The sequence below is a fragment of the Triturus cristatus genome, chromosome 7 (genome assembly GCF_964204655.1).
Source record: "Triturus cristatus chromosome 7, aTriCri1.1, whole genome shotgun sequence".
Classification (NCBI taxonomy): Eukaryota; Metazoa; Chordata; class Amphibia; order Caudata; family Salamandridae; genus Triturus; species Triturus cristatus.
In genome coordinates, this window is record NC_140590.1 from 809,399,777 (window position 1) to 809,527,639 (window position 127,863).

A 127,863-nucleotide genomic window follows, 5' to 3' on the forward strand; every position below is an offset into this window, starting at 1 on the left:
CCGAATGCAGCACTTTTCTCTGAATGAAAAAAGAACGTCAATTGCAATGAAAACCACTTTCCAGACATTCTACTATTTTTTTGTACAGCTTCTAAATGATCCTCACAGTAGTAGGCCCATGAATGACAATGTATACCAAATAATAGTGCAGGACTATTCTAAATTTCTCTAAACTTCAGGTTTGTAGGCATGGCTTGACAGAGCCGCTTTCTGGATAACATGTTATTACTGATTCTCAAAAATATGCATAGAGTGGGCTTTGGTTTTTGGACCACCCAGAGAAGTTCTGCTCTCCACCTCAGGGTATCAGCTGGTGCTCTATCATTCTGTCTTCTAGGACTTGCTCCTATTAGAATTCATGAGGAACTATTATAAATCTGAAAAATAAACCCAACTATGCTGTTTGCCACCTCAGTGTTTTCTCCTATATGCATTCTACTCAGAAAGCAATATCTTAGCTGCTTTCTTCCCAGCATAGGTAAAGCATGTAGGACAGGCTTTGATGTGACAACCAACATTTGTGCATACAATGCATGCAAAAAGCATTTGTTTATGCCTGTGTTTAAATTTGGCGGTACAAAAGGGGGTGGTGATGGACGGAGCATCAGAATCAATCAAACACTCACACCCAGTCAACAGATCTGGGTTTGATCCATCACCGTTCTTTAGCCCATTAAAGACAGACCAATTGGCTTTGCCAATGCTTGTTTTCAGTAGAGGGAGGACAGCATCTGTCTTACAAGAAACAGGAACGAGCCCAGAAACAAGGAAGCATTCACAACATCAAGTAAGGGATACATAAAGAAATTTGTGAGCACAGGGAGAAATCACACAGGGATATAAAGCTCAGTAGGAAGATGTGGTAGCTACAACTTAGCCAGAGGATCAGGTAATTGCTATTTGGAGAGGATGGCACCATCCAGTGAGGAAATTCCTTGGTGGTAATAAGGTAGTGCCCATTGGGTTAGTCAGTGTATGGGCCAAATGTATTTTGGCTGTTTGTGGTTTGATGGTCTGCTCAGCTAAATTTTTACTGTTGATTTCCCTGACGCTAAAACAAACATTGCCTTCTACAAGCTCAGATCCATGCAGTTTTCTATACCTTGCACCACACTGATACTGCTTGTCTTTTCAAGTTCAAAACTGCCCCAATTTTCAAACATGGGCCACTTTTCTAGATATCTCATTGACTAATGGTGGCCACTTTTATTTTGGTGCCGGAGCCGATTTACTGTCCCAGTCAGACCCCCGTGATATGATCTCTGACCCTAGTTATTTTGGTAATAAGGAAGTCCGCTAGTACTTCAACATAGGGTTGAGAGAAAACGTTGGGATGGGAGAGAAGAGCATTAACCAACAACTCTACAACTTTTAAGAGCTCCTTCTGCTTGTTGTTGGCTGACAGAATTCTAGTAGAATATTGACTGCGGCAGGCCTCTACGATATGTGATTTTTATTTGGGTACGTTGATTTTAAACTTTAGTTTTTTGCTCAGATCATAGTTGCAACTACAAGAATATTCCACCCATTTGATTGTACATTTAGCACGTGTAGCGATTCATTAAACCAAGGTGAAGATTTTTTCTTTCCTTTAACCAGGCTGTCTCTGTTTCCCTTTGCCTGATGCCCTCCACCCAATCTTTTATTCTCTATATGCCCCTGTCCCTCCATCTCTGTCCCACTGTCTGCCCTGTCCCCTTCACCTCTACTTCTGTCCCTCACCCCATGTTCCTATCCTATGGTCTTTTCCCTGTCCTTCTACCCCTGTCTGACTCTCTCTGTCCGTGTAACCATGCTCCTCAGTCCTGGACCTAGACAGTGTAGTCATCCTGGATCTTGAATCTCATTCTTTGGGCAGTGCACACCTTGTTCTCTGCACTTTTGCTTGAGTAGTAGGATTGATCTAGGCCCGACCAGGAGGCTCTTCCTTAGTGAGTCTGACTTTCATCATTACAATTAAGGTTCAGTGATCTGTGAAGTATGCATGTTCTTGGCCCTTTGGGCATGCACATCCTTACTTGGTGTGCATCCTAACTGTTGCAGGCAGTCCTGCTACAGCATCATGATTGGTGCTCCAATGCGAGCACCTCAAACAAGTATGTAAATTAGTTCTTTATTTTTGTTTTTTTCAAGAGAACCTCGTATTCCTTGCAGTCACTTCAGAGCATCAGCCTGCCAGGTGGGAAACTGGTTTGACCAGCAGTATGTTCTCCAGTTTATGGGACCCGGCGATGTTGTTCCTAGTCGAGCCGTCCTGGGGTGGAAGGATAGGTCTCAGTTCTCCAATTTACAAAAGCTGGGACCCTTTAGGGGCATGCCAGACATACAGCTCAAGCACTAGAAATAAAAACAGTGGATTTCCTACTTTCATAACAATCTCAAGCAACAACCGACCTTACTTCCCAAGACCTGCATAATACTTGCTCTGATGGTTGGAAAGGGAGCTAAGCAAGCTGAGGGGCTACATGATGTGCATGGTTCGCTCCCCAAACTGATGCTCTTTATTACACTGCGCTGAGCTACTAAGGAATAAGCACTGCTGAGCTTAGGTTAAGCAAGATTATTAAATTATCACATAACAAGAACAGACACAGCAATGTACCCTACAAAATATTATTCGAAGCTGATTTTCCGACCTACATTGGCACAATAATGTGATGCGGGGTTTATGAAATTCCTTCTTTCAGGCAAACAAGGCTATTGTTTGACTCTTTCGCTCTGTAGGACCAGAGGGATTTTTGTTGGAAAATTTCCTTTCTGAAGAAAAATTTGTTTGTTAAATATGATGCAAAAAGCTACACTTATTTTATAACTGTAGAAAGACTGCTTCTTCGCCGTGGCCTCCATAGTAACCACTTCCGGTCACCTTACAGCCCTCCTGGCCCTTTGATCTACCCTGGCCTGACAGAAGTCTGAGGCATTTGTGTCTCGAATTTTAATCAGGGGATTGGGGTCTATAAAAGTTTTTTAAATTTAAAAAATGTAAGGGACTTATAGACATCCCACAGCCTGGGATTTTCTGTCTGACAGTTAAACAGGCTATCACACAACCGCCGCTGCACCGACGCCGCTCCGATGCGACCTGTGTCCACCAGATCTAACACACTAAACACGTTTCTGCAATTCAACTGCTGCTTAGCACCCTACGGTAAACCATTACTTTGCGTGGTATTGCACAACCATCTCTATTATATTGGCAACATAGCAACTTTTACTCTCTAAAAGTGCACAGCCAAGTTGCCAAGTCTTCCATCACTCTCTTTCTCAATACTCAGACGCAAGCTACCTATTAAATGTAATGCATCAAAGTGATTTATTAGCACAAACAAACAAGCAAGCCTCTTCCCGGCAAACACTGCACTTTTTTGGGCTACAGTACTCAAAAAGCGAACAGACTACCATCTGCTCACACCACACAAGACACAACAAAGTAGCACGATCCACACAACAGTCTGTGTGAAATGTAAAGTCTTGTGGAAAAAACTAATTCTGGACAGCCTTTAGGAGTGGGAGGCAACAAATGTGTACTGCACAAACACCAGGATGGCCGCCTAGCCCCAGAGCTCTGCATTGCAGCCGGAATGCCGTGGTGATTTTTACGGCTTAATTAGCATCTTTCCTAACGAAACGGAGTGTTTCCTACGTCGGAGGTACCCCTGAGCAGTATTCTTCAAGAATTATGGCTTTTCTTCATCTTTAAAGGTGAAAACAGCCCAAAACTGCTGCAGCTTTTCTACGGCCACCATGTTGATTTTATCCGAGGGATTTTCTCTTTACGTCTCCTCAGGTACAATGCTTTCTCCTGACTTTTACCATTATATTCCACATTGCCCGTTACTATATGCCTGACCAGACTTTTTCTGGCTTAAATGAGAACTAATTATTTTTGCATAAACAGATTGCGCAGTTAACTTCTGATATTTTTCTCTTCATACGTTGAGGGGTATTTGCTGGCGTTTGCTGGTTCTTTTCTCTTACTCCAATGCAATTTCTCCTCCCTGTGCTTTATGGGTAGGAGTAAGAAGCTATTACTTACAAATAAGAGATCCACTGTTCATACTCCTGTGTTGGAACCTGTGCTTCAAGGAAATAGCATTATGGCGCATTCCGGATCTTCAAGGTTGACAGTCTCGCCACCATCCTCAACCAAAACACAAGCTCCAGCTTCTGCTAACAAACGACTCAAACAGGACCCTCCCTCTCTACCAAAGCCTGTTTCTCCGGTATCTTTAGACATTGTCTTAGAGGAAATACGTGCTATGCGCCCATTTATTGAAGAAACAAACTCCTGTTTGTAAATCTATGGATACCAAATGGTCTTCTATGGAGTCTCGTATTACCATGGTGAAGCAGCAAGTTGATGACCTACAACATGTATCTACTAAATTGGTTGCCTTAGAGAGGGAGGTCCTTTCATTAAGGAAATCAGCGGAGGACCTTGAAAATCGTAACAGGTGCAATAATCTTCGCTTGTATGGCCTTCCTGAGGGTTTGGAGGGTGATGATCCTGTTCACTTTTTCAACAACTTTCTTACAAAGCTTCTTGACCTCCCTGCATGTACAAATCTTAACATACAGCAAGCTCAGAGGCTGTGTCTCCGCTTGTCTTCGTCATCTGCTCCTTCCAAAGCATGGGGTGTGATTTTTTTATTTTTTAAATTTACAGATTTGGTACTAGTTTAAACACAGCTAAACATAAAAAACAACTTGTCTGGTCAGGCTCTAAACTGTTTATCTCTCAAGATGTTTCTTCATTAACGGCTAAACGATGGAAAGAATTTCTTGATCTCCGACCAGCTCTGCGAACACTTGGAGCGCAATATGGATTATTTCACCCCTGTTTATTCAAGGTTACTTTCCAGATAACACCCTTACCTTTGATGATCCGGCAGAACTGAGGAAATTCATCCATTCACACTCTGCGACATCGATGGAAATCTCTGTTCTTCTTTCTTCTACGTCCTCCATACCTTGACTTTCTTCTTATTTACTACAGGGTTTAGTTTGCTGTTCATTATCTAACACTTTCTTTCTGTACAGGTTATTGTTAACAAGTGATATGTAAAATGTCATTCTTATTTCTCATTTTTATCTTCTCTCCCTCTATATCTCTGCATGTACTTATCTTCTTTGATTTGTCTCTTTATCCATTTCCTATTTGTTTCATATGATCCACGCTGCGATGCTTCCTCCACGGTTGGTTGTACCGTCTTCTCCCTAGTGTTGCTACTTTTTATCTTGTCTTCCCTTACAAGGTACGTATTACAGTCATCAATCCTTTCATTTCCGTAATCGCATTCCTATTTGTTAATATTGGATGTCATGTACTGTCTTCTCTTACTCTTTTTCCTATTGCTCTCCTCCTTTCCCCTTCTTTTTTCTCTCTCCTCTCCTTCTCTATAACTTTCTCCTTTTTTCTACTGTTTCATCTACCTGTGGTTTTTATGGTTGATTTTGTTATCCATTATTATTATCAATGTAACGTTGTTGTTGGTTCTCCTGTTCTATATATATTACTTATTATCTCGCATTTAGAGTTGTTACTTGGAATGTAAAAGGTTTTATTCACCCTATAAAAGGCAGAGAATTATTACTCATTTAGCTTCCTGATTTAGCTTTACTACAAGAAACTCATTTGACAGAGGCTGAGGCACTTAAACTCAAACACAATTGGGTTGGTTCAGTTCTTGTTTCTCCTACCACTACAAAGAAAAATGGTGTTATTATTTTATGCCATAAAAAATTGAAATGTTCTGTTATATCACAAGAAATTGATGCTGATGGCAGATGGATTTTAGTTAAATTACTTATTAATGATAACATTTCTTTAACTGTTTTCAATGTTAATGGTCCAACTTAACCAGATTATTCCTTCTGGCCTATCACAAACAAGTGTTTGTAGCACAAAGATGAATTTTTTATCCTAGGGGGCGATCGCAATCAGATCATGGCCCCCCCTATTGACCGTAAATCTCAGGTACGTTTTGTCCCTCACAAAGCCCACAAACAATTTCATAGTACCATTACACAGACACATCTCGTAGATGCTTGGAGATTATGTAACCCTGACCAAACAGAATTTTCTTTTTTCTCTCATCCACATGGTTCCTTCACCCAATTAGACTACCTTTTTCTGTCTAAACTTTTAGCTCAAAATCTCATTTCATCTTCAATTGAACCTATTTTGATTTCTGATCATGCCCCGGTGATTGTTGATTTTGATTTGCTCTCTCCGCAATCCAGGTCACCCAGGTGGAGATTTAATAACTTCCTTCTACAAGACCCAGTTTTTTCTTCTTCCTTCACCTCTTTAACTGAGGAATTATTTTCTTTCAATGAAGGTCCATCCATCTCTTCTGCCTTGGTGTCGGACGCCTTTAAAGCGGCTGCTCGTGGTTTCATTATTGACTTTGTTTCTAAGAAAAAGAAACATACCCTCTCTCAACATAAAGTCCTACTTGATAACATTAAACGTTTGGAACATCAATTCTACACTTTCTCGTCAGATTCCACTTTACAGAAGCTTGTTCGCGCAAAGCTGGATTTTAATAAGATCTCTACTGACAATGCTTCCTCTATTCTCCTTCGTAGTAGCATCCGATACTATGGAGGCCGTAACATGGTGGGTTCTTTTCTAGTTAATTACCTCAAATCTAGAAAAGAAAGAACTCTGATAGATTCTATTCAGTCAGAAGATGGGAAGACTCTTTTTAAAGACCACGCCATTTTGGATGAATTTGCCTCCTTTTACGAAAGCTTAAACACCCCGGAATTTCCAGCATCGTCCGCTCTGATTGACTTGTATCTTGGCAATGTTTCTCCCTCTTCATCTTCAGATCTTGACTTTGACTCACTGGATTCGGATATATTGATCCAGGAGATTTCTAATTCCTTAGGCTCATTAAAGAAAAGCAAATCCCCTGGCCCAGATATTTTTTCTGTCGAATTTTATCTCCATTTTTCTAATATCTTACTTCCAAAACTCTTTAATCTTTTTCAGTTCTTTTGCACTACTGGTGCAGCAAGCGGTACTTTCTTGGAGGCTTCTATCTGTCTTATCCATAAAGAGGGTAAAGATCCGAAATTTTGAAAGAATTACCGTCCTATTTCTTTGATAAATGTAGATTATAACATTTTCACTAAGATATTAGCTTTACGCCTTGAATCACTCTTACCTCATTTAATTGGCCCAGAACAGATTTGTGGTTTTGTCAAAGGCAGACTAACATCTGATAATTCCCGGTTATTCTTTAATGTTTTAAACAAAGCTTCTACTCTACCTTATTCCTTAGCTGCAATATCTATTGACGCGGAGAAGGCTTTTGAGAGAGTTGATTGGTCTTTTTTATTTAAATCACTCCGTTGGCATGGGTTTGGGATTAAATTCATTTCCTTGGTTTCACTACTTTATACTACACCTACTGCTTCTACTGTGGTCAATGGCCTTATCTCAAAACGTTTTTCCCTATATTGTGGCGTTCGACAAGGCTGCCCCTTATCTCCTCTTCTTTTTATCTTATCTCTGGAACCCTTTTTGTCGCATATTCGTCACAATACTTCAATTTCTGGGTTTCTATATGACTACCGTCATTTAAAGCTTTCTGCATATGCAGACGATATTTTACTTTTTATATCCTATCAGGAATCTTCTCTCCCCCTCTATCACAAGAAATTTCAGACTTCTCAGCGGTATCAGGTTACAAAATTTATTCCGACAAAACAGAAATTCTTTCCATAACAAAACATTGTTCTAAACATCATTTTGACCTAACGGGATTTCACTGGAACACTTCAAAAATTAAATACCTCGTGTATGGTTTACTAATTCCATCCCGGATTTGGTCACAATAAATTTGAAAGAAATCCTGGATCGGGTTTCCAAATTACTTCCCTCCTGGAATACTCTTTTTCTTTCTTGGTGGGAACATCTTGATTCTATTAAGATGATGGTCACCCCTATAGTGTTATATGTTCTCTCAATGTTCCCAGTTCACATCCCTTCTCTTTATTTCAAAAAGCTGGAGTCTCTTCTTTCTAAATTCCTATGGAATAGTAAAAAAATCTAGAATCTTTATATCTTATTTTAGGAAGGTGAAATCTACTGGAGGTGTAAATTTCTCAAATGTTAAGATTATACCATAAGGCTTTTTGTCTTAAACAGGCTTCTTATTGGCTACATGCTGAGGTCTCCTCTCTTACTCCTTTATGGGTCAATATTGAACATTGCCTTCTTTCCCCTTTCTCTTTTTCAGAGTTCCTCGCTTTTACCACCAAAACTAGTCTCACATCTCTTCCGCTCTTTAAACATACAAACTCATTTACAACCAAAGTTAATCTCCAGGAATACATTTTTACGTTCTCCTCTTTGGCATAATCGCCTTCTTACCATCAATAACAGACCATTATTTTGGAGTACTTGGAGATCTAGGGGTGTCATTTGGATTCAGGATGTCTTTAATGGTATTTCTCCTTGTTCCTTTCCCCCAGTTTCAAACTACTTTTCAATGCCCTTGTTCGTTTCAGCACAAATTTCTATTACTAATGGAAACCATCTTAGACATTTTTTATTCTCTCCCCTTTGAAGACTCCTTATCTACGCAGGATCCACTTATAACATTTTTATTGTTACTTCCCAAGGCCTCTCTTGTCTATAAATTCTTCAACTCTGCTGATCCAGACCGAGCCAAAGCTAAGATAGAACTTTTATCGAAGACGGATCTGAGTTGTGAATGGAGCACTGATTTTTGGAATTAGATCTGGATCAGATCTTTAAAAATTTCCAGATCTGCCTCCACCACTCAATCTGTTTTTTATGTATCATAGATTGTTTTTTCACTCCTGTCTCCATTGCTACCTTCACACACTCTGATAACAAGACTTGTTGGTCCTGCGATCATCCGTTAGCTGATTTATATCATCTTCTCTTTTCTTGTCCTCATGTAGCCTCCTTTTGGTCTCAAATTTGGTCAAAGATCTCTACTATTTTTAATCTCCATACCCCCATATCTAACGCCATTCTCTTCACAGGTAGCCTATCAGAATCAATTGAGTTACTGTCTCATGAGCATGGACTTTTCGACCTCATGATAGCTTTAGCCTTTCAACAGATTACGCATAATTGGAAATGCTCAAACAAACTCTCAGTCAAATCCTGGTGGAATAATTGTTGCCACTATCACAGGTAGGATACTGCTTTTGCATCCCGTCATAATCCACACAGAAATAGAGACATATTTTGGTTACCACTAACTGTTTATTTAAATAAAATCTCCTCTGTTCAGATTTCCTGAAATTGTTCTGAAAATTTCCAGCCCCCACGATTCTCCTGTTTATTTCTTTGCCTTTTTTCTCTTTTCTTTTTTCTTTTTCTAAATTATTTATTATTGTAATTCTACTTGTACATTTCAACCTTCATCTCATTTGTTATAATATGTATCTTTAGTTATTTGACCCACAGATGTAGAGCATATCTTATTTGTCCCCTCTTTTTCCCTCCCTTACTCTCTTTTTGTTTACCGTTTAATTCCTAAAATTTGTAAACAGCTTTCTACTATATTTCATTCTGTATAATTTAATTGTTCTTATTTTTTGCACAATGGTATCTGATGTATTTTATCTTAATAAAGCTTATTAAACTTAAATAAAAATAACCCTCACCCCTATACCAAAATGTGATAAATAGGGCAAATGACAGAAGGCAGTATATAGTCCAATTGTCCCAACTCCTCCTAGCCGGAAAGGGGCAGAAAATCAAACCGTTTTTAGGCTAGTGTCAACATTGTGTACTACTCTGTGTAAGTTAGTCAGTGGGCCTCGCTTTTGAGACTTTATAAGTGTTTAGCCAGAGCTATTTCGCAAGGAATCGTGTGCTTCAGAGAGAGACAGAGGAAGTGAGGGAGAGAATGAGTGAAACTGAGAGAGGGGGGACAGATAGTGCGTGTTACAATGAGAATGACCACAAGAAAGATTAAAAGAAATAGAGGATGAGTGACTGGGTGAAAGTTAGACAGAGAGAGAAGGCAGAAGACTAGATATGGAGAGAAAAAAGAGCAGCAAAGAGGAAAAGAAAAAGAGGAGGGGAAATAGTTGAAGGAAGAGTGAAAAGAGATAAATTGAGGGTCGAAAAAGAGGAAGAGAATGGGCGACAGAGGAATGGAGAGAAATTAATATACAGGAAAGGGGAAATGAGTGGAAAATACATGTAAACCAGTGCCCACAATTATGTTGGAAGCCTTGTGGCCCACAGAGACAGCACAGCCTTTCCATGGGCATGCTACAAACCCACTGTGCTCTGCAAGTAAATAGATATAGCTTGAGGGGAGAACAGAAATGAAGTACCACCCCCTGGTCCTACGGGGCCTTCCAGCTGGAGGGCCAATTGTGGTGCGTTCCCATCAGTAATGAGACAGCACATATACTTTAGCACGGGAGCAGCACCTGGGATGCAAGCACAGGTCCATCTTTCCTACAGACACGCATTTATTCACTGCATGATGAAGAGAAAATTTGATAAGATACTGGCCCATGCTCATAACTCAATAGTTAATGGTTGGGTTCCGTTTCACACATGCCGCTGGATCTGCGTGCTGCACATTTTCACTCGAAGGTCATTGTCAAGAAACACGTAGACCAGGTGAATGACCCGGGGGTTTGAGTGGTGCTGGAGAGACGCTTTGATATGTGAGACGTTTGCTCTGAATATTTAATTAAATTACGCTCAAGGATCAAGAGGGCAAATTCCGTCTGCGGGAGCGCTGGTGCCGTGCTGATCAAACAGAAGCTACACATGCTACTCAAACAAAAGCCTTGTGGGCTACAAAAGCATTTCATTTAAAAAAGTTTATTTACACACACACACACGTAAGGATGAGACATGGAGTCATTTGAAGTTGATTCCAATATTTATTGTAACCCCAACTGGAGTCAGGAGAAGGACAAACCTCCACAAGTTCCACTCCTTCCAACCTTCATCCCGCTCACCTATGTTCCACATTAATGACATAGAGAACAAGACCTTATTGTAAAATGCTAATGCTGCCAGCTGAGTGCATTTCGCTCACAAAGCACAGAAACACCACATCCCTAAAACATGAGTCGAGAAGAAAAACAAAAATAGTGTGTCAAAACTAGCATAAATACACAGGAGGGAATGAGTACAAGTAATAGAGATAGTCACGATGGGAGGGAACCAATCACCCAAAGGAGGGACAAATACAGCCATTACACCACTGAAAGGCCAGCATTTCAGAACGCACACAAAAGAGCGAATGGAAATCGATGGGCATGCATGAAGCTCACAGAGTAGATACAGCATGTCTTAGAGAGACAGCACATGTGCTGCCTAGGCAAGACCTAAAAACAGTTGAAAGGAGAAGATCCACATTAAAACAGGACAGAAATAATCCTTTTTAAAGTCTTGTAATGGTCCAATCCCAGATCAGGCAATGATTGCCGGAAGATGAGAGTCGTTGGGTGGAAGCCTGAACCCCAAGTGACAGTTCTAAGTGTTAGAGTCATAATGGGGGAGATTGTTTAATGTGCTCCAATTGTTTCCTTTGGGTAGTGATGGAAAGCAGACCTTATCTTCAGCTATATGCACCCATAAGACCTGTCATGACCACTACCAAGGCATGGATAATCTCAATACCAACTGGGCAGCATACAGCACATCTGCTCACATTCCTTGCAGACATGCAAAACGATGAATGACTACAGTAGCCCAACTCTCTCAAAAGTCCTTGATTTTTACAACATGAGCAGCGAGAGAATCGTGGAAAAACACGGCGCTTTTGTAAATTTAGAACTTTCTATTTCAAACGCTCACTACAATTCCAAAATGTTGCTGTGCACTTAACCGCTTGCTAAATTAAGCTACACAACAGGTCTATCAAACCAAGCATAAAATATCACCATCAGCCCCCCTGAAACAACTCTCTTAGCGCCTCAGGCAAGTCCACTTCACTGGAGTTTATTAGAATCTTACAGACAGTATCCAATATGGGAGTGCCCAGGCCACAGGCCAGTGCTGTTCAGGGCATATGTCACTGCGGGGCACATAGAGAAGACATGCATGAGCAATCTTCCCACCTTCCAATTGAAGTTACTCCTATATTAACGACCGCCTCAGTATCCCCCCACATACATTTTTCCCAGAGCAGAGCTCCATTGTTTCACAGTAGTTCAGGTTGGGCTGGTTTTAATTCAGGTGGGGAGACATAGAGCTGTGCCAGCTGTCAATGACAACGAACCAACATAGATTGGGCATTCTTTGTTCAAAATGATGGTCGGGAGAAAGAACAAAGGACATGTTGAAGTCAAGAGGACGAGCAGACCTTCCATGGATGACAAGTAGCCGGCTGTACTGGCAGCTCATGATGCGCCTGTTATACACAGAAGTGAGCGTGAATGGAAATTCACAGTGACTTTTATCAAATGACTTTTGTATGACTAGTTTGACGGAAGTGAGCTTGCAGCTTCTGGGTGACTGATGGAAATGTAACTCAGCACACAGCCCTAATATAAAAACTGCTGTCTAGTGCCACTCCGATAGAGTCTGCTTCATTACTAAGAAGTTTAGCATATTGCAGGATGCCTACTGCCAAGAGAAATTAATTCCACTTGTGCCCAGATCGTGCAACTATGCATGCGACCCCCTCTCTCTTGTACTTGGCCTTTATGTGGCCACCAAGCCCTGACAGTCCAGCCTTTTCCTCCTACCCACACCAGAAATTCTTTAGTGTTTCATGCACCTCAATGTGTGCAGTGTATGGAAGGGAAAATATCACAGTGTGATGAAAGAACCACACAGATGTCCCATGAGGCATGTCTGCAACAACTATGTATGTTTCAGCTTGGCAGCGTGCATTGGATAAACCCTTTTTTGTCCTGTTTAATCAGTGGTGGCGACTGGGTGCTGAGACATAGTGCTTACAATTCGGGATTCATCGGAAACTCCATCCTTCCCAGGGTTTTACCATGGGCTCTGACAAGTCTCTTATCGGCTTGTATAACCTCCACGAAATCAATTTCAGCAGCCAAAGTGGACTCTTCTAATTGCCTGACTCCATGAGTCATTACATCCCAGACGAATCAGCATCTCTCATCTCAAGTGGGGGAATATCTCTGACCAGTACCAGCTATTCTACAGCTGAAGGCGACTAAAGCCACTGGAATCGAATCGGAGTACATTTCAGTGGCCACCATTAGGTGCTTTACATAGATAACAGGGCCTCAAGGAGGACATTAGAGGGTTACAGATATTCAATATTTAAACTTAAATACAATGAGGCAAGTGCGAAATTGCATTTACTCGAAACCGTGTGTACCTGGAACAAAAACCTCAAGAAGGCCTCCCTTTTAGGGATAATATTTTCTCTGCCAAAAGCAGGGAATGTTCTCTCCCATGGAAGAAGGGAAATAATCTGGCACCTGGGCGATGGTGGTTAGTGGTGCTGTATACAAGGGCAAGGCTGTGGGAGATATAAGTGGGTTACCCCATAAATAAACACAGATTCACACAAGTGAAAATGAAATTCATGTCTAAACGCAATCAATAATGAAAATTATTAAAAAATAAAATCGTCAAAATAGTAAGCCTTATATAATGTTCTGGAACTCAATATAACAATCCAATGTATATGACATTAAGGCAAGCAAAACAATCATAGGGAGCTTGGATTGTATATTTCTGTTCAAGTCACTCCTGGACTCACAGAATGGGGCAAAGCTGGCCTATGTTGTTTTGCTGGAACACGCCTGCGCCACTGTGAACCATGACTGGAGTGAGGCATGGAGATCCGGGGCCAGAGGTAATGGTTTTAATTGGGGGCAACGTGGGAAGAAGTACTACATTTCTACAGGAGTTCTCCGAGGCTAGTAGATGGTGCGGCAAGGTATAGATTTGGATGCCTACAGGATTGCTGGATGACTTAATTCCCTACGGCCTAGGAGAGACAAATTCTTGCAAGGCATCACGTGTGGTCAGTGTCATAAGAGTCTGCAGACCTTAAGATTATCTCATCTCAAATTTTGTTACTCTTCTGGGCTTACTGAAGATGCATCGAGAACCCTCCTGAGGATCCATACCAATGTGTATGAGGGCAGGAAAATTATCTGCCTCGTACCTAAAAGTATAAAAGCCCCCAAAAAAGTTGCACTATCCCTGACCTAGAAGTTACTAATAGTAAATAGTAAGTAAACAATGCAGAAATTGATTTGAACCCTCCTTGACAGACCATCCACTTTGTTAAGTGGAGATACCAACGTACAAAATGAGTGTTACAGGTGAGTAGATTTTTTTTTACAATAAGCCTGTACCAAAATGGCTGCATTTTGGGTACAGCCCTATTCCTATGGCTTCCTTGCGATGTGCGTTACTGTTCTGCAGTAGTTCTGTCCGTGACTGGGATTGGAAGAGGTCTCAAAATCCCATGGCCTCTTTGACTAGCTTGGGTGAGATTTGGGAAGGTTCTGTGGGGATCGATGGTGCTCTCAGACTACCTGAGTGGATTCGGATGTGGGCGCAGTGGGGACAGGCAGCTCTTTTGAGGTTAGAGGAGTGGTGGGTACGATGCTGGGTTTCTGCTTTTGTAGGCCGAGGAAGAGGGTGACAGTGAAGCCGAAAGCCAGGCTGCAACAACAGGTGTAGAAGGTCCAGCCCAAGTGTTTCAACAGCATTCTTGCTTCCAGAGTGATGGTAGTGAGGAAAGCCGCCATCGCTCCAGCGCAGAACAGCACTGAAAAGAAAAAATGAAGTGTGAAACCAACAGAATTTCTCAGAGAAGGGAATATAGGTGTTGGACCAACTAAACAGCCTTTGGCAGAAGGATGGGGGATACCTGGGATCAACTGCTCATCAAGGAGAGGGTAGGAGTCATGCAATACTAAGAGGACAAAAATAGAACAGCACAAAGGAAAAGGAAGACTAAGTGTAAAGCCAATTGCACAGCATTGAGTGGGAAGGATATGTGTGAGACTAACTAATGAGACTGTCATTCGCAGAGCACACATTCTGCTATTGGCATGCCATTGTACTGAAGAGCAGAGAGCAGGAAAGAGTTGCAAGGCCATCTGAACAGCACTAAGGGAGACAGAAAATATGAGAGCAACTGCAAAGAAAAGCACTAGGTGGAAGGAAGATGGGTGACTCCAAGCCCTCAGACCACACCTGTATTGTCGTGTAGTTCCTAGGAGTCCCCCAGGACCTGCGTGTTTTGGATGACCTAAACTGAGGGCTTGGTGTCCCAATCACTTCTGGATACCCCCACAGGACATGTGACCCGTTAGACTAACTAGCTTTACAGTGCTACTACCACCCCCATGTATTCTAAAGTGGTGTAGGTAGTCTCTGGCAACCACTGAACATGACAACCCTGATTGCTCAGGGATTGTGGAAAACAGTACAGTAGTTTTTGCTCAGACACTCATGCTTGCTTTCTCTCAGAAAATACACAGGATGGCGATTAGGGCGTTTAAATAAGTATTCATTGGTCGAGCGTCAACCTCATGTAGAACATATGTGCTGTGACAATCAGGAGACAAAAGCATGCAATAGAGATTGCTAGTACCAATATCGTAAATAGTAGATACATTTCTACCATAGTGCTAATAAGATAAACAGAAGCAGTTCAGATAAAACCAGTAGCACTTGCAGATTCCTAAAATGCGTGCCCTAAGTAAGTTGCCTAAATGTACCTAGCCTAACCTGGATGTGTAGATGTATATGTGTATAGCTATGTGTATCTGTAGCCAAGAAACCCCTAGGGATAAACCAACTCCCTCACCTGATGGTTTAGAATGAAGGACCCCGTCTTTGTGTCGAGGATGACAACCCACAAAGGATGTCAGACCGCTGCATGGTGAAGATTCAGCATGCAGGACCCCGTCACAGCTTGGATGGAACTCTCCTCTAATTTGCTAGGGAAGCGAGGGTCTTTTATACTAAAGTGGTCACTCCAGGGTTTTTTCTAGAATCGATATGTTTTTAAAACAATCACAGATGTTTTGAAACCAATCATAAATGTTTTGAAAACAATCACCGATGCTTTTCTAAACCAGTGTGATCATGCACAGCTGGCTGCTGGCCAAAGATGAAAAAAAAAGTGGTGACCCTTATACAGAATAATTCTGCCTTGCCTGGGGAGATGTTTATGTACTTCAGGTACAGGTATTATGATAGAAGACTAAGAGCCTGGTGTCGAAGAGACAGGATCAAGCTACTCGGTGCAAGGTAGCCTGTTTAGAATCGTTATTGTCATGTGGATGGGAAAATGTATGTAAAAATGGGGTATACATGACGGGACTATCCTAAAAGACATGTCACTATGCCACAAAAATCCCACTCTTCCAGTGCTTACCAGTCTTTTTAGAATCATGACCCACTTTTTAGAACAACAAACTTTCACGACCCAACTAGCTTTAATAGCCACAAGGCAGTCGATTTTTGATGTAACTAAAGTATGGTGTTACAGCACACTGTTGTTGACAGAGAGCACATTTTCCATTGAAATGGCCACTACATTTGCAGGCATTCAGTTTTATTGATTTGCACACAAAGGATAATGTGTGGAAATCAGTTTCGGTGATTATGTATCATTTGAGCATCACAAGCAATTGACTTGATTAGCTTTGATCCTATTAAAATCTTTGCTTCCCTCACACATCAGATTTACAGAAGTGTGCTTCATTTTCGCTTTCCTAACAGCTGAATGTGTGCAGTTCATTTACAGGTATTTACATTTTATTGTGTTACAGAAAATTACATCCTACAGCCTTTCCGTTCTCATTCTCTGTACCCCAGCAAGACTGTTGCATTATTCGCTTTACTTTCTTTGACTGCAGAGTGAGAGGATTGTAGTAAACACCAATCCTCATGTTAAGAAAAGCAGCAATTCGTCAGAAGACATAGTCTGACATTTGATCATTTGTCTTCGAAGCGCAACAAATCTGACATGTTAAATACTGGGGGGCAGATTTACAAGAAAGTGACACATCTGTAGAGATGCAAAACCAAAGGGGATGATGGACGGAGTGTTGAATATTGCTAACACTCACCCCCAGTCAACTGATCTGGGTTTAATCCATCATTCTTTATCTCACTCCGCCACCCCATTCAGACATGGCCATATGCAAATCAGTCTGACCCTGTGCCTCATAGGAACAGTCCAGCCCGAACTGCCAAGCCATGTCTTCCCTGGACCGGAAACAAGCATCCGTAGAGATGCGTCACTTTCCCTGCGCCACCCTGAGACACCCTTGTACCCCCATGGTTGCGCCGTATTTACAATATGTCGCACCATGGCGCAAGGATTGACAGATGCATCAGTAATGCTGACGCATCTTTTGGGGCAAAAGTCACACATTGCTGGAGTCGTGTCGCAAGCACAACGCAACTCCAGCACTGCATTTTGAGGCCTATTCCCACTACACTGCATTACTCCTTACGCCTGCTCAAACCAGGCGTAAGGTTTTGACGCAGTGGCATCCTAAAAGTGACACAGTGAAATCTTGTAAATTCCACTGCGTCACTTTCATGTGGTTTTCTTGCATGGGAACGCCCACCCTACATATAATGGAACGCAGGGCTTTACAGCGTGACGCATCTCCCTAGATGCGCCACGTTGTAAATTGTCCGCATTTTTTTTACACCTCCGCTGCATCACAAAAGTGATGAAAAAGTGGTGCAAAAGTGTTGCAAGGGGCTTGTAAATCTGCCCCTGAGTTTAAATGTATCTTTATTTATTGCTTATATTTTCACAAGCCACCAAAAATCGTCTTGTGATCCACTGTCGTGACCCACAGTTTGGAAATCAGTGCACTATTCCTTACATGATTCCAGTCAACCCAGGAATTAATTAGAACACGACACCCAAACATATCATCACAGGTTGCTGGAAATGCAATCCTGTAATTCGACGTTTTGCATACTGCACACAGACTCCTGACTGGATGCATCGCACATTCGCAGGTGTATTTATGTGGAGCGTCCGTGAGGCTTACCTGCCAAGGTGCTGAGGACCACTGCGGCCACGGGTCTCTTTCCCTCCACAAGGGTCGGCTTTATGGTAAACAAGCTGAGAAAAGTCATCGATGCTGAGGCTGTGAGGCAGATCCAGGAGAGGCTCCCCGGCCCTGCAACGAGAGAGGAGAGAATCATGGGATCTGAAAAGTGCATATGGAGCCAGGAGAAACTTCCTAAAACGAGAGTATGGAGAGGCCTTTGGGAGAGGCGGCCATCACCGAAGGGGGGCTGGGAGCACAGACTGCCTGATGAGGCCCTGTTGACAGGATGGGTAGGGAGGCTGAGGAGTAACTATAGGAGGGTCTCATTTAATGAGATAATGGAGGTCCAGTTCAAAGAGAGGATAACAGCGCTGTGATGAGAGAGGAGAGAGGCTGGCAGGGCACCCAGCAGAGGCTGCTCTCTGCAGAAGCACGACAGGCTGAGAGCACATGGAGGCGAGGGTCACAGGCCTCTAATGATAGAGGCGATGAGAGAGGCATTCAGGAGAGGGCCCTTCACCGTGCACAGAGGGAAAGAGAAGCGGAAGGGGGTCGTTGCTAAATGAAACGACCAGTGTGGGCATTCTCACAGGAGCTCTTACTGTTCGACCCGTCCCAGAAAAGAACGCATGCCCTGTACACCTCCCACCTCATGCCAGCAAGTACATGGCAACTGGCCAGAATGGCTTGTTTCAAACTGGGTAAAAAGCTGCACGGGCACTTAGCATCACAACCAGTTTTCGGGGACATTAAAATATTTCTTTGATAAATGCTGTGCATCATTCAACAGAAAACACCCCGTTATTATTAATCAATCAATCAATCAATCAATCGCATTTATAAAGCGCGCTACTCACCCATCAAGGGTCTCAAGGCGCTGGGAGGGGGGGGGGGTCAGTGCTCGAAGAGCCAGGTCTTGAGCTGCCTTCTGAAGGAGTGGTGGTCAGGTATGGCGCGAAGGTGGCTGGGCAGAGAGTTCCAGGTCTTTGCTGCTAGAAAAGAGAAGGATCTTCCTCCGGCGGTGGCTTTGCGGATGTGGGGTATGGCTGCCAGGGCCTGTCCGGTGGAGCGCAGAGTGCGCGGGGGAGTGTAGAAGGAGACGCGGTTGTTGATGAGTTTGGGTCCGAGGTTGTGAAGGGCTTTGTGTGCGTGGGTGAGTAGTCGGAAGGTGATCCGCTTGTTGACGGGTAGCCAATGGAGTTTTTTCAGGTGTCCGGAGATGTGGTGGTGGCGAGGGATGTCCAGGATGAGTCTTGTGGCAGCGTTCTGGATCCGTTGGAGTTTCCTCTGCAGCTTGGTGGTGATGCCAGCGTACAGGGTGTTCCCGTAGTCCAAGCGGCTGGTGACGAGGGCGTGGGTGACGGTCTTCCTGGTGTCGGTGGGGATCCAGCGGAAGATCTTGCGGAGCATGCGGAGGGTGTTAAAACATGCCGAGGTCACCGAGTTCACCTGTCTGGTCATGGTGAGGGAAGAGTCCAGGATGAAGCCGAGGTTGCGCGTGTGGTCGGTGGGTTGGGGAGTGCTGCCTAGGGCGGGGGGCCACCAGGAGTCATCCCATGCGGTGGGAGTGGGGCCGAGGATGAGGACCTCCGTTTTCTCTGTGTTCAGTTTTCAGACGGCTGTCTGTCATCCAGTTCGCCACTTCCTTCATTCCTTCATGTAGTCTGGTCCTGGCTGATGTGGGGTTGTTAGTGAGGGATAAGATGAGCTGGGTGTCGTCGGCGTATGATATAATGTCGAGTCCGTGTTTGCGTGCGATGTTCGCCAGGGGGGTCATGTAGACGTTGAAGAGAGTGGGGCTGAGGGAGGATCCTTGAGGTACGCCGCAGATGATCTCCGTGGCTGTGGATCTGAAGGGGGGAAGGCGGACTCTCTGAGTCCTCCCGGAGAGGAAGGAGACGATCCATTCCAGGGCCTTGCTTCTGATGCCGGCGTTGCTGAGGCGGCGTATCAGGGTGCGGTGGCAGACCGTGTCGAAGGCTGCAGAGAGGTCCAGGAGTATGAGGGCCACGGTCTCTCCCTTGTCGGTCAGGGCTCTGATGTCGTCCGTTGCTGCGATCAGGGCGGTTTCGGTGCTGTGGTTGGCCCTGAAACCGAACTGTGTGGGGTCGAGGGAGTCGTTTCCAGGGCGTTGGTGAGTTGAGCGTTGACGATTTTCTCAATCACTTTGGCGGGGAACGGCAGGAGAGAGATGGGCCGGAAGTTTTTGAGTTCGGTGGGGTCTGCTGTAGGTTTCTTTAAGAGGGCGTTGAGCTCTGCGTGTTTCCAGCTCTCCGGGAAGGTGGCGGCGGTGAGGGAGGCGTTGATGACGTCTCGGAGGTGCGGTGCGGTGCGATGATGTTGTCGGCCTTGTTGTAGATGTGGTGCGGGCAGGGGTCCGATGGGGATCCGGAGTGGATCGAGTTCATTGTGCGCGTGGTCTCCTCGGTGGTGGTAGGGTTCCAGGTGAGGATGGTGGTGGTGTCGGTGGCGGGTTCCGGAGGGGGGCTTGTGTCGGCGGTCGGGAAGCTGTTGTATATGTCGGTGATCTTGTGGTGGAAGAAGGTTGCGAGGGAGTCGCAGAGGTCCTGTGAGGGAGGGATGGAGTTGTTTTCTGCTTCCGGGTTGGAGAGCTCTTTAACGATGCCAAATAGTTCCTTGCTGTTGTGGGCGTTGTTGTCAAGTCTGTTCCGGTAGGCTGTTTTTCGTGCGGCGCGGAGGTGTTGGTGGTGTTGGCGGGTGGCGTCCTTGAGAGCTGACATGTTCTCTTCGGTCTGGTTAAGGCGCCACGTCTTCTCGCGGGCGCGGCATTCTTTCTTGGAGTTCTTGAGGTCGGGGGTGAACCAGGAGTTTTTCTTGTGGTTGTTGGTGCTGGCTTGAGTCTTCAGGGGGGCCAGGAGGTTAGCGCAGTCGGAGATCCAGTTTGTGAGGTTGTTGGCGGCTACGTTGGGGTCGGTGGTGCTGGTGGGTTGGTTCTGGGAGAGGGTTGATGCGAGCTGTTCCGTGGTGATACGATTCCAGTGTCTTCTTGGTGGTTGCTGGGTGTGGTGGGGCACGGTGGTCTTCTTGAAGATGAAGTGGACGCAGCTGTGGTCCGACCAGGTGAGTTCGGTGGTGTGGCTGAAGGTGATGTGTTTGCTGGAGGAGAAGATGGGGTCGAGCGTGTGTCCGGCGTCGTGGGTGGGGGTGTTGACTAGCTGATTCAGTCCCAGGTTGGCGAGGTTGTCCAGTAAGGCGGTGGTGTTGTTGTCGGTGAGGTTCTCCAGGTGAAAGTTGAGGTCTCCTAGGAGGATGTAGTCGGTGGATGAGAGTGCGTGAGGGTTGACGAAGTCTGCGATGTCTTCGCTGAACTTGGTGCGAGGTCCTGGTGGTCTGTACATGAGGGTGCCTCTGAGGGTGGTTTTGGGGTCGCTGTGGATCATGAAGTGGAGGTGTTCGGCATCGGGGAGTGAGTTGTCGGTGTCGGTCGAGATGCGGATGGAGTTTTTGTGTGCGATGGCGATGCCTCCTCCGATGCGGTTGGTGCGGTCTTTCCGGATGATTTTGTAGCCGTCGGGGATGGCTATGGCGATGTCGGGTGCCGAGGAGGGGTTCATCCAGGTCTCGGTGAGGAAGGCGATGTCCGGGTTCGTAGAGTTGATGAGGTTCCACAGTTCGATGGCGTGCCTGTGGATGGATCGGGTGTTGACCAGGATGCAGTGGAGGTTGTTTCCGGGGGAGTAGTTCTTGGCGGAAGCGGAGTGGGTTCGGAGGCAGGTGAAGCGGCAGTTGCTGCAGGTGAAGGGTCCGTGGGTGCGTTTCGGGGTGGCGCAGCAGCAGCCCAGCGTGCGGCCGGGGTTGAGGTTGGCGAGGAAGGCGGGGTCGTAGGTCAGGCGGGGGCGCGGGGGCCAGAGGTTCGGGTGCTGGGCGCGGTCCAGGCGCGGACGGGCGCGGACGGGCGCAGACGGGCTTGCCTTAGGCGCGCCTTCGGAGCGCCAGCGGCGTGCCCGCTGCGCGCGGCCGCCATATAAGGGGTAGCCGGGGAGGCGGGGACAGCTGGGAGGTGGGAGGAGGGCGGGTAGGGGGGAAAAAGAGCGGGAAAAGCGGCGAAGGGCCTTGGGGAGGCGAGGAGGCCCGAAAAGGCGGAAAAGTACCTAGAAGGGGTACAAAAGCCGGAAAAGCGAGAAAAAACGACAAAAAGCGGCGGTAGGACGGGAGGGGGGACGGCGGGGGCACGAGGGGCAGCAGGCACTCAGGGATACAAAAAGCAAGGGGAGCGCGATCACAACAGGGAAAGCAGGCACTCAGGGATACAGAAGGCAAGGGGAGCGCGATCACACGGGGAAAGCAGGCACTCTGGGATACAAAAAAGCAAAAGGGGACGCGATCATACACAGGGGAAAAAGGAAGACACTCTGGGGGACAGTCGGTACAACAACAGAGCAGAAGGCAGGCACAGAGGATCTGGTGGCGCCGCGAGGGCAGGGGAGCGACCTACCCTATTCTAACCCAATAGACACAAAACTGCACCCAGCAGAGTGACCACAAGGAGGTGTTCTCTGGATTTGTAGTTTTCCAAATATGCAGCCAGATAGAAACAAACCCGAAGCCTAAGTTGACATAAGACCGTCTGAAAAGGGCTTCAAACTCATTTCCCAATGATTTTATTTATCGCAGTTTTCTGGCCAGCTACAGAAGGCGGGGGCATAAACATGTTGATACCCGGCTTCCTGATAGAGCTACTTGTAAAGGTGTTCACCCCCAGATTAAAGGCAGCCATTATTGGCTTGGATGGAAAGCAGTTGATGCAAAGGAGATCTGGAACATTGTTTTTCTTGCAGGAGATTCACTGACACGTTTTTTTTATTTGGGGTTGCTCTTATTTTAGCCATAGTAATACGAGGGTAGAAAGCATGCATGTTAACAGAACATGCAGTGATAATATACCATAACTATTTTTATTTACAGAAATCTCCCAATTTTGCATAGTTCATCAAGATTCCACAGCGTCCACACTTGCCACAGTTAGTCTTCAATATGAAGTATAGTGACAGCGCAGGCAGTGTCCGATGCCAACAGAGTGGCTTTTTTTTAGCACAAGTGGCCCAGCTCCTCACATCAAGACACTGACTCCCACTGGCACCTAGGAACATCTGGTGTGCAGAGATTACTAGTACAAATGCTTCCCTATGAATCCCTTTTTAGCATGGGTGATGCTAGTGCAGTGCATAGAGCTTCCAGTGGCATGTAGGCTGTCCAGGATTCAGCACCATTTGTTTTAGTCACTGGTTGTGAGTATAACTCATTGTCTGTTTGCCTGTATAGCATGCGAAGGATGTACCAGTGCGAGCGAGAGCTGGATGCTGGTGCTTGAGATGGTGCAGAGGTGAAGATGAAGGCCAGATGGGAGTTGAAGGTCAGCCGTGCAGGAGCTGAAAGGTAGGGATCGAAGAGAATGATGGGGGCTTCCTGCATCGGAGGGATAGGAGTGGTAGTGGGTACCCAGAGAGAACCTTCCTACCATAAAAATATGGGGCTTGGACACAAGGTTCTACTCACTGCAGTTCAGAGAGAGGCCATATAAGGAGACTTAAGCATTCCTGCCAAGAACTGAAATTAAAGGAGTAACATAACTAGTCTATAGCGTTTTTACTCCGTATCGCAAAGATATAGGATTGTAGGACGGATTGTTTGTATCTAAACTATTCCAGATCGCGTTGTTCTGATGAATTGTTTTAGTTTTGGAAATTATGTATATGTTTATAAATGCTTTGGAATGAATATATACTATAAGGGTGTTAAAAATATATGGTCAAGCAGAATATTCAACCCATATATTGTAAAGTTGTGTATTTTACAATAAAATTGAATGCTCCATACCCACTTAAGGACTGTAAGGTATTTTTTATTAATTGCAATCATTACACTGTATAAATCGGTTAGCAATTGCGCCTTTACTAGGTTTGTAGTATGTAAAAACACTTTTATTTTTCGGCATAACTATATTTTGTAATGAAAAGGTAGATCCCTTGGGAAAGTAGGTTCCTTGGGTGTTTTCTTTATGGATATCTCGTGAGTTCAAAGAGTTCATCTTGACTTAGCCTCAGGGAACTAAGAGCGGGAGATCCTATCCCATGAATGCACCTTACACCACCATGAGTCGAAATGGGCATGATCTCCCGGGCACTTGTACATGTTTAACACTGGTGTATGTTGTATTTGTGTATTTTATAGTGACAAAAGAAAAGGAAGCAGAATTGTAAAGAGCCCGGGTTTGATGAATAAATGTTGAATGTAACATTGTAGAAATGTGTCACTATAATCAATTACACTTTTTATTCATTTCAAGCTACTTCTTCGGAGTGGTAAATTCAATAGGTTTTAGAAGGGGCGCTGGTAATGGGTGGGCACACACTTCGGCAGGTGTCCTCGGCACCTTGGTCGGTGTATCTTTTGGGAGATTAGGGAATCAGTAATGGGTTCAGGGAGACAGCACTGCATGTGTATTTATAAAGTGCATGTTCACCCCGAAGGGTATCTTGGCACTGAATAACACATGTTTTATTGTTACCCAACTCAATAGTACTCCTTTTATTGACCACAGAAAGATAAAAGGCTGAGTGGACCCTCCGAGATTTGAACCTGTGACCATGAGGTTGACAACACAGCCCCCCACAGTGGACACATTAGACCATTAAGCCACCAGACCCGGCCTCTGGTTAATGACTAATTCTGAGAACCGCCGAGTTTCAGGTCATTTGGCATCTACAGAATGATCCCAAACATTGCTAGCTAGTGGGTTTTACCACGGAAAATGTTAGTTCAAGAAACAATTCTGTATGTTTCAGGCAATAATAACTTTGATAGCCATACAAACGGTCCCACAAATCACATATCACATCATCGACATCCTTGATGCCCTCACATCCATGAACAATGTTTTCATGGACCCATCATGCTGTGGGTGCAGGGACTAACCTTATAAAGGCTGGGAGTTAAATGTGAAATGGTGCTAGTGGGCTCTGGGCATAAGGCCTGCCATCAGCACCCCTACCCCAAGAGTGAAATGGGCAGAGCCATCAGTCATGCCCTCAGTGTGCTCTATTTGAACTCAGCTTGCTTGCAGCAATGTTTTTTTCTGTGGACGCTTTTCTTATCAATTCACTGTGGCTACTAGCCTGTGTAAGAATTCACTGTGCACAACCTTCAACCAGCCATATGCAGAGAGATATGGGCAGAGGGTATCTCCCATCAATGTCTGTGCCCATTCGTCATCCTACCAGAACCTGCAGCTCACTGTTTTAAGCCAAGTGCAGGGGAATCAGGGCGCTGTGTCTTGCCAAATATTGCTCTGTCCCCTGAACCCACTTCTCGGGGCTGACAGAAGGGCACATGGAGATCAGATGAATTGTGTCTCGATTAATAAGGTCCCAAGGTTCATTGAAAAAGAGGAAAATGAAAGTTAAAAGGAGAGCTTTGGACATACTGGATAATGTTCAGAAAAATAAGGTCTTGGGGAATTTTACTGCACTGAGACATGCCTTAGAATCTCCCCTGGTTAAAAAAGGAAGGAAAGTCCCTTGACTCAGAATACAGTTTACAAGAGTGAAATTAAATCCATTATTCTAGATGTTTAGAATTTGCTTGTGGAGCCAAAAAAATGTGGTATATGCCCCTAAGACCTGAAGGAGTTGGTTGCCTGGTTTCTGAAAAGGTTGTATATCAGAGTTACTTTTGGCGTGGGTGCAGATGTGCACCTTTTTGCAGATTCAAAAATCCAGAGGATGTGCCCTAACGGCCAGCACCGAGCCAGAGCTGAACAAGCCTTGAAAGGCTCACTCCACACCCCTTGTGCTGGATTTACTTTTGCGGAATATTACTAAAGCATGGGATAATATTTGTGGACACTTTGTGCTTGTAAATTGAGTCATTTGCGTTTTTTAGATCTAACTTATCAGCGCAAATGGCTTTGTAGATTGGACTTGATATACATTTGATTTGCTCAGGAGAATGCTTTGAATACGGATGTTAATGAAGCAAATGATAAAATGAGGAGCAGGCAATAACATGTTTGTGGAGACAGAAGATAAATTACATTTTCGAAAAAAGAATGTCATCTAGCACTGTTAATGTGTAACGTATGAACTGTTTGTATTTTAGTTAAAATGATTTAAAGGGGAAATTAACAAAAGTATTTAACTACTTACAGTGCACGGCTGTAAAATGACTGTCAGAGTGTGATTGTCCTTGCAGAAAATATATACAGCTAATAAAGCCGAACCTTCGCACTCACAAGTGCAATGTATATTTTTACAATCATTAAAGGGACGACTCGGCCATCATCTTGCTATGACTCTGAGGCACAGCTTATTCTCCCCTTTTCTGAACTGGGTCGCCGTTTTAACCCAAATGTTTGCCATTCAGCACCTAAAAACGATTGGCAATGAGTGCATGATAAGCCACTAATATACATCCCGTAAAAAGAGTTATGAGACAAACTGCACTCTCTAAAACTGTTAAATACCAAAATAATTACATTATAGTTTCTTGCATGTCATTTTCCCTCCCTGCCTCTCCAATTTCCACTCTCCAGATCCGCCTCCCCACTTCTTTTTTCACCTCATAACTTTGAAGCAACCTAAGGTCGGCATAAGCATTCCTATAGGATTCACACTCACCAAGCCAGGCAGGCGTGGAGAAGCAGGCGGTGAAACGGTCAACCGTGGTGCAGAGCAGGAAGAGCCCCTGGGAAACCCCGTTGTCATGATTCAGCCAGGCCGGTGCCAGCAAGGACACTGTGTAGAGGACACCCTCCATGGAGACCAACACCGAGGCCAGCTGGGCACGCTGCATCACGCTGACCACTGCGGGAGGAAGGGGCTGGTGACAAGTGTCCACTCACAGTGTTGTCCTCTTGGCCACTAATAGGTCCTCTCCTTCCTCTCTTTAGGCTTGTAAAAAAGCCCAGCGTGGATGAATTGTCCTGGTGGTGGTGCAATATCCTGTTAGCATGATCCAATGAGGATCCCTCCAGTCCTTACCCTGTTTGAGTAGGAATGTTCCTTATGTTATTGTAGCTCCTGGCAGGAATGGTCCTGCTTTCTTATGCAGTGTGAATATTCATCGAGTCGTTATCCTCCATGGATAATATTATCATGTGGAAATTGAGTCAACGTCACTGTAAAACCTGGTTGGAATGATCCATGAGTTATTGTAATGTGTGATACTGGTCCTCTACTTACATTATTTAGTGAGAAGGGTCCTCGGTGTGGGATGTCTCCCAGTGCGAATGGTCATTCAGTTCTATAAACAGTGATGATGGTTCTGTGGTTTTGCTAACTGGTGAGAATTGCAATTGTGGTGCTATAAGTCCCAGTGTGGATGGAGTTTAATTTTTCATGCACCAGATCTATTCCGACGTGCTGTTTTTTGTAACGTTTTGCACAGCTCCTTCACTCTGCTGCTTTATATACTGTGCTTCCTGTCGTCATCGAGTCTGCGCCTCACCTTGTGATGCCGTCCTCCTCATCTCATCATTGTCTTGGCTTGAGAGCTTGCAGTCTTAATCCATAAACCTACCCTCTTGAAGGCTTTCTGTGCACTAAGAATCTCAATCAGCAACACCCGAATACACAGCTCTGGCTCTTCAGCAAGGATATCCGCATAAGTCCATCAGCGTCGCAATCCTGGATACGCGTTGCTGGACCTAGGCTGCTGTTGCTGTATTGAATGCCTCGTTATCACCTACATAAAGAAACGTTTCCATATAAAATCTGCTATCATCTGTCCTATTGTTCAGATACAGACTGCTCAGTACAGCTTCCAAAAACTGTCCTACTCCTGCTGAAAGTGAAACTTTCTTTCAAACCTTCGTCCTGGATGAGTTTCTTATCCGAGGAAAGCTCCACTAGTGTCCCAAAAGCTTATGTTTATATATGTATATATACATATATGTGTGGACCATTCCTATTGCGCATGTGTTGGTCCAAAAAAATGTATCATCTCCTCAGAATCCTGGCTGGGTAGCGATTTCATGGACACTACTTCGGCTTCTCATCTGAGCAGCGCAAGTAGCTGCAGGAGGTCAGGGGGTCAAGGGATGTCCAAGTTGACCAGTTGCTGTGAGTAGCCAGGCCAGCGAACAGGGACCTGCAGGTATGGTTTGTGAACGAGCTTGCTGTTCCTTTTGGGTGTTAGTTAGGAGACTCTGCTGTTATATCCTGCCCGCATATCATACGCGACATATGGTTCTGGCCTGGTATGGTCTGCCAATCAATAACTCCGGCCGGGCATTGTGCACCAGAATAAAGGAATCTTCGTGTTGTGTTTGCTCAACATTTTATGCATGAACAGAGCTATTGACTTCCTTTGCTGAATAAATGGAATGATAGTTGTGCAATTTGGTCGTTTTTATGACAAATTCGGATCCGCTTGGAAGCAAAAATACTATGGTCCACTTCAGGAACTGGAAGCAAAGCAGACAGAGTTTCCCCTAAGCATTCTAGGATTTAATCAAAACTTCTAACTCATGCTACAATCGCGAGGAAAGGGTCTGCAGGGGTCCAGGATTTACTAGGGAACCGAATGTGGCATAGCACCAGCAAGACAGAGATCCCTTCCTAGCATTAAGATCACATATTTGAATCTCAGAACTTTATTTTTTATCCTTCTGAAGTCAATAAGATTTAGACCATTAAGTTAGGGTAATTATAACCAAACTGTTATTTACAGCATTTTGAAGCTGAAGGATTGTCCTTCATTATTATAATTTTCATCATCATCATCACTTTTTTTCTGAGCCCATGAAGTACAGAGGTTATAATTTTAAACCTTTCTTTTACATTTCTTTATTGGTGTTTATTCATTGAAAGATTACACATACAGTACATTGTATTATGGCAGCGGGAAATTTGCCTAAAGTGTAAGCAAAATAAAACTATATAGCAGGACATATCCATACAACTTAAACGATCAGCAGCCCAGGTTTCAACATCACGTCAGTGGAAAGGACCTAAAACATAGTTCTTTCCTTCAAATTCCTGCAGAAGCAGTGCCCAATCTGCAAGGTCTTCCTTCACAGCCATTCCCTGCTACTGCGCCACACCTCGTTTCCTGACATCTTTTTGGCTATTAATCTAAAATTGGGCCAGAGGGAAGAACCGAGAAATATTAATACTCTATCTAGCCAGTAGCATGGACAATCTTCACATCTGATTATTTTTCTTTTTAGGTCTAGGTTGTAGTACCCGAGTCCAAAATATTTAGGTGGAGTTCCTCAACATTCATACAACCCTTTTAGTTGCCCTTATTTGTCTAAGTACCAGCCAACAGCTTATTACTGTAGCCTTTAACATTCACATCGTTGGCCTGTTTAAGTCTCTGTGTTAGAGCTGACAGCCTCAGGGTGATCTTCATCTCAATTCTTCGCCTGCCTCCTCCACTTTTCTGACCTTATTTTTCTTGGTTTTAGGACTATGTACCCTTTGCCACTGATAGCCAGTGGTAAAGTGCTTGTGCCCTTTCTGCTAAACATGACAATATTTGTTCATCCCAAATTGCCATATTTAATTTACTTATAAGTCCCTAGTAAAGTGCTCTACATGTGCCTGTAAATAAATACTACTTGTGGGTCTGCAGTACTGCTTGTGCTACTCTCTTAAGTAGCCCTCTAACCATGTCTCTGGCCTGCCATTGCTGAACCTGTGTGTACAGTTTACACCGCCATATCGACTTGACAAAATTAACCTTTTGCCAGGCCCAAACCATACCTTTTTATACATATAAGTTACCCCTAAGGTAGGCCCTGGACAACCCATAGGGCAAGGGTGCAATGTATTTAAAAGGCTGGACATGTACCTTTAAGTTTTACATGTCCTGGCAGTGAAAAACACCCAAGGTTGTTTTTCCCTACTGCAAGGTCTATCTCTCCCATAGGATAGCATTGGATTACCTTATTAAATTTTATAACTGCAATTTCCAAATAGGAAGAGATAAATCTATCAAGTCTGGTGATTCTGGAATCTCAATTTAAAATCCAAGTTTAAGGTGAAGTCGGATTTTAAATGCAATTCTGAAAATGCCACTTTTAGAAAGTTGACATTTTCTTACATTGGTCATTTAGTACCTGCGGCCTGTCTCTGATCACATGTCTGGGGTGGGTGACAGCTTGGCGTTGTGTATCCGCCCTAGACAGTCACACACAATGGGAGCTTAGGTGTGACTTGATGGGCCATCCAGGCTGGATGGGAGGGAGGAGCTGGACCCAGCCTCACTTACACCTAATAAGATGTGTCCTATCCATACACAAATGGCTGCATACCCCCCTGTAGTGAGTCTAGAGGGAGGGCAGGACATCGTTTCACTTCTAAGGCCTGTTTTTCAAGTCTCCCCACTTCCAAGGCCCAACTGGGTATAAGTACTGGACCTCTGACACCACCACTTCAGTACACTTCTGGACCTGGGGATACCCTGCCTGGAAGAAGGACTGCTGTGCTGCTGTAGGACTGCCACTCTGCTGGACTGCTGGACTGTTGCTTTGCTAGACTCCTGCTTGGCTGATCTGCTGACTGCTGCCCTCTTGCTCGGGTGAGAAAGCTTGGACATGCATCTCTCTTGAACCCAGAGTGACTCCAAGGGCTAGATGGCTGGCCTCCTGATCTGAAGCTTCAGGGACAGAACACGCCTCCAACCCCTACACCTGGACTCTGCCTCCCATCCGTGAGCCTACCCTACCAAGTGGTGCCACCCCAGTCCTGGACCCTTGGAAGTGGCCAAAGGTGCTTGCCAGTGGAATCAATGCAACTTCTCTTTTGAGGGACGCATCACTGAGCAGAACCAATTCATTTTCTCGGCTGCGTGGCACATCCCTGAGCAGAACGGTCGTATCTCTGCTGTTGCGTGGATCCTGGACGCATTGCAAAAGACAAGCATCGCCACCGCTCCTGCATCTTAGGACCGACTCATCGATTCGGAACCGCCTGCTGTGCAATGCTTTTCCTGGTGCAAGCTCCTTTTATGTCTCTTCAAATGCAGCCTCGTGAATGACAATGAAACTCTGCATTACAGCATCACCGATCATCGGAACTGGCGCATCATCTCTGCTGCGCTATGCATCTTCTACACCAGACTTTGTATTGCAAGCCCCGTTAACAGGATCTTTGACTTTGACACATCAGAATCTCGCAGCGCAGCCTCGCTACATCCTGGAACCAACGCATCACCTCAGTGCGGGACGCACCTTCGATGCATATCCACGCAACACTCCGCCACCAGCATTTAATGTATGTTTCTCAGCAGCCTAACTGGGTACCTGTAGGTAGCATGCACTCCCTTTCAGATGGACTGAAGCAGTGAGTTTGACCCAGTCCCGTGCGACCAGATATCCCCAATAGTTCTTTGGGCTTTTGGGAGCTATTTTCCACTATAAACTTTAAAATTCAAACTCTCATGTTCTACTAATTGGAGTTTTGTCATTCTGGTCTTATTTATTACATTAGGTTTAATCTTTCTAACCTGGTGTGGAATCTCTTTTGTGTGGTGTTTTAGCTGTTTTACTGTTTTAAGTGTTGCACAAATACTTTACACATTGCCTCTGAGTTAAGCTGACTTCTCTGTGCCAATCTACCAGAGGGTGAGCACAGGTTAATTTAAGGTTTGCTTGTGCCTTACCCTGACTAGAATTGTGACTAGTGCCTGACCAGGGGTCATACCTCAGTCAACTAGGAACTCAATTTCTAACACTCAGCTATTCATCTGATCGACTCTTGCATGGCCCTAAATGTCACACAACTAGTTTTTTAGCCTATGCCTGCTAAAGGGCTTGTTTTATATTCGATATTTTGTTCTTTCTCAATTGAGCCTGTATAACTTCCACTATCAAGCTGACATGGACAGACCATGTGTTTGTCTTATTTACCATACCTCTACTATTGCCTAAGGCTAGACACTTCTCACTCCTTTATTACAAAGCGAGATTGGTCCAAAGTACCATTACCTATGGTGACCAACACACGTATAGACTCCTATCCATTTGACTCTGTATCAGAATACTCACCATGGCTATCCAGTGCACTTGATGAATATAGTCCTGTGAAATCCTTTAAACTTTTCAAATGTTTCCACTCTACTCATTGGTTCTCTCCCAAACTGAACGAGGTAAAGAAGAACTGTAGACACTTCGAACGCACATATCCTCTGACATCCTGACACCCTAACTAAGCTTGCATATTGCAATCTATTACATCTCACTAGGAAGAGTGTCAGGAAAGCTTCCTCTCCAAACTATCAGAAGCAAATTAATGAATCCTCAAATGCTTCTTGTGTAGTCTCTAAAAGTTTCAACGAATTGTCATCGCCTGAACTATGTGAAACACGCCCTCGGCTTGCGTGAGAGTTATGCACCAGCCTCTCAAACTTTTCCGAGCCATAATCTGTGATATATTTTAATCTCTTTCACCTTGGAAAGGGTGATCTAGTTCTAAACCTCCTGTAGAAGCTACATTTTAAAGATCCACCTTAAAAAGTAGCTTTTCATACATCACTCATTTGAATATGATATCCAATTTTCCTTCCATTTGATGAAGCTCAACATTGGACCTCTGCTTGATTGAGCACCAAGTGATACCACATGCCCTTTGACTTTAATGACATCACAAGGAGTGTCGTCATATGACCCTTGACCCTGATTTTTTTTATACAGGAAATCGTGTCACATGCCCTTAACCTTGATGACATCATAATAAATGACATCAATAAAGTTTCATAATAATTTCATGATTAATGTAACAACACAAACAAATGTCTAATCAAGATAAAACCTATTTTAAGGCTCTGGCTTGATCTTTGAAAGTTCTAGGGCATAATACTTGTCCTAAATTGGAGTGAGTGAGCAAAGTGAGGAAGCAAGACCTTTTCTATTGGGTTTCGCTCCACTAAAAGATTAGAAAACAAAGAAATCCAATAGTGCTTTTTAAAGCCCAAGTTTTCACATAATTTTCGTAAAATGTCATAGACTTTGAAAGAACGCTCATTAAGTATTCAACACCTTCCATGGTGTACCGAGCCATTAACATCTGACGCTCCACAAGAGTTGACCGAATATGTCAGTGCCAGAATTTTGCCATATATGCTGTTCATATGCTCTAGGTGACCAATATTTCAAAAATGACCTCTGTATAACAGAGTCTCAATTTTGTCTGGTTCCACTCTCCCATATGCCAGGTAGTCCTTCAGGAATGTCAGGAATTACCTCCAGTGTGCTAGTACCAGCATTTTGCCATGGGTGCCCCCAGGCCAAGAATCTCCTCAAGTATGGCAGTTTTTATCACGAGTGCCACATAAGCAATAATTACTTCTAGTGTGGCAATACCAGTATTTTACAATGCATGCTCATTATGCCAAGAATTGCTGCTGGCACCACTATTTTGTCACAAATGTTTGTCATGTTAAGAATTGTCTCAAGTGTGCCAGTGTCTGTATTTTGCCATGAGTGTTTCTGTAAGACAAGAAGTACCTACAGTATGTTGGGGCCAACGACAGACTCACAAGCATGACACCACGTTCTCACTCAATCACATTCTCTCTCTCACACTCTGTAACACTTTCTTACACTTATTCATTCTTATTTGAGTCAATCTTAATCTCACTCACTCTGAAGCATCCATCCTTACTGACACACAATCACACACGTTCTCACTCACTACTTGCCACTGACTCTCATGCACTTTCACTTACACACACTTAATTACAGATAGACACACATGTTTACATACAGACACACATGCTCACATACACACACGCCGTGTCACTCGCATAAACACAATCTCACCTACAAGCAGGCATACAACATTAATTTAAACACAGTTAGTTTTTTACTTACCTAAACTGGCACCAAAGGTCCCCTTCCAGCTAATTGTGCTCCATTTTTTCTTATGCTAATAGTGAATAATAAATAAGGCTGCCCGTTTTCCATTTTTACAGGTAAATACAGACAGAAAAAAATGTGTTTTCTATCTGTATTCAATTTTAAAAGTGGACAAATACAGAAAATTGTGTTTCTTGTGAATGACTCTCCACGCTGTCCTTCAAGAATTGCAGGCCAACAGCTGAGCAGACAGAAAGCATGGGGAGTTAAAATACAGGATGAGATTCCTTAAATACAGGCATTAGTTAATATATATTTGAATATAATGCTACATTTCCATGTGGGGGTAGTGCTTTAATATATTTGGCTGCTTAATTTGCTGAAACGTGACTGGCATCAAAGTATGAGTGCATGTTTATCAGTTAAACAAATGCGGAAATAAACCATTTTACAACTGTCTAGTCTCAAAACACAAAATAAACATTGATAAATACCAATAAGACGGGCAAAAAATAAATATGGAGAAATACAGACGGAAATGTTAAAAAAACATAAATACCATAAAACTGTGAGCCCTAATAATGAAATATTATTCACTATTAGTATGATGAAAACTTAACAGGAACTAAAGAGTGTGCAGTATACCTATGTTTTTGGCACTGATTTTGCCACTCTGAGGCCAGGGGTCACAAAGGAAGTTCCAGGGGTCACAATGGGAAAGCTGGGGGTCGCAGCTGTGAACCTGGTGACCCCTAAATGACGTCCTTGCTGCCAAGTATTTATCATAAAGTCCTTGGCCAACTTCCTCCCTCAGCACTAATTCAGCTCTGCAATCTTTTTTTTTTCTTCCGCCCACTTCCCAGAACAATTGAAAAAAGCTTTTATCGTTCCATTACTAAAGAAACCTTATGCAGACCCAGAGTCAGAAAAGGTGTTCTCTTGGTCTGCGTCTGCAAACAGCACTGGGATGCCTTAGGGTAGCTATGCGCTCTATAAATGTTTCATTCATTTCATTTAATTTCTTCATTTCATTCTCTTCATTATATTTCATTTCATTCAGTTCTAGACAACTATAGGCCCATGCGGCAGCTCTCCCTGCAGCCAAGCTTGCTCACCAGTTGATTAACATCTACCTCTCTGCCTGTTTAGAATCCACTGCCTGTTCTCACCCCCAAGTTCTTTCTGTTTTCAGATCTGGCCATTAGCCCAAAACAGTACTGATAGCCATGCCCAATGGGCTTCACAGATGCCTTAGTAATGGGGCCTTGGCAGCCCTTATGGTTCTCTATCTTTCTGCAGGCTTAGAGATGGGTCTCTGACTCCAGACTCCTGCAGAGATGATGGGCAGCTAGGGTGCGGTAATGTGCAATTGATTTGATTGTCTCCTTTTTTGCCAATAGCTCCCAGGTGTTCACTTTATCTCCCTTTCAATCCCCTTACAGATAATTTATAGGGTTCCGCAAGGCTTTGTGCTTAGCACCACTCTTTTTAATCTATATGTGTCTCCTCTGTTCCTTATATGATCTTTTGGGGATGATGGCTTCTCTTATGCTGATTATACACAACTGATCATGAAGCTCAAGGGCAGTCTTACATTTTTCCTAACCAATCATAAAGACAGTATGCTAGCCCTCTCAGGTTGGGAAAACTAAAATTCCCTCCATCTCAATACCTCAAAAACTAAATTCTCCTTTCTGGTGGTCTTTCAGCTGGTGGCTTATCAAACATGCCCACCCATACTCCAGGAAAGTCTGCTCAGAATTGGAGGATAATTATTTACTCTAACCCAAGGTTTCCCAAACTGTGAAACCCAACACTTTAAGTTACAATCAGATTTTTGGTAGGGCATGAAAGTCCAATCAATAAATAAAGATGCCTTTAAATTCTATATTTATCTTGTTACATTTACTGCACTTCAAAGATAGAGGTCAAATGTCAGGCTATGTCATTTGACAAATTGCTGTTTATGTTTTTTAACACGAGGATTGGTGTTTACAAGCCTCTCTCACTTTGTAGTCAGAGAAAGAAAAGTAAAGTAAATTATGTGACAATCGTGCTGTGGTACAGGGAGTGTGAAAGGAAAGTTTGTAGGATGCCATGTTTTGTAACACATCCCAAAATATAAATACCTCTAAATGAACTGTACACATTCAACAGTTATGAAAGCAAAAAACGAAGCACATTTTGTTTGTGATTCTGAAGTCTGATGGAAAAAAAGATTGTAATAGGTTAAAAATAAATCAAGAAACTTTACTTCGTGATACATAAATTTGCCCTGGGTGGAGCAGGCGTAGCGCCTCTACGCGAAGTTCCACGGAGTTGGAAAACAACTGTGGAACTTCGCTCCATGCCCTACCCCCTCCCTAAGTAATTATAAAGTGATTAAAAAGGCAATTACCTGCCGTGGCTGCCTCCTCCTCGCCACGGCCGCTCTCCTTCCTCGTCCTCTCTGTCCTTCTTAGATAACCCCTACGTTGTACGTCTTGCACATGAGCAATCAAAAGAAGTACAACGTAGGGGTTATCAGTGAAGAAGGACAGCGAGGAGGAGGAAGGAGAGCGGCCATGTCAAGGAGGAGGCAGCCATGTCAGGTAAGTGCCTTTTTAATCTCTTTATAATTACTTTGGGAGGGTGGAGGGGCCAGCTAACTATGCTCCTCCACGGAGTCGTAGTTTTGCCTAAACTCTGTGTTCGGAATGGAACACGGAGTAGGTAAAACTATGTAAACTATGCTGGTGGAGCGTAGTTACCCGCCCGGGCTTAACATAAATGATAAACCCAGATTTCCACACGTTATCATTTGTGTGCAAGAAGGTTTTATCAGTAAACTGTATGTCTGGACAAATTTACAGGCAATTTTAAAGGAAAATGTACTGTCAGAAGGGTGGCAGAGCTTTTGCTTACCATACCACCAAAGGCCAGGAACACCCTTCCCCTGCATACCCTTGTGCTAACTCTTACCTCTCATCCCACAATCTTCTGAAAGCTCACCTTCTTGCTACTCTCTGAGTTGCTGACCTCTTCTTCCATTCTTGACATCTGGGTAACAGTAGTGGTGTATAAATTGCAATCAATCAGTTGCGGAACGATCCCCTATGATGCTGTTGTTTTTTTCTACGATTGCCTCCCAGAATGTTATCACTATCTTAAAGACCATATCTGCAGGTCCTTACCTGGGACAAATCTCAGTCTATCAATTTAGTTTTTATATATGATCACTGGTCTGCAATATGCTCCATTTATTCATTTCCTTTACATACATTTGGATCTAGCATTTGGTGCCTTCCCTCTATGCCTTTCTGCATCTTGTGAGGGGTCTTCTGTTTTTCTCTCCCATTGACCTCTAACACAGAGCAGACCTTCTTGACAATCTCCACTTAAGGCTTTATAAAAAGTAAGCATTTATATCTCCCACACTTCAGTAATTGGAGCAATTCTAACCATAATCTAAAGGCCTAAGGCCTGGCTTGGAACCACTCCACCTTTTCTAACCATGGCATAAAATGAAATTGCCTTGAGAAAACCCCAGACTTTCCTTTAGCATCCTAAGATGTTAAAAATGTTCAATGATTCTAAGTCTAATACCCCAGGCTCTTGTTTCGTGTCCCCAGTACAGATCTCAGTGATCACATGTTCATGGCCCAGAATAGTGAACATGGCAATCACCTCTACTTATTTGAAAGGCCCGGAGTATAATGCGCGTGGAATCTGATCTCGCCTCTCCTGAGAGCTGGATCTAAGCTCATTGTGGAGAAATGTGCCCAGGTGGTAAAGACCTGGGGTACTTCAACCAACCTCTAAATCATTTACAGAGTTAGTCTCCTTCCTAAACATAAAGTTACATCCCCTGAAGACCCTGTAGACCCTGTAATGTTTACCTGAGCAGAACATTTAGTCAAGGTCGAGCACTTATTCAGGAATCAAGATGAAGGATAATGACATTAGGAAAAGTAGTAAATATTGGAACATTGACTTTTGTACTATGTCACTCGGTGCAGTTCCTAAACCACACAGTCATTACAAGTAGTATCAATGATCTGCAATCAAATAATGCCAGAAACTAAAACATTGCAATCATTCTTTGTTTATTAACACAATTGAAGACTGACTATCAGACTTAGAACTGATAAGATGGAATAGGAGTTGAAGGGGAAGCTGTATCCGAGTCACCTATTGAATGCACATGTGCATATTCCAGTGTGTTTCAGGCTCTTTAAAATGACCAGCCTTATTGTTCAGTCCATTCTGTGCTCCGTCCACACATGTTGCACTTCTTCTTGAAGTCACTAACTCTAGCTTAAGTCCGATACTCTTAGCACCCAATCATCTCACCAAGCAGGGGCCAGCCTAAAGATAAGCACAGTCTCCACAAATGGAAGGTAATTCATGACAAAAGATCCTTGGTCCTACATCAGCAATGTGGAGGTAGTATAGTTTGGACTTTGATACATGTAATTATAAAACGGGGTAGTACTCAAATTGTCACAATTATTATCTAAAGAGCCATCATCAATATTTCACTTAATATTAAATCTCTCTTAGCATCTCTGGCTTACAAAGACATTGTTATTCGAGTTACTAGGGTATATAATTAATACAGTCATACACATTTTCATTAGTTCCACTAATATATTCCACAGGCATACCTCGAAACATAGGGATCAGTCCTGCCCTCATTTCGCAGGGAAAGGAGCTGTTTTCTAATGACATTTCTAGATATTCATTTATCAAATTGGAGTCAGGAGACAATTTTGGAACTCTAACAAATGTGTTGGTTCTGAATCATTTCAATTTCACACAATTAGTGGTTTGGCAGAAATTAGATCCTGGTGTAGAAATGTACCTGTAGTGATTTACATCAAAACCACGATGATTTCAAGGTTGCAAGTCAGTGAGTGACCAATAGAATCAGTTGTAAATTGTTCTAGCAATACCTAGTGCTTCGCTAGTTTGGTGCTTTTCCAAAAGAGATGCTCCAAATATTCTGAGTCAAAATTTAATCTAGGAGTATTATGTTCAATTTAGTAGGGAACAAATTCATTACATGCAAAATGTTATGAGGGCTGTGTTACTATTAAAAAACAAGCATTTGCAATGCAATAGGTCTCGCCTTTGGGAATTTAGAAGTATTTAGTGATGCAGCACATCACACATTAGTGCAATGTTGAACTCCTTGGCTATAAATGTGTTCACAGTGTAGGCGCTCCATCAAATAACAAAGCTGAAGCATGTTGAAAGTGCAGCCTTATAGATGATGTCTGATACAGGTCCGGCATTTTCTAAGATGGTTACCAGTGCAAAAATGATTTCACATCAAGCTGATTAAAATAACAGCTACTCAGTGTTCTTGAAAGGAAGCACTAATTTCTTGAAATCATGTTAAAACAGATTGCCTTTTTTTTTAAACCAAAGTTAAAGATGCAAAGGCAGTGAAACATCAAGTGAGAATAAATACACAGCAACCTGAAGCCAATGAGTTCTTTTTGACATCAAAAAGAATAACCAACGGCAGACTTGTTGTCTTTGCCACTGATTGTTACTCTTGGAGCATGCCGTGTTTACAGAAGCGTAGTATGTTAAGGGTCCTGTGGATAGGGGGCAGTTAGTGCTGACCAATAAAACCCTTTTTGCACCAACATTAATTAAGTTGCATGTTTATCCTTGCTTAGATTAATTTGAAAGGTCTAGAAAGTCACATAAATATGACTAATCCTTAAATTCTCGATCATGCTTATATTCGCTTTAGCCACTGTTAGCTGGACATTGTTATGCCAAAGTAGCCCAGAAGGCAAGCTTTTTATGTGGATGTATACAACATACAGTTCTGAAATGTTCATCATCTCATCACATAGCACAGCTTTATACTGCTTTAAGTTTCTGAAACAATAGTATAGCCTTTGATGGATGAGGGAACCATTGTAATATCCCTATCAAGTACACATTCTAAGTCTTGGTTAAAAACATTAGATTATCTCCCAAAATTATGGATTATAACTGTGATGTCGTAAAATCTCCCCCTCCTCCCCCCTGTTTTGTAGTTATGGTACTACCCAGTTTCGGAGCCAACCCCCACAAATCGGTAAAACGTGTGCTACATACTTGAATGCAGTACATTATTTGTGGCAGTGGTGGGGGCCACCATTCACTTTTGGTGAACCAGGATTTATTTATTATCCTCTGGTTTTAATCCAGAACATAACGGGTGAAGGGGAGAGTGAAATAAAGTAGAACAGTGAACAATAGAGAAAGAACAGATGAAAATGAACCTGCAAGATGCTATTACTGCTCCTGTTTTAAATGCATTTCCACATTTTAGCTCATGTTTGCTACCAGTCTTTACTTGTGGTGATTACTGGTGTTAATGCAGTACTCAAGATGAGCAGGAAGAGAACAAATGTGCGTTAAACAGTTAACAGTTAAAAGTACAAAATGCCTAAGAGGAACAATATTTACAATATCGATGTCTGTAAAGACCTGAAAATGGTAAGTGACCCTGGTGGGAACACAGTCAGTAAATCGTGATGTGAAAGTTCTGCTCGCAAGAAAGGTAAACACGGACGTAAAAGACGTGTTCGTGACCTATAGTGCTGGTCTTGCATGAGAAAACAAGCTTTGGCATAGCCAATAGGTCTCACTTTTGGGACCTTATAAGTGTTTAGCCATGCAACAGTTGCATAACTAAACACTTATAAGGTCCCAAAAGCGAGACCTATTGGCTATGCCAAGCGGCCATGCGGCCACAAAAGTGAAAGTGATCGCGATAGCGATCAAATATCAAAGCAGCCGTAGGGTCGCTAAAGTGAAAGTAATCGCGGTAAAAGTGGCGCGCGCGCCCGCACACATGCACTGTAGCTCTAGGCTGGCCTGGTAGCACTTTTTGGAGCCCTCTCAATAAGTCTCGCCAGACCAGCGCATGCGCTGGGTCAGGCGAGACCTAAAAAGAAAGGAGAGAAACCCAACCTTGTGAAAACCTTCCGAAGAACAGCCACATGTGAGGTGGCAGGGGCATCGACTTTTCAGGGGGGCACGGATGCAAAGAGGCGCAGCTTAACAATGAATAATGACTCAGGGCGATATTAAAAAGCATGGGCAGCGCTGGGAGATGGTTACCTGGGGTCAGCTGGCATCTCTATGATCTTAGACCATAAAGTCAGTAGGCTGTAGAGGGAGCGGCAAACACAAACACTAGGCTAGAATGTTGGAGACTTCAGTGTGCAGCGAGAATGTGACGCGCCCAGAAACCACAGATCACCAGTGCCAAAAGCTCCCGGCTATTAACGCTATATAAATAATCGCAAAAGACTACTCGCAGTAGGAAACGATCACAAAACAAATAGAAATATTTGTATGCCTTCTGATGGTTGACAGGTATGCAGTTTTTGAAAAAATAGTTTTGCTCCAAAATGATATAATTCCGATAAGGCAGTATCCTAAATCTGACTCTTTCTCTATCTTGTCCTGTAAAACAACATGGCAAGAAAAAATACGAGTACCCCTGAGCACTGCGAGAGAACACACTTTGAGGGCAAGATCCGTGCCCTCACTTTTGCTTCCCACCCATGGCAAGTGGCCAGCCCTCAATCAACAAAAATTAAAAGTGCTGTTACAATAAGCACTTGTGCGTTTATAACAAATATATCAAAATATGCATAGGTACTACTCCCACTAGCAACATACAACGGGGACTCAATTTATGTCTTTTGATGCAAATACGTACGACTGGTCGAAATAAACAGCAGGCGTTGGTTTTATTTACACGCTTCGTGAGTCTGGGCATCATAGCTTACCTCAGACATGTGCTGGGCAGCGCTGCCAGGCAGAATCCGACAGGAGGCTCGGTCCTCACTTCTGATGCCATGCAGAGGCTAAAGAGCAGGCGCCCTCCCGAGACGTGGGTACACGTGCCCCAACATCACTGTGAGGGGCAAAGCGGTGCCCTGGGAAACTGACGTAGCTCTTTAATTCTGTATTCGAGCGTTCCTTCGCCAAAAAACACTTATATATAATGATGCAGATTTTGCACTAACCTGCGACGTGTACTTACCTGTAAACAGGTCTGGCATCCATAGATCCATTTAAAAATATTTCACATGAGAGTAAAGGCGTATATTGCAAATACCCCCAAAACAAAAATAAACTAAAACCCACAGCTAGCAACCACACACGCGTGTCTTCCGGGAACACCGCGCATGTGTCAGGTCAGAAGTGTAACACAAAGGGGTTAAGGGACGAATACCTCGTGCCGGTGCATTGACTGGGAGATAAACCAGTAGTGCGCACGCACCACAGAGGAGTGGGGGCGAGGGAGCGCGGCAGCAAAGCTAACGTACGCTAATTAGAAACACATGTTTAGTATTAGGTCTCAGATGCCACTGCTGCGCGCAACAGACACCACTGGGAAATGGGCGGTTACATTTCTAAAGAAGCTGGGACATGCACACGCCTTTCACCAATGGCGTGCTGCCTTTTTTACAAAGACGCACATAAAAGCCAATAGCAGCTTACGAAAACAAAAGCACACGCACAAGTGTGTGGTCAGCTTTCAGAACCCCCTACATGAGGTCTCTCGCTGCGCGAGCAATTCTACGCACTGCAACGCAGGCGCAAGACCTAAAAACTACCCATCTTGAGTCCCAGTAGTGATGATCAGTAGCCCATTATTTTAATTGTTGGTTGTGTTAGCGAGAGAAGATTTTGAACGACCGATAACCTGGTGCCCTAGGACATGACCAGTGGGAAAAGACTCAAAAAAAGGAAAGTAGCAGGTAACGAGGGTATTGATAATTATGTGTTCATGCATGTATGTCGTTCCCATTTTTTTCATGCTTTGTTAATAAAATCTGTATGAGAGTAGCCACAGTGCTTCTGGCATTGTGGTACATTCTCTGGGCCCCTTTCATGCGGATCTGCCCAGGTCATAAATCAGACTTTTAACTTAATTATTGTTAGATAGGGTCAGGTATTATGTTTTGTGTGAGATTTGTAACAAATCTGTACATGGTTTAGATTATATATTATTTGTTTGATTTAATGTGAGAGTAAAAGAAATCTTTGTGGCATTCTTATGTTAAATGGAGGGTGCACCAAAGGACTTTCCAATTTTGTCTAAGTTGGGGGTTGAAGTGAGTGGTTCAATTATCCATTTCTTGGTCAGGATATTATTACTTTTCTACAGGCATCACAAGCCAGTCAAATAGCCAAACCTCTGATGGCCCTTACTCTGTCATGCCGTCGTAGGAGTATGTCAGTAATGGAGACAAAGTAGTCTCTGTTGCTGACATACTGAATAGGTCGGGCGTACTTCAGTTTTGCTGAGAGCTTACTCTGTGGCACTAGAGATGGAGTACCCTATCTGCCAAACTAAACCAGGGCCTGAATCTGTGATTCAGGTGTAACTTTTCTTTAGTTAATAATCCCTTCCAGAGTTTGATGGGCATATGAGCAGATTTTCATTACCATGTCTTTTGGTTGTTTGTGGTAAGGGCCATCTCTAATGTATTAAATGTTGGTTGTGTGTTGGTTTAGAACTGGTTTTGAAATTGGACTATGAAAGTATTCTGATTAAAAAGAATTATTCTCCAAAACCAGAGTTTCTTTTACGCATTAATGTGGTATTGAGTGGTGCTTTCTGGGTATGAATGGTCTGCCATATATGTCCCAAGGAATAAAGGAACTAGGAAGAAAGCACAAGGAGAGTCAAAGGAATCTTCACAGTCACAGAGATACAAATCCTACAACAGTCATATGGTTAAAGCCTGCTGTTCTAAAAAAGATATTTGCTCATGGTGTATTCATGGTAGGAGAACCTGGAAAGTGGCAGAAACCTACATATACAAGTTAGATTGACCGGATTTGTAACATATTTAACATTTAGCATGGCACTAAAGCACTTTCCAAATACATTTAAAACATTCTAAAAATGAATATAATGTAAAATAAGTATTTTTAATCATTATGTTACAATATATATATATATATATATATATATATATATATATATATATATATATATATACAAACAAACCCTCACTAGACCTTGAAGTGAGGACACTGACATCACGGCTGGAGGTTGAAAATGCCTTTTCTCTCCATGCTGAAAGTTGCACAAATACACAAACCCAACACGTTTCTCCTCCATGTGAGGCTTGATCACGGGTACACTTCTGTCTTTCACCTTGCTTCGTGCTTTACCATTGCGGTTTGGTTTTCTCCCAGAATGCATCATCCAACAGGTGAGTCCATTTGTTTTCTTAAGGCAACAGCACGTAAAACTTTATTGTTCATTTTTTGCATACATGCTGCTATCTGCCTTAACGTGGGGACTGTTAATAATGCAAAGTTAGTAATGTATTTGTCTTTTTTGCAGTTTAACTCTCGTGCACAGCATACTCCATCCCTCAGCCAACAAGTGAAGAAAACTTCCTCTTGCGCCCTTACCAGCCTTCCTGTACGATTTTCTTATGGCTTATCTCTGTTTTAAATCCTCAGGAATGCATGGTGAGCCGGGCTTCACGGAAATTAAATGCCAACAAATTTGCACCGGAATATGAGCCAACAGGCTCTGCAGGGCGGGTCAGTGACACGATACCGGTGCCCTCTGTTAAAATCCAAATAAACCCTCACTAAACCTTGAAGTGAGGACACTGACATCACGGCTGGAGGTTGAAAATGCCTTTACTCCATGCTGAAATTTGCTCAAATATACAAAACCAACGCGTTTCTCCTCCATGTGAGGCTTGATCATGGGTACACTTCTGTCTTTCACCTTGCCTCGTGCATTACCACTGTGGATTGGTTTTCTCCCAGAATGCATCATCCAACAGGTGTGTCGAAACAAAATTAAGGAAAGTACTTCACTTCACACACATTATATGTATTAGTATCCCCATGAATGTCGAAAAAATAATAAATGCTTAGGAGCCGATTATGATCTCGTTAGGAAAGCATTCCCACTGAATCGGTTCCGGAATGCTTTTCTAACGACTCGGATCAGGGGAGTCCGACTGAGCAATTTGGATGCATAAGGATGCATCCGGATATGATTTGGTCAGACTCCCATTGAATTCAATGAGAGCCTGTGTACCCAACGTCAATACAGGCTCCCATTGAAACAAGCATTTACAATGCAATGGTCTCGGCATTGTTAAAGTTAGAGCTATTGGCATTGCTCATGACATTATTTTTGTTTATGTTTTTGTTTTTAAAACATTTAAAGAAACGTCATTGTTATTTACAATGTCAATAGCTTAATCACTCTCAAATGCGAGACCTATTGCATTTGCACCCACACACAGAGCCACACACACAAAGCCACCCACACACAGAGCCACTCACATAGAGCAACCCACACACAAATAGAGCCACCCACAGAGCCACCTACACACACACACGCAGAAGCCCACTGACCCATTTACATTATGTGCACTTTGTGATCTGCATGGTACATGTTCTTTGCTGCAGGCACATTAACCCTATGTGCTACCTTTCCAGGAGTCAAAACTTCCACTAGACAAAACTCCGATCTCTCTCTAGGAAGAACATTAAACACCAGAGTCATCATGACATTTTTATTGTTGACGAAAATTGCTGGAGGCCAGGAAGGAGGCAGCAAGTGCTTTTAAAACCTTAATTTACTTGCAAACATAATGTCTTCACCCAAAGTCAGTGCCCAGTCACACCGGTTGAACTGCCCTAGAGCTGGCCCTTCTCAAGAGTCCTGTGACCTCAGTGACAGAGTCACTGTTGTTCTTGGCTGTGCTGCTTCAGAGGCCTGCTAGCAAGACTGGAGGTGAACTTCAGTATGGATTGTGGTGGACAAACCTTGAAGGTTAACCAATACTTGCCAGTGCTAGGGTCCACCTGCTGGTGCTAAGACACCAGCGCTTCTAAGGTCTTGCGAAGCCTTCTAAGGTCTAGCATGGGATTGTGCTCTCTCAGGAGAGTCGTCTGGTGGACTGGTTATTAAGGCTGAACCTGGTTCCCAGTTCCAAATTCAGCAGCTCTGGCCATAGTGCCACATCGTCTCCCCCACTAAACACCATACTGTCCCACTGAGAAAAACTCACACTGCCTTCAACTACAACCCAATTGCTGCCGGCTATGAACACCTGGATGAGGCTCAATTTAAATGACGCAATAGACAAGAGCAATATGCGGCCTAAAAAAAAAATGTAACATCATCCTGGAAAAAGCAAACACTCATAGGGGAATGCAAAATTTAGCAAACCATGTGAAATGCAAGCAGGAACAACATTGTTACCTTAACGCTTTTACACTCACTATTCAGAAATCAGTGAGTTCTTTGCCTGAAAGGGGCCTTGAATGGTCCCATTTCAATGTCCATTGCTGATATCCTTACAAAACATTAGCAGTATGGTAAAAAGACCACATCCCTGGACGCAGAGCCGCAGTACACATTTTGTTTTCCAATCCACACTTTGCAGTACTTCCAGGATTGGTGCACTAGTTGCAAGCCCCGGGAAAACAAAGACAAGAAAAAAAAAATAGCGCTTCACTGGCAAACTTTGTAAAAGTCGCGCTAATGTGTTTGGGTGTGAATAAAATCAATCTGGCCAGTTTGCTACCACTGTCTTACTTTATTGCGTTATTTTTCATATTTTTAACCTTTTATTCCAGATGCTGCACCTTAGAATTAAAATACGACATTTTCAGCAAAAATGATTTTCTTTTTTGGATCCATTTCACAGGGGAGCAAATAAAAGAAAGTAGAGGAAAGAGAGTGAGAACCCCGTCTTGAAGTCAAGGTTTTCAGTAAAACAAGAACTGCTATACAGAAACTGAGGGAGGAATGAAAGAGTGGGGGGGGGGCAGCTGAAGCGGCAGAGCAGAAGCGGTGCACCTGATGCAGTGCTGAGCGGAGTGAGGGCATCGCTGAATGTAGGACCTGCAGGCACTGCTTGAGAAAGCGGCAGCTCCTGTTGGGCCAATGTGTAGCCCCTGCTGGTGTTGAAGGAGGACCACAGGATGCTTCGTGGTCGCCCGCAGAGACTGCGGTGAAAGGTCGCTGCCTGGGAAGCCATATTGGGTGCAGCCGGGAGCCAGAAGAGGCTACAACGGCTCCTGTTGGGCTTTGTGGAGACCCATGTTACGTGGGGTCCAGGAAGGTTGGTCGCCTCTGCCTTGAAGTGCGGCAGTGGCCCCACAGTGAATTTGGGACGTAGCTGGGCCCGGTTAGACTGCACAGAGAGTGAGCATCCTTCCAGTTTGGACAGGTAGGTTTTGCTAGTGGCTCTGGGCTGGCCTCTACTGCTTTGGAGGGGACTTGTGCTCCCGCGGACCAGCTGACTTCTCCATTGATTGGGAGCGGCCATTGGACAGGCGACGCCACCTGCGGGCTTGTTGCCTTGAAGCTGTTGAAGGGGCTATTGGGGCCTGCAGTGGTGACTTGTGGCTCATTTTAAAGACTGCGTTGGATGAATGCGAACTAGTGACGGCTCCTGCATACAGTGTTAATAAGAGATGAGGCTCTCCAGGGCTGAGAAGTGTCACTGATGCGGGGCAGAGGGGGATGCCCCTGCTTTGTGAGTCTGGGTTGCTGTGGCCTGGTGGGTGCCCTTGGAGACGTGGATGTCCAGCATAAAGAAGGCCATAACAATGGAGTGGAAACCAGAGGGGGCACTGAACTCTGTTGGGGGCAGCGTGGCTATGATCGAGTACGTCACAACTTGGACCTGCATGTAAAGAGCTTGCCTGCTGGGGAGACGCACATTAAACTCTTATCCTGGAATATTCGGGGCCTCAACAACCCGAAAAAGATACGCCCGTGAACCATGTGAAATGCAAGCAGGAACAACATTGTTACCTTAACGCTTCGCCGGACTTGAAACGCCGATCCAGGAAACGCCGAGCCTTGCAGCAAGGAAGCTGTGACCCCACGTCCAGCTCCGTTCCGACCACGCAAAAAATGGCCGAACCTTCCGATGTTAAAAAAACCCAAAAAACACGCCCACTACGTGTAAAAGGGGCGCAAAGGGGCGGGGCTTAAAAAAGAGAAAGAATCGAAAAAACACGCCCACGAATCCAAAAGAGACGGGGCTTGTTTGGAGAGACAAAGCTCTTCTCCAATGGCTGACCAGCATTTAAGAGGCCAGCCAATGGAGAAGAGGAGAGAAGAGAGGTGGGTTGAAGCCCCACTTCTCAAACTCATTAAATCTCGCGAGCGAGTCTGCGCAAGCGCAGCCTTCGCTAGCTGAGACCTAAGAAGTGGTGGCTGGTGAAAAGCGTGCATGAAAAAGGGGGGCTCGTGGGTACCCCCACGACCGATTCTGAAGGCCCCGGGTGAAGGGGGGGCCTGCTATGGGCCCCCAAATTCTGATTCCCAAAGTCGTTTCGTCTTGTCAAAACCGAGTTGGTAGGGCTGTCCGAATTGGTCACTGTACTTGCTCGTTCGGAAACCGCCCCCATTGAGCTGCACGATTCGGCTCCAAACGAGTCAGACTGCCTGAATCGCGATCGGAAACGATTCGGTCCGCCCGCACAGCTTGCTTGCATCGTACTTGGTCGTCCGGAAAGGTGGACGATTCGGTCGGAAACATAGGCTCCGAATCGGATTTGCTTCATCCGAATCCCGTTTTGAGCCTTTCCTAACGAGATCGTAATCGCCCCATAATAGAAAAATTACTAATTGACCATTTAAAAGAGATATATATGTGTTAAAAAAGCTTAAAATAATGAGTACATTTACATAATTACTATTCAATTAAATAATAAATTAGCAATTAATAATTCTTATTCAATTAATAATTAATTAACTTCCTACCCAATACCCCTTCAAACCTAGCAGCCCACATCTAAAATGGAACTAGAAATATAGGTATTCCATAATTTACATATTTAAAATCAATTAAATGATTAATTAAGAATTAATAATCAATTGTTAATTATTACTTAAATATTTCCACACCCTACACCACTACAAATCTAGCAGCCTGCAACTAAAATATAAGTTAAAAAAATAAGCATTACATAAATTGCATAGTTAAAAATCAATTAAATAATGAACAAACAATTCATAATTGTGAGAAGTTGGCCTGGTATATGATGCTCACTAGTTAAAGTGATCACCTTGTACCATGCCAAGCAACCCTTATGGTGTGGTTGTAAGTCAACCTTTTCGGACTAGCTGCCCTAGTGGTAGCGTAGGCTAAGCAGTCTTTGAGGCTAAACTCGTGAAGCGTGTTAAGCCAGCTGTTTTACCAAATGTAACCCCCTTTTATACCAATGAAAGGACACCACACAGATATATATTCAAAATATATATGTATTTATTTCTCAAAGTAACCCCTAGTCTCTTTATGAGCACAGGAGCACAAATCGTCAAACAAGATTACAGTAGAATACACAGAAGTTGCACTTTATATGGATAGGCCCTGGTGGCCGCTCGAACCATATACTAAAATAGTGGTATAAGTACCACGAACAGAAAAGGGAAAAGGCCTAGGGCCTCTAGAATCGCTGGGCCTACAAGGAGCTAACTTCAGTTAGTGACCAGGAGGTCCACGGGTGGCGTGTGCAGAGCAAATAGTCACACGCGTGCTCCCATAGGTTTCAATGGGTGCGTAAAAAGTACAAAGTTACTGCAAAGAGGATCTTCCGGATGGACTAGGAACTCAAGATTTGGAACACAGGCACTAGAGATGTAATACTACACTTGGGCACAGGAGTGCCAGCTTTACCTCACCCAGAGGAAGCGGGTGCATAGGCCTCGAAGTGCGTCGGGTTTCTTCTATCTGTTCCGTGGAGCCTGAAGACAAAGATGCTGCAGGCGGTCGGTCCGGGAGAGATGCGGTGGATCCAAGAGTGGATCGGAGATGTTGAAGACCTGTAAGCAGAGGGGACAGTGTTCACAGTCACTAGCCAGTGACCAGCGTGGCACCAGGTGGGTACCAGGCAATGTCGGGTGCAAACAGGAAGAAAGGTGTAGCTTGTCTCTGCAGCCACGTGGTCCCTGGAGGTCGATGACATCCAGGAGTCGGTTCACGAGCTGTCCCACGCAGGCTCTCGCTGTCGGCGACTTGATCGAAGCAAACAAGCCTTGGCAAAAGCAATTGTTGTAGGAGATGAAATAAGCTGATGGTTCTGACCAGCAAGGTCAGAGGGACTGCTCCTTTGGAGGGGAGCAAGGGCCAGTCTGGAGCAACCAGACCAGCGGTGTATTTCGTAAAGTTCGTCGCCAAGATGGCTACTAGCCAGCGGGCCAGCAACCGGTTAGGCGCGTCGAGTGGCAAAATGCAGAAGGGCCCCACGCAGATCGTGGAGATGCTGGAGAGCTCACCTTTGGTGCAGATGCTGCTCGAGGGTTGGGCTTCTCAAATCCCAAAGCACAACTTGGAGGGAGCCTCGGTTGTTGCACTTGTCAGCTTGTCGTGGTCGTTTCAAGATGGCTGGCTCCACGTGTCTCGGTGCCTCCACGGGTCTCCTCTTTTCAGGGACTGTGGATCGGGCGGTGAGAGGTCTGGAGGTCCAGGTCTTGTCAGTCTCTGGGCTCGGGCTCCGGCGGGAGGCGGCGGCAAAGCAGACGTTGATTCGCTGGATGGTGCTTGCGTTAGCAAGGTGGTCACTCCCTGACCACAGGGGAGATTTCCTTCAGTCTTCTGTGCAGCAGAATGTCGAAGTTCCCGTCTTCTTCTTAGTTTCAAGTTGATTCTAGGATGTCTGAAGTCTTAGGACACAGCTCCTACCTTTAAGCGGATTCTAGGGGCCGGACTACCTGCTAGGTCCCTCCCTATGGGTGGGACCAGGAAGGGGGGTGGTTACACCCCCAATCCTTTGTCCAGCTCGCCCCAGGCCCGGGACTGGTGTGCCCCAGGACCGGATTGAACTGGCATATGCACCGAGGCTCCTTGTGAGCCACAGGCATGTCTGGTTTCTTTCAAGCACTACCTGACCAATACACAAAATCCTGTCTGGGGTGGTGCATGCACCTCCCCTGGCAGGAAACCCTTTGTGCACACCTCCCAAGCTGGAAGGACTCCCAGCAGCAGGAGGGCAGACTTGTGTCTGTGGTGGCAGCATCCATTTTGTGGAGCTGAGGCTATGTCTGATTTTACCCGGGTTTCAGGTACTGTACATGTCGTGTCCCTCTAGAAGGGTGGAATGCTAACCCCGTCGCCAGAATGGGCGAGGGGTTAGTATTCCAATTCGTATGACACCTTACTCGACATGTTTTGATAAAGCCAAACCAAAGATAGCATTTAACCGCGAGGTTCATAATGCACTTAAGAGTATATGGTATGAGGATATCTGGAAACAGTAGAAGGAAGTTGTTCCGACCACTGCAGACAGGCTCAGCTCATGCCAGAGCACCATCTCACATGGAACCAAGCACTCTGCCTTCAGGATTGTTAAGGCCTGCCATAGGAGTGACTTATAGGTTACCAGGTGTCCCATTTAAGGTTAGGTATAGGTATACTACACCTAAGTAAGAGGTGATTACACCAACTTACCCCAGCTGAGTGATCAGCCAGTTGTGTCAAATTGTTAGGCCAAGCCTGGGGTGGCATAATACATGTTTCAGCCCCTGGCAGGCCTTGGGTACACCAATGCCCTGGGTACCTAGTGTACACTGGTACAGGGGCTGACAGGGTGATCCACTTCCAATTGGTTATGCACCTAGGGTGCATAGTTTTAATTTAGTAGAGAGAACAGCAGGCTGGGGGTCTGATTGGCAGGCCCACAGCCTCAATATGTCAAAAACCAGTGAAGCAAAAAGCAAAAATTTGGGGTGACCATAGGATAGCAGACCCTACTCTCCTACACACCCCCCCCCCCCAAACGCTGGTACATTAAACTAGCCTTGACCAGTCTCGTCTTCATGTCCTAAGTGGAAGTACCTGGAGAGACCATCTGCATTCCCATGGTCAGTACCTGGCCGGTGCTCCACTGTAAAGTCCATCCCCTGTAGGGAAATGGACCACCTAAGCAGTTTGGGGTTTTCACCCTTCATCTGATTTAGCCACAAGAGGGGCTTATGGTCGGTCTGAATCTTGAAGTGAGTGCCAAACAAGTATGGCCTCAGCTTCTTCAGGGCCCACACCACAGCAAAGGCCTCCCTATCAATAGCTGACCAATTCTTCTCTCTGGGGGGTCAACCTTCTGCTAATAAAAGCAATGGGTTGGTCTTGACCATCTACATTAAGTTGTGACAGCACAGCTCCCACACCCAACTCAGAAGCATCTGTTTGGACAATAAACTCTTTGGAGTAGTCAGGACTTTTCAGGATAGGTGCAGAGCACATGGCCTCCTTCAGGTCATCAAATGCCTTTTGACAGCTTACTGTCCACTGAACCTTTTTGGGCATCTTCTTGGATGTCAGATCATTAAGAGGAGTCACAATGGACCCATAGTTCTTAACAAACTTCCTGTAGTACCCAGTCAAGCCCAAGAAAGCTCGAACTTGAGTCTGGGTGGTTGGAGGAGACCAGTCCTTGATGGATTGTATCTTACTCTCCAGTGGTTGAACTTGGCCTCCACCTACAAGGTGGCCCAAATATACAACCTTACTCTGCCCTATCTGGCACTTAGTAGCCTTGATAGTGAGGCCTGCCCTTTGCAGAGCCTCAAGAGCCTTCTTCAGGTGGATCAGGTGATCCTCCCAGGTGGAGCTAAAGACAGCAATGTCATCAAGATATGCTGCGCAAAAGTCATCCAACCCAGTAAGGACTTGGTTCACCAGCCTTTGGAAGGTGGCAGGTGCATTCTTCAGACCAAAGGGCATCACCACAAACTGGTAGTGCCCACCTGGGGTTGAGAATGCTGTTTTGGCCTTAGACTCCTCAGCTAATCTGATTTGCCAATAGCCAGCTGTTAAGTCAAATGTGCTCAAAAACTTTGCAGAAGCTAGTTTGTCTATGAGCTCATCTGCCCTTGGAATAGGGTGTGCATCTGTCCTGGTGACAGCATTGAGACCCCTGTAGTCCACACAGAACCTCATTTCTCTCTTGCCATCTTTGGTGTGAGGTTTGGGGACCAGAACCACTGGGCTAGCCCAGGGGCTCTCTGAGGGTTCAATGACACCTAATTCCAGCATTTTATGTACCTCAGCCTTTATACAGTCCCTGACGTGGTCAGGTTGTCTGTAAAGCTTGTTCTTTACAGGCAGACTGTCACCAGTGTCCACCACATGGGTACACCAGTCAGTTTGACTAGGTATCAAGGAAAACATATGTGAAAATGATTGTATAACCTGTCTACATTCAGTCTGCTGATGGGCAGTGAGGTTGCCTCCAAGGGTCACTCCTTCAACTGAGCCATCTTCAGGGTTCTGAGACAACAGGTCTGGGAGAGGGTCACTCTCTTCCTCCTGTCCCTCATCTGTAGCCATGAGCAAGCCCATGTCTGCCCTGTCAACATATGCTTTAAGCCTGTTAACATGGAGTACCCTGTGGGGACTCCTGGGAGTTCCTAGGTCCACCAAGTAGGTGACCTCTCCCTTCTTTTCCAGGATTGTATGGGGTCCAGACCATTTGTCTTGGAGTGCTGCTGGGGCCACTGGCTCCAACACCCATACCTTCTGTCCTGGCTGAAACTCGACCAAGACAGCCTTTTGGTCATGCCAAGCTTTCTGTAAGGCCTGGCTTGCCTCAAGGTTTTTGGATGCCTTCTCCATATACTCAGCCATCCTGGAGCGGAGACCAAGTACATAGTCCACTATGTCTTGCTTAGGCTTTTTGAGAGGTAACTCCCATCCTTCCTTCACCAAACACAGTGGGCCTCTTACAGGGTGCCCAAACAACAATTCAAAGGGGCTGTAGCCAACTCCTTTTTGTGGGACCTCTCTGTAAGCAAACAGAAGGCAGGGTAGAAGGATGTCCCATCTTCGCCTGAGCTTTTCAGGTAATCCTTTGATCATACCCTTTAGGGTCTTGTTGAATCTCTCAACAAGCCCATTGCATTGTGGGTGATAAGGGGTGGTGAACTTGTAGTTGACACCACATTCCTTCCACATAGCTGTCAAGTATCCTGACATAAAGTTGGTACCTCTGTCAGATACTACCTCCTTAGGAAACCCCACTCTGGAGAATACTCCCAGCAGGGCCCTGGCCACAACAGGTGCTGTAGTGGTCCTAAGGGGAATTGCCTCTGGATACCTGGTGGCATGATCCACTACCACCAGTATAAATCTGTGCCCAGATGCAGTGGGAGGATCCATGGGACCCACTATGTCTATTCCCACTTTTTCAAAGGGGACCCCACCACAGGTAGTGGTATTAGGGGGGCCTTTGTTGTGCCACCTGATTTGCCACTGGCTTGGCAGGTCACACAGGAGCGACAAAACTCCTTTGTATCTTCATTCATATGAGGCCAGTGAAAGTGAGGGACAAGCCTGTCCCAAGTCTTGTTCTGGCCTAAGTGTCCTGCTAAAGGAATATCATGGGCCAAGGTAAGAAGGAAGCCCCTAAACTGCAGAGGTATAACCAACCTCCTGGTAGCACCAGGCTTGGGGTCTCTAGCCTCTGAATAAAGGAGCCCTTCATCCCAATACACTTTATGGGTACCTTGAGCATTCCCAGCAGCCTCAGCAGCAGCCAGCTGTCTGAGGGGTTCAAGAGAGGGACAGGATAACTGAGCCTGCCTCAAGTCAGCCCTTGAAGGTCCACCTGTCCCCAGAAACTCAACCTGATCAGGTTCAAGCTCTTCAGGGACAGTTCCTTCAGGGTCCTCTAGATCAGCTTCCTGGGAAGGCTGATCATCACTCTGAGGCAGGGGGGAAGGCACAGCCTTGACCCTCCTGTTCTTCTTCTTGGTAGGTGCTTGGTCCATTGTTCCAGGATCCAAGACCTGAGGTTCAGTGAGGCACTTTTTGGCCTGTGACCTGGTCACAGCAAGGACATGTGATGATATACCTGACATCTCTGCATGAGTCCTGTACTCCACTTCTGACCATAGAGAACTCTCTAGGTCATTGCCCAACAAACATTCTACTGGGAGGTCTGCACTAACCACAACCCTTTTGAGGCCAGTTACCCCTCCCCATGAGAAGTTAACAACTGCCACACTATGTGAAGTAGTGGCATTGCTGGCATTGGTCACCAGGTAGTTCTCACCTGGTATGTACTGTCCAGGGTCCACAAAGCCTGGTGTCCCCATAGTGACACTGGCACATGTGTCCCTGTAGGCTTGAGCCACTTTTTCATTTATTAAAGGAGTCTGTCTGTACTTGCCCAGGTTACTGGGGCTCACAGTCAGGGACAAATCAATGTCCCCATCACAGATCAAGACTGCCTGTGTCAGGGTTCTGTCTAAGTCAGAATCTCCTTCAGTTCCCATAGTGATTCCCACTACACCCGTTGTCTGGGGACCAACACTGCTAACAGTAGTACTTGGAGCAGGTGCCTTAGGGGCAACAGTGTTGGGGGCTCCCCCCTTTTAGCAATCACTAGTCCAGTGAGTTGTATTTTTGCAATGATTGCACCAGGGTTTCTTTTGACCTTCTTTCTTCTTTTTGGACTGTTGGGACCCACCCTCCTTAGCAGTAGTTTGGGGCCCTGTTGAAGACTTCTGGTCTTTAGGTTTCTGATCTCCACCCTTTTGGTCTGTTTTCTTCTGATCACCCCCTTGGCCCTGGTTCTGGCTCTTTTGCTTAACCCTGGTTCTGACCCATTTGTCTGCCTTCTTTCCCAATTCTTGGGGAGAGGTCAGATCAGAGTCAACCAAGTGTTGATGCAGTTGCTGGTTTTGACAGTTATTTAAAATCTGCTCTCTCATCATCAAATTATACAATCCTGTAAAATCAGATACCTTACTTCCCAGCAACCAACCCTCCAAAGCCTTAGTGGCACATTCAACATATTCAGACCAGTCCTGAGTCTGTGTCTTTTGGGTGTCTCTGAACATTAACCTGTACTGTTCAGTGGTTAAGCCTAACCCATCAACTAGAACACTCTTCAGGACTCTGTAATTTCTGACATCCTCTTCTCTAACAGTGAGGAGTCTGTCTCTGCCTCTTCCTTCAAAGGAGAGCCAGAGGATTGCTGCCCACTGGTCTTCAGGAACCTGCTGTACTTTGCAGGCTCTCTCAAGAGCAGTTATCCATTTGTGGATGTCATCCCCACTTTTGTAGGGGGGCACAACCTTAGACAGGTTCCTATTATCAAAGACCCTATCTTTGTCCTTAGGGACAATGCTGCCACCAGTGGGTATAGACCCACTCTCTCTAGGTTGCCTAGCCTTGTTCAGTTTTTCTTCCATCAGGGCTACTTCTAGCTCCTGCTTCCTGATCCTCAGCTGGGCTTCCTGCATTCTGGCCTCATGTTCCCTCCTCTGAGGGGTGGTCATCCTTTTCCTGGAGTGACCTTGAGAGCCTCTAGAGCCATGAGAAGCATTGGAGTCACCTGAGCGATTCCTTTGCCTCCCAAGCCCTGTGTTAAGTCCACTGGGGAGATCCAATGGGGTAAACCCACTGTCAGTCCCCAATAGCCTTAGTTTAGCTGGGCCAAGTATAACACTTGGCACTGGGCTAGTTCTCCCTTCATCATCACTACTTTCTGTATCAGCACCTTTATCACTCTCATCCTCTGTGGTATTATTGCCATCTAAGGGGTGACTATTGGAACTGGGTACCTCTGTAGCATCTTCAGAAGGGGGGCCTCCTGTTCCTGACCCTAAGGGGGCTAACTGGGAAGCTTTCTTGAGCTCTCTCTGATTCTCATCATTTTGCAAGAGTTCTCTGAGCTCAGCAGAGGTAGGGTTCTTGGGCTGTTTAAGGCCTCTAAGAGTTGCCAAATGCCTGAGCTCATTCTGATTAAGGGTAGCAAAGATGGATGGTGCCCTCTGGGGGTCACTCTCAACAGAGATAGGTACAGTGGACCCCTCTGCCCCAGCCATTGCTCTTAAGTGTGGGTGGATGTGTTGCAATCTACCTACACTTGGGTTTACCTACTAAACCTATCTAGTAGTTGTAGTCAGGGTGTGCTACTCCCTTTGCTCTACAACAACTAAGTTCAGTAGAACTTAAGTATATCTAATCTTGTTTTATATGTACCTACAGGTACCTATGTGATCTTTCAATTGGTAACCAAGAGATTACAATGGTAAAACACAGCAAGCTCAAATCCAACCGCTGCTCACCAATGTGAGAAGTTGGCCTGGTATATGATGCTCACTAGTTAAAGTGATCACCTTGTACCATGCCAAGCAACCCTTATGGTGTGGTTGTAAGTCAACCTTTTCGGACTAGCTGCCCTAGTGGTAGCGTAGGCTAAGCAGTCTTTGAGGCTAAACTCGTGAAGCGTGTTAAGCCAGCTGTTTTACCAAATGTAACCCCCTTTTATACCAATGAAAGGACACCACACAGATATATATTCAAAATATATATGTATTTATTTCTCAAAGTAACCCCTAGTCTCTTTATGAGCACAGGAGCACAAATCGTCAAACAAGATTACAGTAGAATACACAGAAGTTGCACTTTATATGGATAGGCCCTGGTGGCCGCTCGAACCATATACTAAAATAGTGGTATAAGTACCACGAACAGAAAAGGGAAAAGGCCTAGGGCCTCTAGAATCTCTGGGCCTACAAGGAGCTAACTTCAGTTAGTGACCAGGAGGTCCACGGGTGGCGTGTGCAGAGCAAATAGTCACACGCGTGCTCCCATAGGTTTCAATGGGTGCGTAAAAAGTACAAAGTTACTGCAAAGAGGATCTTCCGGATGGACTAGGAACTCAAGATTTGGAACACAGGCACTAGAGATGTAATACTACACTTGGGCACAGGAGTGCCAGCTTTACCTCACCCAGAGGAAGCGGGTGCATAGGCCTCGAAGTGCGTCGGGTTTCTTCTATCTGTTCCGTGCAGCCTGAAGACAAAGATGCTGTAGGCGGTCGGTCCGGGAGAGATGCGGGGGATCCAAGAGTGGATCGGAGATGTTGAAGACCTGTAAGCAGAGGGGACAGTGTTCACAGTCACTAGCCAGTGACCAGGGTGGCACCAGGTGGGTACCAGGCAATGTCGGGTGCAAACAGGAAGAAAGGTGTAGCTTGTCTCTGCAGCCACGTGGTCCCTGGAGGTCGACGACGTCCAGGAGTCGGTTCACGAGCTGCTCCACGCAGGTTCTCGCTGTCGGCGGTGTCGGCGACTTGATCAAAGCAAACAAGCCTTGGCAAAAGCCATTGTTGTAGGAGATGAAATAAGCTGATGGTTCTGACCAGCAAGGTCAGAGGGACTGCTCCTTTGGAGGGGAGCAAGGGCCAGTCTGGAGCAACCAGACCAGTGGTGTATTTTGTAAAGTTCGTCGCCAAGATGGCTACTAGCCAGCGGGCCAGCAACCGGTTAGGCGCGTCAAGTGGCAAAATGCAGAAGGGCCCCACGCAGATCGTGGAGATGCTGGAGGGCTCACCTTTGGTGCAGATGCTGCTCGAGGGTTGGGCTTCTCAGATCCCAAAGCACAACTTGGAGGGAGCCTCGGTTGTTGCACTTGTCAGCTTGTCATGGTCGTTTCAAGATGGCTGGCTCCACATGTCTCGGTGCCTCCACGGGTCTCCTCTTTTCAGGGACTGTGGATCGGGCGGTGAGAGGTCTGGAGGTCCAGGTCTTGTCAGTCTCTGGGCTCGGGCTCCGGCGGGAGGCGGCGGCAAAGCAGACGTTGATTCGCTGGATGGTGCTTGCGTTAGCAAGGTGGTCACTCCCTGACCACAGGGGAGATTTCCTTCAGTCTTCTGTGCAGCAGAATGTCGAAGTTCCCGTCTTCTTCTTAGTTTCAAGTTGATTCCAGGATGTCTGAAGTCTTAGGACACAGCTCCTACCTTTAAGCGGATTCTAGGGGCCGGACTACCTGCTAGGTCCCTCCCTATGGGTGGGACCAGGAAGGGGGGTGGTTACACCCCCAATCCTTTGTCCAGCTCGCCCCAGGCCTGGGACTGGTGTGCCCCACGACCGGATTGAACTGGCATATGCACCGAGGCTCCTTGTGAGCCACAGGCATGTCTGGTTTCTTTCAAGCCCTACCTGACCAATACACAAAATCCTGTCTGGGGTGGTGCATGCACCTCCCCTGGCAGGAAACCCTTTGTCCACACCTCCGAAGCTGGAAGGACTCCCAGCAGCAGGAGGGCAGACTTGTGTCTGTGGTGGCAGCATCCATTTTGTGGAGCTGAGGCTATGTCTGATTTTACCCGGGTTTCAGGTACTGTACATGTCGTGTCCCTCTAGAAGGGTGGAATGCTAACCCCGTCGCCAGAATTGGCGAGGGGTTAGTATTCCAATTCGTATGACACCTTACTCGACATGTTTTGATAAAGCCAAACCAAAGATAGCATTTAACCGCGAGGTTCATAATGCACTTAAGAGTATATGGTATGACGATATCTGGAAACAGTAGAAGGAAGTTGTTCCGACCACTGCAGACAGGCTCAGCTCACGCCAGAGCACCATCTCACATGGAACCAAGCACTCTGCCTTCAGGATTGTTAAGGCCTGCCATAGGAGTGACTTATAGGTTACCAGGTGTCCCATTTAAGGTTAGGTATAGGTATACTACACCTAAGTAAGAGGTGATTACACCAACTTACCCCAGCTGAGTGATCAGCCAGTTGTGTCAAATTGTTAGGCCAAGCCTGGGGTGGCATAATACATGCTTCAGCCCCTGGCAGGCCTTGGGTACACCAATGCCCTGGGTACCTAGTGTACACTGGTACAGGGGCTGACAGGGTGATCCACTTCCAATTGGTTATGCACCTAGGGTGCATAGTTTTAATTTAGTAGAGAGAACAGCAGGCTGGGGGTCTGATTGGCAGGCCCACAGCCTCAATATGTCAAAAACCAGTGAAGCAAAAAGCAAAAATTTGTGGTGACCATAGGATAGCAGACCCTACTCTCCTACAATAATTAACTCCTAATTAATTATTACTTAATTAACCACTCACCCTATACCCCTACAAACCCAACACTCCACAAATAACATATAGCAAAAACAAATCAGTATCACATCATTTACATAATGTATATCGATCATATAATTAAATGAAATTTAATAAATAATGCATAATTAATTCTTACTGAATTAACTTCCAAACCTATCCCAACAACCTGCTACAACACCATAAATTACTATTAATTTTTTCAAAAAAAAATCTAAATCACTTAAAATTACAAGCTATATTAAAAAAAAATAACATTCATATAAACTGTAGTAACAAATAAAATTCATATTTCAACTAAAACATATTCAAATGATTAAAAAAACGATATTTCTAACCACTAACATTTTGAAAATTATATTAAAAACATCGATATTTTTTAAAACCATATTACCTCAAAAAACAATATTCTTTTCAACGATGTTTGTGCATTGCATTATTTCTGTGTCCTGATATTTAATTTCCAATATTTCAGTATCGTGATATTACTAATTCGGTATTTTGTCCAAACCCCACTTCAGTACTTGACTCTCAGTGGTAGCGCGGGTCAAGCAGTTCTTGGCTTCTTGGGTGGCGGGAAGGGGAGGTTGACATGGGATGAACACAGGCTCACAACATAAAATACATTCAGCAGCAGCCATAAATGATTGTCGAGTCAAATACCTGGTATTTATATACGAACACAAAGTGAAATACGGCATTAACAAACAATACACACTGTCCCCTGAGGTTCATAGATCTAGTGTTGTATAGGCAGATTCCTGGGTGTCACTACTTTCTTCCTAGTAGTAGTGGTTATTCCCCATTCACTACAGGTGACATTTAGGTTAAACCCCACTAGTAATCCGAGTCTTGAGAGTCCCACTCTTCCTTAAAGTCAAAATTGTTCATGAACCGAACAGCTATATGACAGGCAAGGTCCCCCAGCTGTCTAGCCACTAAATCAGTATCAGAATCCGAAGGACTGGAATCCCTGAGCTTGGCCTCTTCACGGGGGCTGAAGTTGCATCTGCTGTCTCCAGTTAGTTCTCCACACGCATCCTGGAAGGGGCAACGGTCAGGTATCCCTGAGTTCCTCACACATGGTGCTACAGAGGTAGTGACCGTGGGGAGTTCTCAATGCTCCTCAGATGCTTTAAGATGGAATAACAGTTGATTGACCACAGGTTTTTCAAGGCTCTTGACCAATCTGGGAGAAGTGTTATTAATTTTGAAATTGGTCTTTACATTGTAGCCAAGTCCTATTGTTTTGTTTTCAAAATAGTCTTCACAATTCCTTTTTAGGTCTCGCCTGACCCAGCGCATGCGCTGGTCTGGCGAGACTTATTGAGAGGGCTGCAAAAATTGCTACCAGGCCAGCCTAGAGCTACAGTGCATGTGCGCGGGCGCGCGCGCCACTTTTACTGCGATTACTTTCACTTTCATGTTTGATCGCGATCACTTTCACTTTTGCGGCCGCTTGGCATAGCCAATAGGTCTCGCTTTTGGGACCTTATAGGTGTTTAGTTATGCAACTGTTGCATGGCTAAACACTTATAAGGTCCCATAGGCGAGACCTATTGGCTATGCCAATGCTTGTTTAAATTCCTAGGGAGCTGTGCCAGAGGTAACAGTAAGATTGACAATTTGGTATCTAGACGTTCTAATGCGAGCCTTGTTTTTGTGCACAATTTTAATTGGGACAGGGTCAAAAGGTGACCCAGATTTACATTCCTCAATTATTTTTTAGGTTATATTAGGAGGTGAGTTTTTGAAATATTCCAGACTGCTTGAGGAAATATTGACCTCTGCTTCATCAAGGCCGAGGTTTGTCAGAGATTCCTCTTGTATTAATTGACAGATAATTGGGAAAATCATGTCTATGTAAAATGTTGATTATTTATTGTAAAAGGTTTTCATACAGATCAATGTTTTTGGAAAGGTCATTCATGAGTTTAAAATGTCTTTTGGTTTGTTATTTACCTTGCAAGTCATTTGTTGTAATACTCCTTGTGGGTTGATGAGATTTTTTTTTTATAAGGCATTAGGTTTTTTTTATACATAAGCTTGTCGTCTGATGGAGGGTGTGAGTGCCATTTGCGTTCAATGTTTCTTACTTCTAGATTTATTTTGTAGAGGGATTCTGTAAACCAGGGGGATCATCTTAATTTATCTTTTTTGGAGAGTGAAATGTGAGCTATAGCATCTGTAATAGAAGTGGTCCATTTTATGACACTAGAGTAACTTTGTTGAGGACAATCTCAATTTTTGAGTGTGTTTAATTTTGAGTGTATAGTAAGAAAGTAGTCCTTCCAAATTTGTAGAGTGGTCTGTATAGAGTGAGTACTAGCAGATGTAATCTCTATTACATCAAGAGAGTGCACCACAATATGAGTGGGTGAATTGATTAATTGGGTCAAAATTCAGTAATTGCAATGTGATTGTAAATGGGCTGTGATAGAATCATCTTGTTTCTCCAAGTGGATATTGAGGTTTGACTCGATAAAACAATGTTTTTGAATTGTGGTACTGCCTGTGATTACGTCCAGAAAATGTGGGGTGAAAAACCGAGTGTTGGTGTTTGGATCGATTAACATAATGTAGAATAAACAGCTGAAGGAGTTCTAAATGAAGCTGACAACATTTTGCCATTAGTAATTGATTGTTATGGAATTCAAAAATAGTTTTATAGGTTAGAACGACACCTACTCTTTTTATATCTAGGAACAGAGTAGCCTTTGGAAAGAAAGTAATTTATACAAGCTTCTAAACCATATTTTAGTAAAGTAAATGTGAGCCCAGTAAGATCAAGGTTAGAAGAAGTAATTATTATACTGAGGTTGGGAGCGAGCTTCATCCAAGATTACACATTAAGTAAGCCACGTTTAACATCTTTATTAGGATCAATTTTTGGGTGTGTTGTGTTAATGGGCCGGCAAGTGGATGGCTTAGCGGGCGAATTGTTTATAAGATTGTTACTATAACACCGCTTATCTAGAATTTCATGATAACGTTGCAGCCATTCCTTTTTTTTTTTGATGAATTAAGCCATTTTAATTTTAATTATTGTTTTAATTAGTACCGGCAATTTAAACATATACAGATTACATTAGGATTGAAGGACAGACAAATTACAATTTTTAGAGTTCACCATATGGAAAATAAAGCAAAAAAAAAAATAAAGAAGCCACTGCTAGGAAAAAAGAAAATGTTACAGCAAAAAAAAAAACACAAAAAAGGGTAAACCTGAGAAAAACATTGTGACAAATTAAACTGGTTGCAGGATGAGTATTTCGATTAAAGAATGCATTTATAGGTAACCGCAGTTGTTGAAAATCTGTCTTCTGCGGAGGTGTCAGTGAGATACAATATTCATTTAATTTCCTTCTTTCCATCTTTTTGGTGGGGGCCCAGATATTTACCCCCAATTTCCTTGCTCTCATGCCCTTTTTTCCATAAACTCCCTTTTCTAAATTATAAATTGCTAGTAATCTCCCTAAACCCTGCTGAAACCCAGGTGGCAGTGGATCCAGCCAGTCTGTCGCGATGCATATTCTAACCACTGCCATGGCTATAAAGAGGAAATAGCGGTTGTCTTCAGAAGCCTCCTCATTAGTAACTCCCATGATTAGAAGTTGTGCAGAGAGGTTCTTTTTTATATTGAGGGAAACCCTCAGAAACTTTTCAATTTCACCTAGCCACCCACGCAGCAGGGGGCAGGCTGCGAACATGTGCACTATGTTGGCGTCAGTGCTATTGCAGCGAGGGCAGGTAGTCCCATCCTGCCCACCCCATTGCGTGTTTCTAGCGGGGGTATAGTACAGTAAAAATAACGTTTTATAGTGTTGAGCCTGAAGGGCAGCAGAAAGGAGCACTGTCCTTCCGAGTTCCAGTGAATCTAAAAATAAGTTGTGTGTTATACCCAATTTCTGTTCCCATTTAGACCCATACCTCTCAAGATCATCTTGGATAAACAGAGTCAGTTTCGAATAGATTTGACTAATAGTGCACTCCTCTTCGCACCGGACCGTTTCCACAACCCTATTGATGTTGAAACCTCTTGTACCTCCAAATTTTGGCCTTAAGTAGCTTTGGATTTGTAGATATTTTTAAAAAATCCCTGGCGGTTACCCCATATCTGTCCTGAATTTAGCTAAATGAGCATATCTCCGTACCATCTAGCAGATCTCCTATCATGCAAATACCTGCGCCCTCCCATCTTGATATAACATTGTCCCTAAAGATCTCTGGCATTGTTGGGTTTTTAAAAAGCTGCGTATAATAGTTCAGCCTGCCAAGCCCAGTTTTCCTATTAATGGAAACCCAAATCTTAAATGCGGCCTGAACGATCTTAAATCTGACCTTCTTATAGAAGCTCGGCTCACTGTAATTCAAAAAACAACCCTTAGCGGCCTCGCCTATGAGTAACTCATATACATCTTCCATCCCGTGTGTGTTCGTCTGCTCTTCCCTTTGTCCACCCAGCAGCACCCGCATATATTGTAGAGCCGTCGCCCAGTAGTACAGTCTCAAATCAGGAACCCCCATCCTCCTTTCTCCCTTGCAAGCGTCATGAATTTTAACGACCTTCTTGTCTTGCCTTTTGGCTAGATAAACCTATTAAGCACAATTTTCCATTTCTTTAAACCAGCAGCCCGCAAACTCGAGGGGAATGGTCCTAAACAGGTATAATACTTTGGGTAAAAATAGCCTCTTTATTACGTTACACCTGCCTACAATCGAAAGGTGAAGATTGTGTCACCTGTCAAAATCGTTTTTCCCTTTCCTTATTATCGGAACGATATTTACCTCAACAATTTGCTCAAGATCAGATGTAATTTTAATTCCAAAATACGTTGCCATATTAGTAACCCGTGTATCTTCCCAGCTAACCAACCTGTTGGTTACTACGTGCGTTTTCTGCTGGTTAAGCTCATACCCTGAAATTACCCCAAAAACTGCAGCTTCTTCACCGATTGCAATGACTGCTGTCTGGGGGTCAGGTGTGACAACAGCTAGATCGTCCGCATATGCATGAATTTTGGTTTCCAGCTCCCAAAATATCATTGGTTTAATTTTTTCATTCACTTCAATTCTTCGGATAAGTGGGTCTATGTATAAAGCGAAAAGTAACGGGGAGCAGGGACACCCTTGCCTGGTACCCTTTGTGATCCGAATAGTCTCTGTATATCCTCCATTTATTCTAATTCAGGCCACTGGATTCCTATATAAGCCCTTAATTGCTTTAATAACTCTTTTTCTTATCCATACCTCTCAAGAGTACCCCACAGTAGCCCCAGGAAACCCTATCAAACGCTTTCTCGGCATCTAAAAGTATCAGTGCCATAGGGTCTCTTGATAATGTTGAAAAGTGTTACCACTCTGCGCACATGCTCTGTGGTTCCTCTTCCAGGTATAAATCAATGCTGTGAGGGTGATCCACTCTACTAATAATTGAGCTTAATCTAGAGGCCAAGACCTGCAAGAAGATCTTAGAATCACTATTCATGAGGGTGATCGGTCTATATGATCCAGGTTCCTGTGGAGATTTCCCTTTCTTCAAAAAAACAACTATTGCTGCCTGGCCCCAGGACTCGGGTTTAGAGCCTCCTCCATGAGCCTATTCAAATGTCCTTACCATTACTTGTTTCAGTATATGATAGAAAGTTTTGTAAAATTCCAGGGGTATCTGGTCTGTTCCCACTGCTTTCCCCGATGGGAGATTCTTTAGAGCATTATGTATTTCATCTTCTGTCAGGTTCGCCTCCAGATCTTCAATGTCCCTTGAGGCGAACTGCTCTATTTGTATATTATTCAGGTACCCCCTGACATAGTCACATGACGGGTCAGATTCCTCCTTATAAAGTTCACTATAATATCTTTGGAATTCCTCCCGAATACCCAGTGACTCTTTTATCAAGTTCCCCCCCTGTATCCTGTATCTCTGCTATCTCACCCATCACCCTCCTCTGCCTCGCCTGTACAGCTAGCCCAACTTGTTCACTCAATTAATAGCATCCTTGGCGCCATGTCAAATATTTCTCAGCCTCTTTAGTCGCTGAAATTGCCCCAATTTCTGCTTTGGCTATCGCTATTCTATGAGTCCAACTCTCTACCGGTGCCCCTCGTGCTATTGCACTAGAAAAAGACAACATTTTGAGTCAAAATTGATGGAGAATGTCTCTGTGTTCAGGCACAACATTTTCAGTTCTATGTCCTACGCAACAGCCTGTCATCAGTCCTCAGAGTTTTAACCAATGATTTAGCACCTCTGGTGGGTATGATTCATTTTAGAGGTATCCAAGTCTTTCCATATTTGGCTGAAAGTCTACTTCCCTCTTCTTCATTTGATAGTACTTGTGAGGATGTTGTACAAGTCTGAGATATCCTTTCAAATCAGTTTTTTCTTCAACTTAAAGAAGTCTCTGTTGACGATGGTTCAAGACCCTCACTTGATTGGAGCTGCTTTAAGGGCAGATCTACTAAAAGTGTCTCTTTCCACCTTCAGCAAAACCTTGTAGCTCTCCTTTTAAATCCCCTCAGCTGCACAGCGTTGGTGGCCCATGAATATTTAGGAGTTTAGGCATCAACCGTGACAGCTCTTGTTTGATCCAAAAACATTTGCATCCTTTAGTGATTCATGTGCTTTAGCTATTATTCAAGTGGCAGCAGGAATCCATTTGTCTCTTGAATGGTGGCTGAATCAAGAAAATTTAGCCAAAGGGCTCCTTCCAGTTTACAAAACTGTAACAACCAATGCTGTTGGGGTAGTCTGGATGCAACTCTGAAAAACAGTACAACACAGAGTTAATGGACTGCAGAAAAGAGAGAAAACGATTCCAATTGGAAGGAGCTGAAAGCAGTCCAGTTGGCCACACTTAACTCATATCTCCTAAAAGGTCAGACTATTTGTGTAAGAACTGACAACATGATTGTACAAGCATATCTCAGTCATCAGGGGAGAACCAGCATTCTGAAATTTTCACAATAAGCTTAGGAGATCCTTTTATGACCTGACTTTAATCTCCTTTCTCTGATGACAGGTGTGCTTCTTGGAAGGGAGAATGGGTCTGCAGACTGTTTGGGCATGGTCTCTTTTACTTCAATAACTCTTTACTCATGTCCATCGTTATTCCACCATATATTGCAGAGGTTTGGCACTCCATGGTTGGACCTTATAGCAGCTAAAGAGAATGCTCTACTTCCAAGGTTTTATTCTTTACTTCCAGCTCCAAAAACCTGGGTAAGAGATACTCTTCCCATCTCATAGCCTCTGGGCCTTTTTCTGTTTTTCCATCAATACTGCTGTTTCTGAGGATTCTCCAAAATGTTCAACAAGACCGTTTAGAGGGTCTACTGGTGGTTTTGTGGTGGACACAGCATCCTTGGTATCCTCTGTTGCTTTACTTATAAATCTGACTAAATTTAAAAAAATGGTTTGTAGCTAGGGATTTAAAAGCTTCTTCTTGTGAACCAACCCAAAAGTTTGGATTTTTGACAGATGGGTTTTTGAGGGCTTGGCAGAGTACGCTTTGCAAATACAGTGGTAAGTTTTCAAAACATTTAGACGTTGAGATGCCCAGTGGTGTTTAGATTGCTGAGAATGTTTTTTTTTTTTGCTGAGGTAGGTCACTTATTTCCTATGTCCTACCTGGCATTTGCCTTTAGATATTGCCACCTTTTGAGCCATTAAATTCCGGAGATCTTAAATTTCTATTAAATAAAGTTTTGTTTTGATGGCCATTTGCCCAAAAAGGAGGGTTGGTGAGAATGCGGCTTTCTTGAGTTCCTAAACCTTTCTTGTTTTTTTGTTTGTTTATTTTGAGACCTATTTCGGATTTATTTCCAAGGTCCTGCCGTTTTTTCACTGTGTTCTGAATCTGGAGCTGACATTTTTCCCCCTTTTCCCTCTTCAGTAGCAGAATCTTATTTTCACACACTTGGGGGCCTATTACGATGGCAGGCGGAAATAGTCTGCCCGCCACCGTAACGAAGCGCGGGTCCGCCCGCCAAAACTGCGGCAGTCCCGCCATGCACATTAGGATGCGCCCGCCACACTGGCGGGCGTATCCTGTGCCTTTTCCATTGCGGGTGAATCTGCTGGCTGCAGACCCGCCCGCAATGGAAAAGGACTGTGCATATCATTGCCATGCACTACATGGCAGGCACCACGTGGTGCCTGCCACGTAGTGCATGGCAATGAGGGGGGGTACCATAGGTACCCCCCATGTGCACTCCCCAGCCCCCCTTCACCCTGGGAGCCCGCAACGGGCCCCCAAAGCAAAGACCGTATGCCTTTCCACGGCGGTGTTAGACATACGACCGCCAGCATTGTAATATAGATGGCGGTGTCCTTCAGACACCACCACCATAAGCAGGCACTTTTTCCGCCGGTCGACGAGTCATTACCTGTAATTTTCATTACACTGAGTCTTGGTTTTCTTTGTCACTGTCCAGGTTTTCCAGCTTCCATTCTCTATAATACTTTAGTGTTTCTGCTCCCATATGGCTCGTGCAACCGATGCCATTTTAGGAAGTGTTTGGAGATAGCATCCTCCTTTACTAGAACAGGCTGGGTTTCTGGTTTTAGGAGATCCCATATTTGAATGATGGGATATTTTTTAACTTGGATGGGAAGTCAAAGATGTGAATGTAGACAAAATTATCATAATGTAAGGACTGTGACGTGGAAGATCAGGACTGGAAGTAATGAAGATTACCAGTAAGTGTCAAGGCTATTACCTTGTTAAATGGTAGCGGCAGTTTCAGTTGATAACCTTTCAAGTATTTGCCCGGCGGTAATCGCCTCTCATACCACTCGATAATTTACCAATAAAAGAGGCAGGCGCCGGAGATTGGAAGGCAGGAAACAAAGTTTTATTCCGTCGGAGCAGAACACATCAGATCAGACAGCAAGGTATCGTCACGAGGTGCTCTAACTGCATCTCTGAGACCTGGTCTCTTATACACTGGTTTATTGCTTTATTATACATAGTACATTCTTGAGATTCCCTTGATGCGCGGGGGAAATATCCCCTGAAGCCCCGGTTCAGATCCGATCCCACACATAGATACAGTAGAAGTTCCCACCCCATCCACAGTAGGAGATGGCTATTGCGCAGCAGGGTATTCCGCCAATTCCTGGGGGGGGGGGGTGTGTGACCGGTCGGGTCTCAGGGAGTAGGGGCTTTGATCTACTGTAATCCCTTTGATGTGGGGTGTTTCCCTTACAGTAGGGGCAATAAACTGCATCCGCAGGGCTAGGTGATGGCCTGGGACCAGTTCAGACAATGGGGCGCAGAGGAAGGGGGTTATCAAAGGAGAGGCATGACCATGTATGGGTTGTCGGTCGGAAGTGGTCCCGTAGCAGGGTCGCGCAGAAGGAGAGGGTTTATGGCCTGTATGAGAGAGCGGGGGTGGCCGGCGCGCGGGGGATGCTCGCAGCGCCGGGGGAAAGCGCTGGCAATCGAGAGTGAGCGGGGAGAGAGAGTGGGGTGCCTAAAATGGCGACCGTGCATTTGCTATGCGTGGCGCTGGGGAGAGGCAAGATGGCGCAGATAATGTTCAGTTTGCAAGCTAAATTTCCACAGTCCTCCCTTTTAACATATCTCGCCAGCTTGTCCGGCCAATATTCACTTTTGTTAGCCTTTCAGTTACAGTATCGTCAATGTTCGTCATACATTTAAAGATACAGAGTCTTTAGGGTAGGCAGGAGTAATCTGACACATTTGTACATTGTCTCATACAGTTTGATAAAGTAGGCGAGGAGGAAGTACATTCAAAGTTGCAGTATAGTCGTGTACATGGCTGGTGTTTGTATGAATGTTACTATACAAAGTTACATTTTCTTAACTTCTCAGTGTACAGTCGGAAGTGATTGATGCAACATCATGAAGAAGATAGTTAATATAATAAGGTGGTTGGGAGAGGATTTTCAACTTTGACATGGGTCCTTCTTTCCAGTGTCCTTGTTTTATAAAGAGCTATCACTGGTAAGCTCTCATTGTTGTTCTTCTTTCGTTGGCACTGTTGAGCACCGGCGGTGGAGCTAAGGTCCAGCTCAAATCCGATTTCTCACGTGGCAGGGTGTGACCACTCACTGTTCTTTGATCACAGTCTTGTTCCTTAACACAGTTCACCACAGGTACTTTGAGACAGGGTGCCGGCCTTTTGTTCCTCGGTAGTAGGTCAAAGTCATAGTCCAAATGAAAGAGGAAGAGAGAATGGGGTGGCGTGGGATCGGATCAAAAATGCGGACCAAGGAGAGCAGAATCTTTCAGCACTGGGCCCATCAATCGGGCCCGACGGGTTGAGACTTCAGGCACGCTGGTCAGTGGGCAGGGGCCTCGATGTAGCCCTTCGCGCTTATCGTTCTGATAATGGTGTCTCGTCTCACACCCTTTTTGCTTCGTCGCTTCCCCCTTGGTCGATGTCATAGATGCTTTATGATCCGCAGCCAGACTGTGCGTCACGTCCGACCCCTCTCTTCCGATGGCTGCAGGTTATCCTTGAATAGGTTATAAGAAACGAAAGTCTTAGGGATTTTGGCAGGGAAGACATTTACATACTTCATTCTCTCTCCCAACCACTGAGTAGTTGCGGAAATGCTCTTATCTGTTACTATATGATTGGTGTCTATTAACTCTGGTGTTAAGGTGCGTGTTACTAATCTATTAATTACTGCTGTGGTGCAGGGTTCTGTGGGTGTCCCTGTCCATCGTCTGGCCTTCTAGGTGTCAGTTTCTGCGCCCTATAATACAAGGTTTGGTAATACCCGTAAGTGTGAGGTGCTACGGTCATGCGTTCACGAGTATCCTTTTCATACAGTAGGTGACCCTTTATCAGTTTAAAACAGGGCCATCAGCTGTTTCGTTCGGGATACTCTGAGACGGCTAGTATAGGGCTGGAGTTATCTTTGGGAGAACAGGGTGCTTTAGACATTCTATTTCGGGCTAATTGGTCAGGGGTAATTCTGGGCGGTGGAGATGGTGTCCCTTAAGAACAAAAACCACTGACATATAGTCCCCGTGTTGAGGGTCAGATTGGGAGACATCAGTCGTCTTACCTGTCCTTTCCTTCTCAGCCGATTAGGCTTAACGTTTGTAAAAAGGAGAGGTAGTAACGTGGTAAAGTATGGTCGTTTTTGTTTCTGTCAATTAGTTCGAACACCACTGTGTTCAGGCCAATTATACACTTACCAAAGAGGTGTATGTCGTTAATTTATTCAAGAAGAAAAGAGGGCAAGAAAGAGCCTTTTGCGAGGGAGGGGGAGAGAGAGTGAGAGAGAGAGAGAGAGAGAGAGAGAGAGAGAGAGAGAGAGAGAGAGAGAGAGAGAGAGAGAGAGAGAGAGAGAGAGAGAGAGAGAGAGAGAGAGAGAGAGAGAGAGAGAGAGAGAGAGAGACGTGTGCATCAAGTAGGCTATTTTGGCATACATACGACACAAAACGAGAGAGAGAGAGATGGGTAAGATAATAGGCCACTTGGTGCACACACAACATGGAGTAGCATGGGTCTGTTCCATGTAAGAAAACACAAGCGGGGAAAAGACATAAATTCGGTGATCATGTACACACAAATGCCAGATAGGGTGTGACAGTACATGCATCAAGACGGAGACTCAGGGCTGCGTCGAGCACGGGGACCTCTCCTTTCCTGTCCTCTATTCCTATGCATGCTGCGTACCTTTAGTATTTTGTAGTTTATCTTATGGGTTGTCTGACCCTTTATTCTCCTCCCTTTGATCGGTGGACGCGCACTTCAATCATACAATGACGCTCTCTTCAAGTGACCCGAACATGAAATGCATACACATTCATATCGTATAATCGTAGTACACACGCACAATCATATCATACAGTTTTTCATGTTCCCAATGGTGGTCTGTAATTTTACGCACTATCTCACAACGTTTGTCTATGTTGTCCCTGATATTGAACTTGGTGCGGTCCATGTCCACTCCACTCTTCAGTCGGAACTTCGTCGTGACCTATAGAGGGGAAAATAAGAGGGGAGGGGAGGTGCAGTATTCAAAATACCCCAGCGCGCGCAGACACGAAAAGTTCTACCTACCATGTACCAGGCTAGCCGCAGGGGTGGGTAATACCATGGACCTATTATTCTTTAGTTCGAGGCAAAGATGCTCTAGTTCATTCATCTCCTAAATTCGGGTTCCCTGGTCGTGCATGTATTTCTCAATTGGTCGTGTATTATGGTGCAGGATACCATACCTTGCGTGTGACATATACCTTAAGTTATAGTTCATTATTGATTTGACAATTCTTGGAAAAAGGGGGGCAGGCGTGATGGGTACAAATTCCGTTAAACAAAAATATTTTAGGCAAATTGAGTCCGTATTATCTGTATGCTTTCGCTTAGGAGTGACAATCTTTTATTTAAAAGAGAAACCTTCAACAACCCAGATGATTAGTCATGACACTGATTCCGTAATTCCTTTTTAAGAAGCCCTTTATTTAAAACAATGTCAGTGTAGAAATACGGGCCTACAGCAGCTATAGGCCGGCCACGGTGCGAGAGGCGTCGAGCAACATGAGCAACACTAGATTAACATAAAAATCGGTTCCCCCCCCCTCTCCCCCACCATCATGTGTGAAAGCATCGCATACATATATTTATATATCTCTTTTTAACATAAATGTCACGTGGCTGGAACGCCACAAGGAGTTGTAGGCCACTCCTACATCAGCGCCATCTTGGGGCGGGGTCGGGCCAGTGCACAGTCTAAGTCTTTCCATGAATTAGCTGTTGAACCAGAATTCCTTTCGGTAGTTCGAGAACTCTCGTTAGCGTCAACTTTGCGTCAGCATGCCGTCACTGCAACCTTGTAGCAATGCCACGGTTTGTTCTTAGGGCGGGGCAGCAGGCGGGTTCTTCCGCCGACGCTCTACTGTCTCACTGCACCAAGCGGAGGCAAGGTGGCTGCCGCCCGGGGGCAAAAAGAGCAATGGTGGTGGTTTTGTCCTTACCGGAAGTCCGCAGGAGTCGAATGTCAAATGACTCCAACCAATTCTGCAAGGCTGAGGGGAGCGTTCTGTCAAGGGTGGGGCCCATGCCCTAGCAAACAAGCTTTCGAGTCCAGAATAGTCTCACGGTGGGCCAGGCCTGGAACCGGAGGGGTCAACCGCCGGAGTTCAAGGGCAGCAGTAGCAGCAGCTCTTCGGTACAGTCACCGGAGAGGAGCCAGCAGCAGTAACAGCGGCAGTTCGGATGGTACTGCCACCGGGGTGATTCCAGTAGCAGTGACGACAGCAGTTTGGATGGTATCACCACCGGGGTGGGTCCCCGATTACCTTGCTGCGGGGGCCCACTCCTCACGTCGGGTGCTAAGGGCAGTCCTGGTGAACCCGGTGCTTGGGTGGTTGCCTGGCGGCCGCGTGCAGGGGTGCCGGCTCAGCCGAACGGCGAATGAAGTGGCAGGGCGCAACTCAGCTGGCTGACGTGTGAAAGATGCGGTTGGGGTGCCCTCATCTGCTGGCGAGCCTCCACCTGGGGAGGTGGGGGAGGCCCGTCCGCGTCGCCTCCCCCCGCCAGGGCACCCTCCGTTATTGAAGGAAGAAGTGACTGGGAAGATCCGCACAGCGTGCCAGGGTGAAATTCAGCAGGCCGATGAAAAAGATGGCTGGGTGCAGCTTAGCTGGCCGGCGAATTAAAGACGGTTGGGTGCAGCTTAGCTGGTCGGCGAATTAAAGACGGTTGGGTGCAGCTTAGCTGGCCGGTGAGTCAAAGACGGTTGGGGTGCCCGGCAAGCCTCCACCTGGGGAGGTGGGGGAGGCCCGTCCGCGTCGCCGCCCCCCGCCAGGGCACCAGCCCTCATTAAAGAAAGAAGAAGAGAAAGCGGAAAGGCCCGCACAGCGTGGCGGGCTCCGCCTTGGTGTTGCCAGAACTTCGGCGCTTCGTATAGCCTCCGGCCTATTCGCACAATCGCCCGCCACTGATGTCAAGGGATTTTTGCATGGCTTTTATAGCCCAAAGTCAACTAAGAGGGACCGCCCAAAACAAGCCAATGTTGCAATTTCGAGGAAGGAGAGGCGAGGACGGTGTCACGTGGACGTTAAGGCTTTGGGATGGAGGTTGCAGCAGACTGTCATGTAAATAGTTGTTTTAAAACGTGTTTTAACCTGTTTACCCTGTTGGTGTGTTAGTTACATCCTATAAGTTATTAAAATGTTATAACTACATTACTTCGTTGGAGTGTTTGTACATATTTGTAGTCTGATGACGAGCACAAGGAGGTTACTGTGCAATCGGAAAAATAACATAGCCCAATTGTGCGCGATCTAGCCCTAGTTTTGTGACGTCGATGGTGGGTGTCAGCAGGCTTCCGTTTGTGCGGGATTTTGTCATGCTTATTGGGCGGGGTGGGCAGTAGGGCAGACATGTTTAGGTAGCGAGAGTAATGGAGTCGGGCTACCTCGCGGTCGTCTCGACCGTGAGCTTGACTCCTTCCCTTGGTTTCATATTTCCCACAAAGGGCTAACTCCTAGCGTTATTTTAGTTTTTGTAAGGTCAAAAAGGATCCTACCAGTGCCTTTACTATCTTGTCGATTCCTGTTCGTTCATCCTTAGTTAATCGATTCATTCTGGTGGACTCTTTCTTTCCTATCTCATGGTCGTCTAGCGTTGTAGTCGACGTTGGGTTCGGCACAAGAGGCTCAGCCGGCGCGGAGGCCGTGAGGGCCGAGGCCCCTGTACTGCTTTCGCTCGTGTTCGGGGGTTGTGGGTGTTGCACTATTGATTGGGAGGGTGCATACGGAGGGGGCATGTAAATGATCGGGGGACCTAACAGTAACTCGTCATTCGTTCGCTGCTTGGAGGACAACTCAGGGTAGAGCAAAGAAGGGGTCCTAACAGCGTACTGGCCTGAGGTTTCGGGCTCCTGTCTTAGTTTAGTTTCCCTTCTCTCCTTTATGTCTTCTTCTAACTTTCTAGCGGCAAGGTGAGCTGCCTTTCGTAATTCCTTTTCTGCTTTTACTTCTTCCCTCTTTTTCCGTTGCGTCGCTTCTTTGCGCCACATGCCGATACTGTCAAGCATAGTAGGCGTCGTCTTATTGCTACGCAGAGCTATTTCTAGCGCCTCCATTTTATGGTCGTCGAAGGATCCCATCAGTGGCCACTGACTCTCGGGGTCCTTCTTTGTATATTTATGCCATAGCTTGGTATAAGCTACGGCGACTAGTCCATATTTAGTGAACATGTCCTTATTAGGGGTGCCCTCCAGTGGAGCCGGATGGTTCACCTCTAATAAGCGGTCCGGGCAGAACCAACTACCAATCAGTGGGGAGAAGATAGGCATGACGGGTTTCAACGGGGACAAAAGTCAGCACTACCTATCTTTTCACTGCTTGCAAAGACTAGACAGAATATCTCTATTCTTCGTTATTTGCAAGCAGAGAATACCTCCAAAGAACCAATATCGAACAACTAGTGTTCGGACAATCAATCAATCAATCAATCAATGGGAGATAAAGATAGGCATGACGGGTTTCAACGGGGACAAAAGTCAGCATTACCTACCCTTCACTATTTGCAAAGACTAGACAGAATATTCCTATTCTACGTTATTTGCAAACAGAGAATATCTCAAAAAGCACTATTCTCCAAAACAATCAATGTTCGGACAATCAATCAATGGGGAGATAAAGATAGGCACGACGGGTTTCAATGGGGACAAAAGTCTGCGTTACCTACCCTTCACTATCTGCAAAGGGAGAGAGAGAGAGTATTTCTACTCCTCCCCGTTTGTAGACAGCGAATATCTCAAAGAGAACAATCAATGAGCACAATCAATGAGCAATACTAGTATTTCCAAAGCATCAAACAATCAATCAATTATTTCTCAATTTGTCGTGTATCACGACCTTACCCGGACCGCGTGGACAGTTTCTCGTCTTCCGCCTCCAGCGCCCGATCGTCCTCTACTCTCCGTATTTGCCGCGGCACTCCTGATGGTTCCCAGTCAGGACCGTAGATCACTCGAGAGAGGTCTGCTCGGAACCAGTGAAGTTCGGATGATCGGCTGCCAGACGAGGGTCTATTGGGCAGGAGCTCTCCCGATCGTTGCAGTCGTTCACTCTGTCGTCGGGACCTCTCCCACTGGATCCACGTGTCGCTGATGGGCCCCACGTTTGGGACGCCAATTGTTAAATGGTAGCGGCAGTTTCAGTTGATAACCTTTCAAGTATTTGCCCGGCGGTAATCGCCTCTCATACCACTCGATAATTTACCAATAAAAGAGGCAGGCGCCGGAGATTGGAAGGCAGGAAACAAAGTTTTATTCCGTCGGAGCAGAACACATCAGATCAGACAGCAAGGTACTCTAACTGCATCTCTGAGACCTGGTCTCTTATACACTGGTTTATTGCTTTATTATACATAGTACATTCTTGAGATTCCCTTGATGCGCGGGGGAAATATCCCCTGAAGCCCCGGTTCAGATCCGATCCCACACATAGATACAGTAGAAGTTCCCACCCCATCCACAGTAGGAGATGGCTATTGCGCAGCAGGGTATTCCGCCAATTCCTGGGGGGGGGGTGTGTGACCGGTCGGGTCTCAGGGAGTAGGGGCTTTGATCTACTGTAATCCCTTTGATGTGGGGTGTTTCCCTTACAGTAGGGGCAATAAACTGCATCCGCAGGGCTAGGTGATGGCCTGGGACCAGTTCAGACAATGGGGCGCAGAGGAAGGGGGTTATCAAAGGAGAGGCATGACCATGTATGGGTTGTCGGTCGGAAGTGGTCCCGTAGCAGGGTCGCGCAGAAGGAGAGGGTTTATGGCCTGTATGAGAGAGCGGGGGTGGCCGGCACGCGGGGGATGCTCGCAGCGCCGGGGGAAAGCGCTGGCAATCGAGAGTGAGCAGGGAGAGAGAGTGGGGTGCCTAACATGGCGACCGTGCATTTGCTATGCGTGTCGCTGGGGAGAGGCAAGATGGCGCAGATAATGTTCAGTTTGCAAGCTAAATTTCCACAACCTCTTCACATGGCCTGCTTTTTCCATCCCCTTTCCTCATTCACCTTGAAACTGCATTTAGTGCTTTAAAAGGAATAGGCATGACATAAGGTAACACCTGGCCCCTAACTTCGTATCATTTGACAAGCAGCTGGGAATTCGTGTCTTGGCTCTGTTCTTTTACCTATTATTAGGTCTAGCCTCCCATACAGCGCAAGCTGTTAATTTGGAAAAGACCTATTGTCAGCTTCCCAAGATCTTACAGTGGGCTTGCTTCCTATTCGATGGCTTGCCGTGTCCATCTTGTGTTTGTTCCTCCCCAGGATTTTATTGTGCTCCTCCACTGCCCATGCTTAGAGAACTAGTTTTCTCTTTTTGCTTAAGCACTCCGTGAGAGTGCATGTTTTTTTTTCTCCCTCTGCAGTATGCTGCCTTCCCCTTCTGCAGCTTCACTTTCAGTCTCTGAGAGTCAATGTACTGATCCACAAGAACAGAGTTAGTTATCCCCTCAGTATTTACTTCTCTCTGTGTCCCATTCTTGATTAGTTCTCTGTCACATATTGTTTCCACAGCATCTACTGAGATGAGATCTCCTGCTTGGGTAACCGCGCCCCTCTGCGGTAATGCCGCAACTGCACCCATTGTTAGCAATGAGTTGTTTTGCATGCACCACAACACAAAAACACATGCTGTGCTTTAGAGCAAATGTGTTGCAGATTATGTGTAAAGTGATATGTGTATGCATGGCTCAAGTGTTATAAATGAAAGGTATTTTAAATGCCTATTACTGTGCGTTTAATATGCATAACCATACCCCCCCCACCCCCACCCACCTCCTTCAGTACGGAAAATGGCACTCGTTAGGTTCCCAAACACATATTTCAGCTTTACAGTTCCAGTTTAGAGCTTTTTCCAGTTTTATATAGCACAAACTCGACCTCAGGGTATTGGACTGCTTTACATGAGCACCAGTTACATTACCCAAGCACATGTTCATTTCCCCCCCTTTTTTAGGCACTGAGACTTTAAGAGATTTGCCTAGCCTAGAATCACAGGATGTGGAGTCAGCCACGAGACTCGAATTTACCCAGTTTCAAAGTTGGCACCTCTGGTTGTTACGCCACATCCTCTCCCAATATATGCCATTTTATATTTGATTGTACCTCTAGATGTTGGAACTTGTTAGGATGTGATGCTGATCTTGCTTACAGAGAGATCTGCGAATGCTTTGCACGAGTGAAAAAAGGATTTCACAGCGACTTTCAGCAGTTGTTGTGAGCATTCATTAGACATAAAAGTGTTTTTTTAAACTATATTTTCCTTTCCTTACCCTTATGATTCCCATTGTGTTATTTACATTTTTTGTGCATGTAGTGCATCTAACAAAAGGATATGGTAATTACAATGTGTCTCTTCGCATATTTAAGTGTTGTATGTAAATTGGTGCAAGTACAGATAGCAGTCTTTGTTTTACAGCACCACTCTGACAGCAGCGGTACTTCTCGGGTCTTATACAATTGAAATGAGAGAACCCGGGCAATACACTGCCCAGCAACGCAATTAGTTTTATTGCCACAGTAAAGTGCAATTAGGTATTGAAGGCAACCAGATGGTAAAATTACAGCGTGGTGGTGGTGCTGTTTGAGCCTTCATTTTTAGGTCTCGGCTGCGAAGGCTGCGCTTGCGCAGTCTCGCTCCGAGATTTAATGACTTGGGAGAAGAGGGGCTTGAACCCGCCCCTCTTCTCCCCTGTTCTCCATTGGCTGGCCTCGTAAATGCTGGCCAGCCATTGGAGAAGAGGTCCCGTCACTCCAATCATGCCCCGTCCTTTTCAGATCGGGGGGTGTGTTTTTTGCGAAAAGTCTCAGGGAGGAGACAACAGCAAAACACGCCCCCGAATCCGAAAAGGACGCTGCCTTGTCATAAAATATTAGGTTAGTGTGTGCGAAATCCCTGACACCGGCATTACCGCAGGTCAAACACTGTTACTGACTTTAGTCAGCTCTTTCAAGATCGAGACTGCTTCTTGGCCACCTTGGATTGTTTGACAAACATTTACACATAAATAGGCGTGAAAGCTAAGACGTGCGTGGTTCTGTTGGTTGTTTAATTTTCACCCCTCAAGAGCGACTAAAAATAAACCTGCATTTTAACAAAACAAAAAAATCTGTGGGGTTCATTGTCTCTGTTGTTTCAAGCGCTAAATGCATGGAACTCTGGGACCTGTGGTTTACGATTGTCGTTTGTGTGATTGGCAATGCCATCTCTTCGTACAGGGTTCAAACTGCAGTTCCCATGGACACTTGCGGTTGTTTCGGGCAGACACTCGCGGCGGCTTTAATGCGTGATCCCGTGCCTGCTGAAAGGCGAACGATAACTTGGATGGCCGGGCAGTTCACTTCGATGGAGCCGGCGAATTTCTGGCAGCTTGCGGAGGAGGCGACCTGGAAGAAGCCGAGGCCATGCTACAGGGCAAAGGCGGGAGCGACCTACTCAACAGCACCAACGTCGATGGCATCAGCGCACTTCATCAGGTGAGGGGCGTCATGGGTTGTATGATGTCACAGTGACGTCAGTTACTGGACGTGGTATTGTTGTAGTGATGTGTTTTTGAATTGACATTCTGGCCGCAGACGTTTAATTTGCAGGCGGCCCCCATCCCGTTTTGATTTGTAGGAGCCCCTCTCCCCCACTACAGCCCGTTTTCTCAGACGTCCTCCCATTTGGCGTGCTTGTTTTCCCAGGCAGGCCCCCTGGTGGTCCCTGCTCTGGGGGGTTGGAAAGCAGCCCCTTGCGGGTCAGACCCGGTGCATAGTGTATGTGTGTGTTTTCCTCGGAAGGGGTGGGGTGGGGGCAGCGTGATCTCTGCGGAGATATGGGGGGCACCTGGGCTGCTGGTGACTCTGCTCTCACTTTGGCCTTTCCTAACCCCCACCCACTCCGCCGCGCTCTCCCTCCCGAGTGTAACTTTTGTTTGTGAAAGGCCCCTAAGTGCGCGCCCATTCACACACACGCCCCCGGACCTTGGTGTCTGGGACAGCCCTGGGCAGAGGATAGGCTTCATTGGGCTGTGGAGAGAGCGCTGCTGCTGAGCTGCAGGTCCGGGCACTCGGGGGCAGGGCACGAGGAGCAAGGGCAGAAACAGGGCAGAGGTAAAGGGCAGGCGGCGAGGACAGTGAGGGCAAACGGGGTGGAAAGTGATTAAAGGTAGCGGACAGGCGTCAGAGAGGGGCAGAAACAGGAAGAGACAGAAGTGTAGGCCTTATTGTGGAATATATCGGTGAACTCGCGCTGATGGGATTATTGTTGACAGGACTCCCACCTCAAAGGCTGGTGGCTGGATGTACTGCAGGCGGGGGGTGGACCTGGAGGTTGTAGACTGTCTACCATAAGCCCCAAAACGCTGGAGAATAGTGCACTGAAGATGCTGCCAGTGAACTGTGGGCCTGAAAGAAGGAATGCAAGTGTGGGTGAGTGTAGAATTTCGACCTTAGCACTTCAGCTCTCTTGCACGTTTTCTTACTACATTATAACGAGTGTCTTTTATGAGATTTTCCCTAAGTTTCACAGTAGATGACGGCATGGGTTCTTTTGCATCAGTGTCGCTTTGATTCCTTCCTGCACTCGGTGTAATTGACACTGATGTCCAGCACCCATACTCGTAAAAACCATAGTCTGTGAAAATGTGTCCTCCTTTCTTGGCCCAGAAATAGCTTTCTCTTTGACTCTCTCTCCCTTCCTTTCTAAATTACCTTTCTTTTCCCCTTCTCCCATTTCTGTTTCTCCTTTCCCCTTCCTCCCCTTCTGGATAGTCCAGGCAGCCAACTGTGCTTCAGGGCCCTCCTCTCTTTGGGTAATGACGCTCTGGTGATTGTGCCAATCAGTGCCTTCAGGATGTCTTAAGGTCTAACAATGTCCATTCCCCGCCTTGCAGGGGGATGACGGAAGCATTAGCCGCTGCTCTCAACTCCCCACTTGCTTGCCCAGTCCGAGAGGAATGAGAGAACTCCTTCAGCTCTGCATCATTTCGACTCGTAAAAACAGCTAGCCAGCAGGTCATAGTAACAAGCATTTACAATGCAACGGTCTCGGCATTGCTCATGACAATGCCGTTTCTTTAAATGTTTTAAAAACAAAAAACATAAACAAAAATAATGTCATGAGCAATGCCAATAGCTCTAACTTTACCAATGCCGAGACCATTGCATTGTAAATGCTTGTTTGTTAAGGTAGACAACAGCAGTGCTACTGTGTGTTGCTTATGGTGTCATTGCTGGCATTCTTTTATTTACATCATAGCGGTAATAATTTTTTGTGGGTGATTTTGTTTTATGCTTTACTTCATTGTATTGCGTTTTGTATTGTAGTCACATTATAGAGCACTTGCCATAACTGACAAGGTGCTGAAGCACTTGATATGTGCTGTGAATATATGTTATATTTTTATGTTATCTATATCTTACTGTTATCCTGTGAACACCTATATTTTCATTTTATTTTTATATGAATTATAATGTGCACTATCAAAACCCAGAGCAATGTTTTTTTACTGCATGCTCATTCCACCTGCACTTTTCATCTTTACGAAGTATGGCAGGTTTGACGCAATTCCATGTTCAACTAAACCCTTTTTATTGCTAGAACAAAGTGCGACAATTGGTTCTTGCAGCAGAACAGACCCCTAGGCTGCCTGTGCAAGGCCCTGCATAGAATGTTGCGAATTGGTGTCACTCAAAAGTTTAAACAGATACAAATGTATGCCATTTGTGAGGCAATGTTGCGACCAGACTTTACACCTTTTTAAAATAGAAATTGTGTGAGCAAATCCACACACAAAGACCAACATGCACTTGAGGCTTTCAATGAATACTGGCAGCAACATTTGTATTCTTATTGCTGATGCCGCATACACGCGCCTGTGTGGTAACACAAGCACGCCTATACATCTCCAATCTCTGCCCAATCATTTTGGTTTATTTTTTTTTTTTTCTGGTGCTGTTCAGCATCGGCAATGAACATATTGTTTCCCTTTGCTTGGTGCTGTTCATCATCAGCAAGAAGCACCAGCAAAGCCAAAAGTGCCTTTCAAAGGCGAGACCTATTGGCTTGGGCAATGCTTGTTATGTTATCTTGCAGCCCTCACTACTTGGATGGGTGTCAGCAGAGCATAGTTTATCTACGTTTCCCTGTTGTACTAATTGATTGTATCTTTTGTACAGCGCTCTTGTACTTTTACAGCTATGTCCATAGTAATAAAATATATAAACATATCTATTGAATAAACTAATAGAATTCAGCTGTGAGCAATAACAATGTCTCCAGGCCTCCTATCTGCAGCCACCTGGGCGACTGTTTGCCCGTTGCTCTTGGAGCGTGAAACAAACCTCAGTCTCTAAGAAGTGCTAATGGGACAGATAAGGGGTTCATTGCAGAGCAGGTGCGGACTAATGAATCTCTCGGTAGGGGTGCAGTGACCTCATTAGCAGTGCTTGCGTGAGGATGTCCATTCAAGAATCCTGGCAGACCAAACACAGTGGTACATGAATGATTCGAATTTGAGCCCCATCCATCTCTGCTAGCGGCGAGGTATATCGTAGACGCCTGCAGTGTAGGAGTGCCCATCCCTCAGGGGTGTCTCAGCCAAGGCATAAATGTATCTGTGAGGAGGAGGAATATTGGGGACCCCTTGCCGCTTTTTACATGTATTACACCACTGGGACTAGTGAACCTGAGCAGATTAAAACTATGTAGAGCGCTATCAGTGAATGTGTTACTGTCACTTATTAAAACGCAAGTAAATAATGCCAAATTCAAAAGGATCATTGAACTAGGGGTGTGAGAAATTTACCAAAATAGCTTTTCTCAACTTTATGACCTTTTTAAAACAATATATCAACTTGGCTAATTTCAGAGGTTTTGACAACGTTTTAAATATAACAGGTGAAACGTCTTACAAAACCAGGATTTTTACCTTCACAAAAAAGGTGTTTGAGGGGAACAGCTGCCCCCCAAAAATATTTCTGGTACATTTTGTGAATATAACACAATTAGTAACTCTGTTTGTCAGCTTGTACTACAGCCACCTGCAGGCCTTCCAGAGACATGGAGGTGGGTTACTGAGCACCCCAGGCCTGTAATCTGCAGTACCTTGTAAACCAGCTTGAGTTAAAATCCTAACCACTGCCACTTCCTAAATACCCTTGAAGAGTGAACTCTTGAACTTGATATTCGAAGGAAGACCTGCAACAACCTAGGCAACCACTGAGGAATGGGAGCTCACACCTCACATTCGGCTGGACTGTAACTACCCATAAGTCCTTCCTCGTGTCCAATGCACTTTGCCATTTAGCCCTGCACACTGTAATGACCGCGAGGCTATGTGCAGTGCTACAAATATCAAAATAAAAATGAGAGGAACCCCTTGTACCAACCAGGGGAATAGGGTACTACTAACAGGTAGAAAAATAATTCCCTTGGTGGAATATTGAGTTTAAAGATTGAATTATTGTATTCCAGACACAAACTAAAGCCCATGTGTTGGAACATGTACAATATTAAATTAAACCATAACAGTTTTAAAATGAATAGAAAAATATTTTATTAAAACAACAATTAAAAAATATAGACTTGGATCGTCTGTAATCTTACCACAAATACATATATCGACAACATGAATATATCACATACACTTAGTGGAGATCTATTTCATTAAGGGATAAAATTAGTACAAAGTAATAATACAGGGTTATATTTTAAGAAAAGACCACAACAATAACACCTATGCCTAGCTTCTATACTTAAACAATCAATTAACAGGGAGACAAACACAGACAGTTTATTTTGTCATTGGGTAACACATCCGTTTTTTTAAATTTCAAGAGCTCTTCCTAAGTACAAGCTATTCGTTATATATCTAAAAGAAAAGCTGTTCCCACAGATTGTGTTAGGTTAGGTAGTATTTTTGTGAACGGCTGTTGTTAGCAGGGAAGGAGTCATGTTTGTCCGCAAAACAGGTAGACAACCTTGGTATCAGGAATATATGTGTAAGAGATTTCAAAACGGTTTGAGAGACCAGGGCAGTGGTACTATGGTCTCTAGTGAGGGGATTGGGGCATCCACTACAGTTATTGTCCATAGCCTTCTAAGGTACTCCATTGCATGGCCCTATGGATGTGGGGCTCTGGTGGATGCACTAGGAGATCAAGGTATGGCCCATTTGCGTAGGGCGATCTCCAATTGATTACCATGGAGGACCCCTTCATTGGGTTGGCTCTGGTACAATTGTTTGGGGGTCCAGATTTCATGCTGGTCCACGCTCCCTCTGTCTTGAAGGAGCAGTTGAGTTTGCTTTGTAAAGTACAACTTATGGGAGGAAGTGCTGGTTTTACTCAGGGACCCAAGTCAATTGATGTGGTAGGGGCCTGAGGGATGGTCAACCATGACTCCTTTGAGAGTTTGAAATGAGATTTCATGTACTAATCATGTTGCATTACAGCATAATGATGTACATTTTGTTAATAATATGACATTTCTCATTCAATGTCCTGTTTATGATGTATAAATGATACGGCCTGAGAATGGTATATTCTCTAATGCAAGAATGACAACTTGCTAGTCTCTAGTCATGGTTTGTGTGGGATCCTCCTCATGTAAGGGATAGTATATTGTGCTTGGAGTAATTGTAATCTGACAGGTTTCACTACGGTCATCCGCCTGTAAATCTGTCAGAATTGTTTAATCTGACTGGAGAGAAGTCAAAGATTTATATCTGAAGAACCACTTGTTGCAGTCAAAATAATAGTTAAAAATGGGTCCCTACAAACCTGGTATTCATTTTAGGGTGGCGACACGGTCAAATTAACTGAAAGCCATAGAATAGAGCAGTATGCATCACTTCTTCGGAAACCAGGGAGCCCTCATGTGCCTCTAGACACCTTGACAGCCCAATAGGACAAGGTGGAACCCCGGATCTGCTTCCAGTGTGATATACCATAGATAAACGACTGTTTGAAGTGATTGGGACTGCTCTGTGTAAATCACAGGGAATCTATACACATTAGGCATGTTCACTGCTTCTTGTCTGCTACTCTGAATATTCACAATCATCGGAGCTCTCTTAGACTTCAGACATTGCTATTTAGCTTTGCTTGTCCTAGTTCCTCCTGCAGTCTGCTCAAGAGCAGAACAGGCTAGAAGTCCATTGCCTCTCACTGGCATATCATGCAGACATGGGCTTTCAGTGTTTGCTGAGAATCAGTGTTGGAAAATGAGGCAGCATCTGTGAGGCCTGCACAAATAACATGACTACATTTGTCCTTCACTGGGAACCAAACACCCAATTGTAGCGCCTGACTCTCAGAGGGTAGCGTTGCAGAGCAGTCTGAGGCTTACTCAAGGGAGGTGGTGTGGGTTAGTAATCGCCATTTGCAGGTGTGCAGAAATAACAATCAATATTTGATTGTCCAGTCTGTACTTTGCTTTATAAAAGTAAGAGTACATTTATTAAACACACACTACTCAATACTATGCACCAATTTACAAATATACATAAGCTGTTGGAATTACTTTGTGACATTGCATAACATCTCCACCCCTCCCGCAGGGGGTGGGGTCTAGTACCACCACTCCTATGTATGCACATCATCTTGCCCCCAATTTAGGTAGTTGAACATAAGCTGGAGCTAGGGCCCTGCGCACTGGCACCATCCCAGTGGCGACCCACCCCATTATCTCAACAAGCATTTAAAAAAGGTAACCCTGGCTTGGTGACACATATCCCTGACTGAGCATTTCCTACTGTCCATGAAGTATACACCTCTACATCGTAAGGGCTAGCAGTATGTGTTCTTCACCTAAGCGCAGCAGTAAGAATACATGTGTAAGCATCACTTTAGAATGACAGTACTCATCACATTTGTGGATCATTAGAATGCATTGCAATTACAGCCCCAGAGGCATCACAGAAGAAATCACAGGATTAAGCATATACAGCCAGACATCCTAGCAGGAATGTCTGGCAACATAACCCACTTTGCTTATGACATCACCTTACTCAGGTACTTCACATCACACATGTGACCTTCAGTCCCTCTGAAAGAAATAACATTAGTAAATGTACTAGGGGTGCAATTACACCGCTTCACCTCCAGGGGATGCCCTTCCCCAAACATCCTCAACCCAGTCCTTCATCCCTAGGCGCACTTCTGAAACCTCCTCCAGCTGTAAAACAATAGTTCCAGCCAAAGAGGAGTTAAATGCTGGCTGAGCCCTTTAGGGGTTATTCTTTTCAAGTCCCCATGAGACTTAGGAGGGGACATCCATTTTCGTGCAGTGCTCCTGCAGCTCCCCCTGCACATTTGCAGCCATGTGGTGGTGACCCCGTTCTCCTGGGACCACCACAAGCAGAGGAAACGCTGCTTTGCCCTTGCAGGCCGGTCCTCGCCTGCAAGGCATTATGAGAATTCCTGCATATTAGAGCAGTGGCTCTCCCGCTGCTTCGGGGAGAGCCGCGAAGTGGGCCTACGGCCACTGCTTCCCTCGTTGGAGGGTCCAGTCCCACCCTGACACCCAGGTGAGTGTTTAGGCTCAGGGAGCCCACCCCCGGCCGTTCTTTCTATTTCTCGGGGCCTCGTCCCACCTGGCCCCTCGCACCTCTTCGTTTACTTTTGGGGGTCCCAGTCTCACCCGGGACCCCGGCATGCCCACACGTTGGAGGGCAGCCCGGGGAGCCCACCCCTGGCTGCCCCCGCCGGCTCCCCACCCGGCCAGCACCCTCGCGTGCTGCCGTGGGAGCCGGCAACGCAGTTCTGGTCTGCTCGTTCTGGTGAACAGACGCGCTGGACTTCTCCTGTCCTTGGGGGAGTGCGGCTCCTTCTCCACGGGGCCCAGGGATGGGGTCCTGGGTCCCCGGACATCTTCGGGGGGGGGGTGAGCGCGACGGCGCTTGCCTCCCTTGGGAGTCTTCGAGTGCCAGGGTGGGCCCCTGGCGCCCCGATAGGACATTTTTACGTTGAGCGCGGCGGCGCCTCCCGACTTGTCGTCTCCCTCTTCGGAGCCCGGGGATGGGGTCCCGGGCACATTGGCCCATTTTCATGGGGTGCGCACCGGCACACCCCGGCTTTGGCGGGGCCTGGAGTTGGGATCCCGGGCCCCTCTCCTTCCACAACTTCACGGGGAGCACGACGGCGCTCCCCGACTTCATTTTCGGTGGGGGCCAGGGTGGGCTTCTGGCACCCTGCGGGGGCAACTCTGCACGGGGAGCACGACGGCGCTCCCCAACTTATCGTCTCTCTCTTTGGGGCCCGGGGATGGGGTCCCGGGTCCATTGGCACATTTTCACAGGGTGCGCACCGGCGTACCCTGGCTTTGGCGGGGCCCGGAGTTGGGATCCCGGGCCCCTCTCCTTCCACATCTTCACGGGGAGCGCGATGGCGCTCCCCAACTTCATTTTCGGCAGGGGCCAGGGTGGGCTCCTGGCACCCCACGGGGGCACTTTTTCAACGGGGAGCGCGACCGCGCTCCCCGACTTCCATCTTCGCAGGGGGGGCACGACGGCCCCCACCCCCCGCCTGCAGCAGGGCCCGGAGTTGGGATCCTGGGCCCCCTTTTCACCCTCTTCACGGGAAGCGTGACGGCGCTCCCCGCCTGAACTTCTGTTGGGGGTAGCCCCCGGGACCTGACCCACCCCGGGGGCCAATCTGTGACTGGCGGCGGAGCCCCACACGCTTCGTCGTCGGTCATCTTAGAGGTCAAAGGTCGCCTACCTTCTGAGGGGCATATCTCTGTCCCAGGCTGCGGATTTGCACCATATTCGCCTCCTCTTGCTCCTGGTGGCGTTCCCCAGCCACTGGGAGCACTCTCTTTTGCCCTCTGGGGCTCACAGAGGGTGGATTCAGCAGAGAGCTGTCTTCACTGGCTCCCTGCGCCAACCTTTTGCCTGGCTCTCCTCCTGTGCTTCTCTTCTCCCTGCGCACTGGTCCTGCTTCTGCACACTGGTCCTGGTCTCTTCTCCTGGTGCTGTTCAGGATCCTGGGATAGTCAGGGGGTTCCTCCTTCCCACTGCCCATTGAGCCAGACTCCAGCACCTTCTTCCTCAGCAGACCACAGCCCAGAGAGAGCTCCTGTTCCTCTGCAAGTTCCGTTAAAAAGTTGGGAAGGGGGCTGGCAGGAAGCCTCTGTTTGCCCTATCACACAGCGACACATCACTTCTCTGTCCCGACTCCCTCCTTCCTGCCCATGCCTCTGGGTCTGTTCAAAATGGCGTCATCCAGGGTCTCCTGCCACATGGTCTCTGAGTGCCCCTTCCCCCCAGGCTACCTTCCCTCCAGAGCCGCCTGGTGCCTGGCACCTGGTGTCAGCTACTGATGGATGAACCTGTAGCTCCACCCACCTTCTCTTCTTGGAGTGGAGGCCCTTGCCCTTGGAATGCTGGTTGTGCTGGGCTGGGCCTCTGAGGCCACGGCTTGGAGAGGAAGGTCATTAAATCAGCCTGGCAGAGTTAGCCCCCAGCCAGGCCTGGTTATGAGCTGACTCAGCGAAATATAACATTTCTTACTGACACTCAGGCCCAGGTTTACTAATGCTTTGAGCCATGTTCAAGTCACTCTTGTGGTACAAAGCCTGCACAAAGTGTTAGGCTGGGATTTACTATCCAATGCAAATCCCAATTTGCGTTAGGTAATATCCAAAAGAAACAAAAAATTGCACTATATGGTGCCTTGCATTATTTTGTGTCAAGGGGCATTCCATGGGTGGTGCATGGCAATTGTCATTCAATCACCCATAGGATTTAATACAAATACCTATCTGCAAAGCTTGGTAGACAGGAATTTGCGGCAAAATCTTACAACTCCTTGACGCAGGTGTAATGAGGAGAAATGTTTTCATTTCTCATCATTTCTTCAACATTGCACGTGTGCTGCACTGTTTCTTAGTAGATATGGTATATTTTGTCTCCCTCCCTTTGATGCTTGGAGCACAGTAACTTTGGCGTAGCATTGCCTTGGGTCACAGAATAGTAAATCTGGACCTCAATCTCACACAATCTCACTTACTACCTGTCACTGACTCTCATTCTCTTTCACTCACACACACATGCTTAAACATGCAGACATATGCTCACACATACACAAGCTCTCTCTCTCTTGCATAAACACAGTCACCCACAAGCATGCACACAACATACATTTAAAGCCATTATTACTTACCACACCTGCCACCAAAGGACACTTTCCAGCTAAGTGTGCTCGATTTTATAATGCACTAATAATGAACAACAGAATGTTTTTCACTATTAGTATAATGAAAAACGGGCAGAAAATATGGAATGTGGAGTTGCTCTGAGTTCTTGCCACTGATTTTGCCGCCTCTGAAGTCAGGTGCTGCAAAGGCAGTGGCAGGGGGTCACAAGGGACATGCCAGGGGTTGCCATTGCAACCTCTGGCAAACCCTAAATGGCATCTATGGTTATTCAATAATTGGCAGGTAATATTTGAATGTTATACTTTTCATTTACCTAATTTAGGCCCTCGTTACAATGGCAGTCAGTCGGTCCGCCGACCGCCATCGTATCAGGCAGGTGACTATCCAACAATGAGTCATCGGTCCCACCTGGCCTATTATGATCAGACCACCGTTCAGGTGGTCAGAAAGTGCTTTTTTCTACGGCAGCTTGTGCTGTACCCAGGAAAAGGGGCGCAACACAAAGCTGCGGAAGGAAAGGGCCCATTGTGCACATCCATGCAGAGAAGTCAGGAGTAGCACACTAAACCGTGTGACAGGTTTTAGGTGCCTCATCGTCAAACTGGAAGGTAATAAGCAGTAGAAGTATGGGGACAGGAGGGAAACGGTTAAAGGAGGCAAGGATAGTTTAAGGGCGATGGGTGCAGCAGGGAAAATGGAATTCACTATCAGCTAAGAAAAAGGCCCTTCATCTGGCTCCTCCAAGTGGTGGTGCTGTAAGGCTGCAACTTTACTTCATCTGATGGGAGCACCGGTCACGAATGAAGGAATTCCAAGCTGGAGACAGGTAAAGGGTGATGATGACAGAAATCAGGCGATGGCAAAGAGTTTGAAATCATGTTACCCTATTGGAGAGATACTTAGGAAGGGCCGAGATAGAGCACACGGGAGTCAGGAGCCTACCTCCTACCCCTTCTTTACAGAGTCTATAGTCAGGATGAAAAAGAGAGAAACCTAGACAGTGGAGCCCTATAGAACACAACACCTGACCCACTATCCCTATCTATTATCTATATACAATGGAAGTACCCAGAAATCTGTGTGCACACTGTTAACACACCCACTGTCACAATGCAATACAAGAAAAGGAATATCACAGTTTAAAAGAACAGCAAAGGTGCACCACAATACAAGGACAAATATTAAATCTGTGTCCAAAGGTGTATTCTTCAAAAGTTCTTCTTTTACTTAAACAGAGTCAAAACAACGATCAGGGTGAATTAAACAGCCGACGCGTTTCGTCAATACACAAGGACTTCTTCAGGGCTGTAAGTTTAACAAATATATACACATAAATATAAAAAACAGGACAATTGACAGGAACATAAATCATATGTAACATGTATACACAATCTTGCTAAAACCACAAGTAACATTTATAACAACAACTATATACAAACATGTCCATCATAAAAAAAACAATTTTAGACATAAACAAAACATATATTACCAAAACACAAAATGACTATACTATTCATAGCAAAGCCGTTGTGTTCATAACAGACAATGCCCAACAAATATGACAATAAAAGGAGAAAAAGACTACTATTTATTCACTCAGTTCAGAGGATTTATTAGGAGCGGGAGGGAAAGAAAGAGCGAAAGCCCTATGCTATCTATGCTAGGTGCCTAAAAGAGTTCAGAAAGTGAGAGTGAAAAACCCACCTGTGTAACATACACCCATATATTATTGTAAGAGATATAGCAAACCCAGGGAGATACCCCAAAATGCTTAGTAAGTATCTATAAGGTTGAACCCACCATAGGTAGTTAAAATACGATGCGAAACGGCAGAATGGCCAAGAAGTTCAAGGAGGTGGTTGGTATGATATAGTCCTTCTCCTTCGTCTATTCAAAAAAGAGATAAGCATGAGTAAATAGCCCCCCTATGTTTTGGAGGTGGGGAGTCTACTATAGCGACAGAAAAGAAGAGAAAGAATTTATCGGCCAAAGTACTCACTTTTTAAAGCATGGCAACTCTTATTGCGTATAGTAAGCGAAAATGATGCAAGGTCAATCAGATCAGACCGTCTTTGCCACATGTAATATTAATCCAAGATGGTTATCTGAAAAAAAGAGAAACATAAGAGAAGAGGGAAGTGTAAATCAAAAGCCCATTCTATTTATTTTATTTATTTATTTATTGGGCTTTTAAAGCGCGACAGCTACCCAAAAAGGGTTTCCAGGCGCTAAGAAATATTTAACCACATGAGCAGAACGAAAGACTCTGGGGAGAGGCGGGAGCAAGTTACTGGTTAAAAAGCCAGGTCTTAATGGCTTTGCGGAAGTGGATATAGCGGGTTTCCAGGCGTAGGTGCTGAGGGAGGGAGTTCCAGAGCTTGGGGCCCAGTAGGGAGAAAGATCTACCCCCCATCCTCACTAGGCGTACTTTGGGTACACAGAAAAGGCCTTGAGATGAGGATCTCAGGCAGCGAGCCGGCGTGTAGGTTCGCACAAGGGCTTGTAGGTATCTGGGGGCATTGCCCCATTTGATTTTGTGCATAAGGCTAAGTGTTTTGAATTTGACCCTGTTTTCAATTCGTAGCCAGTGGAGTGCCTTAAGGTGACCGGACATGTGTTCCCTTCTGTGGCACTTGCAGAGCAGTCTTGCTGCGGCGTTCTGCACCAGTTGAAGGCGACGCATGACTGCCTGTGGAGACCCTAGGTAGAGGACATTTCCGTAGTCCAAACGGGAGGTGATTAATGCGTTGACCACAGACTTTTGAGTGTCGTCAGGTAGCATCCAAATGATTTTCCTGAGCCACCTCAGGATGGTGAAACAGGTGGATGTCAGGTTAGTGACTTGGGGCTCCATAGTTAGGCCGTTGTCAATGATAATGCCTAAGTTGCGTACTTTTTGTGACGGGATGGGTAGGGAGCCCATTTCAGATGGCCAGTGTCTTGGGTTCCAGAGATTTTGGTTTGGGCCCAGTATTAAAACCTCCGTTTTGCTACCGTTTAGTTTGAGCATGTTTTTACTCATCCAGGTGGCGATGTTCCTAAGGCCAGACTGCAGGAGGGAGGAGGAGTCGTGATCTCCATTGGAGAGTGAAAATACAATCTGTGAATCGTCGGCATTGGTAAACATGTTTAGACCTGCTGCTTCGGCGATCTGGGCGAGCGGGGTTACGTATAGGTTAAAAAGCAGGGGGCTCAGCACCGAGCCCTGAGGGACACCATAGGGGGATAGATGGACATTTGAGGCCGCGGTACTGGAGGTGATTTGAAACGTCCTGAGAGTCAGGAAAGATGATATCCAGTCCAATGCTTTGCCCCTGATGCCCATGGTGGAAAGCAAATTTAACAGAATGTTATGGGAGATGGTGTCGAACGCTGCGCTGAGGTCAAGTAAAATCAGCGCAGCGGAGTCACCTCTGTCGACTAGGAGGCGAAGATTTTCCATCACTCCAAGCAGTGTCGTCTCAGTCGAAAAGCCAGGGCGGAAACCCGATTGGGAGGGGTGAAGTATGTTGTTTACCTCCGTGAAACTGGCGAGGTGTCCATGGACATGTTTTTCCAGAACTATACGGAGAAGAAGAGTCCATAGATGGGCGAGGGTGATGGTAAAAAAGTCAGGATGCTCAAGAACACTCTCCGTATTTGGTACATTCACAGGTGTGCCTACAAATACAAGAGAGTAGGGAGTGCTGGTGGCTCCTCCTTTTCATACATGTTCATGTTTCAGAAAGGACAGAGGCCTCTATATTAGAGCAGGAGCCCTTCACCTTGTGCTGAAGGCCGGGCCCTGGCACTCATCTAACTCTGTGTGACCTGGACAGTTGCTTTAGTGCTTTGACATAGCCCTAGGTTGCCCAGCGACCAGCTCCAGTGTATCTCCTCACTTTTAATATGGCCAAAGCTGAATCCAGGGCTGGGATTGAAATTTGGGTGTGTTTCGGACATGTATTGCCTTCTACTATGACATTTCTATAGCCCTTTTTGCCATTGTTGAAGCCCCAAAGCACTTTCCAGCCAGTCAAGAGAATAGTTACTATTTTTGTAGTACATAGATAGGAGACAGATGCTTGCCTGAAGTGTCATCTATTTGTGTTGAATTCTGGAGTGCGAGGCCTGGACAGTGTGCTCCGGACTTGATGCGATTGCATGTAGGAGTGTTGAGAGGAATCTCCTTCACAGAGAGTTATGGTGCCTTGTGGTGAAAGCCAGAGATCCCTACAAGCCATAAATCTGACCCACCTGTTAAAAGGGCCAAGAAATAGCTGGCTCCAAGGCCTCAAGGGTGACTGCAAGGTGATGGTTACACCTGGAGTCAGACTGAAAGAAAAGCCCAGAACAGAGATAGATAGAGAGTCCTGTTTGATGGCCTATTACCCAGAAGGGTTAATGGGCACAAATATGTAAGTATAGGACCACTGTTCACTATGTCCTCCCTCTCTCTGCCTGCCTCTACCTTTGACTCTGTTTCTCACTACCAGTGTCATCTTAAAGATTTTTATGGTCCTAAGCAAGACATTTTGTGGCTATCTGTGTGCCACTATTTTTGAAAGTGTGACGTATGATTCTGTATAATATGGCATCATGCAGGCTTGAATTAGCAGGATCTGACTAATAAAATTTGAAGTTGTTCCAAACATGGGCCCTTAACATGCATCTTGCCAAGATTCCCCAGAATCCTTAACTTGACACTCATTGCCTTTCCATGTTACCTCTGTGAATTGTTGCTTTTTTCCCATGTTCAGAGATTCTCGCAATAAGAGCATTTTGCCGGTGGAATAGCCAAATCCTGACAACTGCCACTTTAGGGTCATTTTCTATAACCCGGTGCCATCACTAGGGGGATTACTTCGGCTTCTACCTTACATCTACTTAAGAAAGCAGCCATTCTTGCACTAAGCAGTTAGAAACTGCAACCCATCAAATATTTTGCCCAGAATCACATTCACCTGGTCACAGACTATCTCCATACCTCTAATGCTGTATCTCGGCTGCTGAGCACTCTTGGTCAGCTCTCTGTATGTCTTTGAAGAATAGGAGAATAAACAGCAAACCGCATTACAAGATGGCAGTGGGCTAGTTGTCCTGAGATTTTAATGGCAGGACAGTTTATCAGCTGGTGTGGGGGTTGAGTTTCCCTTCACAAGAACCTTTAATTTTTAAAGAGAACATTGCAGGGCAATGCATGAAGCCGTATAAGGATTTGAGGAAAATGAACATTACAATTAAACGAGAGGAGTGCCTCAGTAGTGATACCTCAGCACTAAAGGCCGCTCGATCTCAGTTTAGCCCAGTCTAGGAAGCTATCCCTACTCGTTGTAAGTCAGTGTGCATGTAGTTAAATGGAGAGATTTTAGGATACGATTGTGATTGTGTTTAAGCCACGAGACTGATGCACAGTTATGGATGATTTTTTTTTATTAATGGTTTACATAGACAGAAAGGACAAAAAAACTAAAGTCACATTGTGATTACACAGCCTATCGCTTGTAACTCAGATGCGGTCAGCGTCTTATATTACTGAGACTGTAAACAAATCCTCAACTCCCCCACCCATGTCCAGCTCCAAACACTCATTAAGCTGTGAATTAATGAATTTTGGTCTCCTCCACACGTCACACTTGCTCCCACTCCAATCCCCCAGTAACAAGTATTTCTTACCCCGCAGGTCAGTTTGTTGAACTCCGTTGTGAGGATATTTATGAAGGGGGTCCAAAGTTTATGATAGGTCTCCAGTTTGTTCTCAGCCGCAAATAACGGTTTCTCCATGCCCAAGATGTGCCAAAGCTTGTGAAGCCATGTTGCTTGCAGTGTGTTTTATCCAGTGGTATATGTCCTTCCACTCCTTGTGTGTAAGAGTTTCTCTTCCCATCTCTTCTGTTCTGCATTCTTGTCTTGAAGCTGTTTTTGTGGCAGGAGGGATTAGAGTTCAGTGATGAAGCATCTGTTTCAACATTTCAGAAGAAACCACTTCCCAAAGAGAAACAGTTGCCTTCACACATGTGGTTTGATTGAGGGATCGGCCACACAGTGCCTGATTTGTAGATAGTGTATTCGGTCTTGTTCAATGAGGCCATTGTCTTTTTTAGGTCGAGCCTGGGCAGCACATTCGCTACTCTAAGGCATACTGGATTGGAGTATGGACTAGAAGCCCGGCCCTCTCTCTGCCCATTTTTGTCATTGGCTTGTGTCATTACTCTTCGTAAATGCTGACTTCTGATTAGTTATTAGGCTTGTTAGTCCCTCCTTAGTACCACCTTGTCTTCATTTGTAACCTCCCATGAGGACTGGCCCTTTTACTTCGGTTGTTACACGGTACGTCTTTTTTAGTCTGTAAGCACTATTTTCTTTAATGAGTTTCTTCTACTGCAGGCACGACATGGTTTCCTGCAACATTCAGCGTGCCATGCACACGTTTACTTTCCAAGCAGCCCGGGACAATGGCGCCCGCTTCTTTGAATAGGTCTCGCATTTACAAGAGTTTGAGATATTGGTATTGTAAATGACAATGCCTTTTATCTATGTGTTAATTAGCAAAACAGATAAACAAAAGGCATTGTCATTTAGAATGGCAATAGCTTAAACTCTTGCAAATGCAAGACCTATAGCATTGCAAATACTTGTTCCTGCTTTCAAAGGGGATGATGCCATTAGCATCATATAGACATCCTATGCTTGTGCACACCCCTTCATGCCATGTACGATAGTTTTCTGAGTGTATGCCTGGGGTGAATTCTGGGTTGCCAAAAATGGATGTCATCAAGGAGGGGAATGCAGTCAAACCTATCTTAACTGCGACCCTGTTCCACACTGACCAGGAGGTCCTAGTGATTGGGAAGGAATACATGCCCCATGTCTATGTTGTTGGGGCAACCACAGGACCCTCCACAAGTGTAAACCCGCCACTGCCTGGTCCAAATAGAGCCAATGCTTTTTAAAGTCAGTCCTAACCCATTCAACCATGAACCAGAGTTGCGTAGCCTGGTAGTATCGTAAGACACAGGGGAACCCCATCCCTTCACCCCCGGAGGCCTTTAGGAGAGTTGTTGTTGCAACTCACGCCCAATTAGACAGAGAGTAAGGCCTGTACAAAACTGTTGAGGTTCCAGGACAAGAGGGGCTCTTTAGGGCTGTAGTAGAGTCAGACACTATTAGGGCAGTGAATAAAAATTAGAAAGTTTGGGATATTATGTGGCCTGAAAGTATGGGAGTGCTGAGGCAGAACTGCAAAAAGGTGGCCTGCCTGGAACTGGTGTTTTTGACAGACGAGGTGGAGCACGAACAGTCCATTTTGTGCCATGTTTCTGATTTGTAAAGCGCTTTATGACACCATAAGCTAGTTGTATAGCTCTGAGTAGGGTGGGTGAGGATATGCAACAGAAGGGCCAAGAGAGAGGAAGGGGAGGGACAAGGTGCTGGTAATAAGAGGACATGAGAAAGGGTCCTAGTGAATGGAGTAGTCTTCTTGGGTGGCTAATATGACACTGTGCATATAAATAATGTGCTTCGAGTAGTTGGGTTTAGGTGCATTCACGCCACAAGATGGAAGCAAGAGAGCAAGAGAAGCGTTGTCTGGAACAGAAGAGATTAAAGGACCCGGGAAGTGTCCCATAGCTAATGACCTTGATGATATGTAACTGTCTCTGAGAACCGATGCAAAGGATGACACTTAACCAACCACCATCGCCCCACCGCAGACCCACAAGGAGCTCCAAGATGGGTCTCGTTATGGAATAGTCCAGTTGGGTTATCGGTAGATAACTCGTGAGGAGACACCCTCCAATACTCACCCAAGTGGAAGACTCGACTTACCCCAACTTGCCTCATCTACTGCGTGACACACGTCGCATGGATGACGTATTCATTGTAACGTCACGCTACGTCATCGTTATGGCTGCTGTATCTGGATGCTTGATATCAATATTTGTAGCTTTTATTAGTTTAGTTTAGTATAAGGCCTCTGAGAGTGTTTGAGTGGAACACTTGGGAACATCCTTGCTCGACGATAATCTGCTCCCAGATGACATAAATAGCTGTTGATAACTATGAATGTTACAACTTTGTCTTCAACGTACATAATAATACGTGCGTATACTCAAATGCAAATAAAAACGTGTTGATGGGAGCAGGAAGGAAAGGGGACGAATCAGAAGTCAGAGGAAGGACGTGGGTCAGAGGGGTGAAAGTGAGAGGATTGCGGGCACGACTGTGTTTAGAGTCACGGTGAACTGGTGGAGAGCAGAGATACTAGGACAGGACGGATCAGAAGGGGCATTAGAAGCCCGGCAGCTGCCTCCACCTCGGTCTCCGCAGGGCCTGCTGTCAGAACTCCCGTCGACTCAAGCTTCCCACAATGCATACATGTACTCGCGCGCCCGCAGCTGTACTGGAGCCGGAGGGAGGGAGTGTGTCGAGGGACTCATCCTTCTTTGTGCTTGTGGGGGTGTCTTTTCAGACACAAGCCTTCCAGAGGCGGTTTATGTTCTAACAGCTGGGCCACACCCTGCCACATCAGCAGCCTCTCCATGGAGGAGCGCCCGGTCACCCCTCCCTGCCAGACTTCGCCTGATCCGTCTCTTTCCTGTTTCTGTTTCTCATTCTGCTGTCTGTGCTTCCTCGCTCGCCATTCCCTCAGCCTCTCTCCCTTCCTCCCTCCCCTGTCTGTGTACGTTTCCTCTCTCTCTCACGCCCCGTTCCTTCTCCTCCTCAGTCTCCCTTCCTGTTCCTTTTCTCTTCTTTTCTCGAGTCAATTCAATTCAAATGAACTTTATTGGCACAACAAGCCACACCAGAGATGTCAAATTTAATAAGCAATGGTGCAATTTACGTTTATACCGAGCAGGGACTAGCTGGCATTCTCCCCGAGGCCCATTTCTTCTCCTTGTCCCTTTGTTCCGCAGCACTACTCCCTCAGTACTTAGTTTGTGGGAAAGAAAAACTTCTTAATTGCAGGGCAGAAGCTTTTCATGGGAAGCCTGTTTCCAGCCCTGCCTAATGCCAAGGTTTCCGAATACCAAGGCTGTCTGCTCTTGATCCCACCTCATGCCTCTTTCTGCCACCAGCCTACATCTTCTGTCTCCTCATCTCACTCTTGCAGGGCCTTTTCATGTAAGTTTTCTGTTTCAATACTCTTTTTTTCTTCCCTCATTCTAGCCTTTCTGCCTTTCTCTCTGTTGATCGACGTCAAAGTCTGATGTGCGCCCAAAATGAGTGCTGTGCGCCCAAAATGAGTGCTAGTGCCCACCACCTTCCACCACTGGCACAAATTAAGCACTGATGTCCCAAACTATTCCTACCTTTCTATGCATCTTTCAGTTTTTCACCTTCCTAGATAGAAACCGTGGGTTTCCGGGAATGTCTTATCAGATTTTTATTATCAGTACAGAGCTCAAAGCTGAACTACATTTCACATATTATTGGCTGGGCCTAATCTGAAAGAAGGAGGGCAATGAGGTATGAGAGTGAGATGTCCCATCACTCAACTCTTTGTGCACATCAAAGGCTTGACCATGTCTCCTTAACTGTTACACGTACAACACTTCCTGGGTTGGGAGTAGGATTGGGCTGGGACCTTCTAAAATGATCAGATTCTGGCCTCCTGTAGCATCGTTGAAGCCTGAGCGAGCCAAACTTCGCCCTAGGAGCTGGAGTGTTTCTCTCACTATGAATTGTTTTTAGGGCTAAACAATTATTTTTACAGAACAAAACAGCTTGTCAAACCTTTTGACTATAAAAAAAAATGTAGGCCATACAGGGAATAAATGAAGAGAAACTCATGAGCTATTCCAATACTTCATAGGCTAGCATGGGAGCCAGTTGTATTATTTTGCTATGGCAACTAATCACGCATGTGCTCGAGAAGGATATTGTCTCCTGTTCCCTCAGAACCACTTTCAGGGCTGGGCTGCCAGAAGATTTCATTTTCACAGGTAAATCTTTTAGGAGTTTGTGTGGGATGGATTACCACCCTAAATGCACATTCTAAGGTAGGTACTGCCAGTGCCTTTGTTCAGAGAAGTGTTCACTTGTAGGAAGCAGCACTCCAGGCATGGGTGTGGGCCATCCTGAAACTTGTGTGTTCCTTTTGATACATTTGACCTGTATCAGTGACAGGGCGAGCAAAAACAAAGGGGTTGATTCCAATCATTAAGAGATCATGGTAAGAAGCTACTGCAGAAAAACCTGTGAACTGTTTAACAGCTCTTTTTAGGGCGAAGTCTAGTTTCTAAAAGCATCTTCGGCTGTCCTGTCTATAATGTGGTGTCCAAAAACGAATACAACATGCTTTATATCTAAAAACATATTTGGGACATTCATTAAACTTCTCTGGGAATGCATTCCACCTGTTGCTTAAAATTGGCTTTGTGGATAGTGTGATCACTGGTAACAGTGCAAATTCTGGGCAGTGACAGAAAAAATTCAGGACAAAGGGTCAAAATTCAGGACACAAATTTGGGACAAAAGATAATTTTTAGGGACACACCTGAGGAAGTTTTGTGATTATAAAATAAAATGAAAAAAAATGATGGGCGGAATGCAGAGCAAATGAAACATTCACTCCCAGTCAATAGATCTGGGTTAAATCCATTGTTTTTTTGTGCACCATGCCACCCCAGTTTAGACCCAGCCACTTGAAAATTAGTTTTGACCCTGTGCCTCATGGGAACATTCCATCCCGAACTGTCAAGCCAGGTCCCCACTGGACCAGAAACAAGCATCTAGGGACCAGTTTCAGGGCATCACCCCTCATCAGCAAGGCTAGCCTGGATCCAGTGACACAATGAGCCCGGGACTCACGTCTGGGCATACCCAGCGCATTTAAAGCAAGAAAGCAAAAGACATACAGATGATGGATGGAATGCAGAGCAAATCAAACATTCACCCCCAGTCAATAGGTCTGGGTTAAATCCATAGTTATTTTGCTCACCATGCCACCCCAGTTAAGACCCAGCCATAAGCAAATCAGCATCGACCCTGTGCCTCATGGGAACAGTCCAGCCCGAACTGCAAAGCTGGGTCTTCACTGGACCGGAAACAAGCATCCTGGGACCGGTTTCAGGGCATCGCTCCTCATCAGCCAGACTAGTTTGAATCCAGTGACACAGTGATCCCGGGACCCACGTCTGGCATACCTGGCACACTTAGGGTGAGAAAGCAAAAGACACACAGATGATGGACGGAATGCAGAGCAAATCAAACATTCAACCCCAGTCAATAGATCTGGGTTAAATCCATCGTTCTTTTGCTCACCATGCCACTCCAATTTATACCCAGCCATATGCAAATAAGTCTTGAGCCTGTGCCTCATGGGAACAGTCCAGCCAGAACTGCCAAACCATGTCCTCATTGGACCGGAAACAAGAATCCTGGGACTGGATTTGGCCTACCGTAAGGGGTGACTTATGTGTAATAAAAAAGAAGGTTTGGGTCTGGCAAATAGGTTGACTTGCCAGGTCGAAATATCAGTGTAAAACTTCACACACAGGCTCTGCAGTGGCAAACCTCAGACATGTTTAAAGGGCTGCTGAAAGGGGTGGCACATTCAGTGCTGCAAGCTCACAAGCAGCATTTGATTTACAGGCCTGGGGACATGTAGTGCACTTTACTACAGTCTTATCAATAAATCAAATATGCCAATTGTAGATAAAACCAATGTTACCATGTCTGAAATTGGTTAGCAGTTGTAAAGTGCTCAGATTCATAAGGCCAGCACAAACAAAGTCAACAAAAACAGGAGGTCGGAAGGCAAAAAGTCAGGTGAAACCGCATCAAGGATGCCAGGTGTAACAAAAAGCATTTGCATTATATACTTAAAATAAATGATCTTGAGCCACTTAATAACGTGATCAGACACCAGAGTTAGAGGAGGATATACCCTGGCATGTCACCATACACCCTCACCTGAAAATAGAGCTTTTTCCCTGCAGCCACGACCTGACTCCGACCTGGTTTTACAGGACCCTGTTGAAAATCCCACAGGAAGTAAACCCGATGACCTAGTTTCAAAGGACCATGTTGAAGGGAGCAAACCCGATGACCCCGGTCAAGAGGTAACAACAGGACCAATGATCATTTGGGACGACCCCCTTAAGAGGCGGGATCCAGGAATAGGAGTGTGCTCAAACAACAAACTGGAACTCACAACGGAGGATGCAAAACCGAGACCCACCTGGTTCCTGTTGCAGGAGTGGAGACGAGGAGGCACCAGAGGATTCCCGATATCGACCTCCAACTCGGGGAATGCCTCGTGCCTCACAGAGAAGGGAAAGGAAAAGACCAACGCCCTCCAGGAGCCGGCGTCACTGGAAGCTAACGAAAGAGAAGCTTCTTGGAAGTACCCCTGGTCGGACGCTCAGCCACGCCACGTTTCAGGAGAAACGTGGCTTAGCTAGGTACAAGGCTGTATTTGGGGTAAACGGGAGGGGAGGTAAAAAAGTAACTAGCGTTTTTTCCAACAGGAAAGTCTCTATCACTTTCCCTATCACCTGAAAACCCTCTAGAGTTACAATCTAACTGCTATTTAGAAAAATCTCTTTTTTTTTTTTTAAACTCCGTGGAGGTTAATGGAGTCCATACTTCATTTGCATATCTTTTTTCCCTCTTCAGTGTTGGGAGTGTTTTTTTTTTCTTGAGCACACTATAGATTCTCTACCACGGGTGTCAAAAATCTGTAAGGAGATAGAATCTTCCTTAACTTATCTTTAAAGAGTGACTTACCACTGGCATCTTTATTTCCTTTGAGGGCATCATAGGTCCAGGGGATGAAGAACAAAGAAGGTCGAAAATACGGAACATAGGAAACGAAGAAGAAAAGAGCGAATGAAAAAGAAAAGGAGAAAAGACTGTTATTTTCTTGTTTTCTGTGTCTCCACCCAGTATACATTTTGGAAAATAAAAGAGAGAAAATAAATCAAGAGTTTAAAGGCAACATAACCAGTACCTCTGTGTGTGTATTTTCCCGCAAACCGTGACACATGTGTTATAGGTTAAAACGTTGTTGGCCATATTTGAATTAGGGATGAAACTCTACTGTTACATTTTCATACTTAGACTTAATATTATAATGCCATCGGGCAAATGATAGTATTTGTATGTTTATGTTGACAAAAACACACATGCACCATCCAGACAGCACTGTGGGGCCTATTCACAAGGGAAAACGTACACATGAATAAATCTAAAATGTGAGTTTACACTTTTGGGAGAATTTACTACGTTGGACTTGTCAGCATTTCCGAGTGTAAAGTTACTCAAAGTGTATGCTTACATGTCCCCACACCCTCAAATAGGGGATGGAGTCAGTAAAACATAAAAAAAATGGGTAAAGTTATTAATAGTAGTGACTAATTGATGGAGCGTTCCGCAGCAGCGCTTGCGGCATGGTAAAGTATAGGGAAAGTTAAAAAGAGTAATATATTTTAGAAAATATTTGTAATCCAAATGTTAATGTTTATTTTATATATTTTTTTAAATGTTGAGTAATTTAAAAAAATGTTACATCATTACTAACTTAATTTTCAATTAAAAAAGTAATTTCTTGAATATATTACGTTTTTTTTATTCTGAAGTTTAATTTAAAAAAAAATCCCCCATAGTAAAAAAAATGTTTTATTATGTATCTACATTTATTAAAATTGATGCATAGAATTAATTAACAGCAATATTAATATTTTTAACAAAAAATGATTTTATATTATTTTTTACATTTGAAAGTTCAATTAAATATTTTAAAAAATATATATAAATAATGTTTTGTTTTTTCGATTTTTTAACATTAAATACAATCTAATTATACATTTAAACAGCTTAAATCAGTGGTTCTTAACCTTGTGACTTCTGTGGACCCACACGTAATGATTGTTGCAAATCTGGAAAACCCCACTGAATCATTATTTAGAAACCAAGGACTGCCACTGAGTCGTTACTGGAAGACGGAGACCCCAACCTAAGCAAGCTTGATGTTTTGCACCCCAAAACAATACAAACAATACAGAAACAAGCATTCATCATAAAAATGATTCAATATTTTATGTATATCACAAAAATAAAAAATGAAGATTTCCATTTTATTGAGACTGTTGGAGTTTTTCTAAATTCAAATGCTGCAACCCATCATCTGTACTGTATTCTGTTTGAGGCACTTACACTGCTACCGCAAATCAATCTGATGATACAAGATTCCTTATTAACATTTGTTAAAATCATTTAATTTTCTAAGCAGCTGTGGACTTCTTGAGCAAGTGTTGTGGATCCTAGGGGCCCGCACCACAGGTTAAAAACCACTGGTTTAAATAATGTAAACAATTTTAACATTAGTTCCTATGAGGTTTGTCAGAACCCTTTTCAGAGGGCTACAGGGCACACAGGGGTTACTGGGCCCAACCGTGGTGGTTGCTGCCCTTTTACTCCTGATCTCCTGGGGCCCGACTTACTGTGGATTCTGAGCAGCTGGGCCAAGTACCCCTTCTGCACTTGACTCTCAGTAGTAGTTACGGTCATGCAATCCAATCCTAACGCACACAGTAGAGTTAATATATCAACGTCCAGTGAAATACTTATTTTCATATTAAAAATAAGTATTTTATTTCTACCTCTAGGCATTCAAAGAAGTAATACAACACTCATTTTTGTAAACACATTTTATTAATTTTCAGTTTTCATCCCATTAATTATAACTTATTACAATTATACACATTTATGCATCACACTGAAGTCGCAGTGCAACATAATTGCACCATAGTAGAAAAGAACTGTGTATCACATGAAAGCAACTATCCCATCCCTCCCTCCCTGCCCCAACGTCATCTGGTAATACAACACTCATAAGCAAGAACGCAATTCCTCTTCAGGTCGGAACACTAGTGTTTTAATGGCAAACCCCTTTCCCACTCGCTTCTCGTACTGTGGTCGGGGTTTCTCTCCATTTACTGGTGGCCGCAACCTGGGAATGGTCACTAACGAGCCTTACTCAAAAGTCCACTCCGACCTTCAGGAAGTAGTTAAAAGTCTCTGCGGTGTAGCATCTCCTATAGTAGCCCCAGGGCCTTGTAGCCCATATCAAGTCTTACCGGCTCCAGCAGCAAGGAAGCACTCAGTGTCTCAATGGTGCACCAACCACTGGCACTCACTAGGCTCCAGGCCTGCTCAGTCAAATTGGGCTGCATGTGGAAGATGCGACAGCATCTGTCAGGCATGGGTTCTTCGTGAGCTTGTGCAGCCGGCTCCAGTTGTGATCGGAGGTGCTCCGGTGCTTTCTCCTCAGAAAGGGGTAGGGGGTGTTGGTCCTGGAGGTCCACCTCTGGACCCAGTGAGTTTGATGCACTCATGGTGTCCTGCTTCACCCATGGGGCAGGCTGGGGGCAATTTCTTGATGCTTGATTTTGATCCATGGGTCTCACATCAGGTCACGGGCCAGGGCCTGTACTCCAAAAGTTAACTAGTACCGGAAGCCCTTCCTGTCATATAGGGTTGCTGTCGTACTTGCACATGGCAGTCCACACAACAGCAGCCCCTACTAGCACACAGGATTGATGCTAGGCACGTAAACAGTCTTGGCACTTGTTGGCAGTGTTGACTTCCACGGGAGCCCCCCCCCCCCAGCATACCGGGTCGCCACAACGATGCAATACGGGCTTCACGCTCCCCAGTTGGAACTTCGCTCACAGATTTCTTCACGGCAGCCCACCCCTACATACAGAGTCGCCGACCTAATTCTGAACATGGGCAATGATCCGTTCGGTGCTGCAGCCATCTCCTCACATCTCACACTGGGAGTCCTCTTGACAGGGCTCCCCCCTGGACCTCGCTCTCTCCATCTCTGTCCTCTTCCTCACAGAGCACACTGGTCTTGGTAAGCAGGCTGGCACTGGTGCTCCAGGCTCCAAAGCAGCTGGCCTTGGTTTCCCTAGGTGATGTCTCCTCGCCCAGCAGGGAGACTAGAAGGTCTGGCCTCTAGTTGCAGTCACAGACAGAAGTGTTGCAGAGATTCCCCTCCTCACCCTGCCTGTCTGGCTTCTTGGCAGAAGATACATTTCTGGGGTCTTAACCTCCCCTTTTTATAGTCCATTTCCAAACATTAAATGTGATTTGGGGTCTGGGTCTTCAAAGTTTTATGTTTCAGTGCTGCTTCTATTGAAGTGTAAACTTTTCCTCTTTCTTATTCCTCTTGAAAGACTGTCTGTCACAGCTGATAGTCACACAACACAGGCCAATGCTAGAGATTAGAGTTCACACACGGATGTCAGCCACAGTGATATGTGCATCAAAAGGATAATCTCTGACTCCCATCCCCACTCTTTCTGATTTCCTTATCAGCCCCATCTCTCCCCTGAGATATGTCTAAGCTCCCTCCTTGTAATCTTTCACTGAGTCAAAGAGCACTCTTTGAAGTGTACAAGGGAAGATTCACTCTCCCTTCTCCAGTGTGTCTCACCCAGTTCACAGAAATGCAGCAATACACAAATCTGTCTGGGGGGGTTTCTTGTTTTCCTGTACTCTTCATGTCTTCACCAAGCAGGCCTGAGTTTCCCATAATGGAACTCAGTGTCCTCCGAAAATGTACCATTATAGGCACACTTACACTCAGAGCATGTACACAGCTCAAACATTGTCCAGTACTGCTAGTTCCATTTATTTTTCCACTCTAGCAAACATACTATTAAACCTGGCATGTTTTGGTGTGGTTTCCCTTGACTTTTTGCCTTCTGACCTCCTGTTTTCGACTGAGTGCTGACTTTTGTCCTGCTGGCCAGTGCTAAAGTGCATGTGCTATGTGTCTATAATTTAATGGCATTTGGTTTTTCCGTGATCAGCATATTTGATTTACTGAGAAGTCCCTAGTACAGTGCACTACATGTGCCTAGGGCCTGTAAATCACGTGCTACTAGTGGGCCTGCAACATGGATTGGGCCATCTGCATGAGTAGCCTTCAAACATGTCGTGTGTGCAGTTTTAAACTGCCATTTTAATCTGACAAGATAACCTACTTGCCAGGCTCAAACCTTCCTTTTTTTACATATCAGTCACCTCTAAGATAGGCCCTAGGCAGCCCCAAGGGCAGTGTGCAAGGTATTTAAAAGGTAGTTGTTGTAAGTTACCACTTGGTATGTTCCGCACCCCCCTCCCTCATTACGCTAAAATGGTATGTCTTGGAATGTTGCTGTGAAGGCAGCTCTGGAATGTTGACAGGCTGCCTTCACCAGAGTTTGATATCCAGCAAGCTGAGGGTGCCGGTACTTGATTACTGAATAAAGAATTACTCACTTACCTGAGTGGTCTTCTTACTTCATTCTGGCGACGAGGATGACAGCGGCTGTGGCAGGGACAGCGAGGCACTCTCCCCTGTAATTGTTACTGCTTGCTGGGACTGCGAGGCTATACTAGTGCTGCGAGTGAAGTCGCTGTTCTCACCATTCGCTGCCACCATTTCGTTCCACAAAAGAAGCGGTGTATTATCTGTGGAAACCGCTGTGAGCATTTTTGCAGCAGACCTGAGGGATTTCGGTGTTTCCTGGCGGCTGTGGTGAAACACTGGGGGCCCAGTGTGAAGCGTTTCCAGTCATAGAGGAGATCCTGAACAGCTGGCCGGAGTGTGGGCGTAGTGGTGCTGGGTGCCGTTGTGAGCAACGTAAGCGGTGGACAGGGCGGAGAACTTCGACAGCAGGCAGCGGTGGCACCGTTGGTGTAAAGGACGCCTTGGTACAGCGGGAGACAAGAAGATAACGCTGGGTGCCGGTGATTCCAGAGCGAGCCTCAGGTGTTTTACAGCGGTGAGGAGGCGGAGTCGGCAGCGGTTTCCTTTCGGCTGTGGAGCATGGGAAGCGCATCGGCGTCGATCGAGTGAGGAAGACCTGGCTTCCACAGGCTTCGTCGAGTGCAGCACTGAGGCAGCTGAGGCGGTTAACATAGCAGCACCGCTGCGGAGCGGCGGAGACGCGGTGAGGAGGCGGAGTTGGCAGCGCGGTTTCCTTTCGGCTGTGGAGCGTGGGAAGCGCATTGGCGTCGATCGAGTGAGGAAGACCTGGCTTCCACAGGCTTCGTCGAGTGCAGCACCGAGGCAGCTGAGGCGTTTAACATAGCAGCACCGCTGCGGAGCGGCGGAGACGGTGAGTTCCTGTCAGGAATCCTTCGTGAGGAGGAAAAAAAAAACTTCTCTCAGAGCACGTAAGGTGATCCCCCTCCTAGACTGCCAATCGGAGGTGTTCACAGCCGGTTCCACCCTCCTCCCTCGGAGCAACGAGTGTAGTTTTGATGCAACGATCCTCTCTGAGGAGCGTTCACCTCACGGCTTGACAGGAAGTTCTCAGCCCAGAGCGCTGAAGCTACGCAGAAGGGGGCCTCTGGGAAATCCTCTGAAAGAGAATAGAAAGGGGACTGGACAAAGGCAGTGTTGGGCTGCAAAGCGAACTACTTATAGTATTTAACTGTGGTAGCTCAGTATTTGGGCAGAATTTTGTTGGGGTAATCAGCAGGGTGAGTGCATAGAAAGGAGAATTCAGGAGTCATTAGCTCTACTTTGTCACATTAAGGGGCACCCTTTGTCCTATTTTCGCATCACACTGGGCACAGCCTTCCGCACCTGTGGGGGGGGGGCTCAGGCTCTGGAAAAAAAAAAAAAGTGATAAGTGCACATCCTTAGAATTATGGCAGGTGCAGGGATGAGCCAACCCCCACCATTTCTGAATGAGTTAGGGGAACCAGATATCCCCTGGAAAAGATGGGAAGGTATTTTTAAGTCCTACCTGATAGCCATCGGGGGTGGGAACTTCTCAAACTTAAGGAAGCAACACATTCTCTTACATAATTTAGGAACCCATGGCAGGAAAATCTTTGAGGATATAACGGGGAGATTAGTGGACGATGAGGTTCCTGAAGAAGAAGAAGGGGTTGACGTGTATGATTACACTTTACGTAAATTAGAGGCACATTTTAAAGTAAAGATCAATGTGGTTTTAGAAAGGCACACATTTTTCAAAAGAGCACAGAGGAAGGAGGAGAAAGTATCCTCGTACATAGCAGTGTTGAGAGGCATGGCCGCTACATGCGAGTTTGGGGCACTTACAGATTCCCTTATCAGGGACCAGTTAGTGAGATGCACCAATGAGGAGAAGGTACAGGAGGAATTGCTCACTAGGAATCCAGATCTGGAGGAAGCGATAAGCATAGCCAAAGGGTTGGAACACACAGCGCTATGTATGAGAGAGATGAAGGTGTCCGGAGAAAGAAAAGAGACAGTCATGAATAAAGAGACTAGTAAAGAGGAGACTGTATGTAGGGTGGAGGACAGGAGAAAGGAGAGTGTTAGTAATAAGACGGAAGGTTTTAAATGTTTCAGATGTGGGAACCATAATCATTTGGCCAACAATTGGCGGTGTCCTGCAAGGAATGTAGTCTGTAGGAAATGTAACAGAAAGGGTCACTTTGCTAAAGCGTGCAATGTGGGTAGTGTGAAGGTGCACATGGTAGAACACAATGATGAAGAAGTGGGGGAGGAGAAAAATTTTATTTGCCAAGTTGAGGATGAAAGTACGGAAGATAAAACACAGTACCCCACATGCGAGATAAGCTTGGATGGAGAAATGCTCAAAGTGTACGCAGACTCGTGCTCCCCGTTTACCCTGGTAGACATGAAGGTGTTCAATGAGAAATTTGCTAAGCATAACATCATGCTAGAGACTGCTGATATAGCGCCTACAGGTTATAATAGAATGCCCATCCCACTGGAAGGGATGGTGAGAATGAGGATTGCCTTCAAAGACAGACACACAGTGGGGAAAGTATACATAACCAGGGCGGGCTCTAATCTTTTGGGGTGGAAACACCAGAAGGAGCTGGGGATAAAGCTGGATCCCAACAATCAAGAGCAGGTACTTCTCATAGATCCTCCAGGAGCAGGCTCAGATCTGGTGAAAGAGTTTCCAGAAGTGTTTAACGAGAATCTGGGGGTACTCAAAAACTACATGCACAAAATAGAGCTCAGGGAAGGAGCAACACCTGTGGTGCACAAAACACGCTCCATTCCTCTTTTGATGAGGGAACCTTTAAAAATGGAACTGGAAAAATTGGTGGTACAAGGGGTTATACAGGAAATAGAGTGCTCAGCTTGGTTGGCGCCCATTGTTATAACGAGCAAGGACGGAGGCAAGAGCATCAGACTATGTGTGGACTTGAGGGCGTTGAATGCCAACATAGTAGTGGACAGGCATCCGCTACCAAGGATACACGAAATGTTGAGCACCTTGCAGGGGGCAAAGTTGTTTAGTGTGCTCGATCTATCATCAGCCTACCACCAGATCAGGCTGCATCCAGAGTCTCAACCATTGACTGCCTTCACCACCCCTTTTGGCAATTTCAAATTCTTGAGGATGCCGTTTGGTCTGGCGTCAGCGGCATCAGCGTTTCAGAGAGCGATGCAACATGTATTGAGGCATTGCCCAAAGTCCATGTGTTTCCAGGACGACATATTGATCTATGGGTCGAGCGACATGGAGCACAATGAGAACGCAAGAAAAGTACTAACAAAGCTAAAGGAAGTTGGCTTCACCACGAAAGAAAGCAAATGCAGGGTGGGTGTCACCTCCGTGGACTACTTAGGGCACACCATCTCGGAGGAGGGCATAAAGCCCAAAATAGATTTGGTAGAAGCAGTAAGACGGGCTCCCACTCCATCGAGTAAAGAAGAAGTACTGTCGTTCTTGGGCCTAGCGGAATACATGGCCAGGTTCATCAGGAACTTTGCTATGTTAGCACATCCCCTCAGGGAGATTTTGAAGAAAAACATGCCTTTTCAGTGGGAGAAGGAGCAGGAACAGGCCTTTGAGAACATAAAAGAGTCCATAGTGGCTGCACCCTTTATAGGCAATTTTGACATAAACAAGGACACGATAATCACTACGGACGCAAGCGGCAAAGGAGTGGGGGCCATGTTGTCGCAGAGGATGGACGAAACAGTGAAAGTGGTAGCCTTCGCATCAAGGTCCTTGTCCGGAGCCGAAGCAAACTATTCCACCATTGAGAAAGAGGCCTTGGCGGTGTTCTGGGCGATAAAACATTTCAGCTTCTACGTCTGGGGCTTGCCATTCGAAGTATGCACAGACCATAAACCGTTGGTCAACTTGTTTGATAACAAAGCCTTAGAAAACATGACTCCCCGCATAGCCAAGTGGGTGTTAGGATTGCAGGGCTACAACTTCAGAACAAAGTATTTACCGGGACAACAGAACAAAGTAGCGGACTTCTTATCCAGAGCCCCGGTAGAGAGTCCGGAGGAAGGAGTCAGTAGCCAGGGGAGTGTCCTGGAAATTAAACTCCCGGCAATAGTGAAAGAACAATGGGACGAACAAATGGAACAGGACAATACGCTCCGGGAGGTGAAAAAATGGGTGGTAAAAGGATGGCCAAACAGATGTGGAAATCTACCCGAGCACATTCAACCTTTTTGGAATGTACGAAATGAGCTGTCCATAGCTGGAGAGTATCTCCTCAAGGCGGGCAGGATAGTCCCCCCGGAGGGATTGAGGAAGCAGATCATAGACCTAACCCACGAGGGACACTTGGGTAGGAGTCTATGCAAGGCTAGGATGAGAGCAGATTATTGGTTCCCAGCCATGGATTCAAGCATGGAAGAGAAGGTCAAGGAGTGTTATGCGTGTGGGGTAAGCGACAAGTCAAAATGTACAAGGCGACCCCCGCTCAGTCCGGTGGAGATTCCCAAGTCTCCGTGGGATAAACTCGGATTTGACATCACTGGCCCCATCAAAGCAAAAGGGCCACAGCAATGGTACATTCTTGTACTCATCGACTATTACTCTAATTGGGTCACCCACAAATTTGTGTACAACATCAACACCAAAACCATAGTGGAATTCCTGAGTGATGTGTTCTCAAAGGAGGGCATACCATCCACGTTGATTACGGACAATGGCGTACAGCTGGTGTCGGAAGAAATGAGAGAGTTCCTAAGAGACATGTCCATAAAACACATACGCACCCCATTGTACTGCCCTAGAGCCAACGGCAAAGTGGAGAGAGCTAACCGGATGTTGAAGGAATGTATCCAACTGGCGGACAAGTCTGGGGGAAACATAGAAGGGGCACTGAGAGACATGCTCTGGTCCTACCATACAACACCCAGCCTTTCCACGGGGCACACCCCCTTCGAACTGTTGAGAGGGAGAAAGGCGGGTTCCAAGTTATCTCCCAATTGGATGAAACCCAAGGTTCCAGTGAGGGTCAACCCAGAGGAGTACCAAGGGAAAATTGAAGCTAGGCAAAGAAGGTACAAAGAGAGATATGACTGCAAATGGGGTGTGAAGGAGAGGTCCTTTAGCAAAGGTGAAAATGTTTGCATCCGTAAACCAGTGGGTCTGGGGGGCAAGGGGGACAAGTACTACGCCCCAGAAAAAATAAGGGAGGTGAAGAGGAATGTGGTCATAATGGAAGATGGGAAGAAATGGAGCATGGATCGGGTGGCCCCAAGTTCGGGAGAGACAGCAGCAGAGGAGCATAGGGATGACCAGGACCTCAGAACCAGCATAAGGGTGACCCAAGAGGGAAGGGGGCGCAGACAAACCAACCCCCCTAGTTGGCACCAGGATTTTAGAATGGTATGAAGGGTAGGGGCACTGCCTGGCTTGCGCTGGGCCATCCCTACCACCAGCAGGATCCTCCCAGTTACTTTTTGTTCTCATGGCAGTTATAGGGGGAAGATGTGTTGTAAGTTACCACTTGGTATGTTCCGCACCCCCCTCCCTCATTACGCTAAAATGGTATGTCTTGGAATGTTGCTGTGAAGGCAGCTCTGGAATGTTGACAGGCTGCCTTCACCAGAGTTTGATATCCAGCAAGCTGAGGGTGCCGGTACTTGATTACTGAATAAAGAATTACTCACTTACCTGAGTGGTCTTCTTACTTCAGTAGTACATGTACGTTTAAGTTTTCTATGTCCTGGTAGTGAGAAACTATTACATTTGTTATTTACTACTGCAAGGCCCATCTCTCCCATATATTAGCTTCGGGGCTACCTTGTAACATTTTAGAAGTGCAGTTTCCAATTGGGAAAAGATAAAAAAAGTAAGTTTGGTGTTTCTGGACTCATAATTTTAAAACACATCTTTTAGTGGAGTTGGTTTTTAAATTGCAGGTCTGAAAATGCCACCATTCTGTGCCTTCTGCCTGCCTCTGGAATACACACCTGGGTCGGGAGACAGCTAGGCTCTATGAATTCGTTCTAGACAGTCTCACACAAAGGGAGCTGATGTGTGACACTCACATCCTGTTTTGAGTGGTGGGTTTTCCTGAGCTAGTGTGAGAGGGAGGAGCTGACCCTTGCACCTGAATAGGGTAGTGCCTGTCCCCACACAAAGGGTTGCATACACCCCTGTAGAGCCAGAGCAGGAAGGGCAGACCTTTCTTTGAAGTCTCCCTACATCAAAGGCTAAAATGGGTATAAGTACTGGACCTCTGACTCAGAACGCTTGTGGAACTGAGAACATTCTACCAGGAATAAGAGCTGTTTTGCTTGCTGCCTAGAGGGACTCCCACTTTGCTGCTAGCTTTAATATGCTTTCCTGTTGCCTGCTGCTTCTTGCCTGGGTATGAGAGGACTGGACTTGACTCTCTACATCCTGCACCTCTAAAGAATCTCCAAGGGCTTGTTGGACTTGCCTCCTGTTTCTGAAGTCTCAGGGATTTCAAAAACGTCACCTGCATCTTGCTAGTGTCACCTGGGCTTCTCTGCTGCAAGCCCTGCTCTGCGAAGTGGTGCCAAATCCAGTCCTGGGCCCTTGGACTTGAGTGTTTGGTGCTACAACCCAAGAAACCAATGCCTCGGCACTGATATGTCGACCCGCACCAGTGCATTTACTTGTGATATCGCTGCTGCCTTCACCAAAGCCGTGGCCACCGCTCGCCGACTGCATAATGCCACAACCACGACTTACAACGTAGCCCTAACTTTGCCAATGCAGTGTCTCTGCATCACTGTTGCTGCACCAGTCTCAGACACCACATTGCAAATGTCTGCGACTCACTGTCCCCGATTCTGACACATTCCTGGTCCTGTGCAGCTTTGTGCCACCGCATTACCTACAGCCCAGCGGTTTGACATCGAAGCATCAGCCTAATGCACTGCACTTTTGACATTGATGCATTAACGATGGTACCCAACTGTGGAAACAACGCATTGCCTTTGCAAATGACACATCCCCCACTTTGCTCAACGTTATCATCCTAGAACTTCGACGCATCCAAGAAACTGTTAGTGGGTCTGTGTGACTCCTGAATCGAGTCCATCCTCTATTGTGGTCCAACTGAACTTTTGGATTTGCCCCGGTCAAGTGCGACCAGATAGCCCTGCTGGAGCCCCTGATTTCAAAGCACTGCCTTTTGATTTAATCCTACAAAATTCATAAATTGACTTGTGTATGATGGATTTTTATCATTTTGGTCTTGTTTAACTCTGATAAATATTAACTATGTTTCTAACCTGGTGTAGAGTACTTTTGTGGTGTTTTTACTGTGTTACTGTGTGTGTGTGTGCACAAATACTTTACACATTGCCTCTTTAGTTTAGCCTGACTGATCTATGCAAAGTTAACAAAGGGTGAGCACAGGTAAACCTTTAGGGTGTACTACACTTACCCTGACTAGGATTGTTGTTCCTTCTTGGGCAAGGTGCATGCCTTTGCCGACTAGAAACCCAATTTTTAACACATGAGGTCAGCACACAAACATTCACTCTGCGTGCATTGCTTAGTAATGTGGCCTTCCCGGTTTGTGCCATGGTGTGCTACCTGTAAACACACACACCGCTAACACACATATTCATCATGCGTGTGCTGCACAACACTTCACCCTTTATGTATTGCTCTTTTTGCAAGCACACATACACACAGAAAATGCTTTAGCTGCTCACACAATGCACAGCACTACATATCTCATGTAATGTAGTCCTCTCTGGTATACACACTCACCATGGATGCACTGCACAGCACTGCTCTATCCCTGTACTATACCCTTCCCACATACATCTAGCACAGAGTCACCACTCCTGTGTTACGCAGCACTCTACTGCTACCTGATGAAAGCCAAAAGTGAGTTACCCACACAGTAGTGGAACTTTACAAAGGTGAGTGAGACTGTAAGCCTCACTCAAGTGACACAAATTAAAGAGGGCCTGTCAACTCCTACTGATCACTACACAGTATGCTGCCACCACTGTGCTCGTGCTGCTTAACTCTTGGTGAAGGCAAAATCCTTCCACCACTATGAGGGCACTCCTCCAGGTCCAACAAGATCTCAACCTGGGAGACAGGCCATTATCATAGTGCACATGCATGATCGTGTTTGCCTATGACAACAAATATCAGCATTAGGGATCTAGACATGAGTACAGTTGGGCACTCAGAGCATGGATACACGTCCGTAACCATGGAGAGGATTTTCCGTTTCAACAGGGTTTTATTTTACGTCCCTAACACCATTATTTTTTATGGGAGTGTGTTGTAGTGCCTGTTTGTGGCCATGGGCATTACTGGACTTATTCCAACTCTGAGCATGAATCAATTTACAACTGTTTCGGATCCCTTTGGCTATAGTAAATTTTGAAGTACTGTTTATGAACAGGAATGGGCTTACTCATATACTAGTGTATGCTAGTAAGCCTACATTGGAACTTCCAGTGGAAGTGTGCTTCAGAATGATTCATTCAGTACACAAAGAAAGTTTCATCCACAAAACATGCTCTCTAAGGAAAATAACCAATTGCATCACGGTGTCCTGTGATTTGCAAAGACTGTAGGGAGGAAAGGCATGGAGGGGGACATTGATTGGGAGGGTTAATGAGCAGGAGCAAGATGAACAGAATACCAAAACTGCACCCATATTAATAAAATGGTGTCTCTGCAAAAATGTGCCACAGCTAAAATACATTAGTAAACACTCTTCTAAACCTCTACTAAAAAAATGTCAAGTGCAACATTAATCATTCATTGGTTACGGCTATATTCACTATAAAAAAGCATTTGTATTCAAAAATAGTTTGTCACCCAAAATTGCACATTTAAGCAAAAACTTTGAAAGTGTTGTACCGTACATCCGTGTATGCATGTGCCATTGATCCTGTATTATGGAATTCAATGTTTAAAATAAGGATATTTTTTAGTATCAGATTCTTGAAGCATAAATAATCTATCATGAAAACACATCCACCGACAATTCTCACCAAAAATGCAAAATTCAAAACATTCACACAGATGTACAAGAACTGAGATGCCTACATATATTTAATGAAAACACTGACTGTAGAGTTTAAGAACACGGGAGACTGTGAAAGAACATTCAAAGAAATCTCAAACTTTACCTTTTAAACCCAAAATGCCTCTTCCAAGTAAAGGGGGAAAATGGGGCCTGGTTGAAGCAAGTTAACGTGCAAGGTGGATTCGTGAATAAACTGTGCCTGTCCTAAAGGCAAACAAGACGCATTTGCTAAACAAAAAAACCAATTAATTAGCAATTAAACTGTCATCATATCACTAAATTAATTCTACAAAGAACACACAATGACTCTGAGTTAAACTACACAATGTTGCGTCTGCAGTCCAACAAAAGGATTAATTGAACTATTGTCTGAAACCCAGTGGGAACACAAATGGGATAACGTGGCCATCCCCGTAATGCTATGGCCTTCATTTTCAGCCGAGTCCTGCAAAGGCAAACTATAATTTTAAAAAACTGGAAAGATAATGACTGATGTGAGTTGAGCAGAAGCCCATTCTGTCTGTGCTTCCTGGTGGATTTCATTTTAAAGTTTTGGTTGCTCGAGGTTTTAGTTATAGTGTTCAAGTACAGAGTCCACATACAGCTGTGCCAAACACCCAGTTTTTAGGTCTCGCCTGACCCAGCGCATGCGCTAGTCTGGCGAGACTTATTGAGAGGGCTCCAAAAAGTGCTACCAGGCCAGCCTAGAGCTACAGTGCATGTGCGCGGGCGCGGGCGCGCGCGCCGTGCTTGACCGCGATTACTTTCACTTTCGCGGCCACACGGCCGCTTTGATGTTTGATCGCGATCACGTTCACTTTCACGGCGGCACGGCCGCTTGGCCTAGCCAATAGGTCACGCTTTTGGGACCTTATAAGTATTTAGTTATGCAACTGTTGCATGGCTAAACACTTATAAGGTCCCAAAGGCGAGACCTATTGGCTATGCCAATGCTTGTTCATGATTTTGATCCATTCATACCTCTACTAATGCACCTTCATCCTGAGCTGCAGCTCTCTGCTGTCCATGCATTGAGAACCCTAAGAAAGCTGTGCAAATACAGCATGGCTCTGACCATCATCCTTCGCTGCCGCTCTAATGCACACACTGGTCTGTGAATGGCCCAGAGGTCTGCCATATAGCAGATCCTGCAAGCCCAGTATTGGGACCACACAGCTCTGTGTAACCTTTATTTCTTCTTTATCCCATCCCCTGCTAATCCAGGCTCTATGGAGAACTCAGCCATAAGATATCAGTCCTGTGCTATAGCAGCTCCTACTCTGACACTACTGAGGACCTACATTTGCCAATGCACCGCAGTCCTAACCCTCGTGCAGTACATGATGCCGGTTGTTCTCCTTTACTGGGGCTCTGATCCTATCCCACGACGCAGTCACACGCCCATGCCATAATTTATTCTTCACTTTGCTCGGTAGACATGCCCAGACAATGCTTAGATTCCCTGGCTTCGGGCACATCAACCATGGCATGTGGCACCACACCCAGGGCAGGCCAGGCAACTCTGCGTCCAACACAGGCCTTCTGTACAGCTGGTAGGCGGCATTACAGGGCACCTGAGATGGGCAGAGCCCAGACAAGCTTAGCTCTACACAGGTCTTCCTGGCCTAGCTCTGCCCAGGCTTTCATGACGTCCTACCATGCAGGCTCCCTTGCTGCACAACTGGCAGGGGTCAGGCTCATTCCACATTATTTATTTTCCATGTAGGAAGAAGGTGCTTTAGGCTCCTGCTTCCAGTTTGGCGTTGCCTGGCTCCGACACTGGGCACCATATTAGAGAGGGTCAGTCCCTCTTATGCTTTTATTTTTTTTATGCATTTTTACTTACCTTTCTAAATGCATTGTTTTGTGTTCTCAGTACCTACCCCTCACAGGGGAGCCTGTGTTGGGTTAGATGGGCCCCAGGTTTGCCACATTTCATTTACCCAGTTTTGAAGGACCTTCGCACTCCGGCGCTGGTTTCTGTCGCCAGGCTCCCCTCATTCGAGGGTTATTTAAAATGCAGCCTGCGCATCTGTACCATGCCAAAGGTGCGCCTAAGGCAAACTCGTCTGCGCCCATCCGTGCCCGGATTGCGCCGAGCACAGAAAACCCAGCCAGTTCCAACCCAGGATGGATAAACAGAATCCCCCTTTAAGGTAATGAATTACGCTCGCTTAACACTTCAAATCAAGACTGTATCTGTACTGACCCAATGCAGCTATGTCTAGGGAATAATGCTTTGTGTAGAAATTGTGAGTATCTCATTCCCCTAATTATGTCACTGCAAAACCCTCAGAACCCCCACACCAAAAGCGGTCTTAACAAGGCACCTTCAAATATTCTCTGTGCATTTGTTAACACACGCTCACTAGTGAAACAAGCACAAGGACTGGCAGAAATTACAGAGGTCCATCAGCTAGACATCATTTTTTATCACAGAAACGTGGCCAAATGAATCATCCATCCCAGACCTCATTAATGCAACCCCCCAGGGAATTCTATTTTTAGACTGGACTGACCCATAAAAAGGGGCTGAGGGTTAGGGATTATCTATAAAGACTGCTTCAAAACTAGATTTGACCCTATGTCCAACCTAGAGTTCGAAGCACTCTACTACTGTTTAGAAGTACCAACAATCACTCCTTTAGCAGACTACTTATCTATCGCCCTCCAGGCCCAAGAATCCACTTCCTCCAATCCATAAGCACCCTCCATGCGGTTGGGCCCTGCAATAGTGACTACACTATACAAGGTGGTTTTAATTTTCACCTGGATCTTCCACAGGATAAGGACACCACGGCACTCTTAGATACCATGAATGTCGTAGGTCTTCTGCAAATCCTGCACCAGCCCACCCACTCAGCTGGCCACACTTTAAACGCTATTTTCTCAAATAACCGACTTATTGACATTAAGGACTTTCTACCACTTACTTGATCTGATCATACTGACCGTCACCTTTGAATTTAACAAAATCTTTTACCCAAAATAGAAAGAACGACCTTAGCCCTACTAGCGGCCACATCTGAAACAACGCAGACAACAATGTACTACTGCAACCGCTTTCTTATTCACAGTCCATGCTTTCATCTGACCCAGAGCTTGCCTCACATGAATGCTCCGAGTGGCTGAGCACTGCCATCGCTAAAGCTGTCCCCCTTAACAAGTCCAAACCAGGCAGGCGGAAACAATCCGTTCCATGGTTTAATGAGTCTCTCCGCCTTAAAAAACAGAAATGTAGAAGGCAGGAGAGGAAATGGAGGTCCAAATATTACTCCTATGAGAAAGAAATCGGCAAACGTTCTCTTTCAAAATACAAAGGCCTATTTATTAAAGAAAAGACTGCATTTTTTTATCCACCAAATATGGATCAAACCCAGGTCATCCTCTTTGAAAATAACGCACAATTCTAGACCCCTACATGCTGGCCTTCATAAATGGGAGCACTCCCATCCCCAGTCCTAAAAGCAAAAAACCTGGGAGTCACAATGATCAGCTTAACTTCAGCAACCAGATCAACTCAGTCATCTCTTCTTGTTTTAATACTCTTAGAATTATCAGGAAAATCCTTCCCTTCATTCCCCAACTCGAAGAAAACAGTAATCACTTGGCTAGTCTTAACAAAGTTAGATTACTGTAATGGTTTGTACCCAAACCTTCAACAACAATATCTGAACAAACTGCAGTCTTTACAGAATGCGGTGACCAGAATTATTCTTGACCTCTCTAAATTTCACTCTGTCTCCCAAGCCATTAAAGGACTCCACTGGTTATCGGTAGGTAACCGAATCAAGCGAATCAAATTTAAGGCACTTTGCCTTACATATAAAGCCCTTCACAACTCTGGCCCGGAGTATCTTAAACAAACCCTAGCCTGGTACGAACCCAGAAGAGACCTTCAATCGAGAGGATCATTGAAGGTTATCCGTCTCAGATTTAGAAGACTGAAAGGGTTGCAAGTTGCTTTGCCTCATGAGCTTCTAAAACCTGGAATCTCCTACCCTTCACCATCAGAGACGCTCCCGCTTTATTAGTTTTCAGGAAGCTCCTGAAAGCCTGGATTTTCAACAACTAGCTTCCACTTCAGTCTCTGTGTTTGTTATGCTGAGTCAGCGCCAAGATACCTCTCGGCATTCGTGCGCTTTTATAAATGTATTAAGATAACAACATAACATTTTAACAGCTAATTTAATGATACCCAGTCTCATTCACACTAATCCAGCTATGCCCTCAGCGGTCCCACCAAACCATTTCCATGGTCGCCTCTCTATAGAGCTGGCAGGAAGCCAGAGATGCCTATGACTGGTGATTTCGGGTAGAACCTACCCAGCCTGGTTTAACTCCATCCAATTCAACCCGATGTGGCCCAGCTCTACCTTGCATGACCTAGTCCAGCATTACCCAGTTTTGCCCTGGGCACCATAACGATCATACCACTGTCATGGTTGACCTTTGGTGCAGATGGCATGAAGGAATGAGGATTTTCGAAACAGGCCAGTTTTGCCCAATGTAGTTCGGTTATGAAATGTCTGGCCAAATAGCCCAGTTATCTATATACCAGGACGGCGTATCGAACCCAAGATGACCCACTGCCACCTGCGTGTGCCAGGGTGTGACTGTCAGAGCCCATCGGAGGAAAGACCAATGTCACATCTTGATTGGCCTCTGTTGCACCAGTGTCGTCTGCTCTCTCAAGGACAATGAATGTCACACGTTGAATGGTCACTGGGACATTGCAGTGGTGTAGTGAGGGTGCTTCATGCACTAGTGTAAGCGAGGGAAGGTGAGGCCTGGCTGCTGTTTGTGTAGTAAAATACAACAGTGGGGGTTCAGAGTACCCCTGGGGTCTGCTGGCCTCTACGTCACTGCAACTGATGCACCCTTGATGACTACCCTCCCTGTCACTGCTACTCTATTTATTTATTTATGCATTTTTATATAGCGCATACTTTACCCAAAGGCGTCAGAGCGCTTCACAATAGAACCAAGTACGTTACATGAGGAGAATGCTACAAATGTACATGTTACCGAAGCAAACGAGATACAAGAAGAGGTATAATACAGCAATAGATGGCAGTCACTCAAAAACACATAAAACACACTAGGATGACGCTTGTACAGGCATAAAATACAAATTTACAATAGTGAAAGAACTTCCTTGAGGGACTTGAAAAGGGGTGTATTAGTTCTGGAAGTGTCTTTGGAAGAGAAGAGATTTGAGGTCAGTTTTGAAGGTCGGGGTCTCTACTCACTCTCGTTACTCCAGGACCCCAGTACCGAGGTGTGCTGTGTGCATGTTTGGCCCCTGTTCTGGTGCACCTCGCGGGCCTATTATGATTGTCATAAAATCTGATCAGCCAGGCTTGGCCGTTCGGGATCCGTGACTGCAAAGACCCAAATTAAAGGAACTATTAGCACGAGTGCGGTCCCTCGGCTCCCTTTGCACTATGATAAACAGGTAGCGCCCACTGCCGATCTAGGAAAGCTTCTAAGCGCTCTCAATGTACAACTTTCCATTTCAGTTGAATGGAGATGACTGGGGTTGCTTAAGGTAGAGACAGATGCGTCACCGGCTAAAAGTGAAGCTCGCGTTTTTGACTCTTAGCCCAGTGCCCGAACCAGCAGACATGACGTCTTGGGAGTGCCCCCACCCTCTGAGCACTGCTCACGATGCATAATGACTCCGTGGACCCGTTTACAGTGCATGAGAGGGGCCCTCGAGTAAATGCACATAAAAATAAAAAGAAGTGGCGGCGCGGTCCTGCCTCCAAATTAAGAAGAAATCGTGGGGGTTTTCAGGAGTGATGTCAAGGCGAGAGCACTTTCTTCGTGGCCGCCACGTCTGCAGGCCGCCGCCGTGGCTTTTATTTATCCATTGCCGCCACGTTGCCTGCAGAGCAGATCTAAATTCGAAGTTTTTTTCATGTTCTTGTTTCTCTGTAAACTGTTCCAGATGTTTTTTTTTGTCGTGACTGGGCAAGTCCCAGCAGCTGTTGCAATTGTAAGTGGAGTTTGTGGCCTAGGGCGAACCGGTAGGAAACCGCCTTTAACGGCTCCTCAGCATCCTACCGATGCTGGGTCCACGCGGGCACCCCAGGCTTGTCAGCACCCGCGCATAAGGCACCCCAGGACCACGTCGGTGTGCAAACACCCCTCGAAGATCTCCGTGACGTTATCTGTGAGAAAATGGATTTACGACTAACCATTTAATGAGCTCGTAGCCCTGCCCAGAAGTGCAGATTAGGCAGATTGCCCCCCCCCCCCTCCCCAGGCTGGTGGGCCCGGGTCAAAGTCAGTCAGATGCCAATCATGCCAGTTGCTAAATTACCCTCTTTTGCTTTCCAATGGTGTGGTCAAGCTGAAGGAAAATCCTTTCCCTATAATTACATTTCAAGACTTTACTTTTTATTGAGCATCTCCAACCGACAGCCCATCCGCCCGTCTGTAACTACCGGATTATTGGTTGTACGTCTCTGGCCTCCTGATCACATCTGCACCATGAGAAACTGGGTGTGCCTTACTCACCCGGCCGAGCTCTCTGCTCCTTGAGCGATTGTGTCTGAATTTAGAAAGATGTCGTCAGACAACCCCCCCCCCCCCCTTGAAAACCACACCGCTGCTCCACTGGCAATGTTTCCTGACCTCATCCAGATGTGCCCCTCCGTGGGGGCATGTGCTGTGCAGAGCCCTCTGTGCTCCGGGTGTTGTCTTAGAGTCCGCTGTACATCTGCACCCTAGAACATATCAAGCTCACTGGTTCCTATGAGAACTCTTCCAACTTTTCTTCTAGATCATAAAGTCTCCGTATCCAGACTCCCCACACCCTGTTGCACAGTCCCACTTTGGTATCAATCAATATGCCCGCCCCAGACTGGCAATGGATTCTTTTCCGGCAGTGCCACTCCAGTTTCTGACTCAATGGGTCTGCATGTGGTGAATTAAAATGCGTTTCCAGAACAACTGAGATCCTTAGAGGTTTGCTGTGAACTACCACGTTTTCAGCTGTCCCTCAATGTACATTGCTATGCGTATGAAAATATGACCGCTTAAATTACTCAGACCCTCAGGTGCTACAGGAATCAAACAAGGGGCATATTTACAAGAGCTTATCACCACCAGAACGTCACTTTTTGTGATGTTATGGTGGCGATAAGCCCATTGCCCTATTTACAAGGCGGCGTTAAGCCACTTAATGTGGCTTAACGCTGCCTTGTGAATATGGCCACCTTTCACACAGCAATTAGCATGAATGGGGCGGGCAATGGGAGTTGCGGTGGGTGTTCCGCCAGAAGACCCATTGCTTTTTTACACTGCCCTCTATTTACAAGGGTTAGCATCAGGGCCGGACTGACTACCGGGCGTTTTGGAATACTGCTGAGCTGGGGGCTGATTTCGTTGATGGGGACCTGCATGTACTGAACGAAATTCGTTTTGCTTTAGTTATTTCAAAGTACACGCAGGTCTCCATGAACAAAATCAGTCCCCACTGCAGTGAAATCTGCCCCCTGCTCGGCAGAATTCCAAAACGCCCGGTAGTCAGTCCGGCCCTGGTTAGCATAAATATGGGGCAGTGCCAATAATAAGACCAGGGAAAACCTGATTTTAACCTGGCGAAATGAAAAGAAATGGTTAATTTCTCCTCGTCTTTGCTGTTTCTATGTGTGCTGCAATGCAGCACACATCGAAAGAGCAAATCGCCACTAGAGATTGTTCATGTGCAGGAAGTTGCATAAAGCAGCACAAACAGAAGTTACAAATCGCCATTACTGATTGTGTATGTGCTGGAAAGGACACCGTCCTGCACACAAACAATCATTCACTATAGTGCAAGGGTGCCTGCATTGGCCCTAGGCAGCTAAATTTAGCACCAGCGCGAGGGGAAACGCAGGGGTGCGCCGCATTTTTGTAAATATGGCGTCTCCCGGTGTTTTCAGAAAGGCGGAGCGCGACGTTAGAAATTTTGGCTTAACACTGCGCTTCGCCATTCTCTTGTAAATATGCCCCAAGGTGTGTTGTTCAATGTCATACACTTCTTTCACCAATGGTGTCTTGTAAGAAAATGCCTCTTTTTGCATGATCACCCCCAAAGTTTTGGACTGATGCTGCTGGTTTTTCTGCTCTGAGAGTGCACTGAGGCCTGCTAACCAGAACTCAGTGCCAGTGTTCTATCCCATTACAAAATGTATGTTGAATTGGCTATCCTCAGTTGGCATAAGCTGACTAACTTATATAAGTCCCTAGTATATGGTGCCAAAGGTACCCAGGAAATGTGAGATTGTCCACTCAGGCTTGCAAAAAGAACAAATGATGGACAGAATGCTGATCAATGTCAAACATTCACCCCAGTACAGAGATCCGGGCCTAAATTAATCATTTCTTTGTTCCCCACGCCATTCCAGTTTAAACCCAGCCATATGCAAATCAGTCTTGACCCTACTCCTCTTGGGAACAGCCCAGCCCGAACTGCCAGGCCAGGCCAGGTCCTCACCGGACCAGAAGCATCCTGGGACCGGTTTCGGGGTATCACCCCTCATCTGTCACTGGATTCAAGCTAGCCTGGCTGATGGGGGTGTTACCCATAACCCAGTCCCAGGATGCTTTTTTCCAGTCCAGGGAGGACCCTGCTTGGCAGTTTGGGCTGGACTGTTCCCACGAGGAGCAGGGTCAAGACTAATTTGCATATGGTTAGATTCAAACTAGGGTGGCGTAGTGACGATGGATTTAACCCAGATCTCTTGGCTGTGGGTGAATGTTTGATTCATTCAGCATTCCGTCCATCATTTGTTGCTGCAACACTTTTTGCCCTTAGTGGGATGGGTATGCCCAGATGTGGGTCCCTTGCTCGCTGTACTACTGGATTCAAGCTAACCTGGCTGATGAGAGGTGTTACCCCGAAACTGGTCCCAGGATGCTTGTTTCTGGTTCAGGGAGAACCCTGCTTGACAGTTCGGGCTGGACTGTTCCCATGAGGAGCAGGGTAAAGACTGATTTGTGGAGTAGTGATGATGGATTTAACCCAAATCTCTTGACTGGGGGAGAATGTTTGAATCATTGGGCATTCTGTCCATCATTTGTTGCCGCAGCACTCAGGGCTGCAGCACTGAATGTCCCACCCTGCAGATGACAAAATATAAAATGTCTCCCAGCCTGCCACTGCAGACTGGAAGAGCATTTTTAAAACTGCTAGTTTGTCTTTGCCATTTAAACCAATGGCAAAGCCCCCATTTCCCTTACCAATATATCTAAGTCTCCCCTAAAGAAGCCTATTGAGCCCCAAGGCAAGGAGCTGTATATTATTAAGTAGGACATATACTTTAATATGTACTAAAAGGAAACCCCAGAAATTGTCGTTTTTGCTGTGGAAAAGTTAGTAGATCCGTTGGCTAGTACAGAGTTACCAACTGACCTCTTAGCCCAGCTAACTTCTGAATGGGATTACTAAAATGGGTACTTCAAGGTATCAGTTTAATAATGACATTAAACCCGACTTGAGGCCTATGTCAAATTTGTCACTTTTGAAGAAAGGCAACTTTCAGAAAGTTGTCAACCTGTTGACCAGTTTATCTGGTGGTCTTTCACAGTTGCCAACCATGAGACATCCTTCTGCCCTCCTGGCTCAAGAACAATAGAAGCCTGCTACAGAGAGAGGTGTTACCTCCCCCTTACAGCAAGTCACACAAAGCGGGAAGCCGCCTTTGGTTTACAAATGGTGCTCACACTCATTTGGGGCTGTACCTTTGTTCAGGTAAATGGGCTGTTCCCATGAGGCACAGGGTCAAGACTGATTTGCATACAGCTAGGTCTGAACTGAGGTGGTGAAGTGAGCTAAAGAATGGTGATGGATTCAACCCAGATTTGTGACTGGGGGTGAGTGTCTGAAAAGTTTCAGCTCTCAGTCCATCATTTCCTTGTGTTTGCTTTGTTCGCCCTACTTTGGCAAGGTATGCCCAGACGTGGGTCCCTTGCTCACTTTGCCACCGGATTCAAGCTAGCCCGGCTGATGAGGGGTGTTACCCCGAAACCGGTCCCAGGATGCTTTTTTTCTGGTTCAGGGAAGACCTGGCTTGGCAGTTCGGGCTGAACTGTTCCCATGAGGCACAGGGTCAAGACTGATTTGCATATAGCTGGGTCTGAACTGAGGTGGTGAAGTGAGCTAAAGAATGGTGATGTATTCAACCCAGATCTATGACTGGGGGTGAGTGTATGAAAAGTTTCAGCGCTCCGTTTGCTTTGTTGGCCCTAAGTTGGCAGGGCATGCCCAGACGTGGGTCTCTTGCTCTTTTTGCCACTGGATTCAAGCTAGCCTGGCTGATGAGGGGTGTTACCCTGAAACCGGTCTCTGGATGCTTGTATCCGGTTCAGGGAAGACTTGGCTTGGCAGTTCGGGTTGGACTGTTCCCCTGAGGTACAAGGTGAAGACCGATTTGCATATAGCTGTGTTTGAACTGAGGTGACGAAGTGAGCTAAAGAACAGTGATGGATTCAACCCAGATCTGTGACTGGGGGTGAGTGTCTGAAAAGTTTCAGTGCTCTGTCCATCATTTCCATGTGTTGATCAGTTTATCTGGTGGCCTTTCACAGCTGCCAACCATGAGACAGTCTTCTGTCCTCCTGGCTCAGGTACAATAGAGGCCTGCTACAGAGAGAGTTGTTACCTCCCCCTTACAGGAAGTCACATAAAGCTGGAAGCTGCCCTTCTCGGACAGATGGCGATCACACTACCTGCCCCTTTGATCAGGTGGATGGGAGGAACAGAGAAGAGAAACCAGTGGCCAACCCGGTTTTCCTGTGGGCATGTAACCCACAGATAGCCACACCTCTAGGGTGAGCTACCAAGCTCCTAACATCCAAGGAAGGGTTCAGAAGCTTGAAAATGGGCTTAATAATGCACTCTGGAATTGCTAGATTTCAGACATAACCTGAAGTCGTCACAAGGTTGAAGGAATGCTGTTAGCCCATTGGCTAATGACCACATCATTCCCCTAGGGCACCTTCTGGGCATACATTTGGTACCCATGGCACCCTGAACCTCAGATCACATCTGAACTGGAGAAAGTACCAAAGAAGGACGGACCTGTGGACCCCTGGACCTGGTAAGAGAGGTGCATGAGAGATGCACCACCCGCTAGACTGTGCCTGCTGCTCCTTGGACTCGCAAAGACAAGACTGTGCCTAAGGTGTCTGGCTGCAGGAAAAGTTGCTCCGCAGCCTCAAAATAAAGTTGTGACTCCAAAGGTCAGTCTTCTGACCCCCTGCTCTAGCACAAGGCCATAAAAGCTAAGGTAGCCCATTCCGGGCCAGTCAGTAGCCACTCGAAAGGAATCGCTGCTGAGGGCCAATGTACTGCCAAAAGGACCTCCACCCCAGATTCAAAAGTAGCACCTGTGTCTGTTGAACTCTATAGAGTTGTCAAAGTACAGATTAGTTGCCAAAGTCAGACAGTAGCTTTCATCAAAGGATATCACTGAACCCGCTGTGTCCGGAGACTGGTAGCCCAACCACAGCTGGACTTCCACTGGCTCAAAGAGGACTTCGAGGGACTTGGACCCCTAGTGTGAAAGTTGCCCCACCTTACCCATGGATCAAGGGATAACACCAGGAAGATCCTGTTGACCGCACAGCACCCAGAGCATCTTTCGGCATCCTCATCATCCTGCATCTCCTGCATCAGGACCACTCCATTGAAGTCTATGGCGGTCTTGATATAAAGTTTGGAACTGGACTTGAGACTGCTTTGGTGCCCAGTAAAATGTCCAAAATGTCCTTATTGGCCCCACTGACCTTCTCCCTGTCGGAATCAGGCACTCTACTTGGGCCGGTGTAGCCGAACACAACTTTTTCAAACTTATCAGAAGTTTCCAAACTATACAGTTCCCCCATGTTGTTTGTCATTGGACTAAAAAGCTGAGTTTTGTTTTTTTACTTAACAATCTATATCTCAGAAACCCTCTGGTGGATTTTGCTCATTTTGGTGTCTAAAATTCACAAAAATATAATTGATTTTTATGAATTGGTGTCAGATTTCTTTTGTGTTGCATGACTTTCTTATTTGGTTGTTTGGTGCTTCTAAATGCTTTACACTAGTTCCTTCATTTAACCATTGCTGATCGAAGTCACAGCTATCCAGGGTTGAGCTAAAGGTTTTACAAACAAGCCTGTTGGACCCAAGATGGTTTTGTGGATGTATTACACAGTAAGGTCGCACAACCATACCATATAATACACCACAATCCTCAATGCCTCTGGAAGACAACAAACCTAAAAGCAATCAAACATATACTAATAGATAGGTTGTGTGGGTCCTTTCTACTTAGCTACTCCTCTTCTTGCAAGCCAGACAGTTACATTACCATTCTTACTTTTCTTTACGGCATTCTTCTGGCAGTCAGCTGCAAAGCAGCCATGTCCTTATTCTCTTTTCCAAAGCAGGTGACGACATGAGTGTTTAGCCATATAAATGTAATATCCATCATTAAAGCCCACCAATCAATTGGTAGTTGCACCTTGGGCATCTATGTGCAAAGAGAGCTCGACTGACTACACAATCAAAGGATGCGCGCTGTGCTGGGCTGTCTCTTAGGCACATCTACTGTTACTTTATCCAAGTCTGCGGCACTGTTCCTTGCTCAGGAGTGTTTTAGAGAGAACATTAATCCACCCATTGGTGATAATTTAGAAAAAATCCCGGCTCCTGAGACACAGTGTGATTAAAATTGCTGGTAAATCAAGGTGTTTGTAACTGAGGAGGTACAATAGATACCCAACTCAAC

At 45.5% G+C, this 127,863-nt stretch overlaps 1 protein-coding gene across 3 annotated transcripts; it reads right to left on the reverse strand.

Moving 5' to 3' along the window:
- Positions 1-10,906: 10,906 nt before the first annotated feature.
- Positions 10,907-90,949, reverse strand: LOC146810615 (uncharacterized). 3 transcript variants are annotated; one of them, XM_085617669.1, is made up of 4 exons: positions 90,843-90,949; positions 90,644-90,730; positions 17,998-18,129; positions 10,907-14,735 (listed from the first exon to the last, which is right to left on the reverse strand). In XM_085617669.1, exons 1-4 carry the CDS (start codon positions 90,922-90,924, stop codon positions 14,491-14,493), a joined length of 546 nt encoding a protein of 181 aa, XP_085473795.1. In that variant the 5' UTR covers positions 90,925-90,949; the 3' UTR covers positions 10,907-14,490. The 3 variants fall into 3 exon arrangements, 2 of the variants coding, with proteins under 2 accessions (XP_085473795.1, XP_085473794.1); XM_085617668.1 differs by lacking the exons at positions 90,644-90,730; positions 90,843-90,949 and adding an exon at positions 26,637-27,837; XR_014966615.1 differs by lacking the exons at positions 10,907-14,735; positions 17,998-18,129 and adding an exon at positions 88,563-90,148.
- Positions 90,950-127,863: the final 36,914 nt, after the last annotated feature.

Excerpts from the sequence above, each read along its gene's own strand:
- LOC146810615 (XM_085617668.1), bottom strand. The coding sequence starts at position 26,811 with ATGCAGCGTGCCCAGCTGGCCTCGGTGTTGGTCTCCATGGAGGGTGTC. Across the intron at positions 18,130-26,636 it reads CTCCACGCCTGCCTGGCTTG|GGCCGGGGAGCCTCTCCTGG; the intron begins GTGAGTGTGAAT and ends CTCTCGTTGCAG. Across the intron at positions 14,736-17,997 it reads GGTCCTCAGCACCTTGGCAG|TGCTGTTCTGCGCTGGAGCG; the intron begins GTAAGCCTCACG and ends TTTTCTTTTCAG.